This window comes from Corythoichthys intestinalis, chromosome 11 (genome assembly GCF_030265065.1).
Source record: "Corythoichthys intestinalis isolate RoL2023-P3 chromosome 11, ASM3026506v1, whole genome shotgun sequence".
Classification (NCBI taxonomy): Eukaryota; Metazoa; Chordata; class Actinopteri; order Syngnathiformes; family Syngnathidae; genus Corythoichthys; species Corythoichthys intestinalis.
The window spans coordinates 26,557,235-26,701,413 of record NC_080405.1 but is presented as its reverse complement, the minus strand read 5'-3'; the positions used below and the strand labels follow the sequence as shown (position 1 = coordinate 26,701,413).

The following is a 144,179-nucleotide window of genomic DNA, read 5'->3' as shown; positions in this document are numbered from 1 at the left end:
CCAAAACATTTTTTTAAATGAAAAACTGAAAGAAAATTTCAAAGGTCTCAATAATGTATATTTTTCACTCACCTGATTTGACCTACTTTTAAGGTGTCAAAAAATAGCCTCCTGTTCAAAATTATTTTCCCCCAGAAAATAGATATTTTAAGCTTCCCAATAATGTATCACACATATAGGACAATTTTGAAATTTGGCCACATTGGGGGTCTCAGAGCGGAACTTCAAGTCACCTGAATGTTTTCTGCCATATACATTAAGTTAGCATAATACAATTAATAGGGCTGTCAAACGATTAAAATTTTTAATCGAGTTAATTACAGCTTAAAAATTAATTAATCGTAATTAATCTCAATTCAAACCATCTACAAAATATGCCATATTTTTGTGTACAATATTGTTGGAATGAAAAGATAAGACACAAGATGGATATATACTGGACTGTCTCAGAAAATTAGAATACACAATATTCTAATTTCCTGAGACAGTCCAGTACATTCAACATACGGTACATAAGTACTGTATTTGTTTATTATAACAATCAATCAACAAGATGGCATTAACATTATCAACATTCTGACTTGTAGCTCTTAAAAGATAAATGTTAGTACAACTTATAGAAATTTTATATTAAAACCCCTCTTAATGTTTTCATTTAAATAAAATTTGTAAAATTTTCAATCAAAAAATAAACTAGTAGCCCGATATTGTTGATGTCAATAATTACACAATGCTCATCGAGGCTGAAGCCCATAAAATCAGTCGCACCCAAGCGCCAGCAGAGGGCGACAAAACTCCAACAAATACAAGTAACAAGTGGACATTGCACTGTGCTGTCATTTTAATCTGTTTAAGCGGTGCATGTGCGTCAATTGCGTCAAATATTTTAACGTGATTATTTAAAAAAATTAATTATCGCCCGTTAACGCAATAATTTTGACAGCCCTAATAAATAATGGTAAATAATAAAACATTGATCATAGTAGCGTGAATTGTGCCATCAGTATTCTGTGTGGACGATATGTGTTGCTATTTTCAAATGTCCTGCATGCATTTCTCATGCACACCTGACAGGGGAAACAAAATCACCTAACTATTGAGTTGATATAGGGACGTTAAGATCATTTGGTGGTACTACTCTGACATATGGAATCCCAACAATGTAGCAAGTCAGTGCAAATTGAGAGCGATCTGCTGGCTAAAATTTGCATTACTGGAACAGGTCTCTTAATGGTGACAACAACGACTCATTTTGGCGATAGACCTAACTATTGACTTAAAACAGGGGTATCCAACTCCGGTTCTCGAGAGCCCCTATCCAGCTTCTTTTCCATGTCTCCCTCCTCCAACACACCTGACTCAAATATTCAGGATCATTATCAGGCTCCTGCAGAGCTTGCTGATGAGCTGATCATTGGATTCTGGTGTGTTAAAGGAGGGAGGCATGGAATACAAGCTGGATAGGGGTTCTCAAGGACCGGAGGTGAATGCTCCGTGTACCTTTAGGCCGTTCATTTTCATTCTAATTTTGGAAAACAAAAGACGGAAAGTGAGCCCGTTTTTGTTTTTATGTTGTTAACAAACAAACAAACAAAAAAAACGAGAAATGAATTGTCTCTCGTTTCCCGATTAAACACTAGAAATTCAATAACGGAAAAGGACCCTTGATGCGTTTTTCCAATACTAGTTTATTGAACTGAGGTGGAAAAACAAAATACGTCCAGTTATTTGTTTCCCACCAAGTTCGCTTTTGCAATGACCCATGACCTGGAACTCAATGTTTTATTATTATTATTATAAATATTATGCGGCTGCAGCAGGGTCTTGTCTATTTATAAGAAGAATGTCTGCCGGGCCATGGCTCATTTTAAAAGCGAACTTGGTGGAATACAAATATTGGGATTATTTTGTTTTTCGATTTCTGTTCAATAAATATTGGAAAAACAGATTAAGGCTCGCTTTCCGTTATGAATTGCTACCTTTTAATCAGGAAACAGGAGACGATTAAGTTCTCGTTTTTTGTTAACACATACATGAACAACAAATGGATTCGGACTTGTTTTCCATTTTTTAAAACTAGAAGGAAAAGCGAATGGCTGAAATGTACACGGACCGTTGGATACCCCTGACTTAAAATTTGTGTTCCATATTGTTTGTTAGGTCCTAAAAATAGTGTCAAAAATGCAGATAGTAATAGGGTTGTCACAATATTGTGTATGTAATGATAACTTATGTGGTAATGCCAACTTGTTTTAAGTGACATTGTGGGAGAAAAAAATCCTAATTGATGTATGAGGGGGAAAAATGTATCCTGTACTGTATTATGTATAGTGGATTATTTCAAATGAGTTTCATGACAGTAGTTCAAAAAAACTAAAAATGTGGAGATGCGGTGCTCATGTTTGAAGCAGCAGAGACTGAAATCATTCCAAGGGCGGCGGATAGTCATTTTTTTTCACGGTCATGAGCAATGGTCATGGTCAAGTGGTTCATAAAAAGTTACTTGAACATATTCGGACTGCAGTGTTGCCAGGGAAACAAGACACTGCCAACAGCTGCCCGGTAGCATTAGGCCCCCAAAAGTCCAAGTGCAAGGGGCAATCTTCGACAGCAATGAGTACTGTCTTTGAATAAGGAAGTAGATGAGAACCAAAAAGAAAGCTGACAGCAGCAACAGAACCAATTGCTGTTTAGAGCTACAGAAAAAGATAAGTTATAAAAGTTAAGCAATTTACAAATAAGAAAAACACCAATGGCTGGCATTGATTGGAATGATTAATTATTTAACTGTTAAGCCATTGGCCCATATCCCAGTGATGAAACCACTGCACACTCATCTGGTCTGGTTGAGAGAGCGCAGCATTCGGCTGCAATGAAGAACAAGGACGGGTGTGACTAAAGCTAGCCACTTCTCAGTGTAATTGTATTTCTTAAGTAATTCCTTGCAAGTAAGGCCATACACGTTTCCGGCATGTCTTGGATTGTTCTTTACTTTGAAGTACTTCCAACTAACAAGCAAGAAGTACCACTTTGATGCTTGTCCACTATAAAGCTAGTGGCCGCCAAACTGAGGGTGTGACCTGCTGTGCAGCAAAACATCCAAATCTTACAGTGCCAACTCACTGCCAATCTTCAATGGTGACAGTGGAAAGGAAGACACTGTAAGCTTGTAAGTAGAGTTGAGTGGAATAAAGTAACCTAACGTTTTGGAGTTTAACTCATTTGCTCCCAAAAACGTATTAATACATTCTATTTTTAATTGTTTCAGTGTCCCAAAGATGTATTTATACTTCTTTTATGTTTTTTTTCCACAAGAGACATCTCTAGGTTCTAATGCAACTTAGCTCCAAAGCACAACGCGGAAAATCCATTTTAAAGCCATAAAACTGGGCACTGGAGGGCAGTGGCGCGTTTGGTAAGACCCGCAACCCAATTCAACGGAATGAATGGCCGAGCCGCACGTCCGGGGCGCCGGCAAAGACGACCCAATGGACGTCCAGGATGCCAGGCGGCGGACGACCGAGCAGAACAACCAGGAGGACGCCCGGGATGCCAGGTGTTGGACGACCGAGCAGAACGACTGGGACCACCAGTGCAGCAGACGATGCCGTTGAGTCCGTGCTGCTCGCCAAGCAGAGCTCGCGCCGCCGTGCTCGGCCGTTCGTGTCCCCCACGCCATCCAGTGTCCCGCGACTCAGCCCGAAACGTGCACGGCCAAACCAGTTCCCCCCCAGGAACACAAGTTCCCCAGGCGAACTCCGCCACGAGGCGATGGTTACCACAAAAGAAAAACTCAAAAAAATCCATCTTGATGAAACAGACGGCGATGAGGGAAAAGTTTACCCCGGCTATCGCGGCCACAACAGCGTCATCTCTCAGTTCAAATGTGTAAATAAATTGTTACTTTGCTATCAAAAGCTCTATTTGTTTTGTTGTTTGTTATTTTGTAGAAGGAAAATATTATTCAGATGTTTGGGATGTCACAAAAGCTAAAAATAGCAGTGTTAAAGTCAAAGTTATGTTTGAAATGTATGCTTTTACAAAAAGCTAAATTTCTATTTTTTCATCAGAAATTGGACAATTGCTCATACTAAGTTATTTTCTAATGCTGATACAGTATCTAAAGAATGGAAAAAGATATGAACTTACTTTTTTTCCTGCTGAAAGAAGAGAGTCTAATATTTCTTTTGGTGGGTTCCATGTTTATATAGTAGCAATAGAACAGCATTTTCTGTGGGCCTTGCAAAATCAGTCAAAATCCAGTAAAATGGCCGGGAGCGAAGGGGGTTGCTCCGGTGAAAATGGCTAGGAGTGAATGAGTTAAGGGACAATCTAGACAATATTTGAAGTGTTTGAACAATCCACACTCTAAGATCGAAGTCCAAATTTGACACCACATCTACTGTGCCACCTTAAGTTTGGCCTTTTTCAGAAAAACACATCTAACATATTAGATATGCTCCACCGTGAAGTTCTTTTGGCTGGATTTTCATTACTTTTTGCTGTATCAGTACCTTTGCACATTTGCTGAAGGGAAATGAGATGTAACCTTTAAAGATATAATATAATGAGCAGTGGGATGCAGGAATAAAAGATTTATTATACCATTTGAAAGAGGGGACTTTAAGTTTTACCCTTCAAAGTAACTTTCCCCAATAGTTACTACTGTATCATGAGGTGGCAATTAGTTGAATTAGCTCAATTAACTGAAACTGTGAATTGATACATCAGTTGGTAAAGCAAAAATTCAGTCAAATTGAGCAAAATGACAAACAACGATCAAGATGGTCTTCCGTTTATTCGTTCATTTTCCAAGCCACTTATCCTCAGTTAAACAGCAATGTTTTCATTTAATTAACATTGTCATAAACATCAACACAATTTTTTTTTTCCTAAAAAAAATGCTTCAGGACAAGGGTTTGATCAAGTGCATCCCAGTAGAAATAATATTGTTTACAAAAACAAAAAAAGACTTTCGTGATGTGAAGAGAAAAAAACTTCAATTAAATCCAACATTCCCTGGAAGTAAGCAAAATGACTGCTCATAGACATTTGTAAATGCCAGAACTGTTTTAGTTCATCAAAAGTGAGTGTTTCAGATAGTCTGACATCAGTTGTAAATTATACTGACTGGAATAAAAAACAAACAGACTTTCCAAAACATAACTTGAGAAAGACTTATCACTTGAACTATCTGAGTTTTAGCTTAAAGGATCCACTTGTATAAAGACTTGTAGGCCCTAAAAAGTCACAATTTTTCTCTTGTACTAAAATATGTTATTAGAAACATATAAAATATTGCCATCGATTTAAAAATCTATAATATTAAAAACATGTTTTGACCGATTCAGGATGCCATGTTTTACGCGGGCAATGCACACGAGTGGGTGGGTGGGTGATGATGATGCAAAATGGTTGTAACTGGGAGAATAGCTGTGCTCGATACTAGTGAAGCTAGTATGACGACTGGTATGATTTTGTCACATTCTGCTGCTGGTCAGATTGTTTTGTTACAGAGCCAGGTGTGGGATGAGTTCCCAACGTTGAACCTGCATCCAATTCCAGCTCATCAGCAGTGTATTTAAACCGATCCTAGGCAGGTTGCCAAGATATTGACTCACTGGCCGCCATTTAACAATTTGTATTCTTGATCCCTTCGTTGCTAGTTGCATCCTTGCCTTGGTTTTATTTCATTCGTCTGCCGCACTTGTTTTTGGAATATTCTACTTTGTGCAGGTATTTGAGTGCATTATTTGGTTTTGCCCTGCTTTTGCCTATCACTGCGGTTTAACCTCGTTTTTTTAATTAATTAATTAATTTTTTTTTTTTTTACTTGATCCCAATCGCGTGTTTTTTTTCCGTGTGTGTGTATTCTATATACCCTTGTACATAATCCCTCTGTTATTATTGTCTGCTTTGGGGTCCAACTTTGCTTCTGCAGACCGTAACAGATTTATTGGTTTTCATCTGAAGACTTGAGTTACTGATTGCAGCTAATAGATCGATAAACAATACACATACAATTGTAGAAAAAAAATAACATGGTTCTTGCGGTGTAATAGTTACTAAACAGTATGGTCTTGAATGTTACTTGCATGCAGCAAGAATGTGGAGTTACAGTTAAATAAAAAGAATCACATTTACTCAGTGTCTCATGTGCTTTCAGTATAAACAAAGTACACAACAGTCTTTTTATACCTGAATGTGCAAAATATGGCGTCATTATAATTTGTTGGTCAGAAAATGATACATATAGCCAGCAATCAAACTAGGTTTATGACACTTAAGCACTGTGCATTAAGACACTCTTAAGCATTTATTTACACCGTATGCATATTGCACATGGATGTTAATGATATAACTTTTTTTTTTTTTTAGCACATTTGAATAATATTGAGAGTCCAACTGAATGTAAAAAAGCGCTTATTCACCTCCACAAAAGCTTCGGGAGCTACATCTGATAAGGGAACAAAATCTGAGAACACCTGCATGACAACCATCAATCTGGACAGCGCATTTACGTGACATGGATTGTTGGTCATCCGGTTCCGATCGGGCAAGACAGCACTCTCTTTGTCATCGAGGGCAGCCCATAAGATGTCTCGGTTCAGGCAAACTGCATCAAAGTTTTTGTGTGCTGTGATGCAAAGGATTTCTGCAAAAACACTCAAACTGCTATGTTTTACTGTACATCGTAATCATAAGTAAAGCTCACGACATTTCTGGATGCTAACAATCACCATAATTATATTGAATAAGTTTGATCACACAATAGCTTACCATGAAGATCTGCAAACAAAACCTGGAGTTCTTGACAGCAACACTCTCCTGCTCTGTTGTCATTGAGACACTTTCACACCGCATTTCTTGTGTCATCCTGTCTTTCCTGTTCTTCATTTCGATTTGCTACTCATTTTGTGAAATATCGACAGTGGTTTCCTGCTCATTAATGTTCCGGTTGGGTATAAATTGAAAGGGCAAATGACATATTTATGTCGCTAAACAGTCATATCCCTGCGCAACCATTTTCAAGTCACCACCCAGCGTGCTTTACGACCTCAATAACAATGGCGACCTACTAGTTAGACTAATGGTTTACAAATTCTTTAAAAACAAAAACATCAAGAGGGTTATAAATATTAAATTAATATAACTCATACTAGCATTTATCTTTTAAGAACTACAAGTCTTTATACCCATGTTTTCCCTTAAGTAACTTCATCCGCCATTTTATTTTGCCTTGCAGACCAAAACTGATAAACCCGCAGGCAAGTACTGCTTCAGGACCTTCTTGTCCATGTTGGTTATGACCTCTGACGTGTTTCCCTCCAGGTTGTGCTTCATCCTGTTCCAATGTACCTTCACTACCACACAGTGTTGTTCAAATCCTACCTGATGATTGGGAAAAAAGCTGTATATTGTGTATTACTGATTTGGGGGGGAAATGGTGCATTACGATAAAAACTTACAGTAAAAATTGAAAAGAAAAAAAAAGCCACAGACAAATCTGTGCTAGCACAGAATACATTTAAACAAAGATTCAAACACTGGATCTACTGACTGCAAAGCAGTCAAGCTTATCACAACACAAAACTGCCCTACAAATTATAATTCAGAGAAATGTCCCGATAGCTGTGTAGTTGTTCACCCAGTCAGTCAATGCCACCCTAACGAGCTGTTTATTAAACATGTCAGGTGCATTTCCGAATAGTGACAACTAACGCATCGATATTATTAGTGTGAAAAAAAGAAAAAATAGCCCTCTCATATCATCACCATGGAAACCTTACGCTAAAATAGAGTAAAAATGTCAATGTCTCAGTGCATGTTGTCTCCTAATACAGAAAATGTGCAAACTCTAAAAAAGCGGTAGAGAGAGAAATCTTGTTTTCTCTGTGCATATATTAATTTAAGAAGTAGTAAGGATACTAATTTGAACACAAAACATTTAAAATGGCATCTATGGTCAGTACTGTACAACAAGCTTTAGGCCAACAATAAATTTGATGTTTTGGAAAAGTAATCATAATCATAGACTGTGCAGCTAGAAGGCTACAAAGTGTATAATGGATCTCAACCAAGGCTAAACTGGTGTTGAAATTCATCGTCATAAAAACACATCATCATTTGACATCATGCACGTACCTTTCATATTGTTTGTATAAGCTACCACCTGTTCACTGTAAATGTTGCAGGCCAACTAAGGGAATTTTCCCTATTCCTTTTGCTGTAGTTAGCTATCAAAGATGGCCGACTGTTTGCACATAGCGGCAATTCAGGATTATACAGGAAGATGGTATTTCCTGCTGGGCATTACTGCCTGTCGCACCTCCTCCGGTGCCCATCGGTCAGCTGCAGGGTCATCAGCCAGAAACCACCATTCACCAACGTTTCGCTCCTTTAATTCAGGTACGTCTCCTGGTGGCGGAGCAGTGACAGGGACGTCTCCCTGTCAGCCCCTGCAGCTGATGGGTGTTGTCCCCTGCGGCTGTTGGCTGGGGGTTAGGTGTTCTTCCCCCAGATTTTGTCCTTCCTCCTGAGCCAGAGCCAAAAGCTCCCTTTTTCCGCCTCTTCTGCCAGGTCTTTTATTGCCTTCTTTAGTCTTCTGCCTGCGAGTTCCACATCCTTCAGGAGGCGTGTTGTTGACATCCCCATGAAGCCTCGACGTCCAACCTCTACCAGGTAGATGGTAGTCTTCCAGCCAGCCTCGCGGCACTGTCATGTTTAGTGCAATGTTAACAGAAAAAAAAGATATTCCGAGGGTTTTTGCATGCTTCCTCGTTACAACTCAGAAAATGATAGATGATGGTTTGGAACAAGTGGGACAGTAGACAAGTCACTAGCATGTCTGCCTCAAAGTTCTGAGATTAAGGGTTCAATCCTGGTCTCCAGGCTTCCCATGTGAAGTTTGCATGTTCTCTCTGAGTTTTCTCGGGGTACTCAGATTTCCTCCCACATCCAAACATAACATGCATGTTTGGCTGATTGAACACTCTGAATTGTCCCTAGGTATGAGTGTGTACGTGAATGTTTGTTCATCTCGTTGTTCTCTGCAATTGGCCTGCATCCGTTTCAGAGTGTACCCCTACTGCCTATAGACCCTACCCACGTGACGTCACAACTCCTTCCTTCTGACTCGTGCCGCCCAATTGTCCGTCAACACATCATGTTTACCTGTTACGGCTACGTACATTCCTCCTATTTACGACGTGTTTTTCTGCTCGTTAACATTAATAATCAAAATGGTGAAGGCGTGTGTGGCGGTCGGTTGCAATAACAGAGAAGATAGACGGAGAAGACGGAGAGACTTGAAGTTCTACCGGATTCCGAGAGACCCGGAGAGAAGAGAGCGAGATGGGCTGCTGCAATTCGACGAGAAAACTGGGCTCCAAACAATTACCACAGATTATGTAGTAGTCATTTTATATCTGGTAAGATGCATTTAATATATATTTAGAGCGTTTTGGGCTGACAACCACAATTAAGATCACTGCTAGGCTAATCGCCGACAACATACACGTATGTATGTAGTGAGAGTGCTATCGCTAAACCATATAAACATTAAAAGCCCTAACTCCATTGACAAACGACATGAAATACATTAGACTTGACAGTGGATGTTAGCAATAACAAAAGATTTTGAATTGAAAATTTCGTAACTCACCTTTCCAAGCACAAGATAGATTCCTGCCGAATTTTCGTGGACGAAGACCTGTTTCACCCAACCAGCAACGAAGTATTTATAAGCCTCCAAGCTCTTAAAGTTTTTCAAACTTTCGTGAGAATAGGCTGATTTTGTGTGGACAAGATAGTTGTACATATCAGGCTAGCTAGCAGATGTAAGGCAAATACGGCGGAGACAGCGGGTCGAAAAACATCGATTTAGGCATCAAATATGGATCTGGCGAATGGATAAACTGAAGCTTTTCCACATAACGCCTTTTATGCAACGCATCAAGTGAGTTTACGGCATCCGAAAGCACCGGGTCTTCCATGAAATGCATTATAAATTGCTCGATCAATTGAGACCACTGATAATACAGACACAAAATGACGGACAAGGGGTCGGAACCATACAGCGAGCACTTGATTTTGTGACGTCGGTGGGTAGGGTCTATATTTAGCTGGGATCGGCTCCAGCACTGCCTCGACCCTCGTAAGGATAAGCGACTCAGGCATACGTGGAGATTCAGTGGAGGCAGGCGGGGCAGTGCCCCCTCCCCAGTGGCCGATAAATGTAATTGACTTCCCTAGATATGAATTTAAAATAAAGACTTAGCTGGTAAAATGTTGTCCATAAAAGTTGTAAAGCAATAAAACAAATAACAAAAATGAATGAAATGAACAAAAATCCTAAAAAACCCAGGTGGTCTCATGACGATGTTTTTTCCAAAATACTTGGAATGACACAGCCCACTCTTTTCTGAGATGCAGGCTGACCCAAAGACAAGGCCAAGTTTCAAGACAAGTCAACCTGCTCAACTTCAAGCAGCATTTCCCATCCCCATTACCATGACAGCAAAATGTACAAATAAACTGTAATTATTCTGTATAATCTGTATAATATGTACTGTAAATGTTATAGTTTTAAAAAATGTGATTGATTTCTGCATCATCTTTCATAAAGGTGGGAGATTAAAAAACAAAAACAAAACAGTACAGTACGGTACATGATTCATCAATGGAAGCCATCAGCATTTTAAGCTAAATCAAAGACATCTGTTTACCTTTCCTCTTTATGGCAGGGCACACCAGGGCACGTTAACTTCTGGTTACAAGCAGCCTCCATGGCTACCAAGACTGTCAGCCCATTGTCCCTACACAAAATCTGCAAATAGGGCAAGGATTCTTCAGCCTCCTACAATGAGCTTAAATGACTTATGAAGCTCCAAATATATTACTATCACACCCCAAGTTTTTTGAGAATTGTTTATTCATTCACCGTTTTACTTAAATTTGCCCAAATCCTGAAAGAAAACCTGCTACATCTTTTGTTGGATATTCTTCTTTAAAATGACAACCAGATAAACAAACTGACAAGACTGTCATCGGCTCAAAATAAACTGAGGCAGAGATTTTGCTTTTACTTATTTCCTAGTTCAGTTACTTACTTCCTCTGTCACTGCAACAATCTTTCTGCTGCCACAGCCGATACGAGCTCTCTGGAAGAGATGGATTGTTCCCCTCTATTTCCTCAAATGCAATCTCAGTGAGTTTTAGAGTCCATTCAAAGACTTGACTGGAGAACAGCACATCAGCAATAAGAGCACTGGCCAAAATCAACCAACAATAGGTTAGCTATAGTGATGAGATGTGGGGGGGGGGGGGGCATTTTAAGAATCTGTCAGCTGCCAAATACATTGTGATACTTGTATCTCATCAACATGCTAATTACTGTTCCCCACTGTATCTGTGCTTATCATGTGCCACTGCTTGAATGTCACATACAATATCAGTGGGGCACACACATGGGTACAGCTGACACCGTGGCGGAACTTGTATATGTGCCAAAACATAGATGAAAACCATCTACATTTTAATACTAGTTGACTATTCTAAAGCACAATGAATCCAAGAATAGCACAGCTGTGGTCATGAAATCCGACAGTTAACAGGTCTGGAAGATTTGGAGCCATCGTTCGCTGCCAGATTGCTGTAGAGGTTGTATTTCGTAAGTTATATTATTAGATAAACATCAACATACTCTAAGTATGAAGTTCAAATTGTAAGTGAAAAACAATTCGTTTACTGCCATTGACAGTCATAGACATTAATTCCATTTCAACTGGCATTGAGTGATCAAGTTTCACTGCCATTGGTGGCGATCGATTTGATTTGGAGGCTGGCAACGATCAAATGACCTGGGGCAAATGACCAGTATATCTAATAGTTGTGAAAAGGTAAACGCATACGCGGAGATTAAGGACCTTCGACGGGGGCGGACGAGTTTCCTCCCTGCTCCTGCTATCTTCGTCAGTCTAGTCTGTCTGCTTTTTTTGTAATTTTTTTCCTCTGTGGATCAACTGTTGCTGGTCTCTCATACGAAAATGAATTTGATTAGTTGGTCTCTCAGCACAATTGGCAAGATTTTTTTCAACAAGACACGGTGCACCAGGAGAGCCGTCCTGCCCGGATGGGACCTTTGCTGCTGGCTACGTGAGAGATTCATGGGATCACTGGAAACCCGCCTGTCTCACTGTCCTATCCGTGGAAGATATCGAGGATATGTTTGGCGTGAACTATTACTATACTAACAAAACTATTCCACATAGGGCCGCAGTGGGTGCTGGATTTCATTCCTACAAAACAAGATGACATCTTTTCACCAATCCGGTGTCTCACAAGTGTAATCAGTTGATAATAGTCAGGTGCTGCTTGTTTTAGCACAAACTTCATTGGTTAAACTGTCTGTGCTCGATTGGTAGGAACAAAAACCAGGACCCACAGCGGCCTGTGCGGACAGGTTTGGACACCCATGTGTTAGAGCCTCAGCACAGTCATAAAATAAAAATAAAAATTAAGAAAAGGATAAGCCTGATAATGCTCGGTTTTCTCTATGCGCACCAAATAACCAATATTTCAGTATTGCTTACATGGCAGAGTCGGGGCAAACTGACGCACACACATAAGGCAGATGTGTGTGCGTCACGCACGCACAGTGCGTGCATGCGTTCTATCAATCTATATAAACTTTGAATATAACTAAACGGGGATTATTAATGTCTGTTATTTGTGTCCTCTTTTGGAAATCAAAATATGATCACCATGGAATGACGTACAGCCAGCATATGTAGTCATTTGTCTTGATGCTTCTGCGCATGCGGGTCAGTTTGCTCAACGCGTGTCGGACTGCAAATTAAGGCTGAGTTATGCTTCTACGGCAGACCTACGCCGTTAAGGCAGACCCAATTTACGACCCTCCGCCGTAGCCTGACATGCAGCGCCACAAAATTCTGACTATGCGTCGCGTCAACGCGTGGTGACGTAACGCAAATGGACTGTGATTTGTCCGATCAGACTGTTGTTTCCAGTCCAGCGTGAAATCACCGCCATTTACAAACATTTTTGCGCTAACGACCAGCTGCGAGAACATCTTCTGCATTGCCTGTGCTTCAACATTTGTATGATCAACATTTGTTGTTCAATGTTGATGAGCTGAAGATCCACATTCAAGTGTTCCATCCCCGTTGGCAATGGTGTGTAACCGGAAGGAAACTAGAGGAAGTCGACAAGTCCCCCAAAACTGTACAAATACAATGCCACACCCCTCTAGTGGCTCGGCGGTGAATTACAGTGCCTTGCAAAAGTATTCGGCCCCCTTGAATCTTGCAACCTTTCGCCACATTTCAGGCTTCAAACATAAAGATATGAAATTTAATTTTTTTGTCAAGAATCAACAACAAGTGAGACACAATCGTGAAGTGGAACAACATTTATTGGATAATTTAAACTTTTTTAACAAATAAAAAACTGAAAAGTGGGGCGTGCAATATTATTCGGCCCCTTTACTTTCAGTGCAGCAAACTCACTCCAGAAGTTCAGTGAGGATCTCTGAATGATCCAATGTTGTCCTAAATGACCGATGATGATAAATAGAATCCACCTGTGTGTAATCAAGTCTCCGTATAAATGCACCTGCTCTGTGATAGTCTCAGGGTTCTGTTTAAAGTGCAGAGAGCATTATGAAAACCAAGGAACACACCAGGCAGGTCCGAGATACTGTTGTGGAGAAGTTTAAAGCCGGATTTGGATACAAAAAGATTTCCCAAGCTTTAAACATCTCAAGGAGCACTGTGCAAGCCATCATATTAAAATGAAAGGAGCATCAGACCACTGCAAATCTACCAAGACCCGGCTGTCCTTCCAAACTTTCTTCTCAAACAAGGAGAAAACTGATCAGAGATGCAGCCAAGAGGCCCATGATCACTCTGGATGAACTGCAGAGATCTACAGCTGAGGTGGGAGAGTCTGTCCATAGGACAACAATCAGTCGTACACTGCACAAATCTGGCCTTTATGGAAGAGTGGCAAGAAGAAAGCCATTTCTCAAAGATAGCCATAAAAAGTCTCGTTTAAAGTTTGCCACAAGCCACCTGGGAGACACACCAAACATGTGGAAGAAGGTGCTCTGGTCAGATGAAACCAAAATTGAACTTTTTGGCCACAATGCAAAACGATATGTTTGGCGTAAAAGCAACACAGCTCATCACCCTGAACACACCATCCCCACTGTCAAACATGGTGGTGGCAGCATCATGGTTTGGGCCTGCTTTTCTTCAGCAGGGACAGGGAAGATGGATGCAGCCAAATACAGGAACATTCTGGAAGAAAACCTGTTGGTATCTGCACAAGACCTGAGACTGGGACGGAGATTTATCTTCCAACAGGACAATGATCCTAAACATAAAGCCAAATCTGCAATGGAATGGTTCAAAAATAAACGTATCCAGGTGTTAGAATGGCCAAGTCAAAGTCCAGACCTGAATCCAATCGAGAATCTGTGGAAAGAGCTGAAGACTGCTGTTCACAAACACTCTCCATCCAACCTCACTGAGCTCGAGCTGTTTTGCAAGGAAGAATGGGCAAGAATGTCAGTCTCTCGATGTGCAAAACTGATAGAAACATACCCCAAGCGATTTGCAGCTGTAATTGGAGCAAAAGGTGGCGCTACAAAGTATTAACACAAGGGGGCCGAATAATATTGCACGCCCCACTTTTCAGTTTTTTATTTGTTAAAAAAGTTTAAATTATCCAATAAATTTTTTTCCACTTCACGATTGTGTCCCACTTGTTGTTGATTCTTGACAAAATATTAAATTTTTATATCTTTATGTTTGAAGCCTGAAATGTGGCGAAAGGTTGCAAGGTTCAAGGGGGCCGAATACTTTTGCAAGGCACTGTACAAAGCAACAGTGTTAATAACGTCGTTAGAATATAATGGCATTACTAACGACATTAAATTCTTCAGTAGTAAGTAATCTAATTAATTACTTTTCTCATCTTGGCAACGCCGTTACCGTTACTGAGGCGGGAAAGGCGTGCGTTACTATGTTGGTTGACTGACGTGAGAAAAGTCTGAGAAAGACGGACTCACGGAGACGAGAGAGCAGAGCAGGAGTGGGGAGGAGGCAAGGGAGGGTGACGCCGTTGCAAACACGATGCTACTATGCTAGGTGGCTTCAATAATACCTGACTGTAGCCGATGGCCTACAAACTACGCCCACATGACGCTTCGGTAGATATCACAAATATACAGAACTAGATGCAAATGACAGACACAGCTACATTAGCAACATGTATAATAAAGAACTAGATGCGTTAGTAAACAGCCGCCATCTTAAAGCAGTAGATTTCTCAGGAAGGCTAAATTGTAGAGAACCTTCCTAGCGAACCTAAGTAACTTTTTTATCTAAAATGCTCCTAAATCGGCAAAATCTTATCTTTAAATGATGAAATAGTTTTAAAACTTACACATGTCAAAAGTAGACAGAAGAGAACTAATGCAATAACGGGAGCAATTTTAACAACTTTAACGGTTGATTCACAACATTAAATGACTTCCACACAGAGCAAAGGTTACTATCTAGTTATCGCAATATCCGCAATACCCCTGGGTCTAGTTAAGTTTAGGGTAAAGAATTGGGCTAGGGCCAATTGTCCCAAAAAAACCTTTAAACTTCACATTGTGTGACCTACCTTTTTTTTTTTTTTTTTTTTTTTTGAGAAAAAGAACAACATGAAAATTATCACCAGTTACTTTGCCAAGTAACTAATTACTCTTACATTCAGGTAATTGAGTTACTAACGCAATTACTTTTTGGGAGAAGTAATTTGTAACTGTAATTAATTACTTTTTTAAAGTAAAATTAATAACACTGCAGAGCAACGTGTTCCCTTGCCACAGAACTATCGAATGCTCATTGACGCCATAGTCGCTACACCGTCACCGCAACGCAGAACCCTAACTCAGGCTTTAGTGCGCATGGGTAATACTAGAAAAGGCTCAATGGACAAATGTTGTCTGAACGGGCACCCCAAAAAAACAGATATGACCAAAAAAATTGGAATTCTGCATTAAGACCGTATGGACCTAGCCTTTGTGTTGATATCGAGCCACTTCCTGTTATTTTCAGTCATTTCCAGGTCACTTCCTGTTGGAATCGGAGTGAAATACAACTGAATTGAACTTTTTTCCCCCGCATACCACTAGAGGGAGTCCACATGCCGGTGACCGTTTTAACCAAATTGGATTTTTCAGCTCAACCGAACATCAAGACTAATATGAAACAATTGTGCACTTGGTCCACTATGTTAATGCTCCTGAGGCACATTTTCAGGTTTTGAGACATCCCCAGAGAGTTGCTGTCATCCTTGCCAGAGTAGTGATTACCTGAATTTTCTATCAAAATGGAATGCCTCAGAAATATGAAATGACAGCTCTTAGTCACTCAGTTCAGCTCAGCTAGATATGTGTGAATAATGAAGTAGGCCCATTCATTATTAGCAGTTTCTTATCAAGAGTTGACAACATTCAGTGACTGAAACAACAACGTTGATTTGCAGTGATAACAAGTATTTGCCCATGTATGCATACAAATGCACTCGTGTCAAAGTGAATAGCAGCATCACTCCAACGTTTCAAAAAATGAGCTGCAATAGTGACATTAAGGAGTAGCTGTTAATTGTAGGTGCGTGCTGCCACCTATTGGTCACGCAATACGTTTCAATTATGCCCCCCCACCACCAAATATTTATACTGTACTGTGTAAAGACATCATTTATTTTCATTTCATTTTTATTATTTAATTATTTTCAATTTCAAATAAAAAAATGTACTTGCTCTATAGTATTTTGGAACAAATAAAAAGTGTCATGCTCAGTCAAAGCTGTGCAAATTGGAACTAAAGAATTAAATGACGTTATTGCAAAAATGACATTATTACAAAAGGCCAATATAGTCAAGAATGACCACATCCACAATCATACTTAATTTTCGGACTATAAACTGCTACTTTTCCCCCTCATTTTGAATCCAGCGGTTTATAGTCCAGTGCAGCTTATTAGTTGATTTATTTGGGTTAATAGGTAACACTTTCTTTGACAGTGGCATCATAAAACTGCAATTTGACAGTCATAATTATGACATGACACTATAACGGCCATTAATGACATTATGAATTATGTCACTGACTCCATTTATGTCCAGCTCTGAGCTTTACAGCCATTCAAAAGTGAGCTAATTTGCCAGCTGACACAAAATGACATCCGTCATAAGCATTCATTAAAGCTCATGGCAGTGTCATGTCATGATTATGATGGTCTTATGGCAGGCTTATATACCTGTCAACCCGAGGCCCTTGGTAATCTTGCAAATAGTGACGCACTTAGAAATTGGTGATTTATTTTACGTTTTTAATAGCATGCAATATACAACAAAAATAAAACTCAATTTTTAAAATAATATTTAATTTATTGGTAATACTGTCACATATAACCTGGTTCAATCAAAGAACAATACTTTCAGCTACATCATGATTACTAAAATTTAACAGTGACTTTTGTTATAATTGTATGTAGCACTTTAGGCAATGTCTATCATGTCTTTTGGTGGCTGCACTTCATCTCGCAAATCAGTTTGACTTGAAGGTAGTTCGTTAGTGTGTCCATTTATAAATTAAAAAGGTCAATTGATAAAATTAACTTACAGATGCAATCTTTGAGTCAGGGAACCTTTCTTTTGCCAATTCCGAGAGGTGATCAGCAATAGTTGCAGGCAAGTTGTGTTTGGCAACAAATTGGCAGAATAAAATCTCCGTTTTCGTCACAGCATAGCTTTTCATTCTTTTCATTTAATTTTAAAACTGTTTCATCATTTAAAGATAGATTCAAGACAAGATTTTTGCCGATTTAGAAGTATGTTAGAGAAAAGTTACTTAGGTTCGCTAGGAAGGTTCACTACAACAGTCTTTCTGAGAAGTCTACTGCTTTAAGATGGCGGCTGTTTACTAACGCCGCCGAGTCTGTCTTTTCGCATCTAGTTTTATTTGCATGTGATATTTAGTCTACCATCAAGTGGGCGTAGATTGTAGGCTGTCGGCTGCAGTCAGGAAATATTGGAGCCACCTAGCCTAGCATCACGTTTGCAACAGCGTCACAACACTCTTCCTTCCTTCTCCCTCCCGCTCTTCACTCTCCGTGTCGCTGACTTTTCTCGCGTCATTCAACCAACGTTAACGCATAGTAACACACATTGTCTTGTTGCCGAAACGATGACAAAATCCAAACGGAGAAAAAAAACGTAATGCATGAAAAACGTAGATTTTGAACGTACGGCGTACACATTTAAAAATCAGTGCTCACTTGTACAAATTACGCCTAAAACCGTACAACTTGACAGGTATGGGCTTATAAAGGCACTGTCAAATAAAGTTTTACCAAATACCATAACTAGCATTTAATGAAACAACTGGAACAGTAACTGAAGAAATAATTAGCACAGTAAATGTATTTTGATTCTTATTTACATCTATAGCGCTGCAATGCATGCTAGGGGGCATGTTGGACAACAACAGTGTTGACAGCAGGTGGCAGCAGAGTTTTGACTGTCTCCCCCAAGGGAGCAGTGATGGCCAAATGAAACTTCTTGAAGCAACGAAGCTTTGCAGTTAACTGGTTCAAAGCTTCATGGTGGTTCATTTAGAATATGACAGTCTTTTGATGCCGCTGTCAAATATACTGTTACTAGTTAATATCTTTGGTGTAAATATCACATAATACAGTGAGGACAGCTGTGGCTTATCTATGAACAAATGGCATTTTCAAGTCAAATTTGGTGGGTCGCGGCTTATAGTCAGGTGCGTCTTGTAGAAATATACGGTGATTTTTTTTTTTATGTCCGGGTAAACATATTAGGTCACAAGCTCCCCATCTATCAGAAATAGCCTTTAACTTACAAAAGCAAAAATGTCTGCACAGTAAATTCCATGTACATTTATGGACGAAATTATTGGCACCCCTGGAATTTCTCACAAAAATTAATGCACTTAAAAATGTTTTCAGTATGAATGTGTGTATATCTTGGACGTGCATCAGAAAAACACAAAAAAAAGCTTAGGGAAAAAAAGTTAAAATTGACAAAATTTTAGACAAAAACAAAAAAATAGGAAGGACAAAATTGGCACCCTCAACTCAATATTTGGTTGCACATCCTTTGGAAGCAATATCAGAAAGCAATTGGTTCCTATAACCATCAACAATATTCAAGCACCTATCAGATGGAATTTTGGACCACTCTTCTTTTGCGAACTGTTCTAGGTCTCTCAGATTTGAAGGGTGCCTTCTTGCAACAGAAATGTTGAGACCGATCTATAGGTGTTCAATGGGATTTAGAGCCGGATTCATCGATAGACACTTCAGAATTCTCCAGTGCTTTGTCTCCAACCATTTCTTGGTGTTATTTGAGGTGTTTTGGGTCATTGTCCTGTTGCAACACCCATTACCTCTGATGCAGACCCAGTTTTCTGACACTGCAGCCTACATTGCAGCCTAAAACATTTTGATAAGTCTCCAGATATCATGACTCCTTGCACATTGTCAAGGCACCCAGTGCCAGAAAAAAGAATGAGGCCTACAAAGAAAAGAACACAGTGCCTACAGTCAAGCATGGTGGAGGTTCGATGACAGTGTGCAAGGAGTCATGAAATCTGAAGACTATCAACACGTTTTGGGCTGCAATGTAGGGTGTAGTATAGGTATAGGTGTAGGTGTTCCAACATGACAATCACACACCCCAAACACTTAAACTTGATTTGAGTAGCAACTCTAAAATATTTACCTGTCCTATTACAAAGAACCAACAGAATAACATAAAAGTGGAGATGAACTTCAAAGCTGGTATACCTTTGTCTTTTCAAATGATAACAATTATTATGGTGTGTCTGACGACTAACAAAACCCCCAAAAACATGTTAATGGACTTTCTGTGTTATCTGATATCAGATATCTGATCAAATGTAATCAAAATTAAGCACAAATATTTCAGTACCATTTTATTTCGAAGTTATATATTAAACAGTCTCAGTTTTGGAAACGCTACATTATTTAATGTAATACAGTATTTACTCTATTTGTCTTTCCTCTTCAGAACATTAATAAAAACATCTTTGGGCACATCCACATTGCCAATACGCCTCATCTTCTTTTTGCCTTCTGCCTGTTTTTTCAGGAGCTTCATCTTGCGTGTTATGTCACCTCCATACTTGCAAAGAAAAATACATTGATTTAATTTGCGAAACAATTACATGTTAAACATTAAAACATATAAAAACAGACTTACGCATTTTGCGAGGACATTTTTTCTGTACGCCTTTATTCTGAAAGATCCACAGATTACTTGTCTATAGGCACTTTTAGCAGATACAGTGGTATGAAAAAGTATCTGAACCTTTTGGAATTTTTCACATTTCTGCATAAAATCACCATTAAATGTGATCTGATCTTTGTCAAAACCACACAGATGGAAAAAACAGTGTCTGATTTAACTAAACCCACCCAAACATTTATAGGTTTTCATATTTTAATGAGGATAGTATGCAAACAATGACAGAAGGGGGTAAAATATGTAAGCGAACCATCAAATTTACTATTTTGTGCCCTTCCCCTTTTGGCAGCAATAACTGCAACCAGATGCTTTCTGTAGCTGCAAATCAGTCCGGCACATCAATCAGGACTAATCTTGGCCCATTCCTCTCTATAAAACTGCTTCAGTTCAGTCAGACTCCTGGAATGTCGGTCATGAATCGCTGTCTTTAGGTCATGCCTCAACATCTCAATGGGGTTCAAGTCTGGCTTTGACTTGGCCACTCCAGAACGTGTATTTTGTTCTTCTGATAACATTCTAAAGTTGATTTACTTCTGTGTTTTGGCTCATCTGACAGACGGCCTCCGGTTTTCCTGCAAAATATCCTGATAAACTTTTGAATCCATTCCGCCATTAATGACTGCAAGTTGTCCAGGCCCTGAGGAAGCAAAACAGCCCCAAATCATGATGCTCCCTCCACCATGCTTCATGGTGGGGATGAGGTGTTGATGTTGGTGAGCTGTCCATTTTTCCTCCACACATGACATTGTGTGTGACTCCCAAACAATTCAACTTTGGTTTCATCAGTCCACAAAATATTTTTGCCAAAATGTCTATTGAGTGTCCAAGTGCCTTTTTACGAACATTAAACGAGCAGTGTTTTTTTTAGACAGCAGTGGCTTCCTCCGTGGAGTCCTCCCATGAACACCATTATTGGCCATAGTTTTACATACAGTTGATGTGTGCACAGAGATATTGGATTTTGCCAGTGATTTCTGTAAGTCTTTAGTAGACACTATAGGGTTCTTTTTTTTTAACTCTCTGAGTATTCTGCGCTGAACTCTTGGCGTCATCTTTGGTGGACGGCCACTCCTTGGTAGAAAAGCGACAGTGCCAAGCTCCTTTTCTAAAACAACTTCTTGACAGTCAATTGATGATCATCCAGACTTTTAAAGATGTTTTTTTTTTTTTTGGTATCTTTTTCCAGTTTTATAGAAATCAACAATCCTTGATCGCAGGTCTTCAGACAGCTCTTTTGACCGAGCCATGATGCACATCAGACAATGCTTCTCTTGAAGACAATTCTTACCAGTGTGTATTTTACAGTGGGCAGGGCAGCTTTAAACCACTCATCAGCAGTGTTGGGAATAACGCTGTTATAACTAACGCCGTTACATAACGGCGTTATTTTTTTCAGTAACGGGGTAATCTAACTAATTATATTTTCCGCCGTTACAATGCCGTTACGGTTACTGACGGTTAAAAGTGGTGCGTTACTTACTCTGAATAAATTGAAGAAACTACCAGCCGTAGCGAGTCTACTCTGCTCTGTTTATTTGTCATCCAAGACTTGGGGTGCGTTCAGTTTCAAGAATAGCGCACGTGTTTTGTTTTGTGCTTTTTCTTAGCAAAGATATACCACACAGGACGTGCTGGGACTCTGTTTCTTTAATAGCACATATAACTTCAACATTCACACAAACGTACGGCTCTCGTTAGGCCGTGTCTCTAACTCACTACCGCATCATGTGAGTAAAACAATAATGGCGCCGTGTGCACTTTAGGGTGCCTCGGATAATTCTGTATCAGAATATTACAGCAAGTACTTCTTATGACTCCAGGCTGTTTGTCCCTGCTCATTCAATTAGACAATGCTTTCCAAAACTTGCTAACGTTTCTGTTTTTGCTACACCTGAATGCTAGCCTCGTTCCCATCCCCCACTCTCAGCCAGCCAACAAGAATGCTGCTTCCATCTTGAGGACGGCAGACGCTTTGAGGGTAACGGGAGGTGTAGGGGGACGAGGCAACCTGAATCCACCACCTGGATAGAGCTGATGGAAGTGATTGTAATTGGCTGAGGGTTAGAGTAATGTGTCATGGTAAGCAAATCAGAGCTGGTGTTTCCACACACAAACCGGAACAGCGTGTGCGGCAAACACACACACGTAAAACAGATGCAGAGGGATATGATGGCACAGCGTTCAGAGGAAAATTTGTCCTTTACAAGGTGGAGATATAAACACTATTTCACGTCAAACTACTTGAAGTACAGTAGGCTATGTCTACTTGACCAGTTCTCTTAGGTTGTGAGAGTTAGATTTAATTGATTAAACTCACTTTCTATCGTTTACTGCTGATTGTTATTTTATTATATTGTTTACTGTTTATTTTTGTTGCACTTCAAGTGTAGGATAAATCTGTTGCTGGTGAAGTGCAATAAATATTACAAGGTTCTATAACACAACTACCTGTCTGTTCTTCTCTCTTCAACTGACTCGAATACTGCTCAGAAAATTTCTAATTCTTTGACATACAAAAACTTCTTTTTAAAGTAACGGAAATAATTACTTTCCCTGGTAACTAGTTACTTTTACTATAGAGTAATTCAGTTATTAACTCAGTTACTTTTTGGAAGAAGTAGTGAGTAACTATAACTAACTACTTTTTTAAAGTAAATTACCCAGCACTGCTCATCAGTGATTGGGCACACACCTGACTTAAATTGTTTGGTAAAAATTGGTTTCAATTGCTCTTTAAGTCTCCTTAGGCAGAGGTTTCACTGACTTATTTTTCCCGTTCTGTCATTGTTTGCATGCCATCCTCATTAAAGTGTGAAAACCTATAAATGTTTGGGTGGTATTAGTTAAAGCAGACACTGTTTTTACATATGTGTGATTTTGACAAAGATCAGATCATATTTGATGGTGATTTTATGCAGAAAAGTGAGAAATTCCAAAAGGTTCAGATACTTCTCCTACCACTGTATTTTGTATACAAAGAATAATCAAGGTATAGCGTACAGTGAATAGCCATTAACTCACGTTTCTCGAGCAATGATTTTACTTCCGATAGCTGCTTGTACAGCAATTTCAAACATTTGCCGTGGTATGGAATCCTTCAGCCGCTCGCATATGGCTTTTCCTGTGCTGTATGCACGTGCTCTGCAAAGACAGGGAGTCAATCTAGGGGTCACTTACTCTGAACATCTCCAAACTCTAGTAGCAAATTTTGCTGCATACATTTAGCATATCTTCTGTGCGTCATCACTTTTGTTCTATGACTCCATTGTCATTGCTTAATGTGTAATAATATAAGAAGATCTAACCCTGACAAGTCAGCTGTTCCCTACCATGTTACTTTCGTTATTAAACACTGCTATACGCCATCAACTCTTGAGTTATGCTTATACCAATAGACAATTTATCCTTTCTAGTGAGACTAATGACAATGAATAAAACATGAGGGAAATTCTTTACATGGATTTGCTGCCTGTGTGTATGTGTGTAAGTAGATAGTTATATAGGCCAAGCAATAAAATGTTAAAGGGCAAGTTCAGAATTTTTCACATTAGACTTAATCCAGTTAGTGGGGGTTTAATTAGTCGGTGGAGTTAATATCAAAAAAAAATTCTGTGCAGTTTGGTAGGTATTTGTTTGTCAAACTGGGAGGCCAACGAGTCGCAAAGTCAGAAAAAAAAAAGTACTCCGACTCCATGAGTCTTCAATCTGAAGCCACTCAACAAAATAGCGTTGCCTGTCGAAAAGCTGACCATCAATAGTAAAACTAAAGAAGGCTGTTTACAGTGGGTGCCATCGGTTTTCCCTAGTGCTGAAACGATTAATCGATTACCTCGAATAATTCGATTAGAAAAAAAGAGATTTGAATGCTTCGAGTATTCGTTTAATCAAAGTGGCGTTGTAATGGTTTGTTTTGTAAGTGTTTGCATTTAGTTTTATTGATTTGGGTGGATAAACTGCCCTCTAATGGTGACAGTGAATATGACATAATTCATTTCACATGGCTGAATCCAGCTGCTCCATGTTGAGACCACTATAAGTTAAGTTTTTGTTGGAGCTATTGTTTTTAATGCATCCGTACTGTAATTTAGTTTATATGTATATCTAGCCATTTTGAGGGGGAATATGTGTTTGAACCATTTGTTAAGAGCATTGTAAAAAAAAATAAAAAAAAAGGTTAGCATTTTATAGCATTCACTTTTGCAATTTAAGTTAGCCAATTGTTCTTTTCGTTGTACTTAGATCCTCATTCATGTTTTTTTTTTAAATAACGTTTGAGGCTCAGCTCAGGTATTTTAATTTATGTTCCTTATACGATTACTCAATTATTTGAACTAACTAGTTCATCAATTAATTGACGAAGAAAATATTCGATAGCTGCAGCCCTAATTTGATCTCTTACGAGAAAGCAGGTTTGCTGGAGGTCAAAATGTCACAATCAGCCATCTTGCTGTTAACATTCTCTTGGAACACTTTGAGGTCGCAACTGGTACCATCCGAGTGGGAATGGAATGTCCGACTTCCCACGTTCCTCGAATGCAGCATGAGCATGAGTGGCCAAAGCACTCCTCTCTTTTGTGGTCGCATTATGCGTCAAAAAAAAAAAAAAAAAAAAATGTCCCGCAGAATGAAATTAATTACGGCAATTTGGTGTGACATTATTTTAGCCGCACGGGTATTTTGAACAATGATCTGCATTTTGAATTTATTTGACTATGTTAGATCTGTTAATATCGTTTTTTATCGGCATGCTAAGACAGGACCATTGACTCACGCTATCTTAGCCAGTCCAGAGCCCTGAAACTATGCGTCTAAAAAAAAAAAAAAAAGTCCCGCAGAATGAAATTAATTACGGCAATTTGGTGTGACATTATTTTAGCCGCACGGGTATTTTGAACAATGATCTGCATTTTGAATTTATTTGACTATGTTAGATCTGTTAATATTGTTTTTTATCGGCATGCTAAGACAGGACCATTGACTCACGCTATCTTAGCCAGTCCAGAGCCCTGAAACTAATAAATAACAAACAAACTGCACAGAATTTGTTGAAATCAACTCCATCGACTAATTAAACCCCAAGGAAGCCTAATGTAAAAAATTTGAACTTTACTCTAAAACACCGTCAAACTCAGCAGGATGATCACAACTATCTTCAGGACGAAAGTCAATCTAATACTTCACCTTTTCGCTTGTCAATTTCATGTATGCATCAGTTAAAAGAAAAATTAGGAAAGGGCGGGGGATGCTATTTCATTGTACACAATATATCCAGCATTTACTGTAACCTCTGCTATATAATACTTACCTGTGCACAATTAAGGTGAGTTCTTCCACCGGGCGTCCATTCAAAAGAATATCCATCTTTATAAGGTCAGCCGGCTGGTAGCCTGCATTTTCATAATCAAAGCTAGGAAGGAGAAAGTCCAAATAGACGTCATGTGTTGCATACTTAAAGTGCATGTCGAGTACCTACTACAGTACCATGTCTACTAATGTTTTATGATTATCAGAGGGAATCTCATCGACCTAATAGCAATGAGTTGATGTATTCCTTCAAATATTATTTATTCAGGTTCATTATAGTTTAAAGATACACATGATGAAAGGATGGGAGAAAAGCTTATTTGTAAATCATGCAAAACTAAATGAACTCAAGCTCATCATTCTCAGTTGATCTAATTCTATTCTTCTTTAGAGAAACAAATTAGGTGCCTGTTGCAGCCATTTTGTCATAATAATGCTTCAAGTCAATTGAGCAAAACATTCACTATACACATACTGTATATTTTTATGCTCAAGCAGCACAGTAATTTATTCATCATTTAGACTGCTCGCGTTAAATATATTTGCATTGGTTTACCTGGCATATCCTGAAGACAGAGACTTGAGAAGGTCATAGAAATCCACAACAATTTCATTTAATGGGAAGAGATACTTCATCATGACACGATGCTCGTCTACATACACCATATTATCCTGAATGCCCCTCCGATTCTGCATTGGTACAAACAACAAACTATTTTGTTAAATGTAAATAACAAAGAAAGAATAAAAAGAAGTTCAAGTGCAAGTTTTACAACATGTAAAGCAGGATAAAAAAAATCTTACCAAACAGAGAGACATAATCTTGCCAGTATATGTGTCAGGTGCTAGAATGGTCCCAATCACCATTGGTTCCAAATACTCCGACACCACTGATCGGTCTGGAAACTGAGCTGGGTTTACAACTTCGATCTCTTCACTGCCATGTTCCTATGAAATAATTACATTTTGAAATATTTCTACCATAAACCTATACAAATAGTATGAGAAAATAGGTAAAGACATTTAAATACACTGGGACTTGACTGAAAGTAAAGGTGGCAATACGGTTTGGGAGCAACTCTTACTTTGATTAGTTTAGCTGATGAGAGCACAGCTTTATAAGGCACTGTTGGTGCTGTTACGATAACAGAGGCATTGTATTCCTGCTCCAGCCTCTGATTAAACACCTCCATATGAAGGAGTCCCAGGAAACCCAACCTACAGAATCACAGTAGGGTTACATTTAAACTGGCAAACTCGTTATAGGTACGGATTTTGAAACTATTTTGTTGCGGACCTCCAACCAGCTCCAAGGGCCAAACTGCTGTCTTTCTGCATTGTTACACTCGAGTCGTTTAATGTCAGTCTCTCGATGGCGCTACGGAGCCCTGGGTATTCTGACTGGTCAACTGGATACATACCTGAGGAACAAGTAAGCCACAAGTTAAACTATTTTCCGGACTATAAATCGCACTGGAGTATAAGTTGCACTAGCCATAAAATGCACAATGAGGAGAAAATTTTATATATATATATATATATATATATATATATATATATATATATATATATATATATATATATATATATATATATATATATATATATATTATATATACAGTGGGGCAAATAAGTATTTAGTCAACCACTAATTGTGCAAATTCTCCCACTTGAAAATATTAGAGAGGTCTGTAATTGTCAACATGGGTAAACCTCAACCATGAGAGACAGAATGTGGAAAAAAAAAACAGAAAATCACATTGTTTGATTTTTAAAGAATTTATTTGCAAATCATGGTGGAAAAATAAGTATTTGGTCAATACTAATGTTCATCTCAATACTTTGTTATGTACCTTTTGTTGGCAATAACGGAGGCCAAACGTTTTCTGTAACTCTTCACAAGCTTTTCACACACGGTTGCTGGTATTTTGGCCCATTCTTCCATGCAGATCTCCTCTAGAGCAGTGATGTTTTGGGGCTGTCGTTGGGCAACACGGACTTTCAACGCCCTCCTCACTCCGTGGCGTCAAAATGATAACAAAAACGGTGAGCAAAAATCCCAGAACCACACGAGGGGACCTAGTGAATGACCTACAGAGAGCTGGGACCAGAGTAACGAAGGCTACTATTGGTAACACTAGGGCTGCAGCTATCGAATATTTTAGTAATCGAGTAATCGACTGAAAATTCTATCGATTAATCGAGTAATCGGATAAAACAAATATATTTTTAGGTGAAGAGCAATTATAGATATACATGAGAAAACAAAACATTTTATCATTTTCAGTCAATCAATGTCTTTATTTTTGATGTATATTGTGGAAAACAGCCAACAATTGCATCTCAGATGTAACTAGAATTTAAAAAAAAAAAAAGACTAATTCAATGCTTTCACTCAAAAAACCTTTAGATTAGTATATATATATATATATATATATACACACCTAAAAATGCCTTTACGCTTGATAACACACATCACTTAAAAGTTAGGATTTTTCCCCACGTTTTTCAATTGAATTTCTATTTGTGTCAAGCCATTTTTAAGTTCTAGTTAAGTTTTAAGTTAGTCTAAACTAAGTCCTTATAGGATTTTGAGTTTTTGCACTGTTCAAAATAAATGTATGATACAGGCTGTATTGGAGCACATTAGGGACTAGTGCTACTTGGTGTTTTATCCAGCAGTGACTACTGAGCTAAAATTGATAGTTAGCATTATTGAGTTTTTATTTGACACCCTCATCACTCCACAACGCTATGTTATGTTAAAGCATGTATGTAAGACACGTTAGCCACGCATCGAAAGTGGTCTTAATTAATTGAAACCTAGCCCTCCGCAGGGCTAACGTAAGATGAGCTAGTAGTGACAGTAATGTTAATCTTATATATTTGCGCTTAGCGCTCTTTATTAGCGCTTGGCACTCTACTGCTTTAAGATGGCGGCTGTTTGCTAACGCTGCCCAGACGCGGCCTAGTCTGTCATTGTGCATCTAGTTCAACATACATGTGATCTCTATGAGACTCCTCAGACCCTAGCTGCAACTAACGTAGCATGTGCGGGCTAGTATTTAGCAACGTCGGCGTCGTTTGTAGCGGTTGTCGGCTGCAGTAAGTTTATTTTTTTTTGCTTCTTCCTCTACGCACGTGACATCAGCGCATTGTCCCGCATTAAAAGTAGTCCGAGCAAAACGTGATGCTTACAGCTGTCAAAATAAACGATTACTCGAGGTGAATAAAATTACTCGGATCAGTTTTTAAACTCGAGTTACTCGAGTTGCTCGAGTATTCGTTTCAGCTCTAGGTAACACAATGCGCCGCCAGGGACTCAAATCATACTTTGCCAGACGTGTCCCCCTGCTGAAGAATGTACACGTCCAGGCCTGTCTGCGGTTCGCTAGAGAGCATTTGGATGATCCAGAAGACGACTGGGAGAATGTGTTATGGTCAGATGAAACCAAAATAGAACTTTTTGCTAGAAATACAGGTTCTCATGTTTGGAGGAAAAAGAATACTGAATTGCACCATACCCACTGTGAAGCATGGGGGTGGAAACATCATGCTTTGGGGCTGTTTTTTTGCAAAGGGACCAGGACGACAGATCTGTGTAAAGGAAAGAATGAATGGGGCCATGTATCGAGAGATTTCGAGTGAAAATCTCCTTCCATCAGCAAGGGCATTGAAGATAGAGCAACATAGGAGTGGCTTCGTAAGAAGCATTTCAAGGTCCTGGAGTGGCTTAGCCAGTCTCCAGATCTCAACCCCACAGAAAATCTGTGGAGGGAGTTGAAAGTCCGTGTTGCCCAATGACAGGCCCAAAACATCACTGCTCTAAAGGAGATCTGTATGGAGGAATGGGCCAAAATACCAGCTACAGTGTGTGAAAAGCTTGTGAAGAGTTACAGAAAACCTTTGGACTCCGTTATTGCCAACAAAGGGCACATAACAAAGTATTGAGATGAACTTTTGGTAATGACCAAATACTTATTTTCCACCATGATTTGCAAATACATTCTTTAAAAATCAAACAATGGGATTTTTTTTTTTTCACATTATGTCTCTCATGGTTGAGGTTTACCCATGTTGACAATTACAGGCCTCTCTAATATTTTCAAGTGGGAGAACTTGCACAATTAGTGGTTGACTAAATACTTATTTGCCCCACTGTATATATACACACTGCCGGCCAAAAGTATTGGCACCCCTGCAATTCTGTCATATAATGCTCAATTTCTCCCAGAAAATGATTGCAATTACAAATGCATTGGTAGTAATATCTTCATTTATTTTCCTTGCAATGAAAAAACACAAAAGAGAATGGGAAAAAAATTAAATCATTATCATTTTACACAAAACTCCAAAAATTTGCACCCTTTGAAAAATCATGTGATGCTTCTCTAATTTGTGTAATTAACAACACCTGTTACTTAGCCGTGGCACATAACAGGTGGTGGCAATAACTAAATCACACTTGCAGCCAGTTAAAATTGATTAAGTCGACTCAACCTCTGTCCTGTGTCCTTGTGTGTACCGCATTGAGCATAGAGAAAAGAAAGAAGACCAAAGAACTGTCTGAGGACTTGAGAAGCAAAATTATGAGGAAGCATGGGCAATCTCAAGGCTACAAGTCCATCTCTGAAGACCAGAATGTTCCTGTGTCTACCGTGCGCAGTGTCATCAAAAAGTGTAAAGCCCATGGCACTGTGGCTAACCTCCCTAGGTATGGACGGAAAAGAAAAGTTGATGAGAGAGTTCAACGAAAGATTGTGCGGATCGTGGATAAAGAACCTCGACTAACATCCAAACAAGTTCAAGCTGTCCTGCAGTCCGAGGGTACAACAGTGTCAACCCGTACTGTCGGTCTGCGTCTGAATGAAAAGGGACTCTATGGTAGGATACCCAGGAAGACCCCACTTCTGACCCAGAGAGAAAAATGCCAGGCTGGAGTCTGCTAAAAATTACCTGAGAAAGCCAAAAACGTTTTGGAAGAATGTTCTCTGGTCACATGAGACAAAAGTAGACCTTTTTGGGAAAAGGCATCAACATAGAGTTTACAGGAAAAATAACGAGGCCTTCAAAGAAAAGAACACATTCCCACAGTCAAACATGGCGGAGGTTCCCTGATGTTTTGGGGTTGCTTTGCTTCCTCTGGCACTGGACTGCTTTGACCATTTGCATGGCATTATGAAGTCTGAGGACTACCAACAAATTTTGTAGCATGATGTAGGGCCTGGTGTGAAAAAGCTAGGTCTCCATCAGAGGTCATGGGTCTTTCAGCAGGACAATGACCCAAAACACACTTAAAAAAGCAATAGAAAATTGTTTGAGAGAAAGCACTGCAGACTTCTAAAGTGGCCAGCAAGGAGTCCAGACCTGAATCCCATAAAATACATGTGAAGAGATCTGAAAATGGCAGTTTGGAGAAGGCACCCTTCAAATCTCAGAGACCTGGAGCAGTTGGCCAAAAAGAAGGGTCTTAAATTCCAGCAGAGCATTGTAAAAAAAACTAATTGATGGATACCGGAAGCGGTTGTTCGCAGTGTCTAAAGTTGGTGCTACCAAGTATGAGCCAGAGGTTGCCAATAGACCCTACTCACATGACGTCACAACCACGCCTCCGCGCCATATTGTCCGTCTACTCATCGTTTTGACGCATTACCGCTACGTAAATTTCTCCTATTATGGCGTGTTTTTCTGCTCGTTAACATTAATAATCAAAATGGTGAAGGCGTGTGTGGCGGTTGGTTGCAATAACAGAGAAGATAGACGGAGAGACTTGAAGTTCTACCGTATTCCGAGAGAGGAGAGCAAGATGGACTGCTGCAATTCGACGAGAAAACTGGGCTCCAAACGATTACCACGGATTATGTAGTAGTCATTTTATATCTGGTAAGATGCATTTAATATATATTTAGAGGGTTTTGGGCTGACAACCACAATTAAGATCATTGCGAGGCTAATCGCCGACAACATACAGTTTCAAATTCAAGATGCTTATTTCTTCCACCATCATTACATTTTGAATAATATTTTGCTGGTACCAAGTGAAAGAAGCTGGCCTCGTCTACGGATCATCAGTTAAACAGGTGTGTCCAAACCTTTTGCAAAGGGGGCCAGATTTGGTGTGGTAAAAATGCGGGGTGCTACCTTGGCTGATTTACATTTAAACAAATGTTAGCAAGCCCTTCTGTGTGGCACATTTGCTTTATTATTATTTTTTAATTCATAATTTCAACAGTCTCGTCTTTGTGGCGTTCTCTTGCGACACTCGGGCTCTTGCGAAATACTGCTGCTGTGAAATTAAACTAGCTTCAAGTTGCTATAATTTCTCGCTGCGTAGCTTCCCTGTACATGTCAGCGTGTCTTGTTATCATCGCGTCACATCGAACTCTTTGAAAACAGCGACTGTCTCTTTGCAAATGAGGCAGACACAGTTGTTGCGTGTTTTATTGAAGAAATAGTCCACTATCCACCTATCCTTGAAGCGTCGGCCATCGCAGTCAACTTTTTTTTTTTTTGATTGTCGCCATTTTAGAAATCACGCAGGGTAATGTTGCTTAGAGTGCTGCTCTTAAAGTTTCATGAGAATAGGCCGAGTTTCTGTGGAAAAGATAGTTGTAGATATCAGGGTTGCAGATGTCAGGCAGAGAGGGCGAAGACAGCGGGTCGAAAAATATCGATTTAGGCATCAAATATGGATCTGGCGAATGGATAGACTGAAGCTTTTCCACATAACGCCTTTTATGCAACGCATCCAATGTGTTTACAGCATCTGAAAGCACTAGGGCTTCCATGAATTGCTCTATAAACTGAACGACTAATTGAAACCATTGAGAATAGGGCTAAACAGAGACGGACAATATGGCGGCCGGATACAGCGACACGTCATTCTGTGACGTCGGTGAGTAGGGTCTATACTTTTGTCCGGGTCACTTTTTGGAGTTTTGTGTAAAATGATAATGATTTTTTTGTCATTCTCTTCCGTGTTTTTTCATTGCAAGCAAAATAAATGAAGATAATAGTACCAAAGCATTTGTAATTGCAATCATTTTCTGGGAGAAATTGAACATTATCTGATAGAACTGCAATACCAATACAATTGCAGTGCCAATGCTTTTGGCCAGCAGTGTATATTCTGTTTTGTCTCTTGAGACCCAATTTCAAAACTGAAAATACAGTGGTACCTCGACATATGATCGCTTCGACACACAATCTTTTCGACATCCGTAACACTTTACTCGCCATTTGTTTCTACATCCGACAACATGCTCGAAATACGACATGAGAGCACCGCAGACGGATGCACAGCGGATTTTCTTGTGAGAAATCAACACAGGTTCCATGAAGGTTAATACAGGTGGTGAAAAAAGGAAAAAGGTTACCATTGAAATGAAGATGGAAATGATAGAAAAATATGAGTGTGGGGTGCGCATCTGTGAAAATGCTCAACAATATGGCTGAGAATGTCTAATATCTTGACGGTCCTCCTCCTACCCCTGTTCGCCAGTCTTTATAAGTTAAAGTGACAATTATTATTGTGGTAACATCGCCAGCTTCGTCAGGTTTTTATCATTTATTTCAGAACTTGTACAACACAACACGCCTGCTGTCCGCTGTAGCTGAATCCAACAACAAAACATTAAAAGAGAAAGTAAAATCTCAACCGCCCCTATCTTTCTCTGTGACGTCAGCCACGCGGTGCGTTCAGGTACAGCACACAAAACTAGTCCACCAAATTACAACCCGATTCGTTATATTATAACAGGAATTATTTTTCGGTTTTTATAATAATTTATTTGTTTTGCTATGTGTAATTGTTATTTGTAATAGTACCAGCAATATTAAATAAGGATTTAGTGTAGGTTTTTTCGGGCTGTAGAACGAATTAATGGAATTATAATGTATTCTTATGAGAAAATCCTGCTCGACATACAAACAAGGTCCTGGAATGAATTAACTTTGTATGTAGAGGTACCACTGTACCACTTTACATGATTGTATTATTATTTTTATTTTTTTTACCAGCAAACACCATTGCCCTGGCTGGCTTAAAGCCAGGCAGAGCTTCCACCGGCTGGTCTTGGTGGTAGAGGGTGTCCCCAATCTGCGCCTCCTTTACATCCTTCATCCCGGCTATGAGGTAGCCCACCTGCCCAGCAAATCTTAGACGCAACATACTTCAGTCTCAAGAAAAGCGTGCCTAAATATAGTATTACTTTATTGCCGAGCTACACTTCAGAAGTCAGAATATATCTTACAGTTTCTGTGTGGGGTGTTCTTCAGGGCGAAGAAGTCCGAGTTCATTGACTTCGTACGCTTTGCCGAGATGTGCCGACATAATCTTATCTCCTTTCTTGACACGACCCGCAAACACAGCAATGTTAGCCACGACTCCTCTGTAGTGGTCAAAATTGGAGTCAAAGACTAGTGCTTTGAACGGGTCATGAACAATTGCCACAGGCCTGAGGGTGAATGGAAAACAACATCCATTGGACATGTCAAAATTCCGTCGTGCCCCAAATGAAAACGACGTTCATTGGTCACTTCTTACGGTGGAATTCTTTCGACAACTGCTTGGAGAACCTTTTCAACATTTGTACCAAGTTTTGCTGAAATCTAAAAAAAAGAAAATTTCTAAAAACAATAATACAAGACATACAATACAATACAATCAATGGAGTTGAAAAGCAGTGCCAAGTATTTTTCAACTTACCTGAATGCAATCTTCACGAGGAATATCAAACACTTTTTCAATCTGTGACTCCACTCTCTCTGGATCAGCATTTTTCAAATCAATCTGAATGATTAGTAATTGATAGTACTTTTACTAACAGTGTAAATCCAACCATGGACGAAACACAGTAATTTTCTGGTATATACAGTGGGGCAAACAAGTATTTAGTCAACCACCAATTGTGCAAGTTCTCTTACTTGAAAAGATTAGAGAGGCTTATAATTGTCAACATGGGTAAACCTCAACCATGAGAGACAGAATGTGAAAAAACCCAGAAAATCACAGTTTGATTTTTAAAGAATTTATTTCCAAATTAGAGTGAAAAATAAGTATTTGGTCACTTACAAACAAGCAAGATTTCTGGCTGTCAAAGACATCTAACTTCTTCTAACGAGGTCTGACGACTCGTTACCTGTATTAATGGCAACTGTTTTAACTCATTATCGGTATAAAAGACACCTGTCCACCACCTCAGTCAGTCACACTCCAAACTTCACTATAACCAAGACCAAAGAGCAGTCATAGGACACCAGAGAGAAAATTGTAGACCTGCACCAGGCTGGGAAGACTGAATCTGCAATAGGTAAAACGCTTGGTGTAAAGAAATCAACTGTGGGAGCAATTATTAGAAAATGGAAGACATACAAGACCACTGATAATCTCCCTCGATCTGGGGCTCCATGCAAGATCTCACCCCGTGGCGTCAAAATGATGACAAGAATGGTGAGCAACAATCCCAGAACCACACGGGGGGGACGTAGTGAATGACTTAAAGAGAGCTGGGACCACAGTAACAAAGGCTACTATCAGTAACACAATGCGCCGCCAGGGATTCAAATCCTGCACTGCCTGACGTGACCCCCTGCTGAAGCCAGCACACGTCCAGGCCTGTGTGCGGCTCACTAGAGAGCATTTGGATGATCCAGAAGAGGACTGGAAGAATGTGTTTTGGTCAGATGAAACCAAAATAGAACTTTTAGGTAGAAACACAGGTTCTCGTGTTTGGAGGAGAAAGAATACTGAATTTCACCCGAAGAACACCATACCCATTGTGACGCATGGGGGTGGAAACATCATGCTTTGGGGCTGTTTTTTTGCAAAGGGACCAGGACGACTGATCTGTGTAAAGGGAAGAATGAATGGGGCCCTGTATCGAGAGATACCAGCCAGTCTCCAGATCTCAACCCCATAGAAAATCTGTGGAGGGAGTTGAAAGTCCGTGTTTTCCAATGACAGCCCCAAAACATCACTGCTCTAGAGGAGATCTGCATGGAGGAATGGGCCAAAATACCAGCAACAGTGTATGGAAAGCTTGTGAAGAGTTACAGAAAACATTTGGCCTCTGTTATTGCCAACAAAGGGTACATGACAAAGTATTGAGATGAACTTTTGGTATTGACCAAATACTTATTTTCCACCATGATTTGCAAATAAATTCTTTTAAAATCAAACAATGTGATTATCTGGGATTGTTTTCGCCACATTCTGTCTCTCATGGTTGAGGTTTACCCATATTGACAATTACAGGCCTCTCTAATATTTTCAAGTGGGAGAATTTGCACAATTAGTGGTTGACTAAATACTTATTTGCCCCGCTGTATTTGATTCCCTTATTTGTTGTTTTGAAAAAATATCCTAATATAACTGACAATCTCACACCAACAATTTATTACCTTGTTAATGACAGGGATGATGGTCAACTGAGCTTCAAAAGCTAGGTAGAAGTTGGCCACAGTCTGCGCTTGAATCCCCTTTGACACCACAGAAATCAACGTCACAAGACATACATTACATATTTTTCGATGGCTCAGCTCTTGTACCTGATTAGCGTCAACAATCAGCAAGACACCCTGACATGCAGATATGGACCGAGACACTTCATAGCTGAAGTCAACATGACCCTGGGGAAAGATATGCATAAAACCAGCAACTAAATAAAAATATTAAAAGAGGATTATTAAACACAAAAAAAGTGAGCATGAAAAAACAGCAACCTAATATGGACAAGCCGAATAATATTTACAATGTGTTTGACTTTGGAGGTTTCACTTTATCAGATAACAAAAAAATGAATGGTGTACTTACTGGTGTGTCAATGAGGTTCAAGAGGTACGATTGGCCCTGGTGTGTGTAAAACAAAGAGGCTGTCTGGGCCTTCACGGTGATACCGCGCTCTCGCTCCACCTGGAGCTTGTCCAACACCTGTTTGTTCTTTTCCGTCTTTGCTATGGCACCTGTTGATGATGACCATTACCTCATCGGCTGCCATTGACATCAGTCGCTGTTAGTGGCACTGAAAAATGATTATTGACTGCCAGCCTGCTGATTACCGTAATTTTTGGACGACAAGTCGCTACTTTTTTCCCTCATTTTGAATCCTGCGGCTTATAGTCCAGTGCGGCTATTTGTTGATTTATTTGGGTTAATAGGGAACACTTTATCTGACAACAGCATTATAAGACTGCCATAAGACCTTCATAATTATGACATGACATTATCATGGGCATTAATGAATGCTTATGCCAGATGTCATTAAGTGTCATCCAGCAAATTATGTCACTAACCCTATTATGTGCAGCTCGGATTTTTTACACCCATTCAAAAGGGATATAATTCATTCATTCATGCTCATGGCAGTGTCATGTCATGATTATGATGGTCTTGTGACAGTCTTGGCACCCTATCAAATAAAGTGTTACCAAATTCCATTACTAGCAATTAATGAAACGAGCAGAACAGTAACTGAAGAAATAATTAGCACAGGACATGAATTTTGATTGTTATTTACATCTGTAGCGCTGCAATGCATGCTAGGAGGCATGTTGAACGACAACAGTGATGACAGCAGGTGGTAGCAGAGGTTGACTGTCTTCCGAAAGAGAACAGTGATGCCCAAATAAAGCTTCTTGAAGCAACGAAGCTTTTTGGCCAATTGGTTCAAAGCTTAATGGTGGTTCATTTGGTCATATGACAGTCTTATGATACCGCTGTCAAATAAAGTGTTACCGGTGTCCGGCAATTCCTTCTACGTGGCAAAACGTCCTACACAATGTTCAGCGCGCTTGCGCAAGCATCCGCTCGTATGCGCACAACGGTTAAATGCGGCGAGAACTTTTTTTTTTTTTTTAATTGAGTTCTTTATCACCTTTTCATTGTCTCAAAAATACTTTTTCCATGTTTTTCCCTCTCATACTTTTAACCATTGTGTTTTTTGGTGGTAGCTTTAAGGCAGTTGACCACATTAGTCACGTAGCGTATTTAAACCATCCTTATTTGATATAACTACATTTAAGTATTTTCTTAAGGCATTTCTTTAGTACATTCTGCCTGTATGCATCTAAACAAAACAAGTTGAGAGCGCACAGTAGTACGTTGGGTGTCAAATTCGCCTCATGAAGACGTTTCGCCAATGTAGGACATTTTGGCAAAACATCGGTTAAAATCTTTTGGCGTAAATATCCCATAATACAATGAGGACAGGACAGCTGCGGTTTATAATCAGGTGCGCCCTATATTGTGAAAATTACGGTATATATAATTCGATGATAGCTAAAAATTACATCAAACTGAATAAATAACTTTTTTGTTTACAATGCTATGCAGGCTGTTTTGTGCAAACATACCTGTCATTTCCAATAGTCTGTCAGCCAGTGTGCTTTTTCCATGGTCAATGTGTGCAATGATGCAAAAATTCCTGATTCTATCCACAGAAAATTTGGATAGGTCAATGACTTCCTACACAAAAGGATAGGGAAAAAACATGCTAAATATTAAGCTTAATTTTTTTAAAAAATGGAAGTAAACACACTTAGTGGTACCTTGTTACTTTGCGTACAAAGGTTTGAAATCTGATACTTGAAATTAGGCAGATCAGTCAGTCTCTCCATCCAGCAACGTCTTAACATCGAATAACTAACACTGCAGTTTGGTATTTTCCTTCTGTACATTTTGAACAGTAAAACATATCGAGACAGTGGATTTCCATACCACCGACGGACGAGAGAAATAATCATAATTAGTTTCAAAATCCCACTGGATGATAAAGTACAGAAAAAAAATGCACAGAGCTGTTAGCGGGCTATGGAAAAAATGCTGCAAACAACGATTGACTGTCACATTTCCAAAGCGTTGATTGAAAATGGAATTATTTCAGAAATCACTAAATTTTGCAAGCTTACAGTCCTTGCAGGCATACAGTCACGAACCTCTCGGACGCTGACATTTTGGGTGACGTTTCACCTAAAAAGCATTCTGGGAAATAAGTGTACAAATGGCAACGTAGCGGCCATATTGGAAGGGGCGACACTCCTTTCAAAGACAATGTATGGACATTAAATGATTACTTAACGTGTTAATTTCTGAACCAACTTTCACGAGCTTTATTTCTCAGTCAAAGTGAAATCAGGTGCTGTTTATACGTGGAATTTGATTAAAAGACAAATAATTAAAATAGTAAAACATAAAATAATAAGAAAACCTTCTACCAATGTAGCAGATATTTATTGTTTTGGTCCAGAGATCAGCCTTTTTTTAGCACTAGTTACTAAGAGAATGTATTATGTTTAAGCGGTTTGAACAGTTCCTATGCAATTATTGTTCAAATTTACAAGTCCTTCTAAAAAAAAAATTGCATATTGTGATAAAGTTCCATTATTTTCTGTAATGTACTGATAAACATTAGACTTTCATATATTTTAGATTCATTACACACAACTGAAGTAGTTCAAGCCTTTTATTGTTTTAATATTGATGATTCTTGCAAAAAAGTCAAGAAAAAACAAAAATCCCTATCTCAAATAATTAGCATATTTCATCCGACCAATACAAAAAGCTGTTTTTAATACAAAAAAAGTCAGCCTTCAATTAATTACATCCGCTATGCATTCAATACTTGGTCGGGAATCCTTTTGCAGAAATGACAGCTTCAATGCGGCGTGGCATGGAGGCAATCAGCCTGTGGCACTGCTGAGATGTTATGGAGGCCCAGGATGCTTCGATAACGGCCTTAAGCTCATCCACAGTGTTGGGTCTGGTGTCTCTCAGCTTCTTCACAATATCCCACAGATTCTCTATGGGGTTTAGGTCAGGAGAGTTGGCAAGCCAATTGAGCAGAGTAATGCCATGATCAGTAAACCATTTACCACCAGTGGTTTTGGCACTTCTGAGCAGGTGCCAGGTCGTGCTGAAAAGTGAAATCTTCATCTCCATCAAGCTTTTCAGCAGATGGAAGCATGAAGTGCTCCAAAATCTCCTAATAGCTAGCTGCATTGACCCTGCCCTTTATAAAAGACAGTGGACCCAGCCAGGACACCAGCAGCTGACGTGGCACTCCAGACCATCACTGACTGTGGGTATTTGACACTGGACTTCAGGCATTTTGGCATTTCCTTCTCCCCAGTCTTCCTCCAAACGCTGGCACCTTGATTTCCGAATGACATGCAAAATTTAATTTCATCTGAAAAAAGTACTTTGGAACACTGAGCAACAGTTCAGTGCTGCTTCTCTGTAGCCCAGGTCAGGCATTTCTGCCGCAGTTTCACAAACGCCTGTGCACGGGGGCTCTGGATATTTCTACTCCAGACTCAGTCCACTGTTTCTACAGGTCCCCCAAGGTCTGGAATCGGAATCGGTTTGTAGCGTTTCCTGCCCCACTTTTTCCTTCCCACAGATGTGCCTTGATACAGCACTCTTGGAACAGTCTATTCGCTCAGAAATTTATTTCTGTGTCTTAGCCTCTTGCTTGAGGGTGTCAATGACTGCCTTCTGGACAGCAGTCAGGTCGGCAGTCTTGCCCATGATTGCAGTTTTGAGTAAAGAACCAGGCTGGGAGTTTTTAAAAGCCTCAGGAATCTTTCGCCGGTGTTTTGAGTTAATTCGTTGATTCAGATGATTAGGTTAGTACCTTCTTTAGACTACCTTGTCATGATATGCTAATTTTGTTGAGATAGGGATTTTTGATTTTGACTTGTTTGCCAAAACTATCAATATTAAAACAATAAAAGGCTTGAACTACTTCAGTTGTAATTCATCTAAAATATCTGAAAGTCTAATGTTTATCAGTACAATACCGAAAATAATGAACTTTATCACAATATGCTAATTTTTTTTCCGAAGGACTAGTATGTGACGGACTCATTTGAGAGGTCACACATAGGCTATAACATAAAACTTTTATTTTTTTCTTGGTCAAAATCCAGACTTTTAATACAAGAAACCCCTGGTGATATTCTTACATAAATGGCGGTCAACCAACTTTAGCTCCGAACTCGTATTACTTTGGATGGCAGCCACAATTATGTTGTTGCTACCGTCTATCGATGTTTTGCTTAAACAATGAGTAAAATGAAAAACACATGGGAACGTTGACAAAACCAAGACAATTTTAAATCATGCAAAAATAAGAATGGAATACAAAGAGAAAATTTAGTCATTTGACATCAGACAAACTTTATATAGAGGAGGAGGAACAAACAAAACAAAACAAAACTTACACAGTATTATGACCACAGTCTGCCTATAAGATTTTACTGATTAAACTGCAGATTTTCTGGACACAAGTCACAAGGCAGGAAAGTAGATCAATATGTTGAGAGGAAAGGCAGAGAGCAGGGAACGAAGTGCAAACAAAATGATGTGACAACAAATATCATCTGGACAAGACAAGTTGCTGCTGGAAACATTGGTTAACACAAGGAAAGGGCTGGTGAGAACAGGTGGAAGACAAAAAAATAGTAAAACAGGGAAACCAGACACAGAAGTGAGCGAACTACTGTAAATAAAACATACAGTAGATCAAAAAACAAACAATGACAGGCGTTATCTTGAGGAATTAAAAAAAATTCATTTTTCACAAAGTATGTTCAATATGATTCATAGACTTGATTTCTGCAATGATATATACTGTATTACATGTATAGTTGATTAGAACATTATGGATCTTTACAAATATTAACAATAAAGGGTGGGGGGTAAAATGAGCCATCATGTACAACCAGTGTTGGGTGTAACGCCGTTATAAATAACGCCGTTACGTAACGGCGATATTTTTTTTCAGTAACGGGGTAATCTAACTAATTACTTTTTCCGCCGTTACAACACCGTTACCGTTACTGACGGTCAAAAGCGGTGCGTTACTTACTCTGAATAAACTACCAGCCGTGTCGAGTCGACTCTCTGCTCTGTTGATTTATCCTCCAAGACTTGGGGTGCGTTCAGGTTCGAGAATTGCGCACGTACTTCTGACTCCAAGCTGTTTGTCCCTGCTCATTCAGCGGTCTCAAACCGACTCCACAAAGGGCCGCAGTGGGTCCTGGTTTTTGTTCCAACAGATCCAGCACAAACAGTTCAACCAATGAGGTTTCTACTAACATAAGCAGCACCTGATTGCAATCAACTGATTACACTTGTAAGAAACCAGATTGGTGAAAAGGTATTTGTCTCGTTTGGTTGGAATGAAATCCAGTACCCCCTGCGGCCCTTTGAGGACCGGTTTGAGACCACTGAATTAGACAATGCTTTCCAAAGTTTGGTAACGTTTCTGTGTTTGCTACACCTGATGCTAGCCTCGTTCCCATCTCCCACTGTCAGCCAGCAATAATTCTGCTTCCATCTTGAGGACGGCAGACGCTTTGAAGGTGACGTGAATTGTGGCTACCTGAATGCAGCCCCTCGAGAGATGCGAAGGAAGTGATTGTGATTGGCTGAGGGTTAGAGTCATGTGTCGTAGTAAGCCAATCAGAGCCGGTGATTTCACAAGCAAACTGGAACAGCGCGTGCGGCAAACAAACACACGCAAAACAGATGCACAGGGTCGGGATGGCAGAGCATTCAGAAGAAAAATTGTCCTTTAAGAGGTGGAACCTCCATGTAATATGTAATTTATGTCCCGGGGCAAAGCTTTTGTCGACATCTGTGGTGAGCAATTCAAATCTGCTGAAGCACCTAACAAGTTAACTACCTGTCTGTTCTTCTCTATTCCACTGACTCGAATACTGCTCAGAAAATTTCAAATTCTTTGACATACAACAAGTTGTTTTTAAAGTAACAGAAATAGTTACTTTCCCTGGTAACTAGTTACTTTTACTATAGAGTAATTCAGTTACTAACTCAGTTACTTTTTGGAAGAAGTAGTGAGTAATGTAACTAATTACTTTTTTAAAGTAACGTGCCCAACATTGTGTACAACAAATTGGTACTCTTCACATTCATCTCAAAGATATAGCTGGAATTAATTTGGTGAGCTCTTGGCCAACTTCCGTGACTCATTTGGTCCTGCTGGAGCCACACATTGTCCAGTTAGTAATTCAATCTTCTTGGATATCCCTGAGATGTCGAAGTCTTACACAAAAACAATCTCACATAATTCATTTTAATCTCTTCAGAAAGCCAGTGCAAGTTTTCTTACTTGCCGAAAAACTGCTCTAAGGAGTGGCGGGGATGTGGCTTTGCTCCACGGTGTAGAAGATGAGACAGACGGCAGTCGTGAGCAGTAGATGCATGGCCTCATACAGTAATTTAGGAGAGAATACGCTCCATATAAAAAGATGGTAGCGCAGGACGGTCACCAGAACAATGTACGCTGCAGTCGGCACCGACCTGAGAAGAGCCAAACAGTAACAGCCATGGCCAACTGCTACAGGACTCCTGTGGAAGAAAATGCATTATCACATCACAAGGGAGAAGGTTCAAGTGACATGAAAAAAATGGCCAAATTTGACTGTTTTAGAAATATAAAAAAACAAAAAACAAACAGCAAACAGTAATTCTTTCACCTTTAACATTAAATTGTTAAGTAAAACTCTGTGTTCTGTGCATCACTTTTCCTCAGCAGAAAAACTCTTTTTGTCGAGAGTAAACAACATATACTAAATAGTACTATACGCTACTGAGATAAAGAGGGTGCAATATTCATTAGAGAGCCCAACATGAACGTGACAGGCCAAACAAAAAACATCCACAAAACGTGTAATGAGGATGCTTTAACACAGCCACTATGCAAATAAATTGTGCTGTTAGACTAAATGTCATTTAAGCAATGCCTGCCTGCTTGTTATGGACACCTAATGAAATTGATAAATGTGAGAAGACTGTCCTGAAATTTATTTAATCAAGGCTTTTAAGATTCTTGCGTGCTAACCAAAATTAAATAGCACTAACCTGTTTCTCTCCGAGCTGAGGTAACAGACAAGGTGGCAAGCCCAAAGCAGTGGTCCGGCATATGTACTGAGAGCTGTTAAGAAGATGGCAGGAGCTTCTACGTAGTTGTCTAAACCAACAAACCCAACTGAGATGTCAATTGTGGAAATGTTGTTGGAATTACCCTGAAATGCACAAAAATTTTATTTTCACATTATGGAAAAACAAAAATTGTCAGAGAAACCAAAAATAACAGCTGAGGCACATTATGTATAGTCATGGACAAAATTATTGGCATCCCTGGAAAATTTTCCAGAAAATAAAGCATTTCTCACAGAAATTAATGCAATTACCAATGTTTTCAGTATGAATGTGTTTTTTACAGGTTGTGCATTGGAAAAACACAAAACAGCTGAGGAAAAAAGTGAAAATTGACACAATTGTAAACTGAACTCAAAAACATAGGCCAGACAAAATTGTTGGCACCCTAACCTGAATATTTGGTTACACATCAGCTGCCTCTGGAACTGGGTGCATTGACAGTATGCAAGGTGTCATGAAATCTGGTGACTATTCAAATGTTTTTGGCCGCAATGTAGCATGTACTGTCAGAAAACTGGGTCTCTGTCAGAGATAATGGGTGATCCAACCGGACAATGACCCAAAAGATACCTCAAATACCACCAACAATTGGTGGGGACAAAGCGCTGGAGAATTCTGAGGTGGCCATTGATGTGTCCGGATCTAAATCCCATTGGACACCTATGGAGAGATCTCAAAATTGCTGCTGAAAGAAGGCCCTCCTTAAATCTGAGGGACCTGGAACAGTTTGCAAAAGAAGACTGGTCCAAAATTCTATCTAAGAGGTGCATGAAACTTGTTGATGGTTATACGAAGCGATTGCTTTCTGTTATTTCTTCTGGATGCGCAACCAAATATTACGTTGAGGGTGCCAACAATTTTGTCCAGCCCATTTTTTGCATGCTGTGTAAAATTGTGTACATTTTGGCTTTTCTCTTCAGCTTTTTTCTTTTTTTTCCCAATGCACATCCAAAAAACAAACACATTCATACTGAAAACATTTGTAATTGCGTTAATGTCTGGGGGAAACTATATTCTGGAAAAATTCCAGGGGTGCCAATTACTTTCGTCCATGACTGTATCTTTGCTGTACTATCACAATTCACTGTTTTATAATGTATGCACTTCATTTAATGTCAAAATAAATGAACTAATCTTCCTGGCATTCTCAGAATTTAACAAAGTCGTCTTTTGTTTCAATTTGAATGATTTTGCTTTCGACTATGGTTTCAAACAATTACTCAAAAATCTTGCTGTTATTTCAACTGAACTCTTTTCAGTTTCACATTAAGACTATTACAACATTCTTCCATATGTGCAATATCACAAAGATCACGCCTATTTGATCTGCCAGTGAAGCAGAGACCACGTATCATGCATTTGTTACAAAGTTGCACATCTTGCCGCAATTGCTGTAATTTTCTGCTCTCTGGTCTTTTAAAAGGACTGCTTGACTTGCCATTGTTTACCTGAAAGTAAAAGAAGGCCTGACCAAACCAGTAGTGCATGATGGTGGTCTGGGCAGCATCATAGTGGAGCTTCTTCCAGATGAACTTGGTCATAAGAGTTTGGATAAGCAGACTGCAACACAACACTGGCAGGTTGTGGGGACGAAACAACAGTGAAACCAACAAGACCAAGCCACTGAAAATCTCCCATAGCCCCCTGTTCTTCAATTTGGCATCAGCTGTAATGATTTGGGATCTCAACAGGTCCTTTGTGCCCGTGAAGAGAATACCCAAAATGAAAACGTATACAAAGCGTGCTTCATTGGTGCCCCTGAAAGTGACAGGATAAAAAAGGGTCCTTAATGATTGCATGTATTCAGTTTATTCCATTTCTAGCAAGAAAAAATATGCAATGCATAACAGCTTACACTTGTTACATACAAAGTCTTAAACCAGTACATAAGTATTTTGAAGCCAAAAGTTTAATAATACTTCATAAAAACTAAAAATTATATGAAAAAGATGGTATGCTCAAGTGTAAAGCAGCACGGACTGAAATCCTTTCAAGAGCAGCGAAAGGCCCCTTATTATTTTTTCTTCACTGGCATGGCACAAGCATTGGTCACGGTCAAGTGGGTCATAAAAACTTACTTGGAAATATTCCGACCAGAGTGGTGCCAGGGAAACAAGACATTGCCGACAGCTGCCCGGTAGATGTAAACACCCAAAAGTCCAAGGGCGAGAGCAACCTTGGACACTAATGAGCACCGTCTTTGAATCAGGAAATAGATGAGAACCAAACAGAAAGCTGACAGTAGGGACAGGACCACTTTGTGGTCAGAGCTGGAGAAAGATATAAAGAGAAAAAATGTTTTTTTTTCTTCTGAAAATGAAAAAGCAATACACCATTGGTGCCATTGATTGGGATGGTAACTTAACAAGCATGACAGAAGTCTTTCAATAAATGATTACTCATAGGACTTCTGGTCACTCTCACCTGTTAAGCCAATGGCCCAGATCACGAAGATGAACCCACTGCACCCCTGTCTGGTTTAGGGAGCGCAGCAGTCGACAACAGAGCAGAACAAAGGGTGGTGTGGCTAATGCTAGCCACTTCTCAGAGTAAATCTCTTCCTTAGGTGAGTCTTTGTACATTAGAACAACCTCCTCTTCCTCACCGCTTGGGAAGCTTTTCTCTCTGAAATATTTGCGACAAACATCCTGGAAGACTGCGAGGCAGAGAGTGCTAAGCAAGAAGTACCAGGTTTGATGCTCCTCCTCTACAAAGCTTGTAGCCGCCAAACTGAGGGTGTGGCCGGCTGTGCCTGCTAGAAGCAAAACGTCCAACTCTGACAGTGACCAATCACTGCTACTGTTCTTCAAAGGTGACTGAAACAGAAAACAGTTTCAGTGGTACATTATCATCTTTATTATTACCACTATAACGGTATATGTATCACCCTGGAACCGTTTGCTAACGGCTATTAAACAAAAACCTAACACGCAAGAGGAGTAAACGTGGTATTATGTTTACGTTAGGCCTGAACAATACTGGAAAAAGACTATCGTTGCGAATTTTGGGGGATTACGATATATTGCGATATTAAAACTATATGAATTTTGCCAGATAACTTGAATAGGTCTGTTTGGGATAGGCTGAAACTAGGGCTGAACTATATTAGAAAAAAATTGACTTTGCGATCGTTCTATTCTAGACTGTATCTCTAGGATTAGGCCGGATGAATACACAAGACTAGCGTCTTTGCTTAACAACCACACTTTTCCATTTCTTATTTATTTTCTCAACTCTTTCTTCCTCGCAACCCAAGCACAATGGCATACTGGCGGCCACTGGCGGCATGGTGGCATTGCAGCCCATAATGTAATAATCCCAATACTAGCCTGGTACTCCAGACTCACCGCTGTTCCAGCTATTGAGTCTGGCCACCATTAAGCGGATAAAATTTCCAGGGTGGAGCAAACCACAGCAAACAGACAGCGGAGTGGACCAATCAGCGACAGGCGGGACGAGGGACTTGCGCGCGGAAGTAAACATACGAGGAGAGCGGAGTTTATTCAACATGGCTAGTGCAAGACAGACTGTTGTCAATGACTTGTGTCGATGTGTTTTTGGTAATTTAAAACTGATTTTACCGTGGATTGGAACATATTTTCGGCTCTCCTGTTCGCCATCTGTGTTGTTGTGGAGACGACTTCCGACGCAGAAGAGTGACGTTGCTCGTTAAGAACACGTCACGCAAATAAACAAATCTGATTTGTCGATTGATTTTGTACTTGCTCGAGAGGCCGTTAATGGGCTGGGTCCCAGACTATTCTCTCAGTGTTTGAAAAACACAGGGAGAACAGTCTGGCCGTGCCAGGCAATCCCAATACACATATCAGACTTTTTGGGGGTTTGTGATAGATTGCGATATACATTTTGATGTTAAAACTAGAATAATTTTGAATAGATATGTTTTGGAAGACTTAGGTTGACTCAGCATGACCACAATGTATTAATATGGCGGAAAACACTCAAGTGACTAGAAGTTCCGCTCTGAGACCCCCAGTTTGGCCAAATTTCAAAATTATCCGATATGCATGTGTGATACATCATTGGAAAGCTTAAAATCTTAATTTTCTGGGGGAAGAAAAATTTTGAACAGGAGGGCATTTAAAAAAAATATATTATTATTTTTTTTTTAAACAGCAAAACCCTATCGGGAGGTGAGAGCAAGCGAGAGCAGAATTACAGACGCCATGACTTTAAAGAGATATTATCGCGTTCTTACCTATTTTCGATCCAAAAACTCCATGTAGCATGTATCACTGAGTGTCAAAACACAGCTGTGAATGGCCACAGCTGGATTTTTTGGAGATTTTATGCGTGAAACATGGTAATATAACAAGGGTCGCGATGCAGAAATCGCAGACATCAAGGAGTGGTCGAGATTTTAAATTATTATATATATTTACCATTTTACTCGTTCTTTTTCAATTTGTCTTTGTTTGGATCGATTATTTGTCATCTAACATATTGGAGAAAATGAAAAAATAATTTTTTACTTGTACTTGAGTACATTTTTTGGATGACTACTTTAACTTGGGTAAAATTATTTTGAAGTAACGCTACTCTTTCTTGAGTACAATTTTTAGCTACTCTAACCACCTCTGATAAGAGGGATCAAGGACGCCAGGTCTCTGCACACTTGCTGCTTTTATGAAGCAGGAAAAAAATTGCACGTCCTGCGATAGGACTATTGCGCATGCGCACATTTCAATGTTTAACCCATAAGAGCCCACTGTGTTTTTTTTTTTTTTTTTTTATTTAATTTATTAATACCATGACTTAGGCACAGCCTGGCTTTTATACGGCGCTGTCCCATTCCCTCTCCATTGCGAAATCGCCGTACAAGATAAATATATTTTCCCTGGACATAGAAATAAATTATTTTACTTGAAGTGTGCTATTTTATGGCTATGTTTTCCATGTGAGCAATTCAAGCAAGTGACAAATACAAACAGTATTTTATTGAATGTGTGAGTTTTCGGCAGAGCAGTGAATTTAATATACCGTAATTTTCACACTATAAGGCGCACCTGACTACTGTATAAGCCGCCACCCACCAAATTTGGCACAAAAATGGCATTTGTTCACAGATAAACCTCACTGGACTATAAGCTGCAGCTATTCTCGCTGTATTATGGGATATTCATACCAAAAGAAATTAACAGATAACACTTTATTTGACAGTGGGATCATAAGACTTTCATGAGACCAAATGAACTACCATTTTCAGCTAATTGGTTCAAAGCTTCATTGCTTCAAGAAGCTTCATTTGGCCATCACTGCTCCCTCGTGGGAGACAGTTAACCTCTGCCGCCACTTGCTGTCAACACCGTTGTTGTCCAAAATGCCTCCTAGCATGCATTGCAGCGCTACAGATGTAAGTAACAATCAAAATTTATTGCATGTGCTAATTATTTCTTCAGTTACTCTTCTAGTTGTTTCATTCATTGAGAATTATGGTATTTAGTAACACTTTTGTTGATAGTGGTGCCATAAGACTGTCATTAGACAATAATAACTATGACATAACACTGTCATGAGCATTAATGAATGCTTACAACAGATGTGATTTAGTGTTATCCGACAAGTTATCTCACTTTACGTAAAAGATCCAAGTTGGAAATGGAGTTAGTGACATAATTAGCCGGATGACAATGACATAAGCATTAGGTAATGACCATGATGGTGTCATGTCATAATTATGACAGTCTTATGACGCCGCCTTCAAACGAAGTGTTACCTATTAACACAAACAAATCAACAAATAAGCCGCACTGGACTATAAGCCACAGGATTCAAAATGAAGGAAAAAAGTAGCGGCTTATAGTCTGAAAATTACGGTACTTATAGTTTCTTTGACTTTAAAAACATGAGTTAGGTTGAAAAGTAGGTTCTCCTGTTAGAAATGCTAACTCGTAAGTGCACAACTCACCTTCCCATGTAAATGTTGTCCAAAGGAGAGTCGTCTTGTCATCATAGCCAGAAGCAAACAAGACATGGCTGAAGAGAAGGCGATAGCAGCAAACACTAGACCCCAGGAGAGGCTGCAGAAATAGCAGGAACTCTCAGCAGATGTGCACACCAGAACATGCACAGATGCAAGCAGCAGGCACAAGAGGTAGAAAGGCAAAGAGAGCAATGCAGAGACGACTGGGAGGTCCACAGCTGCTGAGCCACTCAGGGCTTCAGGCATAGCCAACAATAAGACCAACAGCAGCTGGTAGAGAATGGAGTAAAACGCTTATATTACTACTACAGCATATCAATGATGGAGGCGTTACAACAATACTGTACATCTGAAATTGAATTAGTGTCTATGGAAAGTAAGTTTCTGTATATGAAAATTCAAACGTTACAATAAGTTATCCTACTTGACCGAAATGGTAAAAAAGAAAATCTTAGGCCGCTACCTGAAAGACAAAGACCATTCCAGCAATCATGGAGTACAGGTCGTACTTTCCCATCTGTTTGCTGAGGGCTGAGCTCATGGCTGACAAGGCCTCCAAGTACTGCTTCAGGACCTTCTTTCCCATGTTGGTCAAGACCTCTGATGTGTTGCCCTCCAGGTAACGCTTCATCCAGTTCCCATGGGCCTTCTCTGCCACACGGTATTGCTCAAATCCTGCCTCTGAACCAGAGAAATGCAGTAAATGTTATAGCGCTGATTTAGAACTGTGTTTTATACATATTGACAAACTGAACCAGTTACCTTTCCCATAATCTGGAACACTGTCTTTGAGAAGGCAGTTCAGCTGGTGTGCATTGAGATGTAGAAAGCGCAGCTGATCTCGCAGTGATGTTTCTTCTAAGACACCCGGAATGACGCGGCCCACGTTGTTTTGAGATATGGGCAGGCCCAGAGTCAGGGCCAAGGTTGGAGTCAGGTCAACCTGCTCAACGTCAGCAGGCTTTTCCATTCCGACTGACATGAAAGTAAAACCAGCAAATATGTTGTAATTAATCAGCTTCAAATGTAAATGTTGTTAGCTGTAGGAACTTGGAAGGTAAAATTGCCTATACAATCCAGCAATGGAAGCCATCAGCAATTTAAACAACCAAGACAGATCTTATTACCTTTCCTTTTGAAGGCAGGGCTTATGAGCACCAAGGGCGTATTGACTTCTGGTTCTGAGGAACCTCCATGGCTACCGGTTTCTGACATCCCATGGTCCCCACACAGAATCAGCAGAAAGGGCAAAGATCCTTCAGCGTCCTACAGAGATGAAAAACTCTTAATGGACTTCTCAATGTTCCAAAATAAAAAGGACAATATTGATTATCTTTTCACTGAGAAAAGTCATGATTTTACATTTATAGCTCTTTAATGACATTCACCTTTGAAATAAGACCACTGTGGATCTTCTTCAGAATGTCATCCATTTCCAAGAGTTTGGGCTGAATCAAGGAACTGTGAGGTCCACTTATATGACCAATGTGGTCAAGGCCAAGGTAGTGTAAGATCAGAATGTCCCAGTCATCCCTCTTAAGCGTGCTATCCAAGTGACGGGTGACATTGTTGTCAACCTGCATTATATAAAATAAAAAAAGACTTAAAAAGGAAAATATATATATTGTTAATGGGAAAGAAATGTGTACATGTGGTACCCAAATAAAATGCATGTGATGGATGTAAATGTAATTTTACCACTTTTAATGAATCACAGCATTCAGGTAATAAAATATAGCTGTGGCGAAACGGTAAGATCCCCAATCTGACAGATTCATCTTAATGTTGGTGACGAGCTTACCTCAGTGTAGTCAGACACAAAAAAGGAAGTTGTGCCATCATACTCCATGAAGTGTTTGGGGAAAAGGCGCACCCATGTGTCATCCCCATAAAAGATCATTTTCTTCCCAGCTGTTTTGGCTTGCCAAAGAAGACTGTCTTCCATTAAGGCTGGGGAATTCAGATTAATCACGACATCAATAAAGCCTGGAATGCTGCCAGTGGTAATTGCCTGGAAAAAGATATGATTTGGTCATTCTTTAAAAAAATGCTGTGTTTAATGGTGCTGTGCAACCATACAGTTGCTTCATGCAAAAACAAGTAACTGGGACTAATCACTTTGCCTAAGGGAAACAAACTCGTTGAAGACGAGATACTTTCTTTATCTTGCATCACAATGAATTTCCATATGTAGTTTTTCTTTTAAATCACAAATTAATACACAAGAAGACTGCTATACCATGTGATTTGCCTGTTAGAGAGACTAACCATTTTTTATTATGTAATTGGCTAACCTTTCCAGGTTGCCAAATACATTGTGAGTACGGTTGAATGAACTAGACTTGTGGCTCATCAATATGCTAATTTTTGTCCGACAGCGTTTCTCTGCTCACTATGTACCATTGCTTGAATGTCAAATAAAAGATCACCGAGGCACACACTGCACAGCAGGCACAGCACCGAACACAGAACTTGTACAAGTGCCAAACATAGATGGAACACATCCACATCATTTGACCACACCAAAGCACAATGAACCCATATCACAGCTGTGGATAAAATAACTTCAGTTTACAGCTCTGGATGGTTTAGATTTAGGGATGGGCATCAGACTAGAAATTAGTCTGACTGAACATGCTTTAAGTTGATCATCTAAAAAAAATCTTATTGTTTCATTCTTAATGTAAGCTTTTATTCCAGTAACCCACAGGTGTCAAACTTTAGGCCCTGGGGCCAAATCAGGTCTATCATATCATTATGCAGTAAATACTATGCATTGATTTCATGTTTCTTGCTAAAATGAAATTTCAATAATTTTTCTGATGTCTTCAATGAAAGATTGAGGACAACGGACCTCAGAAAATGCTTACAGTGTTTTCAACTATTAAAAAAAGTTTCTTTCCCAAACATTTTTTTTTTTTTTTAAATGAGAGGAATACTTAGCCTTTTTCCCCATGTTTTGTTTTTTTTAATCATAAAATAAAATACAATTCAAATTAATTATGGCTTTAATAAATATTTTCAAAGGGAATATATACTTTTCCCCTGCTTTAGATAACAAACAAACATCTACTAATCGGACATAATGGCCCTCCAAAGGAAACTATTGCAACGATGTGGCCTGCAACCAACATGAGTTTAAAGTAGGGGTGCACGATATCCATTTTTTGAAAAGGATACCGATATCGATAACTTCCTGCTCCTCAAGGCCGATACCGATACGATAACCGATAGTATATATAGAAGTTTTAAATCTATATTCACCTGAGTTTTTGAACACCTGTACGTCAAAAATACTAGAGGTGGATTTAGCATAGATTTGACTTTGACCTAATCAGAATTTTCATGATGACATGAACATTACTATAATCAACAAAACAAAGACAAGAAGAGTTTTGACTTCAAATAAAGTGCCCATATTTATTTTTTTCACATAAATATAATTTCAATCAATCACAATCAATCAGTCAATATCATTGATGATGTGTTCCGCTGAAAAATGAGCACTGATCTTATACATAAACCCAAAAGGTATTGTGCTTTGTCAGGAGATAAAACATTTGGTGCAACATGAGAGGAAACTTTTGCGGTAGTGGTCAATGAAACAACTTTCTTAACCTGGCAATTATAGGACAGCAAGCAAGCAAGTCAATAACCAAAAGGCCTCTCAAGAACTTGTAAACATAACACTGTAAAATGCAAACATTTGCTAATTGCCGTAGTAAGGTTTATCACTCAGTGATGGAAAAATACGGCCTCTAGAATACTAACAAAACTTTGCATAACAGGAGTCGAAACAAACGCACACATCCCAATCCCCCGACACCGTGCCAAAAATTATATATATTATCGAGCCAATAAATTATGTTACTGGATTTATTGTGATGACGTCATAATTCTTATTATCGGACCGATAACTATCGGACCGATAGTTATCACAGCATTTTACAGGATAAAAAAATCTTAAATAGCATTAATATGTGAATTTAAATCATATTTTGAGACGATTCAACAATACGATACAACGATACAACAATTTGGCAAAGCGCAGATGACGAGAAATTAGCGTCCCCGGCTGGATGATGACGTCGGCAGGGTCACGATTTCAGCTGATTTAGAAATCAGCCCATTGAGGGGGAAGATTCAGAACTAGGAAAATGTGACACAGAGCAGCAAAATGTCATCATTGCTTCAATTTCTCCACCCCAATATTTTTACATGATATTCTTCTAATCTAATTATTTCTCCCCATTTGCTAAATAAATGGTATGGTCATGACAAATAACAGTCTTGTGCTAAATGGCATATGAAATATTAAAAATGAATTTATTCAGTACGAAAGGGCAAAATTACTTCTTAATGGTCAAAACTGCTGACTTTTTGCACCTCCTGAACGGTATTTTATGTCACCGGAGTTAGTCCGGCTTTTCCCTGCCTGGCTTCGGAGACAGAGAAAAGAGCGTAAACAAAACAGGAGGCGTGACAGCTAGCCGACATGCTAACCCCAGCAGAGCGACGTTTCCAAGTCTTTTTCTCGCCTTTTGAAAACGAAAAATCACACAAAACTTCCCTTTGCTGCTCCACACTGTGACTGCTGAAAACAAGAAACCCAATAAAAACAAAGTTTAAAAAACACAAACAAAAAAAACTACCCCGACTCATGTCACACACGGCGGCGGGGTTGATTGTCTTTACTGATGTTCTGCCAAATGTTGTAACTTTATAATATTTTGCTCCCAAAGCTGTTGTGGCGGTGAATAAGCCCTCTTTTACATTCAGTTACACTCTCAATGTTATCCACAGGTGCTAAATAAACAAGTGACATCGTAAACATACATGTTCAACACGAATATGGTGTAAATTAATGCTTAACGACGCGGCGGTGACGTAAACAGTGAGAGACCGGCGTGCAGTTGTTGTGTGCAGCTAACATGGTAGGATGTAGAATTTTTTTTACATGTCCCTCCATGATCAAACGTAAGTAAATATTCCTATATTTAAAGACAGTTTTTAGTGTTTACTTTGAAACCGCTGTATTCGCGGCCATTTTTAACACAATGTTACAATTTCTGATGGGGTGCAAAACAAGATTTGACAGAACACCGGCAGCAAGCAAATTACAGCTCGTCGTTCTGCTGCCACCCCAGCAGTCACGCAGAGAGGGGAGAGAGGGGAATGAACGCCAAAAATAGCGCATTCTCCGTGGACAAACCGGCCGACGTCAGAGTGGGGGACTGCTCGGAGCAAAGCTGCGGAAAGCGCTATGTGGGCGGGCACACAAAGAGGTCTAAGGTGGGGGGGTGCGACAAGCCGTCGGCCATGTGGCCTTCTCGGTGGACAGGGAGTATTGTCACCCACAAAATGTAAGCCACCTCCTTATTAAAACTTGTGCCATGATCCCAGAATTTGATAAAATACAAAACACGTAGTTTATGGACTTCCTCGTCGGTCCAATGGTCCCACAGTTGTCGGACTTGTTTTGGTCATTCTCCACACAGTCAACAGGAACTTTTTGAAAGCCAAAAAGGCTCACACGCCTCTCTCTGGTGCAGCAACAAAAGCCTGCAGCACATTGGGCTGGCAGGATGCGAAAAATAAACCAATTAATCCGCAAAATCGGCTGAATACGCAGCCGTTCTGCATGCTATGGCTAATGGCTGTATTGTGAGATCGGCTCACGTCACATTCGTATTCTTCCTCAAACCAGGAAGTCATTTTCATGGCGCGGGATTCAAAAAATGGGATAAATTAATCAATCGTTTCCACACACATCCAAGCGTTCCATTTCATTCAAGAGCATAAAATACCACGTGAAATATGAAATAAACATGTTTTTGCTGTCATAGGCACTTTAACACCCCTGCAGTAACCTACTGAACAGAAAAAGGCTGCCTCAACGTTAAGATTTTGTGAAGCAAACGTGCACTTGGTCCACTATGCTAATACTCCTGAGGCACATACTCATCTTTTATACATCCCTAGTGAGTTCTCCCATTCCTTCTAGAGTGGCGATTACCTGAATTTACTGTCAAAATTGAATGCCTCAGAAATAAGAATGAAGAGCCGTGCCACTCAGACAGGGTCTCAGCTGTGCACATGTGAATAATGGAAAATAATGGGAGAAGGCCCTTTTTTTTTATTGCCACCTTCTGTCTAGTTGACACTATTTCAGTTGACTAAATAACAATGAGACTGAAAGGCAGTGTCACACTGCCGTGATGATTGTTTTGATTTTACAGTGACAGACCCAGGATGTGCAAACAGTACATGTGTGCTGCCATCTGCTGGTAATATAATTTGCTTCAATGTTCTTGTTTTAGTGACAAACGTAAATAAAATAAACTAACCCAAAAACGACAACAACAACCAAAAAATACAATTAAAAAAATTATATATATTCTCTTCTATGGTTCCGACTTTGCAGCAACAATTTGGGGGGATTTTTCATGTCTCCAGTGCAGAATGGTGTGATTTTGGAAGAATTAGGACAGAGCAATATTATTGTTGTGACATAATTGAATGCCTCCTTTAAATGAATGGTCTGTAGATGTTCTAGGTGCCACAAAATGACATTCAAGCAGGATTCTCCGATTGTATCGATGTCCTGCTTTGTGCTAGACCCGGAAAATCTGTAATGTAAGGATTATGGCAGAACATCTGTCTCACTCTAAAGAGCACCTCAATCCCTCTCTGATCATCCCCTTTCTATTTTTGTAGTGATCCCATCAACAATTTATTTATCAAACACTTTTTCTTTTATTTGTTCATGGGTTTGATCCTTCAACCAAGAAAGTCGAAAAACTAAATTGCCACAGAAATGCTCTGGTGGATTAACCTAAACCTGTACCAACACGCATGTTTTGTGTCATATTTAGTGTATCTACAGTGAAATGAAAAAGTATCAGAACCTTTTGGAATGTCTCAAATTTCTGCTTAAAATCACCATCAAATGTGATCTTTGTTAAAATCACACAGACAAAAAAACTGTCTGCTTTAAGTAAAACCACCCAAACATTTATAGGTTTTCATATTTTAATGAGGATAGTATGCAAACAATGACAGAACGGGGAAAATAAGTGAGTGAACTGTCAAATTTAATATTTTTTGCACCCCCCTGCCTGTAGCTGCAGATTCGTCCGGCATATTGATCAGGACAAATCTTGGCCCATTATTCTCAACAAAACTGCTGTAGTTCAGTCATATTCCTGGGACGTCTGGTATGAATCGCTGTCGTTAGGTCATGCCACAGCATGTCAATGGGGTTCAAGTCTGGACTTTGACTTGGCCACTCCAGAACGTGTATTTTGTTTTTCTGAAACCATTTTGAAGTTGATTTACTTCTGTGTTTTGGATTATTGTCTTGTTGCAGCATCCATCCTCTTTTTAGCTTCAATTATCTGACAGACGGCCTCAGGTTTTCCCGCAAAAAATCCTGATAAACTTTTGAATTCATTCTTCCATACATGATTTCAAGTTGTAGAGGCCCTGAGGTAGCAAAACAGCCCCAAATCATGATGCTCCCTCCACCTTGCTTCACAGTGGGGATGAGGTGTTGATGTTTTTTTTTTAGACAGCAGTGGCTTCCCCCGTGGAGTGCTCCAATGAACACCATTCTTGACCATAGTGTTACATATAGTTGATGTGTGTACAGAGATATTGGACAAACAAGATTCCTGTAAGTCTTTAGCAGACACTATAGGGTTCTTTTTTACCTCTCTGAGTATCCTGCGCTGAACTCTTGGTGTCATCTCTGATGGACAGCCACTCCATGGGAGAGAAGCAACAGTGCCAATCTCTCTCCATTTGTAGACAACTTCTCTGACAGTCGATTGATGAGCACCCAGACTTTTAGAAATGGTTTTGTATCCTTTCCCAGCTTTATACAAATCAACAATCCTTGATCGCAGGCCTTCAGACAGCTCTTTTGACCGAGCCATAATGAAAATCAGACAATGTTTCTCATCAAGACAATTCTTACCAGGTGTGTATTTTAGAGTGGGAAGGGAAGCTTTAAACCACTCATCAGTGATTGGGTACACACCTGACTTAAAATGCTTGGTAAAAATTGGTTTCAATTGATCTTTAAGTCTCCTTAGGCAGAGGTTTCACTTACTTATTTTCCCCCTTCTGTCATTGTTTGCATGCTATCCTCATTAAAATCTAAAAACCTATAAATGTTTGCGTGGTTTTAGTTAAAGCAGACACTGTATTTTCATCTGGGTGATCTTTAAAAAGATCAGATCACATTTGATGGTCATTTTATGCAGAAATGTGAGAAATTCCAAAAGGTTCAGATACTTTTTCATACCACTGTATGGGCTTCATTCTGTCTTCACGGGCAGCATGGCTCAATGGGAGAGTAGTCGTTCCCCTACCCAGAGGTTGTGGGTTAGATTCCTCCGGCCTGGAGATTAAGTCGACATGTCCTTCAGCAAGTTATTAAACCCCACTTTGCTTTTTATGCTGCTTTATCAGTAGGTGAAGGAGGCTTTTATTTACATTTTACTCCACTCTTACACAAAGATATAAAATTCTGTGTTTTCTATATTTACTAAACAAGACTATTTCTACCGAGATATACGCTTTAAAAGTGTTGTCTTTCCTTTTAAGTGATCCAGGAAAGCATGAACTGTGTCGGTTGTAAAGAACCGTGCACTATAAGAAGTTCGCAGAACTTGAAATTTTAGGTCAAACGCAAGTTACCGCTGAAAACAAACTTTTTTTTTTTTTTAAATAAGCAGAACTTATGGTATGCCAGAACCAAAAACTAAGTTTACTTAAGAATACTCAAAATAATAAGTTACTGACACAAACTTGAGTTCTGGAGGTTTTTTTTTTTTTTTTTTTTTTAAATGTGATTAATTCGGCCAGTGATAATTAAAATTTGTATAGTACCATGGGGCCAGGATAACAACTTACTTTGATCCTGGGCATGGTGACAGTTGGAATTCTAGCTTTTGCCACAAAGCTGAGTGTTGAGCCTCTCTCCACCAGGTGTCTCGTGTAGGGCATGTTCATGCGACCGTCCGTCCCGAACACAAAATCCTCCCGCAGGCCATCGATTAACATGATAACCACCCTTTTGAACAAGGGTTGCGGCATGTGAGACGAATTTGGCGAGCCCCCTGTAATTTCAGTGACATATTTCAGAAGTGGCACCAGGGTGTCCATTACTGTTCTCGCTTCTCAGATACTAAAATTTCTAATATTTTCAACTCGATATCTATACACAAAATAAGCACTCTGTACAGTACAATTTTCAATACTAAATATCATCACGTGATTCTTAAAAATGGAATTAAAACTCTAAAAATAAGTTTACCACTAGTATTCAATCTATTTGAACTGGGAGGGTGGCAGAGAATGAACATTTCAACAATCCCACTTTAAATTGGATTGGACATGTAACTCATTCAATGGCTGCTAATGTTACCACTTGCGAAAACACCATTTTGCGCTGCACACCTGCAGCCGCGGATATGTCACCATTTTGTGATTCCACCCCCACCTGCTGTCTTGTGGAACTATCCTCACAGAAAATTGATTATATTCATATTTTTATTTTACTTTAATTCGTTTGTTATGCTATTATCAACACAGTGCAGGTCAAAGGCAACAACATTTTGTTCTGTATTCACTTGTGCATACCAGAATGACAAAGTCTGTCTATCCGTCTGTCAAATGTCAAGTACAGTGGTACCTCTACATATGAAGTTAATTCGTTCCAGGACATTTTTTGTAAGTCGAAATGGTTGTATGTCAAGCAGGATTTTCCAAAAGAATACATTATAAAGCCATTAATCTGAAAACCTACACTTAATCCTTAATAAATTCTGCTGGTACTATTACAAATGGAAATTACACATAGAAAAACAAATAACTGATAAATAAAAATTAGAATAATAATAATACTAGGGCTGTCAAAATTATCGCGTTAACGGGCGTTCATTTTTTTAATTAATCACGTTAAAATATTTGACGCAATTAACGCACATGCCCCGCTCAAACAGATTGAAATGACAGAACAGTGTAATGTGCACTTGTTACTTGTGTTTTGGGGCGTTTTGTCGTCCTCTGCTGGCGCTTGGGTGCGACTGTGGGTTTCAGCACTATGAACGAGCATTGTGTAATTATTGACATCAACAATGGCGAGCTACTAGTTTATTTTTGATTGAAAATTTCACAAATTTTATTAAAACGAAAACATTAAGAGGGATTTTAATATAAAAATTCTATAACTTGTACTAACATTTATCTTTTAAGAACTACAAGTCTTTCTATCCATGGATCGCTTTAACTGAATGTTAATAATGTTAATGCCATCTTGTTGATTTATTGTTATAATAAACAAATACAGTACTTATGTACCGTATGTTGAATGTATATATCCGTCTTGTGTCTTATCTTTCCGTTCCAACAATAATTTACAGGAAAATATGACATATTTTATAGAGGGTTTGAATTGCGATTAATTACGATTAATTAATTTTTAAGCTGTAATTAACTCGATTAAAAATTTTAATCGTTTGACAGCACTAAATAATACACTATGATGATGATAACAATAATGATAATATTAATAATAATTCCTGTAATAATGTAACGAATCTGGTTCAAATGTGGCGGATGTGTTTTGCGTGCTGTACCTGAATGCACCGCGTGGCTGACGTGACAGTGAGATAGGTGCAGTAGAGATTTTACTTTCTCTTTTAATGTTCAGTTGTTCTTGGTCTAAACTGCGGTGGACAGTAGACATATTGTGTTGTACAAATTTGGAAATAAACTATTAAAAACCTGACAAAACAGGCGAATTCTTTGGCGATGCTACCACACTAATAATTGTCATCTCAACTTATAAAGACTGGCGAATGGAGGTCGGAGGAGCACCGTTGAGATCGTAGACAGTCTACGGCCGAATTGTCGAGTCAGTTCACGAATGCGCACACCACGCTCATATTTCTCTATCATTTCCATCTTCTTTTCAATGGTAAGCGTCACCTTTTCCCTTTTTTTCACCACCTGTACTAACCTTCTTGGAACCTGTGTTGATTTCTCTCACTAGAAAATCTGCCAATGCGTCTGACTTGCGGCAAAACAAAGAAACTGCGGTGCTGTCATAAATCGTCGTATTTTAAGCATGTTGTCGGATGTAGAAATAAATGGCGAGTCAAATTTTGCGTCGGATGTCAAATAAAAAGTGTTTCGAAGCGATCGTATGTTGAGGGACCACTGTACATGAAGGGCATGTCATAAAGATTATGTACTTAGCATTTAATTAAAAAAAAAATCAAGGGCTAAGGGCTTTATCATTATGTCAATGACCCAAAAATAAAAAATATTTTTAAATATTTCACATTTTCATCTACTTCATTTTAGGGCTTTCCCAAACAACTGATTTTCTCCCGATTAGTCAGCTGACTATTTTTACGATTAGTCGACTTATCTAAAAATTATTATTATTATTATTTTTTCTAACTTAGCAATGAATTTTTTTTACGCTTATTAATTCACAAAATAAATAAATAAATAAAAAACACCTAAACTAACCTGAAAATAGATAAAGCAGAGGGCATATTAAAATATTACCACAATTATTTCGAATGACAGGCACAAATAGTCATCGTAACAAAAATTAAATATATAGTATTGATGTTATACTATAATTCTAAATGTATATACATAATAATATTTTATTAAAGTAAGTAAGTAACATTAGTGCAGTCATGGACTATAGTAAGCAGGCCAGTGTTTCTATATATACACACATACATATACAGTGGGGAGAGCAAGTATTTGATACACTGCCAATGGGTTTTCCCATTGACTGTGTATCAAATACTTGTTCTCCCCACTGTATATACATATAGGGTGAATCAAAAAGAATGTGCCAAAATCATCACGCATTTATTCATTTTAAAATCATTGAAATAGACTGAAAGAATTAAAAGTCTTTTAAAAATTAAGTAATTTTGACAAAAAGTAATATCGGCTTGATGTTGTCCGTGCCGCTGGTGGTGGTCACATTGAGCACTTGTAAAGCATGAAATAAAAACTTGAAGTTATATACAATATTTGTATCCTGCTAGTTTTTTTTTTATTTTTTATTTTTTTAAAGCTACCGCAATGGTTTTGGCACATTCTTTGTGAATCACCCTGTATATATTTTTGTTTGTTTGTTTGCTCGTTTTTCCCCCAAGCGGGAGCTTCCATGATCCTAATAAATACAATCTGCATGCTTCGCACAGAGATGTCGAGATATACAGCTTTCGGAAGCAGCAGCAGAGTAGATAAATACGTGAAGTACGTGAAAAAAAGAAAAATAATGATGCACGTTGATACGACGCACATAAAGGCAACTTCAATTAAAAAAAAGTCATTAGTTATATGGATTCACGATCTGCCCGCTTGTTGTTTCTTATCGTCTTCCAAAATTACACCAGGGTGACGGCGCTTCAAGTGTTCGTTCATGGCCGACGAGCTACCGTGGTATGCGAGATCAGCTATGCAAAGACTACACACAGTGGCACCCTCTTTATTTTCATTGAAATAATTCCAGGCTTTGGCCACTCTGGCCTGCTTTTTTGGCTTTATTCCGCTTTCTCCGTTTGCATCCCCAGCTTCTGCGATTCTCAACTTTATCCGCATCTATTTTATTTACAAAAAATTTTAACCTGTCATTACCAGTCTACGGTATGTTGTGCCCGTCGACACATTTACGTCATCTATGACGTCGACTAGTCGGGACTGCTCTACTTCATTTCGATTTGGACTTTCTAGAATGACATGAAAAGGGACATTAATAGTTCTGTGATCCTTGTAGAATACAATAAAACAAAATAAAATGAATACATAGTAAAAAGATTCTTATTTTTTGTTCAAGTGCCTAAACGAGTTAACAAGGAAAATGCAAAAATATCCTCCATTATCACCAAGAGTAGCTCAAAATCAAATTCACCACATATTTCCAGTGCAAATAACTGAGTAGCGATACTTTGCAATTAAAATGTTGTATATCCGAGTACAACATTTCAGTCAGTACCGATATATCGATACTTTTGACAACCCTACTTCCTACTGTGATTGGGAGCAAAGCAGGTGAACTCGCCTGACAGGGGCTCCGCTGGCAAGTCTTCCAGCCTGTTCTTGGATGACAGTGACGACTTGACAGGCAAAGGGAAAAAACCCCGCAGGAAGAGGGCAACCCCCAAAACTTCGAATATTAAAATAAATGAGGCAAAAGCCGACGAACGGACTTTCATTTTCTCTCCTTTTTGCTTGACGATGGGATGCTTCAATAGTAATTTAGGCAGATGCCTCTTAGCTAGCAATTGATTTAACGCCTAAATAACGCATATTTTTACATTACATTCCGCTATTGTTACATTCAATGGCAACTGTCAAACACTATAGTGTATTCCGTAATGACACCAAGAGACTTAACCGTACGTTAGAATGAACACAAAAATTAAAAATACATTGCAGTGAAACCATTCATAACAACTTCCGCGTTTATTGCTGGACTACGGGATACGAGCAGGGTCAAAAATACGGATACGCCAAGTTGTGAAACAAATGAATGCATGAATTCTTTGAATGCAAAAATTAATTTGAGACTAAAACAAGCATTTTAAAACTAGTTTCTCTTGACTGAATTATGTTAATGTTTATGTAATACACACCATTAAAAAAGTTGATTCAATAAAAAAAAAAAAAAAAAAAAAAAGCTTCACTACAATCAATAAAAATACGATAGAAAATAGTTTTCAAATGCTTTTTTTTTTTTGTCTCAAAATTTTTTGGGATTGCAGGGACGTTTTTTGCTGGAAAATATATTTTGATTGAAGCAAAAAAAAATTTAAACTTTATATATATAGTGGACGTTGGTCATATAAGAATTATTTTTTTTATTAGCATTTTATCAATTTATGTATTTTTAACTAACTACAAAAATCATATAAAAATAATATGAAAACCACATAAAAATCATTCATACAATATATATTTATTAGGGCTGTCAAAATTATGGCGTTAACGAGCGGTAATTAATTTTTTTAATTAATCCCGTTAAAATATTTGACGCAATTAACGCACAAATGCCCCGCTCAAACATATTAAAAGGACAGCAAAGTGAAAGGTGTACTTGTTGTGTTTTTCGGCGTTTTGCCGCCCTCTGCTGGCGCTTGGGTGCGACTGATTTTATAGGCTTCAACACCAATGAGCATTGTGTAAGTAATTATTGACATCAACAATGGCGGGCTACTAGTTTATTTTTTGATTGAAAATTTAAAAAATTTTATTAAAACGAAAACATGAAGAGGGGTTTTAATATAAAATTTCTATAACTTGTAATAGTTATTATTTTTTATTTATTTTCTATAAATGTTTATAAATCTTTATATATTTTATATATTTTATTTATTATTTTTATTTATCTTTTAAGAACTACAAGTCTTTCTATCCATGGATCGCTTTAACAGAATGTTAATAATGGTAATGCCATCTTGTTGATTTATTGTTATAATAAAGAAATACAGTACTAATGTACCGTATGTTGAATGTATATATCCATCTCGGTCTTATCTTTCCATTCCAACAATAATTTACAGAAAAATATGGCATATTTTATAGATGGTTTGAATTGCGATTAATTGCGATTAATTACGATTAATTAATTTTTGAGATGTAATTAACTTGATTTGACACCCCTAATATGTATATATATATATATATATATATTGAAAGGTGGAAAAGCGCTATATAAGTATAACACCATACCACCATATATATATATATATATATATATATATATATATATATATATATATATATATATATATATATATATATATATATATATATTTTTTTTTTTTTTTTTTTAAACTGAGACCTGGCGTTCACATATGTCGACATCACAATATACCCAAATGTGATTTCCACGTATGTGGACATCAGTTTGTTTTTGTTTTTAATTATCAAAAAAAAGTTAGTCGCCCTAAAAAGAAATAATAATATGAGATCTGGCATTTCCTTTGTCTCAAGAAATAGGTAACATGCTGGTTAATTGAGGGTTAAAGGGAGGGAGAAATCATTCAAAAAATGTAAGTGAATCTGTTTTAATTTATATGTGCATTAACATTGTTTCTTTCGTTCATTGTTTCGTTTCAAAGATTCTTTGAAGTGCCTAAATTTGTTTTGTGAGTGAAAAGGCTGTTAATTAAAAAAAAAAAAATCACTTTACAGTGCAGTATTTATACTCTCCATAAAAAGTGGATATAAATTTACACTTTTGTCTAAACTTGTGATGAACGGCAAGCCGTTTAGGTGGATCTCAATCACAGACTCAGAGAACAGAAATGGCAAATAAGTGTGTATTTAATAAAAAGTAAAATAAAGGAAGCATGCCAAACAGTATGTGACTTTAACAAAGTCCAATAGAAAACAGAGCACAAAAACCCAACCTAATCAAAGTAGGATACAACCGGAGAAGCATGAAGATGAGGGAAGTCGTTTCATAAACTGAAAGTTCTATAAGTAGAGACACGTTTTCCATGTAAATGCCCTAATCGGTTCCAAGCCGCCCAAAATTCGAAGATATAAATCTTTTATAAAGCATAAAAATGCATCAAAGCATGTACCATATAAAAGTTACCATTAGATTATTGCACAATAACAATAAAATGAGAGTTTTGCATAATGTAAAAAACAAAGAATAAAAGTTAATACATTCACGTAAAGCTGTCTGAACACGAGGGGCAAATGAAGAGGACGCAGGGATACACATATACACATACAGTAGAGGTCTCTTTTAGCCAACTGGATGCCAGGAAGATGCTAGGCAATAGCCAATAGCAGAGCACCTATAAGTATGTTGTGTTCAGTAAACTCTTGCTATGAAACGGTGAGCCGTTAAATAAGGATCCAAACACAGAGGTGGAAGTTTGTAGTACATATTTAGAACCCAGGGAGCACGCCAGAACACGCGAGGAAAAATACAAAACAAAAATGGAACGAACCGAGTCGGCAAGGGAATTAAGGGGAAGGCAACAGTGGCCAGAAAAAGGCTAAAACAAGTAATAGCAAAGTCCAACAAAAATACTAGCACAACAACGTGATAACAAAGAATACAACCGTAAATGGCAAGTAGAATTTAAGATGACGCACGCAGCGGTAAGCAAACAAATTGGCAAGTAATAGTCCGAAACGTTCAGATGGTAACTGGCATGCTCAAATATTGAGCTTTCCTAATGTGTCGCATTACCCCACCCATCTGGCTCTATCAGGTGCTGAATGGAGAAAAAAGAACTGACAACGCACACAAACATGACAATTCAGGGAGCTGCGAATATCAGCCCATACTGTATTTTTGCCTTTCGTAGCCTGAAATTTCTTCTGTAATAAGAGGCGATATTTTCACGTTGAGACGTGTCTTAACCTGAAAATTCCTTTTGTGGAGACGTTCTTAACTGTTTAAATAAAAATAATAATAATAATAATAATAATTTCAGTAATGGCCCTTCCTGGAAACATACTACCATTTTTATTTAATACAGATTTTTACTTCTGAAGCATACTTACTGAAGCATCCACTAATGGATCCAATGCACTTAAGACATTAAAAAAAAAATACCATTGTTGCAATTTCAATGCATCATGGGTCAAAATCCACAAAAACAACTCAGTTATTTTCTACAAATGTTTTATTAGAAACAGCGCCTAATCAGGCATCAACCTTGTTGTAAACAATCATTCTTATCCAGAATGAATAAGAACTTGAATAATATGCCTAATAATAAGTGAAAAAGTAAGAGAAAGGAAGTGTTGTACTATACCATGCAGAATTTTCAAATAAAATCAAATAATTAAATAAAAATAGAATCAGTGAATAAAATTCGTAAACGGTAATGCACAATGTGTAGCTACTTATTTTTCTTCAGTTTTTCTATCCTCTCTGAGTGTCAGAAGAACTGTTACACACAGCATTGCAACACTGCAATATCTTCTCACATTAGGCTTACACTAGAAAAGGACCAGATTTACAATTAGGAAATTAAATGGGCACGTTTTATGGGTCAAGTATAATAATTAGAATATATACCAAAATACGAAGTTAATTCATACATCACAAATCTTGAAAAGTATACTGTACTAACAAGAATACAACTAATGCGCTTTTTTTTTCAGACCTTGCTATACAACTATTTTCACAAAAAAACTAAAAGCCTGAGTAAAAGACAAATGTTGCTATCTTTGTGCTACCCCGAAATGTCAAAACCGCCACCAAGTGTACCCTTTTACTATATTTGAATGTTATTATATCATCTCAAAGGACTGTGTTGCATTTTCTTGTATACTTACCTCCCTTAGTGGCCACATGTGGAAATGCATTTTAACGCATGCCAAGTGAACCTAAAATCCCAGTTTTAATTTTTGTTAGCGATTAAATAATAATGCAAGTGCATTTCAGCCTTGATTCAACTTCATACGTTTGAGTTTTTTTTTTTCATGTTGATTGAAGCCCCATACCAAGAATCACAGATAATAAAACATTTATTCTGCAACAATTTAATACAACTGTGTTTTTGCATTGTCTTGCAAGAAAATGCCAGGCCACCTTTAAATGGCAAAACAGAAAAAGTCAAACGTAACCTCAAAGTAAAAAAACAAAAACAAAAATCATATACAGAAACATCAAGCAAATGGTGATTACATCAAAATCGAAAATATTTAGAAGTACTTTTAAATAATTGTATATGTTTATGTTAACATTGATAGCATATGTACAATGGTCACATACTTAAACTGGAAACGTACTTTCAAGGAAATATACACATTCTAATTGAAGTTATCACACAATGAAAATTCAATATAAATAGACAGAGACATTTACAAAAGACACGTTTCTCAAAAGTGCTGCAGACAGTGTAGAAAATAGGCGGAGCTAGAGGATTACACTGCAATCCAAGACATCACTCTGCAAAAGTATGTACACACAGTTGTTGGAGGTATTTGGTTTTAAGCCCCCTTGACCAAAACTGGTCTCTAAGTAGAGGGCACCATGTCCTTGATGACGGGTTCTCTGTTTAAGTAGGTGGCCCAGTAAACTAGGTTGAATGAACCAAAGAGAACAGGAAACATAATCCGTGACATCCTGTCAATTTTGCTAACACTATTGAATGTCTTCTTGCTCTCGACTTTTCCGTCTCCTTTGACCTTGTTGAATTCCAAAGTGCCTCCTTTGGCAATGGTTGGAAGTGTGCTGGAGTCCTTAGTAATATTGGGCGCATAATTGGCCACTGCTACAGCGTAGGCGTTGTTCTTCTTTATCACAGATGCCCTCTCTTTTTTCTGTTGGGAGACCAAAAGAAATACATTGAAATGTGTAAACAATTTGGTCTAAAGATTACATAAATGTTTTATTATGATATTTACTACTACATTAACTAATGGGATAGGCTGATGGTCATCCTGAAAGAATATGATGACAACTAAAGTTAACCTTGTGGTATCTCAGGGGCCAATTCTGAAGTTGCCCGCGAAAGTAAAAATCATGTGTATCGACCAGAGATCAACCGATATAGGTTTTTCACGACCGATACCGATTATTAGTATTTAGAAGGGCCGATAACGGATTTTTGGAGCCCATATTCATTTACAGTAAAAGTGTAAAAATGTGTGTAAAAATTTGAATAATGCAAACACTGAACTTCATTGAAATGCCTAAAACATGTTTATTGAATCACACAAATTGGAAAATAATAGCTATAAATAGGGGGTGGTGTGGTTCAGTGGTAGAGTAGTCGTTCCCCAAACCAGAGGTTGTGGGTACTAAACCCCACGTTGTTCCTGGTGCTGTGTCAACCGTAGGTAGATGAGGATATAGTGTGGGGTGGCGCTTTCAGGGCCTTAAAAAGGTGGAAAAGTGCAATACTCCATTTAACTCCATTTATTATTACCATATACTGTATCCTCATTTTGTTTTTTGGGGGCGTTCAAGATATTGATTGATTGATTGATTGACTGACTGATTACACAAAGATGCATTGGTCAAATTACTGATGCTGGTGTTAGAGACAAAAAAAAAAGTTTTGGTAGTTTTTTGGTAGCTTTTTTGTTTTTTTTTTGTTACAAATAAATCGATAAATAAAACGTATAGCGTATTTAACCCTCGTCTTGTGTTAGAAATCAGCCCATATCTCTGCTAGTGAATTAAATTTGATCTGTAAACTAACTTGGCCTGAAAATACTAAACCTTTGCATTATATTGTTTTCGGGTCAAGTCTGACCTGTTTTCAAGTTTGGGTCGATTCTGACCCCAACACAATACGAGGGTTTTAACTTTGGGGATTAAATATATATGATGAAAATTTTTTTTTGTGTGTGAATAACTAGGTCACCACCTGACACCTTGCTTTTTACCGGGTCATTTTGAATAAGGCACTATTGGAACGGAAAGTTAACTGTTGCCAGAGGAGGTGTTTACACGGCCCAAAAACAAATGAGCGATTTTTTTCTTTACAAAAACAGCGAAATTTTCTAATATGAATTTGAAAATAATTATGATAGTGTTTAATAGTGCCCAGCGAGGAGAGGTTTGCTGCGGATTTAGACCGTGGAGGACAACAAATAGTTTGCATTGTAGCTATATTATTGTTAGTTGTTGCTGTTGAGCTACCACTATGCAGAGCGCTGTTGGCTATTCGTGTGCAATTCATTTTGAGTGTTGTGAAAAGTGCGTGTGTAACCAGGGCTTACTGAACCTTTTAGTTTTCAAATGTGTTTGTGTGTCATTGCGCAGTCTAGCTGTGGGGATTTGCATTATAATACACAGGCGCTTTTATTTCCAATAGAACTACAATAGAGCACTGTCTTTGTAGTAGCCTAGTAGTAGTACGTAAACTATCCAGCATGCGTGTGTACTGCCATTGCACGCCTTCTATGGAGAAAAACGCGTGAGCATGACAAATTTGGACCGGCTGTTTTTGGATGGGAAAAACAAAATAAGATTCTAAGCACCCCCTGCTGTGATTGACTTCTAGCACCCCTGTACGTTTATGTTCCACCGCTCATGAAATGTGTCTACATTCATGCATTTTGTCTACTTCCAAAATACTAGGATTTATGCAATACATTGAAATTAGCATATTATGTCAAAGTTCTTGTGTACCTGATTATATTCTGAAATGGTAGACAATCTTTTTTAGGTTGATGTGTTTACACAAAAATAACCATTTCCATTTAAATGAATACCCATTTTCGCCTGAATTGCTTGGATTTTAACATTTCAGCCAGATACTGTATCCAAAAAACTATAGCCAATTGACACTTTTGACCTAATTTTTCTTTTTTAGTGACCCAAATTTATTAAAGTCTCGCTACTTTTATCCAAGAAACATTTTACACGAAGAGCAACGTTAGATTTCATTAGTTAATTTCGTCCGCCCTATTTTCACTGCCATTGGTGCCGCTAGACACTCAATCCATTTTAACTGGGAGCTGGCAGCGATTGAATGATCACATGGTCACAACAAAAATGAGTTTGACACCCCTTTTTAGCTCCTAATCCTTGATGTGCAGATAGTTAATATCACTCCTTTCAAGATGGAAGCTGTCAAAACTCTTTCTTCTCATCACCTTGTCAGTCACAACACTCTTTCCATCCCAGGCCCAGCCACGCTTGGTGAAGTAATTGACTGTGGCAAACTCAATCAAAGCGGAGAAGACAAAAGCATAGCAGACAGCGATGAACCAGTCCATGGCAGTGGCATATGCGACCTTCGGAAGGGAGTTGCGAGCACTTATACTCAGCGTTGTCATCGTGAGAACAGTGGTTACCCCTGAAAGCATAAATACAACCATCATGAAAACGATAAGATTCATTATTACCGTGAACTGAGAGATTAAAAAAACAAAAAAAACAAATAGGCTTGTAGTTTGGCAAACAACTTAAGTATTTGATGAAACCGAAATTGCATACAGGAGAGGATATGAAAGTAAAAAAGTAAAATAATTTTGATCATTACATCATGTCCAATTAATATCAATACTTGGGTTTCCCCAGTCATTCAAAACACTGGTGGGCCGTCAGGCTTTTCTTACAAAATAAAGTGTTAAAAAGTACCGTATTTTTCGGACTATAAGTCGCACCTGAGTATAAGTCGCACCAGCCCAAAATGCGCAATGAAGAGGAAAAAAAATATGAGTCGCACTGAAGTATGAATCGTATTTTTGAGGGAAATTTACTTGATAAAATCCAACACATAGAACAGATATATCATCTTGAAAGGCAATTTAAAGAAAAAAATCAATAGAGAACAATATGCTGAATAAGTGTACAGAATGATAATGTTACATGATGCATGAACAACGAAATTCGAACGCAGCCGGTATGTTGATGTAACATAACTATTAATTTATTCAGATAACTATAGCATAAAGAACATGCTAACAAGTTTACCAAACCATCAGTGTCACTCCAAAACACCAAAATATCATGTGAAATGATATAATAATGTTAATCATTTCACACATAAGTCGCTCCAGAGTGTAAGTCGCACCCCCAGCCAAACTATGAAAAAAAAAACTTCGACTTATAGTCCGAAAAATACGGTGTACAGATTTTAACCACATTCACATCTTGTGTTAGGGTTGAAAGCAATGGTGACATCTTATGGTCGATATTTGTGGTGATTTAGAAATTCAACTTAACATCGTTATTTTTATTTATTATTCACAAGAATATTGTGAGCCATCAGTGGGCTTCTTTACCACCAGGCTTTGCAAGATTTCCGGGGAAACTGAAAACAACCATTCTTGTTATGATCTTATATGAAAGCAAGCCCTGATAATCATTATTGTTCAATACTAGTTGAAGTGAGAAGGCGGTTGGTTATCTGAAAGCACAGCAATCCTGATTTCTTTGTGTGGTCTTGCCTTGTGCTCACCAGTCTTAGGTCACTCTTATTACTTCCACTTGGATTACAAACAAGTTCAATTGCGGTATATAGAAAAAGCAGTGAAGCATTTTAGGCATGTCTACTCCTTTGTGCTCCCCATTCTCAGTGCTGGCTATTTTTCCCACTCGATTTCCCAATATAATTTTTATTTTTTCAGCTATGCACTGACAAGATTCATAACAAGTGATCCACAAAGTGTTAATTCTTTGGACTCTGTCGGTTCTATACAGTCATTCTGCTAGGCGAGCTGGCTATGGAAGAACGAGCATTTGAGGTGTGTTGTCAAAAATGATGCACACACACACACACTTACCAAATACAGTTCTTGCTGGCACTGATTCTCTATTCAGCCAGAAAGACACTTGGGAGAGGATGACAGTCATGATGCATGGGAGGTATGTCTGGATGACAAAATAGCCAATCTTCCTCTTCAGATGGAAATGAGCTGTCATCACGGTGTATTCACCTGAGCGGAAGCAGAGGTCAGTTCAAAGCATCAGTGCGGCTGCAGATTTGGATCAGCAGAGCAAATAAAAAAAAAAAAATGAAGGATGGTGTGCGCATGCAATATTTGATAGTACAGAAATAAAATTAGCCGACGTTTAATGAAATTTAAAGCACATTTAGTTTTGCAATCCAATCTACCTAATACGTATTTAGCAAAGATGCCAAAGTCATCTTTGTAGTGGGCCATATCGTAGTTATGGTTTACCTCGAAGGGTCATTATGTTGACCAACCTGTATAAATATTTAACTCATTTGGCTGTCATTGACGTTGCTAGACGCCCAATCCATTTTGATTGTGACGGCTGGCTGGGATCTGGTGTCTAGCACTGTCAATAAGGTCTAAGGCTGATACGATTAATTCATTAATTAATCACCAAATGAATCAACAACTATTTTGATAGTCAATGAATCATTTAAGACATTATTGGCCTATAATTGTCCAAATCCTCTTAATAGCAATTTTACTCATTTCTTTTTTATTTTTATTTATTTAACTTTTTTCCCAAAGAAAAATAGCAAATTTTCCTGTTTTAAATGTATTTTTCATTTTCTGATTTTTTCATGAAAAACAGTAAAAATGGAAATATTCTTTAATTTTTTTTTTTAAATAAATGTATTTTTATTTACGGAAAAAAGGGAGGGAACTGAGTATTGTATTATCTTTGTAAAACAGCAACTCTGATATAAATTTAATTTTGATAAAAAACAATAACTTTTGCGGGCCACACAAAATGATGTGCCGGCCAGATCTGGCTCTCGGGCCACCAGTCTGACACCTGTACTGTTGCTTTAAAAACCCAATATTCCAACGGTCTTAAAATATGAAGCAAAATGCTCTAAAAACGTTTGCTAAACATGGCTTATCATCTTAAACCACTATGTTACGATGGATTTCGACACCTTATCAACGTTATAATTCTCAACTTCAGCGCTGCCTTTGATATTGTCAATTTCTTACCACTAGATCACCTCAAAATGTGTATCAAAGGCTTAGTACTTTTTTGGTTTCGATCATATCTCAGACAGGACGTATCATATTCCTTCAACTTTGACCTCATAGTTTGTTTTACATCTGGAGTCCCTCAGGGGTCAATACCTAACCCTCTATTGCTCTGTATTCATAATCTGCATCATATCCAAATATAACGTTGACTTCCACTATTATACAAGCGATAGTCAACTTTACATACTTTTTGAGGACGCAATTGTACTGTCACTCAAAGTGACTTCGCAAAGAGGAAGAGCCACTTAACCAAGCGTGCCTAACTGGTGACATGAGCTAACATTTTATAGCACCACACAAGGTGGTAAATGTTGCAGCCCTTGCACCCTGCTCATTCTAGAAAGGAGACTCCTGGTTTCTTATGTTTCTCCCCAACATTGGGGTTTCTACTTGCCTTGGTGGAGAGGATGTTACTGATCTTAAGCAGAGTAATGCAACATATTCATTTTTAGCTGATGTAGATTTTTTTTTGGGGGGGGGGGCACAGCCCAGTTATGCCCTGCATTTTCTCAAATCCACATTGTAGAATTATCCATTATAATTATATATTACAATCAGTTACTTGATTATTATGACCTAATTCAACTCTTACAACGTCTCAGGAGTACGAATACAGATGCCCGCAGATCCTCAGCTGGAGAGTTGTACTGGGGACAGCTGGACATAAGCACATGGGCTTTCACGTGACCCATATGCGCCAGAATGAACCTGTATACTAAATTTTAAATGTCCTGAAAAGGCATTCTTAGCTGAGTGTGATTTAAAAAGGCAGTAAATTCTTTAACTCGTTGGCTGCCATTGACAGCGCTAGACGTCCATTTCATTTTGACTGGGAGTGGGCAAATGAACATTCGGTTAATTCGACCCTACCAGCCAAAATGGATTGGGCGTCTAGTGCCGTCAATGTCACTGGAAGAGGAGCATTCACAGCCAGCCCTCCTAGTTTAACTGAATTGAATATCTATCATTATACATGGCAAGCAGTAAGTTAATTTACCAGAGAAAGGGTTAATTTTAGAACTACCTTTCACAGAGAGTGATTTGGTAAGATGTCTAAGCCATTTGAGAACAAGGAAAGGTATTGTGACTTGTTCACAGTGCAAGTGCTGCAATGATAGGCAGGCCTTCTAAATCAAGGCTCCATCTCAAAGAGAAGCCACGATTAGACATGAGAAGAAGATGTGTTACCCATGGCAACAGAACTGCGTAACATAGCTCATTTGCTGCCATCTGAAATGAAGGCCTAGTTACATGCTGCTGCTTGGCAAGAGGAAAGTCCTTTTTAGAGGTGGGAAGCAGGGAGCTGATGTCAATTCTGATTTTCTTCTTGATGTTTTTTTCCCCTTTACTATAAATATTATATCGGCATTCTGTTTGCCTGCAAGGTAATTTTCTTAGTCACCGTGCACACACTTGCGGTGGGGAATTTAGAGGAATTGAGTGCACTCGCAGTATCCAATGGAGCTATATATCTTCTGTAATTTAATTTGCATGCCAGCGTCGATGCCTCTGTGGCGGATGGGGGGAGGAGGCAAGTGTGTGCTTGTGGAAAGAATCAAAAGGATGTACTGAATATTCTCAGTAGAAGCCTGTGATCGCTTGTTGAGAGGGAAGACAATAATTAGAGTATCCTACAGATGTTGGAGACAAGATCTTGTGTTCACGTTGCTAAAATAGCTCTCAATACACGATACAGAGAGATAAAGGTGCCTGCTCATGCTACTTCAAGGGGAACACCCGCCTCCACGCAACTGCTGAATTGTACAACCAACGACAAATTTTTTCATGCATGAATTATGATCCCCGTCCCCCAACCCCTTTTTTTTTTTTTTAAACCCTCACAAGGCACTCATTTAACTCATATACCGACATTGAAAGATGTGCCTTTTATTCGCCCCTCCCAGTCATATTGATTTGGACATCTATCACCGTCAATGGCATTGAAATCTGAGCAGTTTACAGTCAGTCTTCCCAGTTTAATTTTGACGTTTATCACTGTCAATGGTAATGCATTGACTTAATTATTATGAAAAAAAACAACAGAAAGAAAACACAGTAACTGGCATATATACTGTATATACCGTAAAATTTGGACTATAAACCGCAACTTTTTTCCCTCATTTTGAATCCTGTGTCTTATAATCCAGTGTGGCTTATTTGTTGATTTATTTGGGTTGATAGGTAACACTTTATTTGACAGCAGCATCATAAGACTAACATAAAACCATCATAAATTATGACACTATCATGGGCATTAATGAATGCTAATGACAGATGTCATTAAGTGTCATCCAGCAAATTATGCCACTAACTTCATTTATGTCCAGCTCGGATCTTTTACATCCAATCAAAAGTGAGATAATTTGCCAGACGACACAAAATGACATATATAATAAGCATTCATTAATGCTCACGGCAGTGTAATTTCATATTTATGATGGCCTTATGACAGTCTTATGGCGTTACTGTCAAATAAAGTGTTACCAAATAACATAACTAGCAATTAATGAAACAACTGAAAAGATAACTGAAGAAATAATTGGCATAGAACATGAATTTTGGTTGTTATTTACATCTGCAGCGCTACAATGCATGCTATGAGGCATGTTGGACGACAACAGTGGTGGCAGCAGAGGTTGACTGTCTCCCCCAAGGGAGCACTGATGGCCAAATGAAGCTTCTTGAATCAATGAAGCTTTGCAGCCAATTGGTTAAAAGTTTCATGCTGGTTCGTTTGGTCTTATGACAGTCTTATGATGCCACAGTCAAAAAAAGTGTTACAGGTTCTTTGGTGTAGATATCCCATAATACAATGAGGACAGCTGTGGCTTATAGGCCAGTACGGCTTATCTATGAACAAAAAGCCAAAAAGCTCAATCTTGGTCTCACACAAAAATACACACGGTCCCAGGCTTCAACTGGGACTGTGTGCTTTGGTCAGATGAGACCAAGATTGAGCTTTTTGGCAACAAACACTCTAAGTGGGTCTGGCGTGCCACGAAAGATGCGCATGCTGAAAAGCACCTCATACCCACTGTGAAGTATGGGGGTGGTTCAGTGATGCTGTGGGGCTGTTTCGCTTCCAAAGGCCCTGGAACCTTGTTAGGGTGCATGGCATCATGAATGCTTTGAAATACCGGGACATTTTAAATCAAAATCTGTTGCCCTCTGCCCGAAAGCTGAAGATGGGTCGTCACTGAGTCTTTCAGCAAGACAATGACCCTAAAAATATGGCCAAATCTACACAGAAATGGTTCACCAGACACAAAATCAAGCTCGTCCCATGGCCATCTCAGTCCCCAGACCTTGTTTTGTTGGCAAAAGGGGGTTGTACAAAGTATTAACACCAGAGGTGCTAATAATTGTGGCACACATTATTTGATGTCAAATAATGTTTTCTTTATGTGGGATTTTTTTCCCTACTGAATGAATGCACTTGGATTGAAGGTTGGATTTTTCTCTTTTTTTCCATTAAGGTCACATATTATTTGAATTAAAAAAAATATATATTAGAAGCTAAAAAACACATCTTTTTCAGGGGTGCCAGTAATAATGGAGGGCACTGTAAATTACAACAATGATTAATAATAATAAAAAAATACAATATTAATTGCTAACATTTAAGATATGTTTTTTAAAATGATGAAAAATAGTCACTTTTCCCTATAAAGGGTTAAAGGTTTTAAGTGTTTTCATCACCTAAATATAGGAAAAAGCAACTTTTGAATAGCTGTCCACTATAGTGACCAGTTTTCATAAAAGTGTTGATTTATCATTATTTTTTTTTTTTAAATTTAAATAATAAAAAAATTTAACAGAAAAACAAAGTGTCAGCAACTCTTGCAAAGCAAAACAAATCTTATTGTGTTATCCGAATTGAAAAAATGTGAACCACTAACACAGAGCGGACTACATTATTACAGCTTTCCTGCTTGGCAGCAAAGTTTCAGAGCTCAGAGACGTCAGATGGCTTAGATGTCAGCTGTAAGCCTGAGGCATGGAAATGCCTATTCAAATAACTTGTAATCCATCCAATACCATGCCCCTAGTTCCAATTTTCTTCAACATAGTGACTAATACATCATAATTGATGTATACAATGGTTATCTTTTTTAGGTTGATGAATATATCAGTTGCTTTAAAAAAAATTTTTTTTAAACATTTTAATTATCTCTTGCATCTGTCATTTCTGTTGGTTCAATTATTTCATGTGCTGTTGAGCCGTCACATTTGAACTAGTTTGTAGTTGATAGACCAGGCCAGGAGGAAGCAAACACCTGCCAATTACAAGTTTTATTCTTGTGGTATGTGTTCAGCTGAACAGGTTCACTTTGTGGGGAAATTGATATGAGATCCTCAGTTTCAGGATTGATACTTTTTTCACTTTGGTTTGGTGGTGAGCAGTGAGCTCTAATGGGGGAAAAACATGCCTTGGCTCACTAATTGTTGGGAAATACTGGCCTACATCGCCTACACCAACCACTCCCACCAGGAGAAAACACATCCTTCCTTGTTTGTATCAGTAACAGTCTACCGATCATACGCTGTGTGTCACTGTATTCTCTTCTGGCATAAAATAAATTTGACTGGTGTTCTGCCAAAATGTGTCACACCAGTGAAATGTCCTAGAAGAGGCAAATTTGACACCCAAAGTACTACTGTGCGCTTTCAGCATGTTTTGTTTATATGCTTACAGACAAAACATACTAAAGATGCCTTAAGAAAACACTTAAACATACTCATATCAAATAAAGGTGGTTTAAATATGCTAAGTGACTAATATGGTCAACAGATCAACAATCTTTTTTAAAGCTACCCCAAGAAAACACAATGCTTAAAAGTATGAGAGGAAAAAAACATTCAAAAAGCAGTTTGAGGCAATGAAAAGATAATAAAAGACTATAAAAACACAAATAGTAAGTACTCGCCTCTTTTAACCAATGTGTTGGACGTCTCACCACGTAGGAATTGCAGGACACTGGTAGTATTCATTTAGTGACAGTGACAAACTACGTCATCACCCTGAGCGTCCATTGCGTGCGTAAAAGATGGCGCCCTCCGTAGGACAAAACAGGTACTAAATATTATAGCTTTTTAAATCAATGACAATATTTTATGTGTTTCTAATAACATATTTTAGTGAAAGAGAACAATTGTGGCTTATCAGAGCCTACAAGTCTTTAAGTCCAAGGGTCCCTTTAAGATACGTTACAACAGTGTTATCTAGTATTTTCATCAGTCACAATATTTTCAAGTGTTCCACTAAATCTTTAATATGCAACGTTGAATTCATCACAATGTGGATAGCGAAGGACTGCGATGATCTAAATGCTGTTATTTTTCCCCTTAAAATTATTTACATTCCTTGGTTGCTTTCCTTCCAAGTATCAGTGAATTAAAACAGTGCCGCAAGGAGGCATGATACACAACACCAAGACCCAGAAACTTACGCAACTCTCATCCTTCTTTCTATTATTTACGCCCTGAAATGTCAAGGTTTCTGTTAGCTTCTTGAAACAACGCGTCTTAAATGACACGATTCCGTTCGGTTCACTTCAGACGTGTTTTCTGTATGTCAAGCATGGCTGCTACACGCAAGTGCTTTAAATTAACAACTAGAACACGGATGTATGGCGAAATCGTACGAATTTTTCAAGAGCGTGATGCTATGTTCACATCTTTGTGCAAGATGTCCGTCCCAATGAAGCCCGAGAGCACATTCTCTCGTGCCAAATGACCTAGTTTGAAAGTACGCTACATTAAACACTGACACACACTAATGAATGATTCATTTAAAGTCAGCCAATCAGATAATGTGGAGCGACTAGTTAAACCAAAGAAACAGTCATGTCAGGCATTTTTCATCCTATGAAGGCATCGTAAACCACTTATCCTCGATAGGAGCATTTAGTTCATAAAAGGATATTCGTATTGAATGAAATTGATGCAGGGATTCCCTTGGTAGTGAAAGGCAGCAACTGGGGGAATTCAGAATATTATGTTGAAAAATTACACATCAGTGACGTTAGTAAGAGTACACGGTTCAATCTAAAATGGTTAAATAACTTTCATATACTACTGTATTCTATTTAAATAGCCAACCTGAGTCTTTGTATTTACTGTATGTTGAAAAAATGGGAAATAGGATCTTGAAAATGGCTTGGCATTAGGCTATAGTTATTTGAATTACTGTTAATATGATACATTAACAGATGCCTATTCAGCCTGTTGTTGTCAAGTTTATTGTTATTACTAAAATGTATAATGTTTGTTCTTGCTCTTTGATAGAACCCCTCAAAAATTTGACGTATACTCCAGTTATACATATGTTTTCTTCCCTCTTCATTTTGGATTTTCTAGGCTGGTGCGACTTATACTTTGGTGTGAGAGTAGTAGAAAAGTATGACAATTCTCATGTTGAATACACAGTAGTGATTTAATTGACATCTTGACTACTTTTGTACAGAAAAAAAATGTTTCAAGGAAAAGCATTGTTCGTGCATCCTAAGGTAAGTCAGTACAGAGATCCCTCGCCAATTCACGCTTTAAAATTTGCAGTTTCAATTATTCGTGGATTTTCGGGGTACTGTACAAGGCTCTCTTGACACATGTGCATTGTGTAGTCTTCATCATCTTCATCGAAGTGCCCAGGTCTTTCTTTATCATCATCATCATTGTCAATCAAGATAGGAGCCGCTGGAGTCTGTTATTTTATTTAAAAATGTTAAGATATACAGTATGAGTGTATAAAGTAAAAGTCGTTTTCTTTTGAATATATTTATATCTCATTTATATCATAATTATTACATTTGTCATGCTTCAAAAACATTGAGAAATATATTGACTGTAAATAAACAGATTAAGGGTGTGTGTTTTTTTGTTTGTTTGCTTTTGTTTTGGGTTTCTTTTCCTCTTTTTTTTTTTTTAAATTATACGTTGGAAAAAACATGTCTCATGTGTATCTCTTTCCAATGCTAATAAAGCTGAATAAATACATTGAACACACACAAAAAAACATGTTTTAAATGTAAATAGGCTCCACCTCTACTTTGCGAATTTTTCCAGTTGGTGGGGGGGGCATTAACCGTGAAAAGCGAGGAATCACTGTATATTATTTTGTTTTAAGATTAATTTCATTCGCAAATCCCAGTACAGTAGTTTAAGTTATCTGATAAGTAACCTGTTGCTAAATAGCATGTAGTCATTTTGGGGAGAAGGGATGCATTTGTACAAATCCTTTGGTAAGGAAGAACTTGGCATTACAACTGCGAATGAATGCGTGACTCTCACATTAGCATTTGTCCTGTCTGTCCTTTTGTTGATGTTCCCATCAATAATGCAGTGCAGTTGAAGGTAAAAACTTTCTGGTCGTCACTTATCGTTGATGCAACTGTCTAAATACAGCAGCTAGAGCAGTCATTTACAATTTGTATTTGCTGCATGGCTAATACATATACAATATATACAATTATACAGTTTTTTGTTTAAACCTAATTTTCATGATTTTGTAAAAAAAAAAATAAAAAAATAAAAATTAAGCATGATTTTGTTTCACCAAGCACTTTCAGCCTCGTGTGCAACTTGGCAATGAATTGGAGTGTGTGTGTGTGTGTGTGTGTGTGTGGGGGGGGGGGGGGGCCGACATATGGTGGGTATGAAGACAATTCAGCTTCCTATTTTCCTTGTTAAATTGACATCTGCTATGATGACAGACTTTACAAAATGTCATACTGTACATCCCAAATCCTAGACTGCCACCATACCACAAAAAAATCATCAGCGTGTTCTGGAGTGTACTGAACCCCAGAGTGTACGGATCTCAGCCACACCGCTTGGTAGGAACAGGACCACCTGTTATATTTTGCCTTAAGGGAGGAGGTGTTTATTTGCGGAGAAGCGTTAATCTGGGTATTTGTAGACGACGCACACGGGGGCTAATTGAGGAACCGCTTTCAATCAGAGGGGAGGCCAGAATTTTTGGTACTGCTTCTTCTACATTGTTTGTTTGATGATAAATCAACAGTTTTGCTTTGCGGGTTCTTAACTCCTTAAACGATAAGTATTGTAGTTTTACTGGTAGGTAATCCACACCTTGTCAACGCTTCCTTGAAGCCCTTAAAATTAATGAACTTCTATGAATGAAAACTAAAAAGCTTAATCCACAGAGAATGACGTAAGATAAAACCTATGAGGAGAAATTCCAAATAATTGAATGAATGAGACACTCAAGTGAGCCTTAATACGCATTTCCACCATGACAACTGGTTGAAAACATAAAAGCAGCAGAGATCTCCCAGCACTGAAGACGCTCCCTTGGTGTCGTGCTGTTTCTGCAACTAAATAATACAGCTAAAATTAGATCAATGCTGTCTTGAGAATCAGACACAGTTTCAGATCGCTCATCTAATGCAGAGCCGTCTTGATGAAAACAAACAACAGATTGGGAAAATGTTCAAATGTGGGAATGGTGCAAAAGCAATATTTACTTGGTTTTTCAATGTTGTTATTCTCAAACCTTTCACAAACTGAAACATTTCTCCTTTTCATCTCTCTCTCTCTCTATTATATGTATATATATATATACATATATATATATATACAGTATATACTGTATATATACAGTATGCACTGTATCTGTATATGTATGTGTATATACAAATAAATGCAATTTCTGTTGAGGAATAAATTACGACATCCCCCACATTCAAACCCACTTAAAATGGCTAAAATCACACACAGGGGTATCACATCAGGTGCACATGATTAGAACATCATTACCCAGTGTTTTGAAGGAGGCTTGCCTTATTTAAACCTCCCATTAATTTGGTGTGCCCGACTGTTGAAGTGAGAGAAAACACCATGGTGAGATCAAAGGAGCTGTTTGAGGCCTTCAGAAAGAAGATTGTAGACGCTTATGAGTCTGGTAAGGGATTTCAAAAGATCTCAAAAGAATATAAAATTGCCATTCCACTGTCCAGAAGATAGTCTACAAGTGGAGGACATTCAAAACAACTGCTAACATGCCCAGGTCGGGCCGTCCACACAAGTTCACCCCAAGAGCAGACTGCAAGATGCTAAAAGAAGTCTCCAAAAAGCCTAAAATATTATCATGGGACCTTCAATAGGCTCTTGCTACTGTTGATGTGAAAGTGCATGCCTCTACAATCAGAAAGAGACTTCAGAAGTTTAACCTTCATGGGAGGTGCGCAAGGAGGACCCTCTCCCATTGCTCCTCTGGATCATCCAGATGGTCAGTGGCAAACTTCAGACGTCTCTGGACATGCACTGGCTTCAGCAGCGTGCGCTGTAGGATTTTAATCCATGACTGTGTAATGTGTTTCCGATGGTTTTCTTCGAGACTGTGATTCCAGCTCTCCTTAGGTCATTGACCAGGTCCTGCCGTTTAGTTCTGGGCTGATCCCTCACCTTCCTCATGATCAGTGATGCCCCACAAGGTGAGATCTTGCATGGAGCCCCAGAACGAGGCAGATTGACCGTCAACTTGAACTTCTTCCATTTTCTAATAATCGCTCCAACAGTTGTTATCTTCTCACCAAGCTGCTTGCTTATTTTCCTGTAGCCCATCCCAGCCTTGTGCAGGTGTATTATTTTATCCCTGATGTCCTTACACAGCTCTTTGGTCTTGGCCATTGTGGAGAGGTTGGAGTTTGTTTGTCTGAGCATGTGAACAGGTGTCTTTTATACAGGTAACAAGTTCAAACAGGTGCAGTTACTTCCGGTAATGAGTGGAGAACAGGAGGGGTTCTTAAAAAAGAACTAAGAGCCGAAATATTTACTAGTTGGTAATGTATCAAATACTTATTTCATGCAGTTAAATACAAATTTATTATTTAAAAATTATACTATGTGATTTTCTGGATTTTTGTATTAGATTCCGTCTCTCACAGTTGAAGAGAACTTATGATACAAATTACAGACCTCTACATGGCTTTCAAGTGGGAAAACCAGCAAAATCGGCAGTGTATCAAATACTTGTTCTTCCCACTGTACCTCTTTTCAATCCAAAAACTCCATGTAGCATGTATCACAGAGTGTCAAGACACAGCTGTGAATGGCCACAGCCTGATTTTAGGGGGATTTTATGGGTGAAACATGGTAATATAACAAGGGTCGTGATGCAGAAATCGCAGACCTACAGGAGTGGTAGAGATTTTAATTTTCATATATTTACCCTTTTAAATGTTTTTTTTTTCAATGTTTCTTTGTTTGGATCGATTATTTATCATATAACATATTGGAGAAAATGCAACAGTAACAAAAAAATATATAAAATTAAAGCGGTAGATATGAGGTAGATATCTATGACTTTTTTACAGACACCATTTTTTTCATTGTGACGTAATTTGTTTAAAAGTTTAAAATACGCGAGTGAATAATTTTTTTTAAGTGATTTTTTTTTTTTTTTTTTTTTAAGTATATATTAGACACCAATTAATGATTTTAAAGCAGTAATGTGAAGTAATTTCATAACATGCCAAATAGGGTCACAATTAAAGTAATTAAACATTGTCCAACAAATAAAGCATGAAAAAATAATTTATGTTGTATATTTGACAAAATAATCGCGTTTCCGAAGTTCGAGCCTGAAAGGGGACGAACCCGGAAGTGATATGTCACACCGAGAACAGCGATGGCAGCGCTCCATACGGCCGCCATACAAAGCCCTTCAAACAATGATTCAAACAGCGATATAAGCAATAGATCGAGCGCAAGGGAGGAGATCCAAGTTTTTGAAGAGTTGGAGGAAGGAGCTTGGAATTTTATGTTGGACCTAACATGTATTAGCCAGACGCTAATCAGGATGCAAACAATGTGCCTAGACTACCTGACATGAAATGGAGACAAGACCCATCGAGATTACAAGATTGGTAAGATATAGGCTGTTATTATTTTCCTTATTTGAAGATGCAGGCATTTGCACATAATTTTATGTTTTTGTCTATCTGTTGAAATTGTTTAAAAAATAATAATAATCAGACTGCATGTTCATTTTGGCAGATCCTGCAGCTCTCGTGCATATAAAATAATAATATAAAAACATTGGGGGGAAAGAAGGAGATGAGTCGTTGATGGCTTTCTCCACTTTATTGTGGCAACAATAAGAAAACAAAATAATAGCGGACTGCCGCCACATTCGACCGCGAAGTTTTGCTTCTCGCTCATCTCCGCCTCGCCTCGTACTACCAGCTACTACTACTTCCTAGCTGGGGCTATCGGCAGGAAGTGGCGTCTAATGGCGTGAGGAAATGTAGTTTTTTCACACAAGCGAACAGATTAAAAAGCACCACTTCAGTGTTGTCCCGCGACTACATTTCCCATGATTCACTGCGGGACTTGAGCTGTCAACGGTCACATTTGACAGCATTCTGCCGCGGTCCTCCTCGCCAGCTGTATGCTCGCCATTCACGCTTGTTTGCATTTGATCGCTAGTCTGATACACTCCCGCTTTTTCGGTGAGGTCTGTTGTGTTTATTCGTTATTGGATCATTTTTGTTCGTTTTTTCACCACTGTAAATAAGAGCACTGAAGCAAGAATGGGTAAGTCGCCATTTCTGTTCAACCCGTTTTCTCCTGTTTTTTTTAGCGTAAGAAGCTAGGTGGCTGTCTTTTCTTCGTTCTTTTTCATGATCAGGGTTTAGTTAGCGGGTGGGGTTCAAGTGTAGATTCCTTTTGTTTGTTGTTTTGGCCTGGGCTTACCCTGAAGACGCGCTTCATCTACATTTTGTACATATTCATTGCAAGTTTGATTGTTGTGTAAATTTTGTGCCATTTGTGAAATTGTGTGGCTCGTTTTATGTTACGCCCTTCGCGAGCCGTCCTTGGGGCGTAACACTAGCGAACACAACAACAACTATGCCACGACTATTGCCATGAGGTGGCTTTCGGCTAACGTCGCTAGCTTCTACTGTACATTCCACAACAGTTGGCAGCTCTGCTTTGACAAAGTCATCAGTCATCTATCCAAAAATCACACTTACTTTTTGGCAAATCCTTGATCATAAGCAGACCGGTTAAGGAAGCAGGCATCTTCAAGGTGTTTGCAGCAGAGAACACTACTTGATGATGGCGTGAAATTCATTCGCTTCGTGCGAACGAAAGATGTCCATTTACGTGCCCTGCTGTCCTTTGGCCACTCATACAACTTTTCGTTTGAGTGAGAACAAAACATCGCCACACACCGCTGTGGCATCTTACCGAGAAGCAATGCAACAAACAATACTGTTATATGGCCGAAAATTTCCGAAGATTGCCGAAGAAAAGCATTTTCGTTGTCAAGGGCGTTGCTATGGGTTAAACAAAGAATCTGGAAGGGTTGCGTTAAAAAAAATAACGAAAATATGCTTATAAATTTTTAGACATTGATATTATTCAAAAACATGGTTGGCCAACCTCACTTCACATTACAGCTTTAAGCTAAAAATGACAGACATTTTGAATAATAAATACGATTACTTACCTTCTTTTTATGGCTAGGTTGAAACAAAAGCGGTTGCGCAACGTCTGTAAACGTATACATACAGTACATATATATCATATGTGTGTATGTATTATTATTCATTTTGAAAAGGCTAAACCCAACAGAATCCTGACCAAAAGAAAAACTTACATACAGTCGGATAAAAAAAATTAAGATTTCCAATCAAATAAATGTGAGTTAAAACAACAACAACAAAATCATTTGTCGTGTTTTTTCCAAGGAAAATCAAAGACCAAAGTTTAGTTTAGTTTGAGTTGTCATCGTTTGAAACAAAATAAACATTTGCAAGATCCAAAAGCGTTTGTAGACAAGATGGAAAAATCAAAGGTGATATTGGGTTGCTTGTCTCTGCCACACTTGCAGTTCAGGCAAGTAAAGATCAATACATGAGCATCCATGCTGATGTATCACAGTAATGGCAAAGAACGTTATATTGAATGTGGAGGCTGGGTCAGTGTAAGGTGAAGAAATAAAGATTGATTTTGGTAATGTTGTTTCCTCAAAACTTTTCCTCATCTGAGCATGAGCTTACCTGTACTTGATTTAATAGTTTCTTGGCCTGCTGTTTGTCCAAGTAAGTCATACTGATTCAGACGTGAGCTTTCTCCTTCCACAACTACGGACTCTGAGGCATTCAGAGTCCAGGCATAAGTCACTTCTGAGATTGTGTAGGCGTCTGAAGAAAAAAGGAAAACACACCACAGAAAATTAATAGGAGCCAGCTACAACATCTGATTTCTAGAAATAAGTCTATTCATCATAATGACAATTCGATCTGTGTCTATGTGCAAGTGCATGACACCATATGCTACGAGCTAAAGAACTTGCAAGCGGACAGACTGGATTTTTCTGCCACAGATCTAAAGAGCTGCATCTTTATTGTGACACGTTTCTAACACTTACCCTCATTTCAAACATATTTGAATAATTTTGTAATAATCATTTCCGCCTGAAGTTGGTTAAGTTAGTGAAATAAAGCGCACAGCACCCAACAATGCCATTTCACTGCTTGATGAAAACATTTTTTTGCCATAAATCTGAAATAGGGTACAGAAAAGTATTTTTTCCCCGTGTTACAAGCCATGGCATTATTAGTACCTGATCTAGTATATTTCCAACACATAATGTATATGCATGCACGCAAATAGAGAGATGCATTTACAGTATTAATTGGTTAAAAAAAAAAAAAAAAAAAAAAACTATTCAGTGATCCCTCGTTTTTCGCGGTAAATGGGGCCCCCGTGATATTCGAAATTTGTGAAGTAGAGGCAGAGCTTATTTACATTTAAACAAAAAAAAAAGTTTGTGTGCGTGTGTGTGTGTGTGTGTGTGTGTTCAATGTCTTTATTCAAATTTAGCATTGGAAATATACGTGTAAAACATGTTTTTTCACCTTTTTTTTCCCTAAAGTATAATTAAATAAATAATAATGGATAATAATAATGTTACTGTCCCACCGAATTATTTTTAAACAAGAATAACATTGCAAAATGCTTGTCTTTATTAAATGCTTCATTGAGTAAGTCTACTCAAATCCGCTCACGTTGCTCACTTACCCACACACACACAAGGAGTCGCCACAGCACACTGTCGCTAGTTTTTAGCGGTACCAAACATCCGGCACCTTTCAAGGTAGGCGCTCCTAAACTTCTCTGGCAAGATCAAAGTTTCAGAGCTGTCACTCATCGTTAAATTTAACAAGCAGCTGCTTGGTGAGCAAGAAAAGCAGGAGGAGGAGGTGAGAGGGTGTACGTGATCGGATCGGAACATCTCTATAAAATGCTGTATTCATCCATTTTGTTTTTAAATTGAAAAAAAAAATCTGCGATGGACTGAGACCTCAAAGTTTGAAGCGCAAAGTAGCGAGGGATCACTGTACAATTGCGTTGTAATTTTAAAGATTGTTCTTAGTCTCGAGACCAGTTTTTGTGGGCTCTGGTCTTATCTTGTTCTCCGACTAACTTGGTGGGCGGACTTTTCTGTCAAGAACAGCACTTCATCTTCAATCATGTAATTTTAAGGAAAAACAGTTGGTTAAAAAAAAAAAATCAATTATTGTGTTATTAACATTCCAATACACTTGAAAATGACTCCAACCTTAATAGTTATTACAATTTAAAATGGATTTAGTCTTGCTCTCATCTCGGTCTGTTCTTGTCTTGATCTCATTTTAGTCATTGTGAGTGTTGGTCCTGGGCATGTCTTGGTGTCACATAGTGTGAGACCACATCTTGAGCACAACAGTACTACAGAACATTAGGGCTGCAGCTATTGATTGTTTTAGTAATCGATTAATCGATGATCTAGTTAGTTTGAATAATCGAGTAATCGGATAACGAACATAAAAAAATTAAAATACCTGAGCTGAGCCTCAGACGGTATAAATAAATGATCTATGTACAACAAAATAGCAATTGGCTAAATTACAGAAGCAAAAGTCCGCTAGCTTAAGTGCTATAAAATGCTAACATTTTTTAAACAATACTCTTGACTAATGGTTAAGACACATATTCCCACAAAAACAGCTTAATATACTTAAAAACTAAATTATAAATGCATTTAAAAACATTAGCTCAAAAAAAAAATAAAAAAAATAAAAATAAAAAAACAGTTTATGTTGGTCTTAACAGGGAGCAGCTGGATTCAGCCATGTGAAATGAGGCAGACTAGAGGGCTGTATCCACCCAAATCAATACGAGTAAACGCAAACACTTTCAAAACAAACCATTACAACACCACTTTAATTAAATAATTACTCGAAGCAGCAACATTTAATTGGATTTTTTTTCCTCTAATCGAATATTCGAGTTAATTGATTAATCGTTGCAGCACTACAGAACATAACACAATTTAACTTCCTGAGTTTTAGTAATCGCCATGATTTGAGTTACTCACAGCTTCCAAATTTAAGCGGACAGGAATGAAAGTCCATGGGGAAATCCTCCAGATGCATTGGGCATTCTGCATGCACGGTTAACCTGCATCATATTCACAGACAATTAGACTTGGGAAATGCATAAAACATGGACCCTGCTTAAAAACAAACCTCATGAACAATTCAAGATACTTTTTGTCTGCAATAATTCATCTGTGCTGTAATCAGCACAGCAAAATGGCAATTAGACGTCAAATCCATTTGAATTGGGAAGCTGACCGTGAATACTCATTCAACAGGAAGTGACCCAAAGTCAACAGGAAGTGACCTGGAAATGACCCAAATTTAACAGGACCTGTATAAGCTCCAATAGCAACATGAAATTAAAATCAACAGGAGGTGGCCTGGTATTGCCTCAGAATCAATAAAAAGTGGCCTTAAATTGCCTCAGAATCAATAGGAAGTGACTTTATTCACATTCCATTGAATTATGCAAATAGTGTATGTTTTCATTCATGTGTTCTATATTTCCCAACATTGATAATTTGATGCCATAAAACCAGATCCCTCGCTGAAACTTATTCTGTGTCCTTGTGATAATCAGTTGAATTATTTTCTGTATTCAAACACATTACACAGATAGAGAAATGATGGCTTATAGAGTTATTCATTACAACATGCATTTGTAACGATCAGGATAATGGTTAATCAAAGGGCACTGATTAAAGCTATATTAGATTGAGATGAGATGGTTAGACATAAATTACCTCATCGTGTACAGTAACGTCCCATCATCTTTGATCCTCAGCAATTTATTAGGCATGGTCATGTTATGAGCCACAGACTTTTTCCCATTATGGAAAAAAGTATCCGGGGTCCAGATTTTACTTGCCATCAGGTTGTTGAGAGGCAAAATATTCATTGGTCCATGAAATTTTAATCTCTCATCCTTCCAGGTTTGCCTGAAGAAAACATCGATGGTGTATTCCTGAGGGAAGAGGAGCTGTCATCAGTCCAACTGTTGCTGTTGAAGCGTATAGAGAATGAATGACAGTCCGATTCTTGGCGGAAAAATGTAAGCTATTAACACAGTGCACTCTGCATTGGGATTTTTTTTTTTATCCTTCTTCACCTGACCCATTAAACCTGAACACTGGGGCACTTTTCGAATTGGTGAAGCCTGGCTTTCCTAGTTCCTCACAGCTCCCTTCACTGGTGTTTTTCCAAGACTCGCTATGAAGCAGAGAAACCCTTGACCCATAATCCTCTGTTGTCAAAAGAAAGCACAGAAAGCCTTGCACTTTGAAATGTGTGTTTAAGTGTGCTGTTGCCTGAATCACACATAGCCAGTGAAAGGAAAAGATAAACCCCTGGCTCGTTTTTCTCGATATTTTTCTTCTGAAAGCGTAAAATGATGAGATTAAAATTCTTAAATAAAACACACTTATCGTGTATTATCTGATACGATGGATCCAGGTCAATGTGCTGATACTGTATAGTAATGCCAAACCAATGTGCCATATTAACTCAGTGGCAGCCACTGACGGCAGTAGACGTCCGATCCATTTGAAGTGGGATGGCTGATGGCAAATGAACAAACATTCACTCGCCGCCAGCCCTCTCACTTCAAATGGATTGGACATCTACTAGGGACAAACATATTTGAATTAAAAGCGATAGGATGAAAAAGCCACATGATTGGACTTCGACATTGTCAATGACACTGGAAGAGTTAACGGTCATCAGAAGTGCTCTGGTAAATATCCCATTTCCAGGAAGTATTAAAGATGCACAGTTTAAGACTTGCACTTCAATTATTCATGAAATAACAATAATATTTAAATGGACATTAAATAGGTGAAAAACTGCGTAGTAAGGTGTTCAATGTATTTATTCAGATTTAGCATTGGAAAGAGATACATATCAGACATGTTTTTTTTTCACTTTTTTCCCAATAGTATGATTAAAATTTATATGTATATATATATATATATATATATATATATATATATATTTTAATAAATGGTTTTTAATCACTTCAAATGTAATAATTATGATTTTTAAACATGTTACTGTCCTACTGAATTATTTTTTTAAACAATAAAAAAAGTAGGAAGATGCTTGTCTTTATTAAATGATTCATTGAGTGAGTCCACTCAAATCCTCTCAAGCTGCTCACTTACAATGAGCTGTCACAGAAACTGTTTAACATGTTAAACGATGATTGACGCATACGGTGCTTTGAAGCTTGCCTTCCAATCATCTGTGGCAAGATCAAACATTAAATGTCTGTCAATCATCGTTAACTATAATAAGCAACCCCAGTGCACTGCCTGACTAACAAAGAGCAGCAGGAGGAAGATAGAGACTATGTCAGGGGTGGGCAAACTATTCCACAAAGGGCCACAGTGTGTGCGGGTTTCTATTCCAACTCATCAAGAGGAAAACTTTTCACCAATCTGGTGTTTTGTAAGCGCAATCAGTTGATCACAGTCAGGTGCTTCTTGTTTAGGCAGAAACCTCATTGGTTAAACTGTCTGTGGTGGATCAGTTGGAACAAAGACCAGGACCCACTACGGCCCTTGAGGACCGATTTGCCCACCCCTGGACTATGTGATCGGCTCAGGACGGATCATCTGTATTTTTTTATTTTTTTTAATTGAAAAAAAAAATCCATGATGGACTGAGGGCGCGAAGTTTGAAGCGCGAAGTAGCAAGGAATCACTGTACTTTTAAAACGGATCCCAATGGTTAAGCGGAGATTTTCCCATTTTAAAAGACGATTTACGCGACACAAATTTGTTCTTGTTTTGTTTCCGTGTTCATCATCAACTAGTCATAAGACCAGTTTCCAGTCTTCGTCAGGGTTGCCACAGTTCTGTTTGCCTCATAAACTAAGGCTGTGCCAACTTTGACAGTCTGAATTATGTCTACCACTCAAGCAAAAACAAACAAACAAAAAAAACGTTACGAATCTCAAAGGATTCAAAACAACAAGAGAAGCAAAACAAGGATATGCATTAATTTGGCGTGGTTGTGCTACAGTATTTAGCATGTAGATCTATTGACAGGTGTTCTGTCAGATTTTTCACCCCATCAGAAATTGCAACTTTGCAGTTGTGCCCATGAGCGTAATGTTACAAATGGTCACGGATATATCAAAACCACAAACTTTCTATAAAGAAAGAAACATCTATTTAGGTTTGGTCATGGATGCATACAAAGGAAAGTTCCCCACACACACATCCTACCATGTGGCTGCGCATAACTCCACTGCACGCCAATCTCTCCATGTTAACGTCTTTCTCGTGCCATTAAGCATTTACAGTATTTACACCGTGTTCATGTTGCACATGTATGTTTATAATGTAACTTGTTTATTTAGCACTTCCAGATAATATTGAGAGTCCAACTGAATGTAAAAGAGTGCTTATTCACTGCAACAAAAGTATCAGGAGCAAAATTTGATAAAGGTGCAAATCTGATGGAACACCAGTGGTACGTAATTTAGCATGTGGATCCATTGACCGGGGCAAGGATAAAGTCTTTACGCCTGTATATATTTAGCTGATAATGCAAATTAAAATGGATGATGCTATTAAATTTTCTTTGTGGATACTGTCAATCTTACCAAATCTTACCAAATTATATATTTCTTTGTCAGTGTGCTTATACATTGAGAAAAGTAGCCCTCCTTCACTTCGGTCATGGTGACATAAACTAACTTGGACCTCGTATCACAGCTCTTTTAATCCTCTTTACGAAATGTTGGCATTATGAAAACATCTTGCAGGAAAATTAAAAAATAAGATATACCTTCTGCAGAGGACTCATTTCTTGCCACTTAAAATTCTTTTACTGCAGGTTCTCCAATGTGAAGCGGTATTCTGGCAACCGGAAGGGGAAGGGCATTTTGTCAATATTTTGATCTAGTTGCAGTACCATTTTTGGCCATCAATCCTACGTTGTGCACCTTTACGTAATATTTTTCCCATTGCGGGACTAATAAAGGTTTTTACTTTTTTTTTTTTTTTTTTAATAGGGTGGTAACTAAAGATTATTCAATCAAATCTTTGGGGCTGAAACAATGCTCTGGATCTGGATAAATACATCAATCGGTGTTCTGCCAAAATCTCCTACATCGGCGAAATGTCTACATTAGTCGAATTTGACACCCAAAGTAGTACCGTGCGCTCTAAACTTGTTTTGTTTAGATGCATACAGGCAGAACGTACTAAAAAAATGCCTTAAGAAAATACTTAAATGTAGTTATATCAAATAAGGACGGTTTAAATACGCTACGTGACTAATGTGGTCAACTGCTTCAACGCTAACACAAAAAACAATGGTTAAAAGTATGAGAGGGTAATGCATGCAAAAAGTATTTTTGAGGCAATGAAAAGGTTCTAAAAATCTAAATACAGTGCCTTGCAAAAGTATTCGGCCCCCTTGAATCTTGCAACCTTTCGCCACATTTCAGGCTTCAAACATAAAGATATGGAATTTAATTTTTTTGTCAAGAATCAACAACAAGTGGGTCACAATCGTGAAGTGGAACAACATTTATTGGATAATTTAAACTTTTTTAACAAATAAAAAACTGAAAAGTGGGGCGTGCAATATTATTCGGCCCCTTTACTTTCAGTGCAGCAAACTCACTCCAGAAGTTCAGTGAGGATCTCTGAATGATCCAATGTTGTCCTAAATGACCGATGATGATAAATAGAATCCACCTGTGTGTAATCAAGTCTCTGTATAAATGCACCTGCTCTGTGATAGTCTCAGGGTTCTGTTTAAAGTGCAGAGAGCATTATGAAAACCAAGGAACACACCAGGCAGGTCCGAGATACTGTTGTGGAGAAGTTTAAAGTCGGATTTGGATACAAAAAGATTTCCCAAGCTTTAAATATCTCAAGGAGCACTGTGCAAGCCATCATATTGAAATGGAAGGAGCATCAGACCACTGCAAATCTACCAAGACCCGGCCGTCCATCCAAACTTTCTTCTCAAACAAGGAGAAAACTGATCAGAGATGCAGCCAAGAGGCCCATGATCACTCTGGATGAACTGCAGAGATCTACAGCTGAGGTGGGAGAGTCTGTCCATAGGACAACAATCAGTCGAACACTGCACAAATCTGGCCTTTATGGAAGAGGGGCAAGAAGAAAGCCATTTCTCAAAGATATCCATAAAAAGTCTCGTTTAAAGTTTGCCACAAGCCACCTGGGAGACACACCAAACATGTGGAAGTAGGTGCTCTGGTCAGATGAAAACAAAATTGAACTTTTTGGCCACAATGCAAAACGATATTTTTGGCGTAAAAGCAACACTGCTCATCACCCTGAACACACCATCCCCACTGTCAAACATGGTGGTGGCAGCATCATGGTTTGGGCCTGCTTTTCTTCAGCAGGGACAGGGAAGATGGTTAAAATTGACGGGAAGATGGATGCAGCCAAATACAGGAACATTCTGGAAGAAAACCTGTTGGTATCTGCACAAGACCTGAGACTGGGACGGAGATTTATCTTCCAACAGGACAATGATCCAAAACATAAAGCCAAATCTACAATGGAATGGTTCAAAAATAAACGTATCCAGGTGTTAGAATGGCCAAGTCAAAGTCCAGACCTGAATCCAATCGAGAATCTGTGGAAAGAGCTGAAGACTGCTGTTCACAAACACTCTCCATCCAACCTCACTGAGCTCGAGCTGTTTTGCAAGGAAGAATGGGCAAGAATGTCAGTCTCTCGATGTGCAAAACTGATAGAAACATACCCCAAGCGACTTGCAGCTGTAATTGGAGTAAAAGGTGGCGCTACAAAGTATTAACGCAAGGGGGCCGAATAATATTGCACGCCCCACTTTTCAGTTTTTTATTTGTTAAAAAAGTTTAAATTATCCAATAAATTTTGTTCCACTTCACAATTGTGTCCCACTTGTTGTTGATTCTTGACAAAAAATTAAAATTTTATATCTTTATGTTTGAAGCCTGAAATGTGGCGAAAGGTTGCAAGGTTCAAGGGGGCCGAATACTTTTGCAAGACATTGTAAAAACAAAAATAGTGAGTACTCGCCACTTCTAACCGATGTGCGCGTGCGTGTGGATGCTTGCGCAAGCACGCTGCGCATTCTGTAGATGTTTTGCCGCGTATTTAGGAATGGACGAACACTGGTCAAGAAATGAAAATTGTAATGCAGACCATCGATCAAATATCATGATTTAGATGTGCTGATTGTGGAAAAAATTCAATTGAATTTATTTGAAATTCATTCAAAATGTTTAAAAATCTTTCAACAAAATGTGAAAATCACTTTGCATTGTTTAATTGCTCTGGGTGTCTGACTGATTGTGTAAAATATGTACATAATATTGGATTAAATCGATCTAAGGCCCTTGAATTGAAACAAATCACGGAATATCAGCATATATTGTATCATTTTTCAAAGAATCAATATCGCATCCTCATGATATTGGCGATTTACAACCTATTTGGAATTTATTAAACTGCAGAAGTACTCTAAGAGAGCAGACTTCCATCTAAGCAGCCAAATTCAAAGCATCGCCATATTTGGGAGAATACCTTTGCCCTCATCCCCTAAAATTTCACCACTTTTTTACGTTAGGAGTTACGGTGAAATTCCTTTTCTGACCTCTTTTGTGACCTTTGAAATCATTACCTCCTAATTTATTCACCTCTTACGTATCATATTACAGAGATATCCTGCCAGTTTGGTAATAATCCTTTCATTTGTTCATGAGTTATCTTTAACAGAAACACACAGAAAAACTGACAGAAAAATAGGCAGACAAGTGAAGACATAAACAACGCCTTCATACAGTGTATAAAGGCCTTTTATACAGTGTATAAAATGCACAAACAAAAAAATTATAAGGATTGGGTTACTGTTTTTTAACATCAGAAAATGGGCAAAAATTTTCATCTGTGTTTTCTCAAAATAAAAACAAATGGTGTCAAAATATTGATGAGACAAAAATAATCACTTTGCTTTTAACGGAAGATGACAGCAATCGATCGGAGAATATTTCCTTTTGAGACATTGAAATTCCGAGGATTTTAACAATTGGATGTTGAAAAAATAAAACGATTCATAAATTATTTAAATAGTTCTAGATATTCTATTACTATAGTTCTTGTTTAAATGATTGATTATACTAATCTATGATTTCCTAATGGCACAATACACTATTGCCATTAGCTTTAAACATTTTTAAAGCCATTATTGTGTGGGAAAATGAACTGCAAAGTGAACATTTTTTTGTCCCCATCTACGTTTCAGTCAATCTGTTTTAAAAACAAACATGAGGAATTTAACGGATATAGTCCGTTTAAAGCAGCCAGATGTTGTTGTTTTGTTTTGTTTTTTTGTTGCTGTAGTAATTTTATTTATTTTCATCCAGAGGAATTTTGTTATTTGTCCATAGAAATGATTGATTCCGTGTGCGGGACCTGCTAGTCACGACTCAGGCTGTTTGCAGTGAGTTCTAATTTACATATCATTCAGAGAGGAGAGAATTGAACAGCCGCAATGTATGAGTTCAATCAACAGATCAATCACGTGGAAAATGGGTCTTCAACAAAGGTAGGGACATTTATGATATAAGGTGAAGAGGGGCGCATGTCTCCAAATGATAAGCTGGGAAAGCCCAGGATAAACAAAGGGCTGACAGGAATAACAAGAGGACTTTCAATAATTCATAAGATGATTATTGTCACATGAATAGACGTCGTGCTTAAGAGGGGAACACGAGTTTTGCTCTGGTTCTGTGACGTGTGCACTGCCATTGTAATGATGTACTAGGGAAAGAAAAGTTATTTTACCAGTGGTAAGACATAGACTTCACTATCAGTATATTGAAGTCTATGGGCAAGATTATATGAACATTACATTATATTTAAAAATATTATCTGTTCTCACCATGTCTGTGTCCGAAACAGGTCCGAAACTGGTGACAAAGATGTTTGTCTTCACCTCAGTTACCCTGTCTGGAAGGCAGAGAATAGTTCAATGTTTAATTGAGCAACAAGTAATCACAATTCCTGATATGCAAAAAAAATAACCATTCTGCTTTTTGAAGGGAATACCGTAATTTCCCGAATATAACGCGCACTTTTTTTTCCCCAAAATCAACTTGTAAAATCATGGTGCGCATTATAAACGGGTCATGGATGGAGACAGAAATACACACATATATATATATATATATATATATATATATATATATTATATATATATATATATTAGGGCTGTCAAACGATTACAAATTTTAAACGAGTTAATTACAGCTTAAAAATTAATTAATCGTAATTAATCACAATCGCAATTCAAACCATCTATAAAATATGCCATATTTTTCTGTGAATTATATATATATTCTGTAAAATAAATTGTTGGAATGGAAAGATAAGACACAAGATGGATATATACATTCAACATACAGTACATAAGGACTGTAGTGGGCATTTCACTCTACTGTCATTTAAATCTGTCTATGCTGTCCTCACTCCGAAGCCTCTACTTTTTCCAAAGCTAGACAGCTAGTGAACGACGCCTTAATAATCAGACTTCTTCCTTTTTCATCTGATTTATTAATAAAATGGCCTCCAACCATTGTCCTCTTTAGAATGTCGTAAAACTACAAAAAAAGTACACAAGCATTGCATTAGCAACAACGTTAGCTTAGCACGCTATACAGGTTCACTAAACATGAACAAAAAGCGTCTCATACAAAAAATATAACATTTCGCTTACTAACATAATATGTACATTCTTTACAAGAACCATACTTACGGACAAATGTTGTCCAAGGATCATAAAAGCACAACATTACAACGTAGGAGTCAGCCCGAGACGTCGTGCAGCCATATTGAACTGGCAAGAAAACAATAAACCATGTCGCAAAGCGACCACAAGAGTTCGCTGTTAGACAGCACAAAAAGCCTTGCTGTAAAACTTACCAAAAGGCAAAATACTGTCTGAGCGGGACATGTGCGTTAATTGCGTCAAATATTTTAACGTGATTAATTAAAAAAATTAATTACCGCGCGTTAACGCGATAATTTTGACAGCCCTAATATATATACACCATTTTTTTTTTTTTTTTATTGACACGGCCACGTTGTGTTGAAGAAACGTATGCGGCGACCCGTTGCCAACCATTACGGTACGTGACGTCAGCATTTTGTTTCGGTAATACTTCACTCTAATCGGCCGAATGATTTTGTCTGTGTTAAATTCTGCTTTTTTCACTCTTCTTAAAGCACAGAATTTAGTTTCTTGAACTCATTTGAGTCAACGTTTATTGCAGCTCTGCAACTTGGACCATAACAAACGCAAGCACACAGACTTCCTGTGTCTGTCAACTACATCTGTCCCTCGGGAAACTCAAACCCATATAACAATAGTTCCTATTGTTACTGTCGTGTGGACAGCGATGAGCTCTCACGGATTTCCGACTTACGTTCTCACTTTCATTTTACCGTATCAATCCATGGAAGAAACATTTATTCATCATAATGAAACGAGCAAGTTATACAGCAGCCTTTAAAAGAAAAGTCACATCTGTTTTGTTTTCTCCTAGATTCTGCTAAGTTGGAGAAGTAGTCAAATCATATTATTACCGTAAATATTGTCAGTTTACGGTAATGTTTTGAACTACCAATGTGCTTTGCTTGTGCTGTGTATCACCAGTCAGTAAAATGACATTTCTGTATCTGTACACGAGCTCTGTTTTCTTGTATTCTTCTATTTATTGGTGCTAAAATTAGGGTGCGCGTTATAAACGGGTACAATAGTTTTCACTAGATTTTACAAGTAAATTTGGGGTGTGCATTATACACGGGTGCGCCTTATATTCGGGAAATTACATATTAAATATACTTTCCCATATTTACTGTTTGACACTTTGTATTACTCTAACATACCAAATACTCTAAATACTCAAAATAAATACCATTTAAATTATAGTTTAATAAACAAGTAGAATATATCTCAAGTATAAGTGGAGTTGAAGTGAATGGAATTTGCACCAAGACAACAGGCAGATAAGGGCGATAACAACTTCAAGTTGCCTGCTGACTACGGAAGCCCAATGCACGCGTCATGCAGCTGACTGAGCGAGACAAGCAAAGGATGGCCAAGACATCTACAAGCCCACGTCTGGACCACCAAAGCCCACCATCAGCTCTCCTGGTAACCAACTATGGACAATCCAGAACAATGACAGGACACACAAGGAACATCTAATAACGGAGGAACCCGCAACTGAAAAGTTGACACTCAGCACTCACGTGGTGCTGAGGCTGGCAAAATCCTCAACTCTTGTTGCCCTGACAACAGTAGCGCCCAAACTCTCCTGCCCAATCCACAACAGACAATAACCCTAAACAACGCTCAAACACACCCTTCTTCCAGACCACAGCCCGCCTCACCAGAGCCTTTCAAAGACTGAATGTTTAACTAATCGTGGTCATTTTTTCTCTGAAAGCTTTTGCTGACCCTGGATTCAGCCTTCCTCTTCGTCTGGGTCTGTTTGTTGTTTTTTCCTTGCTGTCGACTTGGAATAAATTGTCAACTTGTGATTTGAAGCCTTTTTCCAGCATTTAAAATGGAGCCAGTACAAGGGGTTTAAAATAAGGTGAAAGTGCCGAGTTTGGCCTTTTGGCTGGGTTGTTGGGACAACCCCGGCCCGGGTCTTTAGGATTGCGCTAGCACGGTTCCGGCGGCCTGGCTGGCGTGGTTCCGGCAGTCTGGCTAAAAGGTCAAATTCCAAAATTCTTTATCCGAAACTTAAAAAAAACAAACAAACAAACAAAAAAATGGCAAGTCAATTACAGCTTAGTGATTCATTCGCCAGACTTCTACTCAGTGACATGAAGTAGTTGTCATTAAGTGCCCTATGATTTATTAGTGAACAGGTCAGGGTGTAGTCTGCTAGCATTGTGTGATATGTTAGCCAATCAGACACTTGGGTCAAAAAATAAAAAATAAGATTTTAGCTGTTTTTTTTCTCTTTGATCCATTTTCATGCTTGAAAGTTCAGGTTGTTCAAGATAATAAAACATCAGAAAATGACCAAAGAAGCCATGGTATATGAGTGCCTTTCAAAAGTCCTTAGCAGCCATGCTGTATTCAAATTACCCTCATTCATGGAAAAATCGCAGTATCATCCTGCTGCCCGGGTATTGTACTTGGGTACCCATATTGTACTTTTTAGTGAAAACCACTTGATGTCAGGGCCTCCACACCTCCTGCCTCACCCGAGGCAGGTGAAGAGAGTTGACCTGATTACAGGTCGGACGTCAAACGTGTACAGTGGCCACAGGTGAGGGCGATTGTCATCAACCAGCTTTAAACGCCCAATCAACTTGTCTGGTTTCTCCGTCAGTCGTTTCTTACTTCCCTATTATATATCTTGATTTTTGACCACCGGCTCATGTTATCTTTTTCTTGCTTTCAGGACCTGATCAGGGCGCCCCTTGTCGGATACCTCCACCTACGTGGTGAACTGTCAACATGACTTTCGTCAGCTACCTACGTTGGCATCCACAGTGCTCACCACGACCACTCCGCCTTCCGCCCGGGAAAACTTTGAGACCCAAATAAAACGTGACATTTCCCTCACTCGTATGTTTTCACATTGTCTGCTTTGGGATCCTCCCACCCGTTCCCTAACACCTGAAAACTTTTAAACTGCAGGTTTTCTCAATACACACACGATGGGACTTTGTACAAAATCGCACTCATACAAAAACCTAAGATGCAAAATCTGAAATGAAAGTTTCTGAGATGGGAATTTGTCATTTAGAAAAATAACTTTAAAAAAAAATATTTTATTAACTCTTTCAGTGCTACTGGCAATCACAGATGTACAATCATGTGGCTCTTTTCATCCGTCTGCTGTGAATTTAAATTAGTTTGTCAGTATTAGACATCCAATCCATTTGAACTGAGTGGGTTGGCAATGAATAAACAAGCATTCAGTCACTGCCATCCCACCCATTTCAAATGGATTGGACATCTATCGCCCTCAATGGCAGCCAATGTGTTAAGAAAGTACAGTTGTTATGTAATGCTGTCTCCAATTTATTATGTATTCTATACTATACTGTATAGTCTATGTTGTTGAGTTGTTCTTCATACTACTTGTTCTCTATTTGTAGTTTTCGCTTGCAGCTAAAGCAAAAAAAAAAAAAAAAAATGGTATCATTAATTTATACATTTCGAGACTCAAAATGATGTGTACAAAATCTGTCCTAAAAGTTCCCTCTGATGTTATAGACACGGCGACCTAATCCTTATTTGCTTCCAAGTCGAGCGGTAATGTGCAAGTACGCCAGCACAGCAACATCAGGTCCATTTGCTTCTTCCTCACGCTGTCTCTTTCAATAATTACTGAAGCCCAATCCCTCACGCTTGGTCAATTTAAAAAGCTTTCCCTTTTATTCGAACACTCGTACAATCTAAAGAAATCATTTCAAACTAGAGTGCTCTAATGCATTGCAAGGCGCTCCATCACTCCATAAGGACATATTACTGTTTTGCTCTCTTATCTAAAAGGTATCTAAATGGAAATAAATGGACAATTGCAGTAAACACGTGTACCCATTTTAGTTGACACGATGCATGATACATTATTTATGTAGACCTCTGAGGTGTGAATCAACTTCTGGGAGTGGAGCGGGGGGGGGGGGGGGGGGGGGGGTAATGTTTTGAGGACCTAGCACTCCTATTAGTTTTATTCGTGGAATATTTAAGGCATAATAGCACGTTTTCTACTGTGTTAACATCAAAAGAATATGAAGAAATCTATGAAAAGTTTTAATTAAAACTAAAGTCATGAACATCCCGCCTCAAGCAAGACTGAAGAATTCAAGCAAGTCAAATTGAGTCAACCAAGTCGTACGATCTTGTTCAGTCACAAATTATATTGGATTGACAATTAAATATTTTTTTTGTACTGATTTTAACACAAAAAGTAAGACTGAACAACTTTATAGTGTAAAATAAATGTATATATATATATATATATATATATACTGTGTTATTTCAATTATGATTATTTGGAAGATGCCAGCTTTTGTTCCCTCCCAAACATTTGCATGAGTGTATACAGCTTCCAATGTATCTCACATAAATATTAAACTACAGTATACGCTGTATGGGAGTAAATATGAGCAATCATCAGATTTAAAAATCATAATTTTTATAGCACCAATCAGTTTTCCAAATATATTAGTTTGTGTAAATCGGTCATCATTAAGAACTTTGTGCACTTTATGATATTCTTTTTATCCACTTTAGTTTCCAGTATGGTGGATGCACAGCTACGACATACAGTCGTGTGAAAAAATTAGGACACCCCATGAAATATTTAGTTCTTTATTAAGAAATGTTCACATATCAATGTATGATCTTGTTTTCTTTATCTCTGGAAAAGAAAATGATTTAATTGCAGGTAAACAACAAAAATTACCACTGTTTTACTCATTAAACCAAATATACTGTATAAACAAAAATGAGTATTCTAACTGAGGAAAAAGTTAGGACACCCTACCACAAAATAGCTAGTGTTACTCCCTTTGGCTGAAATTACTTCAGTGAGATGCTTTTTGTAGCCATCTACCAGTCTTTGACATCGGTCTGAAGAAAGTTTGCCCCACTCATCAACGCAGAATACTTTCATCTGTGAGATGTCTGAGGGATTTCTTGCATGTGCAGCCCGTTTCAAGTCACCCCACAGTATCTCAATAGGATTAAGATCTGGGCTTTGACTCGGCCATTGCAGGACTCACCATTTCTTCCTTTTCAAGATGTCCTGGTGGATTTACTGGTATGTTTTGGGTCATTGTCATGTTGCAGGATCCATTTTCGCTTCAGCTTTAATTTTTTCACAGATGATCTCACATGTTCCTTAAGCACCCCCTGATACACGCTAGAATTCATGGTGGATCCTATGATGGTGAGCTGGACAGCTCCTGCTGTACCAAAGCATTCCCTATTCATGACACTTCCACCTCCGTGCTCCACCGTTGGTATGAGGTTTTTTTCCTGGAATGCTGTATTGGGTTTACACCAAACATGTCCTCTGTTCTGGTGTCCAGAAAATTCAATTTTCATCTGTCTAAAGAACATTATTCCAGAAGTCCTCATCTTTGACAAACTTCAGTCTGACTTTTAAGTTCTCCTTGGAGAGCAAAGGTTTCCTACTTGCACACCTTCCATGAAGGTTAAACTTGCGAAATCTCTTTCTGATTGTAGAGGCAAGCATTTTCACATCAACAGTAGCAAGAGCCTATTGTAGGTCCCGTGATGACATTTATGGTTGGCATTATGCCATTATGATTATGAGCTGGCCAGGTCCTGCTGCAGCAAAGCATCCCCAAACCATGACACCTTCACCTCCATGCTTCACAGTTGGTGTGAGGTTCTTTTCCTGAAATGCTGTATTGGATTTACGCTAAAAATGCCCTCTGTTATGGTGTCCAAATATTTCAATTTTAGATTCATCTGTCCAAAGAACATTATTCCAGAACACCTGGTCTTTGTCTACATTCAGTCTGGCAAACTTCAGTCTGGCCTACATGTTCTTCTGGGAGAGCAAAGGTTTCCTCCTTGTGCTCCTCCCATGAAAGTTAAACTTCTGAAGTCTCTTTCTGATTGTAGAGGCATGCACTTTCACATCAACAGTAGCAAGAGCCTATTGTAGGTCCCGTGATGATATTTTAGGATTTTTGGAGACTTCTTTTAGCATCTTGCGGTCTGCTCTCGGGGTGAACTTGCTTGGACGGCCAGACCTGAGCATGTTGGCAGTTGTTTTGAATGTCCTCCACTTGTAGACTATTTTGCGGACAGTGGAATGGCTGATTTGATATTCTTTTGAGATATTTCGAAATCCCATACCAGACTCATAACCGACTACAATCTTCTTTCTGAAGGCCACGTTCAGTGCCCTTGATCTCACCATGGTGTTTTCTCTCACTTCAACAGTCAGGGGCACACCGAACTAAATATGAGGTTTAAATGAGGCAAGCCTCCTTCAAAAGCCTCCTTCAAAACACTGAGTAATGATGTTCTAATCATGCGCACCTGATGTGATACATCTGTGTGTGATTTTTGCCATTTTAAGTGGGATTGAATGTGGGGGTGTCCTAATTTATTCCTCAACAGGAATAGCATTTATTAAAAATTATGTTTACAGAAAGTTATAAAATATCTCTTTTTTTTCAATTTTATTTGTTTATTTCTGTTACTTGAATCTCTCAAGATTGTTAAATTTGATGTTAAATATCCATAAGACCAAATATGTTAGAAAACACAGAGGCTTCCATAGGTGGTCCTAATTCTTCACATGACTGTATATGTGGAATATTCCACTTTGAAAATAACTAAAATGGTTGTGCTTTGGGGAACTACTGTTGTATTTCGAGGTAGTATAAAGGCAAAACAGAAAAGATCATTAATATGACGGTGTGTGAAAAGGGCAGTGCCCAAGGTCACCTTGACTGTGTACAAGAAGTGAACTTACATCTCTATTAGCAGTCAAAATTTCAAGTTTTCCTTTGATTCCTATTCGTGAAAATCCATCATCTTTTTGTACTTCGTTATGCTTACGCACTTCCGTGTACAACAACACAAAGAGAGACAACAAAACCAACAGTGGATAATTGTAAAGGCAAACTTGAAACAACACAGGTCCCCCAGAGTAAAATGTTTTACCCAGAGTGCTTTTAATGCCCGAGGACAACAGTGCAGTTATATATAGGAACATGAGGACAATACCTAAAGTTCATTTTCCAGGCAAGAACAGCAAAACATGTTTTCCATGAAATCCTGGTTCCTTGTTACAAGAGGTGTGCGCTGAACCGTGTTTAAATGGTTGGATAAAAACTGCTTCAGTCCTGGTGCTGTGTGGCCTTCTGTGAACCTTCCCAAATGTCAATGTGATGCTAGTTCATTGTGGGAACCAGAACGTATTGTTGTGTAATGGATTAGTACACAAGTGTCAAACTTGCGGCGTAAGGCCCAGATCCAGCCCGCCACATATTTTTCTGTGGCCCACGAAAGTTAATCATCTGCATCAACTTAATGTTTCTTGCTAAAATCAATTTTTTAATAATATCTCTGTAGTCCTCAATGATGGACGACTGCAGGAATCAGATAGTTACTGCTGTTTTTTTAAATGAATAGACATTTTTTTGTCCCAGAATATTTGTCCCACCCCTATGTTAATTAACAATTCACCCCTTCAAACCCTCATTTTTTTCTGTTGGGCAAATAAATTAAAAAAACACTGATTTTTACTCAAATACCAGAACAAAGTGCAATTTCTTTGTCGGGGATATTTCAGGCTTTTATAGGTTTTTTTTAATGGTAATGTTGCATTGTTTTGGATGAGAAATGAGCACTTATTTTTGCCTTTATGAAGTTGCGTTTTGTCTCAGCCATTTTCAATTAGCCAAAAATATAAAAGAGGGCGTGCTAAACCTCATGTTTTTATTTTGATGGGTAAAAATCATCTCCCAAAATTGGCAATAGCAACTAAATTCAGAGTATTTATAAATTTAGAGATGCGAATACGTCATGTCCTTCAGCAGCATGCTCAGGTCTGAAGATGTTAAAATAATCATAATCAGAGGTGGGTAGAGTAGCCAAAAATTTTACTCAAGTTAGAGTAGTGTTACTTCAAAATAATATTACTCAAGGAAAAGTATAAGTAGTCATTCAAAAAATATACTCAAGTACAAATAAAAAAGTACTTGGTGAAAATAATACTCAAGTAATTAGTAACATTGTGAGTAACTGCTTACATTTTTTTTTCAAACAATGGAAGATTTTTTCCTAAGTACAAAGTTATTTATATGAACTGTTGTTATAATACTGTACAAAAACCCATTACACAACAAAATTAAGCCAAAAAAAAAAATAATTTTTTTTTTTTTTTTTTTTAAATCTTTGAATTCCAGCGAGACAAAAAAGAAAAAGAAAAAAAAAAGACAGACAGAAATTAAGCATTATTCGTCAAAATAGAATGAGTGCTCTCTAGTGGAGAAAATAGTTTCTAGTTTGAATAGTAAATAGTTCCTTCATAGTTCCTATTATGAAATTAAAAGGATCATATCTCCAGTTTTCCGTGGTCAATCGGTACCAAATAAAAACTGGGAGACATGTTAAAATAAGCGCTTTCGAGTCATGTTGAGGGCGGTGCTCTATATCAAATACTTTATTTTTTACGGTGCTTTAAAGACGTCACGTGAATGAACAAGCTGGCGTGATCATAGAACGGCAAGCTTGTGTCTGATTGGTATAATGGAGTCATGTGATTATTGTTACGAGGCCTCAGTGGTGAAATTGGTAGAGCTACTCTTGCAATCACTGGCAAAAAATAAATCTAATATATAGAATAAAGACGTCAAATGTAACGAATCTTGTGCAGCTGAAAGTAGTGGCGTAAGAGTCGCGCCTTTTCTTCATAAATCTACAAGTAAAAAGTATAGCTTAGTAAAACTAGTCTTAGAAGTCGATTTTTCTAAAAATGTTACTCAAGTAAATGTAACAGGGTATATGTAACGCGTTACTACCCACCTCTGATCAAAATAATAATAAATCAATAAATTTAAAAAATTGTTTTTCCCTTTTTGTGCTTTTCCTTTTAAAACATAAACAAATATGAAAAATTTAAATGAAGAGTACGCACAAATGAAGTTAAAAAAAATAATGAATCAAAAACCATAAAATTAAAGCTATTTTTAAAAATAACTGTTTTCCCCTTAAAAATCCAAACAAAAAATAAATAAAAAAAATAATTGAATATTTGCTGATCCAATTTCGAACAATGTCTCCAAAAGGTTAATCAACTCTCAAGATAATTGTTCATTTGATAATCGATTTCTTGTCTCAGAAGTAAACTATAACTATTATGTGGCCCGTGACAAAGATGAGTTGGACTCCCCTGGATTAAAGGATCATTCTAATTGGTTGAATAAAAATACTCCTTACAAATGCTACTTTGAAATAAACAGGCCGAATCTGAATTAAATTTCATTGACATTGTGACAGAGTGATTTATTCCTTTCACCAATGAGGCCAAACGTCTTGTATACGATGACAATTTAGTCAGAATAGCCAGGCTGCATTCCATATGCACATGCACATTCTTGACATAAATGTGTAGCGACGCTGTCGGTTACGCACTGAAAATATGGCGGAGCTCGTCGATGATGAGAGCACTTGTTGTGAAACGGCTGTTTTGTTTAAATGTAGTGACACTTGTACAATTTACATCAGATTGGAATTGATCACAACATGACCACAGTTCTTCAATTGGGACAACAAAAAAACCTTAAACATGGCTTTCGGTCAGATGCACGACAGTATTGTGAACTGCGATAACTGTTACTCTGCCATGTACACTCCAAACATCTAGAGCCATGCATAATTGCATCTAATTTTCATTTTCTTTGTTTAGGCAGATTACAATCCCTTGAGGGGTAATTCAATTTTCACTTCGCTTTATGTTTTTGTTCCTTCACACATCATATCAGATAAAGTGCAAACAATTGCTGAAGCTCTTGAACCATCCGATAGTGTGAATGAAAGTACAACTAAATGTTCAGCGATTTCAAACAGAAGCATAGTTCTTGATCGCACAAAGAATTTGCTTTGTTTCCCCCTTAACTAACAACTATCACCTTATCTGCTTGCACCTAGGCACGTTTTTGAAACCTATTTTTCAGGACGACTAATTACAAGAAGACAGAAGCAATTATTAACTGCTCAATGACATGAAGTCAGTTTTCATTCCTGGAAACATCATTTACTGTATTGTGGCGGTCGGAGGGGGGAGCCACTTAAAAAAACCTATTAAGCATGTCAATGCTGTCTTTTAAGTGTTTTTGGGCCTACCTCAGTGCACAACCGATATGTTACAATCTCATCACAAGTGATAACGTGCAGTGTTATAGCATGCTTGTTATCAATAACATCGGCAGAAAGCAGATGCTATTACACCTTAAGAAATTATTAAGAAGTTATTGACTCAGACCTGAACTTCGAAATCCATCTAAAGTTGATGAATTGTTACCACCTAAAAATTCATAGCCATAACTATCGTAATTTTTGGACTATGAGCCGAAACTTTTTTCCCCCATTTTGAATCCTGCGGCTTATATTCCGGCGCAGTTTATTTGTTGATTTATTTGGGTTAACAGGTAACAAGTCATAAGACTGTCATAAGACCGTCATAATTATGACACTATCATGGGCATTACTGAATGCTTATGACAGATGACATTCAGTGTCATCCAGCAAATTATGTCACTAACTCCATTTATGTCTCTCATGTCTAACGTACTGTACATCTCAGATCTTTTACATCACTTCAAAGTGAGATTTAAAAAATGACATTAGAAGACATCTGTTATAAGCATTCTTTAATACTCATGCCCGTGTCATGTCATCATTATGATTGTCTTATGAGTCTTGTGGCACCCCTGTCAAATAAGTATTACCAAATACCATAACTAGCAATTAATGAAACAACTGGAACAGTAACTGAAGAAATAATTCGCACAGAACATGAATTTTGATTGTTATATACATCTGTAGACAAGTTACCGAGGTATTTCCGCTTTACCCCCCATTTTTCTGCTCGCGGTTTCCGTTTTTCACGTTCTCGAACCAAAACAACAGTCTCAAAACAACACATCACTCATCAAAATCCCAGAAATTAGACAATTTGGAAATACCGCATCCATCTGCCATCATCACAACATGGGAGGACAACATGTTCATGAAGGCAGATGTGGAACCAAGCCAGTGCCACCATAAAGACCAGGTGTTTAAGTAGCCTTGTTGCCGCTGTGTTATGGAAGGTATGTTCTTCCTATCCCTGCATTTTCATGTGTCCAGTGCTCCAAAAATACTAAAGATAAAATCTTGCGCATGAAACGACTTGTTGTATTTGATATTGTTATTTCGATGATGATTGTAATTATGCCGTTTAATAATATTTACTACAACTACTGTACTGCTGTGGCTGCAACACATGCTATCTGCTGCTAGCCTGTTGCTAATCAGTGCGTGTAGGATGACACAATTATGTTCAATTTGACTACAATTCTGTGTTTTGCGTCACAGCTGAGACGTCATTTGCTTTGCTAAATCTAGTTATACAACGATATAGAAATGGAAAAAAAACACTCATCTACTACAAGTCATACATGGGCTTCGTACCCTAAATGCATAAATGTAAGTTTTTGTTCGTTTGTTTACGGGTGGAAAACGCTGTTAGGCAAGGGAAGACAACTTGATGTGCCTCTCAATAACACTTACTCTATGTCCTGGGTCCTCAATAAGCAGACCACAGCCCACGACAGGACCACGGCACACCTCTCTAGTCAAATATATTCCATGTTCCCACTTCTGTTGGCATCGCTATGACAACGATGCGCTGATTGGCTGAGAGAGCGTGCATGGATGCAAGGATGCGCTGATTGGCTGAGAGAGCCTGCATGCTACTAGCAATAGTGGACGGACCGCAGCAGTGTGAAACACGAGTCGCGCCTGACAGTTTGTGATCCCAGTAGAAGACCGAATCTTACAAAATGGCATGCTCAAAGTTGACCAAGAGAAGAAAAGTGGACAACGAAAACCGCCGTTTCAATAAGGAATGGACTGACAAATATGCGTCCATTTTACCAACTGCAAGTCCCAAACCTGTGCTTGATATGCTTCAAGAGAGTTGCTCTGATACAAAAGTGAAAATGTAAAAGGCCATTATGTTCAAGAGCACAGATCTTTTGAGGATAAATTTCCTCCTAAATCAAAATTGAAAAGGCAAGAAATTAACAGGTTGAAGCAGTCATACAGTGCCTTGCAAAAGTATTCGGCCCCCTTGAACCTTGCAACCTTTCGCCACATTTCAGGCTTCAAACATAAAGATATAAAATTTTCATTTTTTGTCAAGAATCAACAACAAGTGGGACACAATCGTGAAGTGGAACAAAATTTATTGGATAATTTAAACTTTTTTAACAAATAAAAAATTGAAAAGTGGTGCGTGCAATATTATTCGGCCCCCTTGCGTTAATACTTTGTAGCGCCACCTTTTGCTCCAACTACAGCTGCAAGTCGCTTGGGGTATGTTTCTATCAGTTTTGCACATCGAGAGACTGACATTCTTGCCCATTCTTCCTTGCAAAACAGCTCGAGCTCAGTGAGGTTGGATGGAGAGTGTTTGTGAACAGCAGTCTTCAGCTCTTTCCACAGATTCTCGATTGGATTCAGGTCTGGACTTTGACTTGGCCATTCTAACACCTGGATACGTTTATTTTTTAACCATTCCGTTGTACATTTGGCTTTATGTTTTGGGTCATTGTCCTGTTGGAAGATAAATCTCCGTCCCAGTCTCAGGTCTTGTGCAGATACCAACAGGTTTTCTTCCAGAATGTTCCTGTATTTGGATGCATCCATCTTCCCGTCAATTTTAACCATCTTCCCTGTCCCTGCTGAAGAAAAGCAGGCCCAAACCATGACGCTGCCACCACCATGTTTGACAGTGGGGATGGTGTGTTCAGGGTGATGAGCTGTGTTGCTTTTACGCCAAACATATCGTTTTGCATTGTGGCCAAAAAGTTCAATTTTGGTTTCATCTGACCAGAGCACCTTCTTCCACATGTTTGGTGTGTCTCCCAGGTGGCTTGTGGCAAACTTTAAACGAGACTTTTTATGGATATTTTTGAGAAATGGCTTTCTTCTTGCCACTCTTCCATAAAGGCCAGATTTGTGCAGTGTACGACTGATTGTTGTCCTATGGACAGACTCTCCCACCTCAGCTGTAGATCTCTGCAGTTCATCCAGAGTGATCATGGGCCTCTTGGCTGCATCTCTGATCAGTTTTCTCCTTGTTTGAGAAGAAAGTTTGGAAGGACGGCCGGGTCTTGGTAGATTTGCAGTGGTCTGATGCTCCTTCCATTTCAATATGATGGCTTGCACAGTGCTCCTTGAGATGTTTAAAGCTTGGGAAATCTTTTTGTATCCAAATCCGGCTTTAAACTTCTCCACAACAGTATCTCGGACCTGCCTGGTGTGTTCCTTGGTTTTCATAATGCTCTCTGCACTTTAAACAGAACCCTGAGACTATCACAGAGCAGGTGCATTTATACGGCGACTTGATTACACACAGGTGGATTCTATTTATCATCATCGGTCATTTAGGACAACATTGGATCATTCAGAGATCCTCACTGAACTTCTGGAGTGAGTTTGCTGCACTGAAAGTAAAGGGGCCGAATAATATTGCACGCCTCACTTTTCAGTTTTTTATTTGTTAAAAAAGTTTAAATTATCCAATAAATGTTGTTCCACTTCACGATTGTGTCCCACTTGTTGATTCTTGACAAAAAAAAAAAAAAAATTCATATCTTTATGTTTGAAGCCTGAAATGTGGCGAAAGGTTGCAAGATTCAAGGGGGCCGAATACTTTTGCAAGGCACTGTATCAAGAGTCAAGCAAGGTTATTGTTAAATCTATGACAAAACAAAAATTTGCAACGGAGTGCTCACTCAGAGTGTCGTGGGTGTTGGCCAAACATAAGAAGCTGTTCTCTGATGGAGAAATAATAAAAGAGTGTATGACTGAAGTGATGGCAGCAATGTTTAAGGGAAAAGAAAAGGAAGAAATGAAACAAAAATCTAAAAAAACTCACTCTCAGATTCATCAACCACAAAACGCACTGAAGTACGTACTGGTTGATGATGTGAGTAAACAGCTTTGTGACCCCCAAATGCCATTTCTCTCATTGAGCAGTGTTTTACAGTTAAAGTTACTGTCAATAATTATTATGTTTGCAACTTAATGACAGAGCTTGTCATTTATGTTCTTTACATGTGAACATGTACTGTACTACTATTTGCACGGGTTTTTTTGTCCAGTAGTGTTTTACAGTTACAAACTGTACTTTCAATAGTTTTTGTTTGCACCTCAATGACAGATCTAGTAAATTATTTAGTGTACATGTGTAAACATTGTACCTGCATGTTTTTTTTGTTTTTTGTATTTTTATTTTAAGTCAAGAAAATGTTTTGTTAATTTATTTTGATTTAATAAGAATGTGCATTGTATTTTTTTTGGTCAAAATAAAACCACCTTTACCACCTTCGACCTGCCTTGTACATGACCGACCTTAATAAGTGGACCCATGCTTGTATGAAAAAAAATTATTGTGGACCTTCAAGATTTTTATTTGAGGACCCCTGCTCTATGTTGATGGACTTTTATCGAGACTACGTGCATTCTACTTTGATGATGGAAGGCTCGACCTATGCTCCACCTTCGTTAATATTTTTCTAATAATTTTATAAATTGTGATTTATTCACCTGTTTTGCACATGCACCAATAGTTTTGAATAAAACAAGAAATTGAAACATGTCCAACAGTTTTATTGCGATCAATATCTGCAATAAAAAAGAATGACATGCTATTTGTGTTTATTTGTACATGTGTGATGAGCTCACATCATAACTATAACCAGATGAAAAATACCTTAAAAAATGTCCTTGTAACAATGTCCTTCTGCATTCGGCAACTGTTACATTATTTGTAATTTTGCCTCATTTTGGTCACTCAAGTGGCCGGCGTATCAATCTACACCTCATGTTAAAGGTGTTGTGTAGACTCGAACCCAAAGACAAATGATGAAAGAGTGCATTTGGATGATGGTTAAGTCCAAAGTGGTATGCTATTTACAGACAGTAAATACCTGTTTTTGCTTCTAAAGTCAGTCCCTCCGCCTGATGTGTTTATATTGTATTGGCTAGAGTGAAATGAAGAGCGGTGTGTGCCGTGAGAGACCCACACTTGACTGCCGAAACAAGAACATTTTATTCCCTCCCTTGAAACCTCCCATCTGCCTCAAGGGGGGAACGTGGGTTCTTCTTGAAAACCTCTGCCCTAGATTTCACACTTCTGCCTTTTTTATTCAACCACAGAGGGGTATTTTATTGTAGTTCAATAACTGAACAAGAACCCCCTCTTTCAATTTTGTATTACATAGAAATGAATATGTAAATTGTTTTCAAACAGAAGCACATGAAAACAAGACAAACAGCAGTCCGATTTGAAAATGAGTATAAGCGTAATGAATTTATTGATGATGCAAAGAAGCAATGATTGGTTTGATCCAAGTACAAAATGGCAGTAAACAGATGTGGCGATGCTCTGACATTATATTACATATGTTATGAACCAAACTCCAGTGAAGCGTTAACGTGCTTGTTCCCCACAGATGAGACGCATCTTATGGGACTAGAATGTGGAAATTCCATCTGATCACTGCGACATGGGTAAAAAGGGTTTTGGGCTTTTATTGTTTGGCTTTTGTTTATAATGTGGTCCAGATATTTTTCTTGTTCTAGTAATTTTACTTTCTATTAACTGTAGACAAGGCACTCATCCTTGATGCTTTGAAATAAAAGTGAGCTAATTTACTAGGTTTTGAGAAACCCGATTCAAGTTTACAGTCAAATTAAACATAATATAAAGAGAAGCTTTTTTCAAACATTCATTTGTAACCTGGCATAGCAAAATGAGTAGGAAGTTACGAAAAGAATCAGCGAAAGGTTTTAAAATTGCCTTTTGTTCTGTTACAAATAAATTAACATCCTGATGTTTTCAAAAAAATCACATATAGTAAAAGGTACAGTTTTCATCATTCATGAGTGTTTTGATATTGAGATACCGGTCTATGATTCAACTATTTTGGGGCACATCCAAATATATCAGCTTCTGATTGGTCCATTTCTCAGATGCACAACATTAGCCCCTTTCACATATACCTGAACACCGTTGAAATCCCGGGATTTAAACGGGTAGCCCCTTGTGTGTGAGAGCAATTTCCCGGGTCGACTGACACGGAGATTACGCAGACATTTAACGGGTCACGTCTTAGTATTATGTCCGGGACTTTCCCGGGACGAGTCGTGTTTAAACGTATGCATTTGATTCCTGGGTCAGAGCACAATGGCTGATGACGTAAATGTCATGGCGGGTCGATCGTCATTTCCTCTTTCTTTGCAATAAGACGAAAAGCGGTATACAAACATCACAATTATCAATATGGCAAACTGGAAATGGCAAAATTAAACTGATGACATCACGAAATTAAATTGCTACTGGATCTTGAGCCGAGGAAAAGAGTCCATCATCTATCTTTGGAAATGTGTGGTTATTTTGTTGCCGATGTTAGGGTCCGCAATTGCAGTAACAAGGTTGTACCTCAAAGCAAAAAACAATGGAGGGATCCGTTAAAGGGTTTATTGAATACAAACAAAAATACACGTGATCGCGAAAAAAGAGGAATAACACAATGGGTCCATGACTTTAGGTTAATGGGGATCAATGATACCTAAGCAGAGAGCCAATAAGACAACGAAACAAATCCACTCAAATGGATGGCTTGGTTCAGTGGTAGAGTAGTTGTACCCCAACCCAGAGGTAGTGGATTCGATTCTCTCCCCTGATGAACCCGTCTAAGTGAGTTGAGCAACGCATTGCTCAGCGCTTGTTCCCTATGCTAAAGGCAACACTTACAACATGACTCCGGCACCTCAGCCGGCATCACCCGCAGATATCACTTTCTCAGAGCAGGAAAACCCCGGAGATGACGCCAGTGAAAACATACGGCGGGCTTCGTTAATTTATTTGCAACGCTTGACCCGCGTTACATTGTTCCCTCGCGGACATATTTCTCCAACAACGTATTCCCTGACATTTATGAAATGGCACGCAAAGCCATCGAAGATGACTTCGCTAAAGCACATAGTTTCGCCGTGACCACTGATAGTTGGACGCCCCGTGCTACAGAGAGCTACTACCTAACTGTGACGGTCCACTATAATTCATACCTGTCAAGTTGTACGGTCTCGGCGTAATTTGTACAAGTGAGCACTGATTTTTAAATGTGTACACCATACGTTACGTTCAAATTCTGTACGTTTTTCGTGCATTACGTTTTTTTTTCCTCCGTTCATTAATAAGTTGGTTGAATGACGCGAGAAAAGTCAGAGGCACGGAGAGGGAAGAGTGTTTGTTGTGACGCTGTAGCAAATGAGATGCTAGGCTAGGTGGCTCCAATATTTCCTGTTATAAAATCGCGCCAGCAGCCCTCCCCACACAGAGAGCGCCAAGTGGGCAACACGGGACAAGTCTGTGAAAGTGTCCTACCCGCGTCATTCACGAGATATCTCTCCATGCGTGAAAGCAATTGTTCTGACAATTTTCAATACACTGGTTTAGGAATGTTTCAACGCGCACTCACCATGTGTCGATGTCAACCAGCAGGATCAGACAAAACGACGTGGCTGATGGTAATCCAAGGTGTCAAATTGTCAATGAGTATGGTCAAGCTAATCGTGGTCATTCAGTCCAAAGTCATGTCGTGTGGTCAAATAACTAAACAAAAATGCAAACTTCGCGTCTTCAAACTTTCAAACGAACAAAACAATATACTCGCAAGTCTGCAGTCATCTAGAACATAGACGTGCGTTTGCATGCGGTCACATGTGTTGCGTATGCGGTTGGTTGCGGTTGAAAACTATATCCGCCAGTGTTCCACACCTGTGCTGAGTAAGTAATTGATTTATACGCGCATAGTGGTGACGTCATCGCCCATTTTGGCGGCCCTGCCACATTACGTCACTCAACACAAAAACTGCTCCAACAGAAATGACGCAAGAACCTTAATTCTCAGACTATAAGAAACACCTAAATCCGCGACCCGCCAAATTTGACATGAATATGGCATTTGTTCAGAGATAAGCCGTACCGAACTGTAAACCGCATCTGTCCTCCCTGTATTATGGGATTTTTACACCAAAAGATATTAACAGTTAACACTTTATTTGACAGCAGCATTATAAGACTGTCTTAAGACCAAATTAACCACCATGAAGCTTTGAACCAATTGGCTGCAAAGTTTCATTGCTTCAAGAAGCTTAATTTGGCCATCACTGCTCCCTTAGGGGAGACAGTCAACCTCTGGTGGAACCTGCTGTCAACACTGTTGTCGTCCAACATGCCTCCTAGGATGCATTGCAGCGCTACAGATGTAAATAACAATCAAAATTCATGTTCTTATTTCTTCAGTTACTTTTCCAGTTGTTTCATAAATTGCTAGTTATGGTATTTGGTTACACTTTATTCGACAGTGGTGCCATAAGACCATAATGATTATTACATGACACTGCTATGAGCATTAGTGAATGCTTATGACAGATGTCATTTTTGTGTCATCCGGCAAATTATTATTATTATTATTATTATTACAAATTGATGTAAAGATCCGAGCTGGACATAAATGAAGTGACATTATTCATAATGTCATTAATACCCATCTGCTGTCAAAGAAAATGTTACCTATTAACCCAAGTAAATCAACAAATAAACCGCGCTGGACTATAAGCTGTAGGATTCAAAATGAGGGGAAAAAGTAGCGGTTTACAGTCTGAAAATTACAGTAAATCCCACGTCACCTTACACGGGAATTTACCGGGATATGTGTGTGAAAAGGGCTATTGTGTGATACTGAGTCTAGGATTGGACAAAACAATGTGTGACAGTTTTTCCGAAGACAGACTTTTCTACAGATTCTCAACTAAAAAAAAAAAAACAACAACAAATTAATTAAAAACATTTAATGGCTCTTTGGAAGAATAGTTTGATTGACAGCAGCGCCCTGAACTGGTATCCACATAATTCTGTGCTGGTTACTAAGCATGATTAAGGGGTTTGTAGAAATTTTGCAATTCAGTTTTCTTCTAATTTTGAAAACCCAAGATTCACCGACAGTCCAACTTCCAATTCAAGGCGTAATTTATCTTACTATAAACCTTGTAGGAAACTGAGGTTATTTTCTGTTTGAATATACCAAAACCTCAATTTTTAAATATGGGTCTCTGTGACTCCTTTTGCTGTACTGGTTCACATTTAGCTTTGCTACATAAAACTAAATATAAATTTCTATACATGTATTCCCTCCACTTTCAAACAATAAATAAGCGAACCGTACTGAAGAGCAGCAGCGTATGTCCAATACTGCTAGGCCAAAGAAAGGCTGTTCTCCATATGGCTGCTTTTGAGCTGATGGCCCCAGGAATTTAAATTTCAAATGGCACCAAGTCCTGAGGGAGGAACTCAGCTTCAGGGTGAGGGGTAGGCTGGATATAAGATGCCAACCATAGAAGAGGAATGGGAGAGGCAGTTTCTCTTCAATTATCCAAATTTGCAACCTTTTGCTTCCCCTGCAACATGGTTAATGAAAAATAGCAACGATGGGGTGCAGCACTTTATGTCTCCACCACAAGGGAAATATTTTCATGTGATAAACATTTCACTCTTTTTGTTGAAAACATGACTGAAGCAATCGTTCAATTTGAAATGCACTATCTTACCTCTAAAAAAAACAAGGAAACAGATTTTATTAAACACATCTTTCATTTGTATGTTCATGTCAGAGTCTTACTTTATCCAAAATAATGTATGAAATAATCAAAATGTTTGTGTACACGAGCTGGGTAAAATAATAATGCCAAAGGTTATCTATGCCAGTGCACTCAATTATATTCTGTTACGCCCCCCTTAGGAATAAGTAAACATTTTGCGCCCGCCCAAATCTGCCGCCACTGTAAATAGAATCGTTTGTCTTAAAAAAAATATTATGAGTACACTTCGCATAACATTGTGTCCTTGTTAACATTAAAGGAAAAAAGTAATATAGATCAACTTACAGTGAAGTATAACTTTATTAACATTGTTTTTGTTTGTAACAAAAAGGACAAAGCACATCAATTTGCCCGAATTTTAAAAAGTCACAAAAAAAAAAATAATTCCAAAATTGTGAACATACACTCGATTTTTTGACCATTTGATACTCAAAGAACGAAAAAATAAAATCAATAAATATTAATGAATTCAATTTGATTATCAACATTAACTCAGAGTGCAATATGCCAAACTATTTGACTGAAAAATCAAAAATTAAATAAAACAAAAACGACAATACCATTGGAAAAGGGGACAGTTTATTTTTGCAGCACTTGTATCTTCCAGCATGACCGAGACAGTGCTCCCTGGTTTACTGATGTAACATCGCAAAGTGGGACTATAGACCCTACTCACCAACGTCACAGAATGACGTGTCGCTGTATCCGGCCGCCATATTGTCCGTCTCTGTTTAGCCCTATTCTCAATGGTTTCAATTAGTCGTTCAGTTTATAGAGCAATTCATGGAAGCCCTGGTGCTTTCAGACGCTGTAAACTCATTGGATGCGTTGCATAAAAGGCGTTATGTGGAAAAGCTTCAGTCTATCCATTCGCCAGATCCATATTTGATGCCTAAATCAATATTTTTCGACCCGCTGTCTTCGCCCTCTCTGCCTGACATCTGCTACCCTGATATCTACAACTATCTTGTCCACACAAAATCAGCCTATTCTCACGAAAGTTTGAAAAACTTTAAGAGCAGCACTCTAAGCAACATTACCCTGTGTGATTCTAAAATGGCGACAATCAAAAAAAAAAAAAAAAAAAAAAGTTGACTGCGATGGCCGACGCTTCAAGGATAGGTGGATATTGGACTATTTCTTCAATAAAACACACAACAACTGTGTCTGCCTCATTTGCAAAGAGACAGTCGCTGTTTTTAAAGAGTTCGATGTGAAGCAATATTACTAAACAAGACACGCTGACATGTACGACAACATTACAGGGAAGATACGCAGCGAGAAATCATAGCAACTTGAAGCTAGCTTAATTTCACAGCAGCAGTATTTCGCGAGAGCCCAAGTGTCGAAAGAGAAAGCCACAAAGACGAGACTGTTGAAATTATGAATTAAAAAAAATAATAAAGCAAATGTGACACACAGAAGGGCTTGCTAAAATTTGTTTAAATATATTGTTCTATGTAAATCAGCCAAGGTAGCCCCCCGCATTTTTACCACACCAAATCTGGCCCCCTTAGCAAAAGGTTTGGACACACCTATTTAACTGATGATCCGTAGACGAGGCCAGCTTCTTTCACTTGGTACCAGCTAAATATTATTCAAAATGTAATGATGGTGGAAGAAATAAGCATCTTGAATTTGAAACTGTATGTTGTCGGCGATTAGCCTTGCAATGATCTTAATTGTGGTTGTTGCTTACTAGATATAAAATGACTACTACATATTCCGTGGTAATTGTTTGGAGCCCAGTTTTCTCGTCGAATTGCAGCAGTCCATCTCGCCCTCCTCTCCGGGTCTCTCGGAATACGGTATAACTTCAAGTCTCTCGGTCAATCTTCTCTGTTATTGCCACCAACCGCCACACACGCCTTCACCATTTTGATTATTAATGTTAACGAGCAGATAAACACGCCATAATAGGAGGAATTTACGTAGCGGTAATGTATCAACACGACGATATTATGGCGCGGAGGCGTGGTTGTCACGTCATGTGAGTAGGGTCTATTGTTAGCAAGATTCGGCATTATTTCGCTGAAAAAACACACCGATCTTTACTTGTCTCATACTGAATTAAACGTGAAGCCAAACGCTTCATGCGCTTCATCAAATTTCCTCGTCTTAGTGCTCGGGAGACATCTCCGACATTCCTGTCAAATATTTTTTTCATGGTGTCATGACATACTGTATTTTTCGGACTATACGTCGCACCTGAGTATAAGTCGCACCAGCCAAAAAATGCGCAATGAAAAGGAAAAAAAAAAACATATAAGTCGCACCCGGCAGTATAAATCGCATTTTGGGGGGAAATGTATTTGATAGAATCCAGCACCAAGAACAGACATGTCATCTTGAAAGGCAATTTAAAATAAAATAGAGAACAACAGTCTAAAAAGGTGTACGGTATGCTAACATTACATGACGCTAGAAGTTAGATCGGGCCTAAAAAATCCAGCCTAACCCGACCGGCCGGGTATTAAAGCCTGACGCAGCCTGAGCCCGATCAATTAACTTGATTTGCTTGCCCGAGCCCGAAAAAAAACCCCGAAATTTTCTGTTTTATTTATGAGGACTCAGGAGAAGGAAGAAATGCGGGGATGCGATGCGTGGTTGCGTTTTGTGTGATCACATTTGTGACGATGCTGGTGTATAAGTATATGCATAATGATAACAAATTAAAGCCTGTCTTTTGTAACGAATTCTCCCAGTTAAACAAGACTGTAGATGGATATTCAATAAACATCTTTTATATTTGCGTGTCTGTTCTTACAGGCGGATAGTGGATTTGACATTTATTTTAATGTCCTCGAGTTGAGAGAAAAAAAAAAAACTTCTCAATGTTTGAATAGTCTACATATTTTTGTGATCAATTATCAATGCATTTACACAACGAAACAACGCTGGAAAAGTTTGTTCAATATATTTCTAGTATGAGACCCAAGCGCCACATTCGTTTACATTCAGCGAAGTTGACACAGGTTTCCGTATAGCATTTTCAACAATCAATTTGAATCCTTTCCATACCCCACTCCTACCGCAGTTTTTTGCTTTTCAATTCCCCTGTCTTTAGTTTGATTTTCATTCCTATAGCTGCTCCATATCGAAAAGAAAATACCAGGATGCTCGCGGAGGGGAAGATTGAAAAGAGAGTGGGGCCACTGCGTTCAGGTGCGCAGGCATGCACAGCGCCTTCTCTGTTTTATCCAAATTATTTATTTTATTTAACATCCATACATCGTTTTAGTATAAATATATGAATATGTATTTATTTACAAAAAAGTCAGCGAGAGAGAAGTCGGCCCGGCCCGACCCGACTGTAAATAATCACACATAAGTCGCTCCAGAGTACAAGACTCCCCCTCTGCCAAACTATGAAAAAAACAGACTTGTAGGCTGAAAAATACGGTAACTCTCCTGGTCTTGTTTGGTGCAAAAATACTGCGCACACTATGAAAATGAGAGCGGCACTGCCACCCACTGAGTGGATGTGCAATTACATTTTATTCCAGTATGGCAATAAAGTATGTTCCCCAAGGTCACATGCGCCCCCCACGGCATCGCTTTTACCCACCTTTTAAGAAAGACTGATCTACAGTGAGAAAAAATAAGTATTTGAACACCCTGTGATTTTGCAAGTTCTCCCACTTAGAAATGAAGGGCGGGTTTGAGATTTCCATGGTAGGTGCTTGTGTTGAGACTTAAAAAAAAAAAAAATCCAGAAATCACAGTGTATGATTTTTTTAACAATTTATTTGTATTATATGGCTTCAAAAAAGTATTTGAACACCTGAGAAAGCCAATGTTAATATTTATACGGTAGCCTTTGATTACAATTACAGAGGTCAAACTTTTCCTGTTACTGTTCACCAGGTTTGCACAGACTGCAGCAGGGATTTTGCACCACTGCCCCACACAGATCTTCTCTAGATCAATTAGGGTTTCTGAGCAGTCACTGAGAAACACTGATTTTTAGCTTCCTCCAAGGATTTTCAATTGGGTTTAAGTCTGGAGATGTGCTAGCCCCCTCCAGAACTTTTATATGCCTTTTACGAAGCCACTCCTTGGTTATTCAGGCTGTTTGCATTGGGCCATTGTAATGCTGGAAGACCCAATCACGACCCATTTTCAATGCTCTAACTGAGGAAGGAGGTTATTCCTCAAAATGTCACAATACATGGCCCTGGTCATCCTCTCCTTCATACAGTGCAGTCGTCTAGTCCCATGTGCAAAAAACACCCCCAAAGCATGATGCTACTACCCCCATGCTTCACAGTAGGGTTGGTGTTCTTGAAATGGTGCTCATCATTCCTCTTCCTATAAACACTATGAGTGGAATTAAGACCAAAAAGTTCAGTTTTGAGCTCATATGACCACAAGACTATCTCCCATAACTCCTCTGGATTATCCAGATGGTCATTGGCAAACTAATAAGAGGCGTGGACATATGCTGGTTTAAGCAGGGGAACTCGCGTGCCATGCATGATTTTAAATCATGACGTCTTAGTGTATTATCAACAGTAACCTTGGAAGTGCTGGTCCCAGCTCCTTTCAGGTCATTGACCAGCTCCTCCTCTGCAGTTATTGGCTGATTCCTCACCATTCATATGGTCATTGAAACCCTACGAGGTAAATCTTGCATGCAGCCACAGTCAGAGGGAGATTAAAAGTCATGTTTAGCTTCTTCCATTTTCTAATAATGTTCTTCTTATATCACCAAGCTGTTTGGCAATTGCCCCATAACATTTTCCAATCTTGTAGAGGTCTACAATTCTGTCTCTGGTGTCTTTGGACAGCTCTTTGGTCTTGACTAAGTTAGTAATTGGAGTCCCTCTGATTGTATGGGGTGGACGGGTGTTTATATGCAGCTAACTGCCTCAAACAGGTCAAAAAGTCAGACTCAAAAATTCCACCTCCACTCCAATTATTTGTTGGACTTTTTAAAGGTGATTAACAGGTCTTTGAGGCTCACAATTCTACCTAATAGACAGGTGTTTTGCAGCAGTACAATAAAAATAAACTGTTAAAAAATAATACACTGTGATTCCTGGATTTTTTAAAGATTATCTCTCACAGTGGACAAGCACCTGCCATGAAAATTTCAAACCCGTCCATCATTTCAAAATGGGAGAACTTGCAAAATCGCAGGGTGTTCAAATCCTTATTTTCTTCACTGTATGTTCAAATTAACCATTAACCATTTTAAACACATTCTTTCACAACAAACTGGCATTCCGAAAATTAACATCGAATATGTTAACTTACCTCCGAGACCAGGACGGAGACGGTTATCATAGCCATCTAGCAGATTGTCTAGGATGCGTGTGAACAGAGTGATGTTGGTTTTGAAGGCATCAGATGCGGCGTCTCCACTGACAAATCTGCTCAAAACACACATCACAACATGATGACAAGCTAGAAGACCCTTCAAAAATTTTCAAAATAATAACGGCTCTCTTAGAATGAATATAACATTCCTGAGAATAATGTCGACATTGTGTCCATGATGAACAGTTCATTTCCAACAAGTCAATACCCCAACCCATCTGGTTTATTAGCACCATGCCTCCGGGTTATGGCCAGATTGAGGGCGCAGAAGGCATAAACTGGCTCCTTCGTGCGCGATACGTGCGTCCGCGAATTATTGCGAGGGATGTCCACGCACACAGCTAGCATCTCCTCTAGGTGTCTCTAGCACTGGATAATATAGCAATATAAATCTCTAAAAGAATGGTAAATTACAAATCATCATAAATTCATTTTATTGTCAACATTTAATTTCTAAAATCAATGATGCATAATAGGCACTAGAGGTCACTATAGCAGCAGAACAGGGGTCATAAATCATCACACAACACAAACACATGGTGCATAAATATATCTAACATTTTATAATTAACAGTAATATGCTGAACATACATAGCCACTGTTACATTGGGAAAGAAGTAGCCACGAGCAAAGACAATAAAAATGTTAAACATTAATAACATTTCAGAAAAGCCCATAGCAAGGCATTCTGGAAATTCCAGTGTCAACTCCCTCTTATGCTACAAACTTATCTAGTCATTTTGCAATATTCATGCACTTCATTTTTCTAAGTGGCAAAACAGAATAAAAAAACTATTCTCGTATAATAACGAATAGGGGTGTAATGGTACACAAAAATCTCGGTTCGGTACGTACCTCGGTTTTGAGGTCACTGATCGGTTCATTTTCGTACATCGTACAGTAAGAAAACAAAATGCAAAATACTAATGTGCTAGTTGTTTATTACACACCTTTGTGCTTTCAACAACAGGAACATTAGCCTATACAAAGCTAGAATTCTGCTCAAAAAGTAGCGGGTATTTAAAGATAATAATCCAACAACAATTTGCCTTTCAGACCCCGCGTATTAGTTACCTTTGTTTCTGAAAGATAGAAGAAAAAAGAAGTCCTGTGCTAAAGAGAAAAGCAATCCCAATGACAAAGATTTTAATGTATTTTACAAATGAAATGCCTCAATGAATTTTTTTCTTATGAACGGTTTTCAAAAGCTTTATTGGTGGATTTTCTCAAGTTAAAGCGCCACACAGAAATTAATCAATTTAATTGTGTAAGCAGGATCTGTGTATTATTCTTATTATTTAATAACAGGTGTTTTAGCTCATTTCAATTTATTTTATTTAAATGGGATATTATTTTATTATATGTTTATATTTTACAAATATGATGTATTATTCATTTATATTGTATATTTTATGTTGTATAACTTTAGTTCTTATGTGAATATTAGTTCCTACTTGTTTTGTTGTGGTAGGAGTGTTTTGTATTGAACACGGGGCTGTGTTGGTTATTATTATAGCCGAGAAGACAGCAGTAAATCAACAAAGACAAGTCAACTGTGCCCCGATCTACCACTCAAGAGATCTGATGGACTCAAAAAGTGGGTTACGATTGCATATTAGTTTGGAAATCGACCTGATCCACCGTATTTTTACACGAGTGACTTCTGGTCTGCCCGATCCTAGCTACCGGTAGTAGTATTGACGCTGAAGGCTCGCGTCTCGCTTCAAATAATAAACTCTGCCGTTCTTTTCGCGTGCGTCGTGTTGAGCCGCTTCTGGGACGTGTCTAACACGCGGCCGCAGTGCGACTGGTGTGCATTGGCTGATTGACTTTAACGCCCGCGTTTCACTGCGTTGTCGCGGCGGCCAAGTTGTCGCTCCATTGATGTTTCTGGGTTATACTGTCCTATCGTGTTGGTCCTCATTATAGTAGAGAACACGGAGTAAATTTAATCTACACAAAGAAACTAACCCGATTGACTCACAGCCTCGAAAAGTAAGGGTTACATTATGTCAGAAACTCGTTCGGGACGCCTTCGTTCCGAACCGAGCACCACGTACCGAAACGGTTCAATACAAATACATGTACCGTTACACCCTTAATAACAAATGTTACCACAATAGTTACATGTTCTCATTAAATTTGGTGACATTGTCTTTTTGGTAGTTAGAAATACATGTCAACATGCCGCCTCCTCCTCCCCCTTCGAAGAGGAAGGATATTAAGTTTTTATCAGACAGAAGCAGCAACAGCAGCAGCAACCAGTGTAGGTAATGTTAAAATACATCAGTGTTGTGGAGGTGGGGGAAACGCCGCTAATTTTGCTACTGGAAGTCTGACCTTCATCAGACTTAGCATAATATTAAACTGTGTGAACTTGCTAACCAGCCAAACTCAAGTAGGAAGCTGCTTAGAGAGAAGTGTCCCCCTGTATGTGTTTTCTACTGTTAACATTAATTAAACTGTGAGAAATGTAGTGAACTCTGCTGGAAACTATACAACCCGCAAAAAGTGAGCAAGAAGCTAATTTGACAGAGAGAGGTCCCATTCTGTGTTTCACGGGTAAGTGTTGACAGTCAAAAAAAAAAAAAACCACATGGTGCTGATTTTTTTCTTGTAAACTGAGAGCATGCTGTGACGTTACACTTTTGAAACCAAATACTTATTACAACATTTATTCATTAATTAAAATATATAGTTTTTTATTTTCAACATTATTTATTTAAAAATATTTTTATTTGCAGCTATATGCAGACATTTTTTCAGATAATCATAATCAAGGTAAAAAGTTTTTTAAAAAGGTTTTTTCCATAATTGTTCAATCCACTGATGCACTTCATAGATGAAAATAAGGAAGAAGAAGATGAAAGACAACCAATTGAAGCAATGTATTACTCTTGTGGTGAAGGACAATTTGGCTAACATGTAGTTCCATGTATAGGTTAAGTAGTACCCCACCCCAAAATTTTTTATTTTTTTTTCTTAAAAAACACACCAATACAAAACCACTGTAAATTTCCTTTATATGAAGCAAGGAGGTTTTCCTCAATTTTGAAAAATGACTTTCTCCCATTAAAACAACAATTTTAACTTTTTTCATTTTACATAGGAAACACAACAGCATATTCGTGAGAAATGTAGCCCTGACCCCCGTTCACCTAATCTGTTTAGTCTTATTAATGTCTCGTCCCAGCAAAAAGTGGACATGCAGGTTATGCTGTGAAAGCGTCCCTACCAAAGTTGAGACCAAACCCACGCCCTTGGTTAGGTCACCAAAAAACAAACAAAAAAAAAAACAAAAAAAACAATCCATCAATTATATTCCAATAGAAAAATGCACACAGGCTACAATTATTTTAACCCCTTCAGACCTGAGCATGCTGCTGAAGGACATGACGCGTCCGTATCTCTAAATCAATCAATACACTGAATTCAGTCATTATTGCCACTTCTGGGAGATGAGTGGACGAAACTTAACCATCGAAATCAAATCATGAGGTTTAGCATGCCCTCTTTGCTATTTCTGGTTCGCAACTTCAAATATGTAAACGTAAGTGCTCATTTCTCATCAAAAACAATGTAACATTAAAATAAAAAATAAACAATAAAAGCATGAAATATCCCCGACAAAAAAATGGCACTTTGTTGTGGTATTTGAAGAGAGTAAAAATCTGACTTTTTGTTTGCCCTGTGGAAAAAATGCTGGTCTGAAGGGATTAATTCGTGCATTTATTTATTTATTTATTTATTTATTTTTGAATTTATTACAATTTTTGTTTTGATGTATATTCTATACTTTGTTTTATATAGTTTTTTTTGGGTTTGTGATTTTTAAAAATTCTCTGCTGATAACTATTTCAATTTTTGTTGTTTTCCCCTCAAAATCGGTCTTTAAATTAATTAATTCATTTTATTGAAGGGCATTTTTTTCTATAACTACCCATTGAAAAATACGTCCGAGCAGCGCTCATACTACAACTGGATTGAAAACTAGGGCTGCAAAATATTGGCCCGTGGTTCCGCAAGTTTGAGCTCCGTTTCCAATGTGAATGTAATTTTTTTTTTTTTTTTTTTTAAATAAATGAAAAAAACAATTATCGTGGTAGAACCCCTGAACTCCATATCGTCCAGCACTAGGAGTATCTCTTTCACAAAGTCATCAATAGCTCACCTGGTTCTCCACAAAGCCACAAGCGCCAGGCAGGAGAGCAGCCGAGACGCGCTCTTGCTCTTGCCGCTCCACATTGCTGCTTCAACACCGACAAGCAGGACGCCCACTGCAACGCCAAGCAGACCTGCCGTGAATTCCAACATTACATACGTACATGTCAATGCATCGAAGGAAAAAAATGAAATGCAAAATAAGGAACGGAGGGGAGGAGGAGATGCAATTGGGGGTTAATTAGTATTCAGTGACACGTTCCACGCACCCACTCACTGCTATTATATATATAATTAAAAATACATATATATACTGTATTGTCAGACCACCATTTTCCGCCTAATTAAGCCACACATTTCAACATATTTTCAAAACATGCTAAGATAAAGTGTAAAGGAGATGTAGTACAGGCGATGAATGAAGCTTCACCGCTTCTCCCACGCGTTTGCCGTGACAATGGACGTGCTTCTTTTGTGTCAAAGCGCACTCACCTCAAGTGCACAAAGTCCCCACGGCAGCCGCACTCTTCGACGGTGAAAAAGGAAAAAAGTTAAAGCCAATTCACAGCTCTCTCCCAATGTGATGAATGGATGGAAGTGTGTCATGAGAACAAACGAGTCTCGCTCCCAGTCAGCTGGAATGCACTGGCTTCCATAGTGGCTCAGACGAGGCAATATGACAGCTGAGACGCAAGTGAAATGAGGAAATTAAATTCAAATCAAAAAAATTAAAATAAGCAATGAGAGGCTGCTGCTTTCAAAAGGTCTTGTGCATCTTCATCTTGTGCCCTCGATCTGAATCGTGATAAGCAAGAAGCACATTGAGACTCCCCCCACCTCCCCCCAGTACAAAAAAACTACAAAGGATGAGGACGACACACACTGGGTCCTAGAGGTAGTTTCTACTTCTCCAGCTCCTTGAGCCTTTCTGGGAATGCCTCATTAGCTACCATTGACAGCGGTGGACGTCCAATCCATTTAAACTGGGAGGGGCTGATAGTCTAGGATGTCAAAAGTATCCCTATTGAAATGTTGTATCCGGATACGATATTTGATTGCAAAAGTATTGCTACTCAGCTATTTATTTATTTATGCATTATCATAGTTTACCAGAAATTTGTTGTCATGGGGTCAGGGCCGGCCCAGCCTATACGCAGACTATGCAGCTGCTTAGGGCCCCTGACCACTAGGGGTCCCAGATAGGGGGAGAGCTGGCAATTGTTTAATTCATATTCTTTTCTTTTTTTCTTTACTACAGTTTGCTTTATTTGACTTTTGTGAGTTTTGATACTTGATTACAAGCTTAAAAAAATAAAAGTCCTTCCTTAACTTCTTTCCTCTTTTAGAAAAAGATTTGGCGTTATTTACTGTAAGTACTTCTTTCTTTCCTCTTTTAGAAAAAGGTTTGGTGCTACCTACTGTAAGTACTTACAATCATTTGGGGTGAGAAGTTTGAAGAATGCAGTGCAACAAAATCTGATTAATATACAAAATATGGACGTATAAGTTGGATTGCATGTATGGGTTTCACAGTACACTGTGACGAAATGGTAGGCTAAAAATATGGGCCCGTTGGCATTATTTTGCTTAGGGCCCCCAAATGGCCTGGCCCTGCATGGGGTACAATTTGACTTTGCACTACTCTTGATAGTGGAGAATGTTAGCGATAGTTGTGAGGCAGATATCTGTTACTTTTTTACAGACGCCATTTTTTTTTTTATTGTGACATAATTTGTTTAAAAGTTTAAAACATGCGAATGAATAATTTTTTAGTTTTTTTTTTTTTTTTTTTAAACGAAATATTAGACATCAATTAATGATTCTAAGCTAAAAATGACAGACATTTTGAATAATAAATATAAATGGGTACAAACAAAAACAGTTGCACGACGTCTGTAAACGGGGGTATTAAGGGTAAAATGGGGCAAATTAAAAATAGTTCGGGACTTAATGCACCATGAATCTGCTATGGCAGCATATAGACATATTGTTCTATCAAACACAACAGTTGTTTTGGCTTAAAATACAGCAGTTTCTTTTAAAGAGGAGTGCAAGAGCAGAAACTGCTTTTTCAGTCTTGTCTGTTTTCCGCCTTTTGCATTTTCCTTTTTAACTCATTGGCTGCCATTGACGGCATTAGACCAAGGGCGTATGCTTGCATTGGGACGGTAGGGACCATAGGCGGAGTTTGACTTTTGGGGCAGGGGCGCACAACATGTTGATGAGCCCAAAACGCAGTGTCAGCAATAAAATTAACTTGCAGGAATATTTATAATAATAAGTTAAAAATGAGCGTGTTTTGTTTCCCATAATTTTTGACGGGAATTCTAAATCAGGCTGCTTAGGACAGCTATACTTTTCGCCAGGATCATCATCCATAGAATATGGTACGCCAGCGGTGTCATGCGAATGCAGTTACCCCCGTCAAAAATTGTATCCCCTGGGCGGAGCCACTGCGCTGCACTGATTTGCTTGATTTTCGTGTTTTGGTGATGTAGTTATCTACGAGGTTTTAGAGGCAAGGCAAGGCAAATTTATTTATATAGCACAATTCAACACAAGGCAATTCAAAGTGCTTAACATGACATGAAGATCATAAAAATCACATTAAAATCAATAGAACATAAAAAAACAAAGGCAATCGAAATAGGAAATAAAATTATACATAAAAATCGCATTTAATCACGAATATAATTAAAAAAATAAAAAATAAAAAATACTACTACTACTACTGCTAATAATTGAAATCAGCAATGGTGATAAGAATAGAAAGCAAATAGAATGAAATATGTGGACAGTTATGGATATACAGTGCTAAACAAAATGATTTTTAGCCCTGATTTAAAGGAGCTAACAGTTTGAGCATACTTCAGACCTTCAGGTAACTTGTTCCAGAGGTGAGGAGCATAATAACTAAATGCTGCCTCACCCTGCTTGGTTCTTGTTCTTGGAACATACAGGAGACCGGTTCCAGTCGACCTTAGGGGTCTAGATGTTTCATACGATTCTAACAACTCAAGCATGTATTTTGGTCCAAGGCCATTAAGTGTTTTGTAGACGAGCAGTAGTATTTTATAGTCGATCCTTTGACTCACATGGAAGCCAGCGTAACGATTTCAAAACCGGTGTAATGTGGTCCAATTTCGTTGTATTTGTGAGGACTCTGGCTGCAGCATTCTGTACTAGCTGCAGCTTCCTGACTGATTTTTTATCAAGACCTGTAAATATACCGTTGCAATAGTCCAATCTGCTGAAAATGAATGCATGCATAAGTTTTTCCATGTCTTGTTGAGTCAGAAGCCCCTTAATTCTGGTTATATTTTTTAGGTGGTAATAAGCAGATATAGTGACGGACTTTAGATGGCTATCAAATTTTAGGTCTGAGTCAGTAATTATGCCAAGGTTTCTGACTTGATTTGTAGCTGTAAGTGACATTGTGCTAAGGTACCTGCTTATCTTTGACCTTTCCCTTTTTGGCCCAAAAATGATAACTTCTGTCTTCTCCACATTTAACTGGAGACAATTCTGGCACATCCATTCATTGATTTGTGAATGCATTTACTCAGGGAGACTAAGGGACTATAATCATGTGGGGACACAGAAATGTAGAGTTGTGTGTCATCTGCATAGGTGTGATAGATGTCATACTGTTTCATAATCTGAGCTAGGGGAAGCATATACATGTTAAATAAGAGTGGTCCAAGAATTGACCCTTGAGGGACTCCACACGTGAATTTCGTTCGTTCTGACTGATGGTTTCCGATTGACGCAAAGAAATTCCTATCATGTAAATTGTCAGGACTGGACTCGAGGCAGGACTCAAATGCAGAGTTTTCTTGTTTAACAAAAATGTATTTATTTTACCGTATGGCACAACAAAAGGGCACTCCACTGTGGGAGGCAAAAATCTTATCATAAACACAAAGTAACAAATTAACTCAGAAATACTTACAAAATTAGTGATGGGTCCAGTGATACTAATGCGTCGGTGTGCGTATCACTACAGAAAATCACGTGACTGATGCATGAACTCATTGAACTGTGTCGACACACTCATGACGCGGCAAACTGGTTCAAAAGGAAGAGCGTCTGTCAATGCGATGGAGCTGCTGAAACAATCCACATCTCACGGTTACTTCCACGTTGTCTACATGCTGTGGAAATTGACGTAACACAGGGAAAACGCACTTGTCATCTTCCATTCAAAATACAATTAATTTTAAGGAAACTCTTAGTTTATTAGTGTGACGGTTACACGCGGGTCCGTCATTTGCGGTGCGTGGAAATATCCCTTTTGATGCCTTCATGAGTATCCGGTGCAGTGGCGCCTCCAGAAATTTTTCATAGGGGTGGCCAGATGGGGCCACTTAAAATCCTGGGGTGGCCAAAACTAAAAGCCATAATTTCAGGTTTTCATTATTATTGCAATAAAAAAGGTCAGGGGAAAACTATCAGAAGGACTTAAGGACACGGCTACTGATATACTTTGGTGTTTTGTGTAATATTTGATGTTACTAATGATTTAGTGTGCATAGTCCATAACTGTCCAGTCAACATTTTGAGTTCCATAGTAATTCTGTTTTATTGTGTTATGTATATATTAGGCATAAGGTGTACATTTAACTAGGGCTGTCAAACGATTAAAATTTTTAATCGAGTTCATCACAGCTTAAAAATTAATTAATCGTAATTAATCGCAATACAAACCATCTGTAAAATATGCCATATTTTTCTGTAAATTATTGTTGGAATGGAAAGATAAGACAAGACGGATACATACATTCAACATAATGTACATAAGTACAGTATTTGTTTATTATAACAATAAATCCACAAGATGGAATTAACATTAACATTCTTTCTGTAAAAGGGATCCACGGATAGAAAGACTTTTAATTCTTAAAGGACAAATGTGAGTTTGTATATTGTGACTAAATATTGCCATCTAGTGTATTTGTTGAACTTTCAGTAAATGATACTGTAGCGACTTAACTGTTCTGCCCAAATGCATGATGGGAAGTGGTGCAACCATGACTGTGTGTGGTGGCTGCAAATGCTATATGTTCTCTGCGTTGGGTACACTACAGGGTGTTAAGAAAAAAATCAACTCCTGTCACTCTTCCACACGGCACATCCCACAATATTTATAGTTGCTGTGGGAGAGATGACAAAGTTTTTCCCAATTAAAAGCACGGACCCAATGAGAGCTTGTATCTACTCCATTCACTTGACACTGCCTCTGATCTGTGTATATAAGTAAAACAGTGCCATTGTTGGCTGTTTGCGTCAATACGTGAGTGAGTCGCACCGCGAATGCGTGAATTGCGATAAATATTTCACGTGATCAATTAAAAAAAAAAAATTACCGCCCTTTAACGCCATAAATTTGACAGCCCTACATTTAACAAAACAAAATAAATGCATTCATTTGGGATGAAATGCATAACTGATGCTACAACAATCTAACGATATACTGGCAAGCGGGGTGGCCAGTGGGGTGGCCAACCAAATTATAGGGGTGGCCGTGGCCACCCCTGGCCACCCCCTGGTGGCGCCACTGATCCGGTGGCATGTAACCTGCTAGCAAAATGGTCATAGCCTTTCCTCCTCGACGCGTCCTATGCGCAGGTACGAGTCCAGGTCTGAACATGTTGAACGGATCGCGTCCCACGGCGCGGCTCTAAGTACACTGAGTATTTTATTAACGTTATTTTTTTGCAGGTGAAATGTCGCATTTGTACTTTCAACCTGTCATATACAAACAGTAGCCACCTCCTCAATGCTGAAGCATTAGTGGGCCAAGCATTGAGAATGAAGTTTCTGATAATCCCAAGATAAACACAGGTATAGAGCCATTCCTTTACTTTCCCACAGTAGATTTTTGGGTAACTTATTAGAAATCGGTAATTAAGCGAATTTATTGCCCACTTCAATTTTTTTCTGATGGGCTATGGTAGCACTTGGATGACGAAGTGGGGAGTCAAGGAGGCAATGCAACTGTAAATTAAATTGCAAAAGTGCAACGATGAATGGTTGAGCCGAAAATGGCACGTAATGCAGATTTTCTTCAATACTGGAGGAGCCAATGGACATCCTATCCAAACCTCTTTCAACTGGCTAAAAAATTCTTGTGCATGCTGGCATCGTTGGTTCCATGCGAGTGGGTGTTGTCCAGAGCAGGTGAAATTGCTTGTTAAAAAAAAAAAAAAAAAAAAAAAAAAAAGTAAAAAGGAACCAACATAAAAAAACTGTTTTTGAATAAAATTTAAATTTTATCAGAACAAAAAGTCCACAAGCATCCTCATTCAGCCATTCATTATTACTTACATTTTCATATTATAATATACTGTATGTTCACATAATTTAAAGATATGGAATAATGCAATATGAATGCAGACTTAAATGATTTCATTTTACTATGTCGTCAATTCAGTGTCAGTCTATCAAGTTGGTTACCTGTAGGGATTTTTTATGTCCAGCAGATGTCAGTATTCAATGACACAGTATCCACACTGTGTCAACACAGTGCGTCACTGTGTCGACACGCTTCATGAGGTCTCACGGACCCATCACTATACAAAATATTCGCAATCAAAAGGCAGGTTCTTCAACAAAAATTCACTTCACAAGGAAGGCAAAAAATACCATCAAAAACAAAGCAGCAAACAAACTCAAAAGCCTTACTAAATTCTTCAGGACTAGGTTCACGTGGTGGCTTTGGCTGTGGCTGTGGCTGTGGCTGTGGCTGTGGCTGTGGCTGTGGCTGTGGCTGTGGCTGTGGCTGTGGCTGTGGCTGTGGCTGTGGACGATAGCAGGCTGGAGTGACACGTCAGCGGACGAAGACACTCTGGCACAAAACAAAGGGGAGACTGACTATATATACACACAGAAGGTAATGGGGAACAGGTGGAACCAATTGGTAATTCGGGAGCACATGAGGAAGGGCAAGTGCTCTGAAACAAGGAGGGAAAGACTTTCAAAATAAAGCAGGAAATAACCATGACACAACAAACCTCACCACGGCGTGACATAAATAAGATTTGAACCACTGAAGAACAGTGTCAGTAAGCCCGACCCACTGTTCCAATCTGCTGAGTAGTATGTTGTGATCAACCGTGTCGAATGCGGCGCTGAGATCCAATAGTAGCAGAACAGATGATTTGCCTGCACCGGTATGCCGACGAATGTCATTTAAGACTTTGATAAGCACAGTCTCAGTGCTGTGTTGTGGCCGAAATCCAGACTGAAATGAGTTAAAAAGATTGGTTTGCATCATTAAAAACCTGGATCTGTTCAAACACAACTCTCTCGATAATTTTCCCCAGGAATGGCAGATTTGATATAGGCCTATAATGGTTGAGGCATCCAGATTATGTTTTTTTAGAAGAGGTTTTATTACTGCAGTTTTTAAAGTCTGTTGAAACTCTCCTGTTAGGAGAGAAGTATTTATAAACTGAAGTACGTCTGGTGCTATGCAATGAAAAACAGTTTTGAAAAAGTTTGAAGGAAGGATGTCAAGGCAGCATGTTGTGGGCTTTAATTTTGACACAATTTCTGTTAAATTGGCATAGTCCAAGAGGCTAAACTGTCTAAGATTGACGTGGGGGACATTTTGGGAGGCATTTAGTGTGACAATTGCTAATCTGGAGTTGCACACAGTCTGTCTTATCTTTATTACTTTGTGTGTAAAGAATGCTGCGAAATCATTACAGGACACCTAAGATACCAATTCCTGAGGTACTGATGTTTGTGGGTTTGTCAGTTTGTCAACAACAGAAAATAGTGTGCGGGTATTTAAAACAACACCCCCTTGAAGAGGAGGGATATTAGAAATATTTTTCGGCCAGCACAAGCCACTGTAGGTAATGTAAAAAGACGTCAATGTTTGTGATACTAAAAGTCTGACCTGCATCATATTTAGCATAGCATTAATTGCTATATTATATATATATATATATATATATATATATATATATATATATATATATATATATATATATATATATATATATATATATATATATATATATATATTGCAATAACTTGCTAACTTGCAAAACTACTTCGGTCAAGGTAGCCTCCACAAGGAACAACAAAGTCCGACCTACATCAGAGTTAGCATACCATTAATCTGTGTGAATTTGCTAACTTGCTGAACTACTGCAGTCAAGCCAGCTTCCACAAGGAACAACAAAGTCTAGCTAGCCGTCCCTCATTTAGATCATTGTTTGCACTATGTGCAATACCGTGCGTGATGCAAAGCGGTGGCTTCAGAGTGCAAGTCTCAAGAATGGGTCCACTTCAGAGGGACACTCACATTAACATGAACTGACATTTTTTCTAAAATGTGTGAAATGAAATCACACATCAGAATATCACGAGAGTTCTTTGGTTCGAGTCTTGGGGTAGTCTAGGATGCCTCAGATGTAGATCATTCCTTGGATATCTCGATTTGTTTTCATTATTTTTTTTTCCAAAATCACTTTTATATTACAGTACTTTAGTTTGTGTCTAGGGGTGCTCCAGTGTTCCCCAGAAGTTGACCCATTCTTGGATAGCTCCCCATTTTTTTAATAAAGGAACTTGAACTTCAAAAGGTAGAATCGAACGTTGTATCACGCGAACCAATTCACATAAAAGATTTATTTTGCTTTGATCATTTCACCTATCAATTAATTACGTTCATATTCATGAGTAATGTGGCCCTGGCCCCCTTGCAATAATATGTTTGATCTTATTACTGTCCTGTCCCCTGCAAAAAGTGTACGTGCAGGTTATGCTGTTATATTGTCCATACCAATGTTGAGACCAAACCTACGCCCTTGAATTAGACGTCCAAACTCATTTGAACAGGGAGGGTAGGCAGTGAATAAACAAATTTTGGAAAATTGATGAATAAGTAAAATTGTTAAGGTGACAGAATTTTTTCAAAATGTGACTATTATGTGTATAATATGACATTTATTGCCATTACATAAATTTGATTTGATTTTCATTTACAATATGTAATGTATATATATATATATATATATATATTAGGGCTGTCAAACGATTAAAATTTTTAATCGAGTTAATTACAGCTTAAACATTAATTAATCGTAATTAATCGCAATTAATTACAATTCAAACCATCTATAAAATATGCCATATTTTTCTGTAAATTATATATATATTCTGTAAAATAATTTGTTGGAATGGAAAGATAAGACACAAGATGGATATATACATTCAACATTCGGTACATAAGGACTGTAGTGGGCATTTCACTCTACTGTCATTTAAATCTGTCTATGCTGTCCTCACTCCGATGCGTCTACTTTTTCCAAAGCTAGACAGCTAGTGAACGACGCCTTAATAATCAGACTTCTTCCTTTTTCATCTGATTTATTAACAAAATGGCCTCAAACCACTGTCCTCTTTAGACCGTAGTGAAACTACAAAAAAAAGTACACAAGCATTGCATTAGCAACAACGTTAGCTTAGCACGCTATACAGGTTCACTAAACATAAACAAAAAGCATCTCATACAAAAAATATAACATTTCGCTTACTAACATAATATGTACATTCTTTACAACAACCATACTTACGGACAAATCTTGTCCAAGGATCATATAAGCACAACATTACAACGTAGGCGTCAGCCCGAGACGTCGTGCAGCCATATTGAACTGGCAAGAAAGCAATAAACCATGTCGCAAAGCAAGAGTTCGCTGTTAGATAGCACAAAAAACCTTGCTGTAAAACTTAACAAAAGGCAGAATACTGTCTGAGCGGGACATGTGCGTTAATTGCGTCAAATATTTTAACGTGATTTATTTAAAAAATTAATTACCGCGCGTTAACGCGATAATTTTGACAGACCTAATATATATATATATATATATATATATATATATATATATATATATATATATATATTTTTTTTTTTTTTTTTAGCACCCTGGCGAGGTGGATGGCGCAAGATAATCCTGGCTCATAAAGCACTTGGGAAACTGCCTATATATGTGTATAAACAACCTTTCAGAATTCATTTACTGCCTTGAATTAACTATAAAGGCATGTTTCAGGAATTTAGGGGGCAACCTGAGTCCTAAAAAAAGACTGGCAAGCATAGGAGAACACGCCAACCTCCCACAGAAAGCAAAACAAAACATAGGAGCATGTTACAAAGTGACAGTGTAGAGAAGAACTGAGCTGAAAAGCAACAGTCATGTATTTTAGCTCTACTTAAATGCCCCAAGCTACTGTCTGTGCGCAAGCCGACCATAAAAACAGCAGGAGGGCAAGATATGTGGAGGATGATCACTCAGCACATTCCCTGGCTTAAGAGGAAGCAAAGCAGCCCGCAAAAAGCATGGAAAAAGACCGATGGATCTCGGGGGGTCAGACCATTATCAGACGCAATTGCCGCCTGCCCGCACTTCACTTCAGACCACTGTTCTATTGATCTGCGCGCCAATCTATTCCTCTGACGGGTGGTCAATGAGGCAGGTTCAGCGCAATAAAGGTGACCCCTGGGCTTGTTATCAAGTCCAACAATGAAGGTGGGGACATAGGAAAGAAGCAAAACAAAAGCTCTTTAAACGCCTTGAACCAATGTAACAATGTTTCCCCTTTCATATACAGTATGTACATATTTCCCAAAGAACATGGTCTTAACTTTGCTGCTTCAGTTGCTTTCTCTTACAACACATCACTTATTGCAAGCCATTGCATCACGCCCACTCATGTCACAAGTGTGTCCCAGTTGGCACAATGACTGACAATGAATATGGATAAAGGAGGTGCAGAGGAGAGGAAGTGCAGTATTACAATCTACTATTTCAGAGTATTCCTGGTGAAACAATTGTTGTACAGGCAGCAGTGGAAATTCAGGGCCAGCAAGACCTTCTCTGCTATCTTAAACTTTTTAACAAGCCCTGACAATGCACTTTCAACCTAAAATCTGGATTGATAATGTTGTTGGGTTTTTTTTTTGGGTCATGCTATTAGAAAAATGTATCATCAGGATTTCTGCACTCCTTGTAACAGCCCGGTCAATTATAAGCATCATCTTGATGGTCTGTGACTTTAGGTCTATCGATCCAACCAAAAGCATCATGTTTCTGCAGAGAGGAGCAACAAATTCAGATTGTTCTCTGTATAAAGTGGTGCACTTAGACACCATTGGAAAGTACATCCACAAACAAATGTGATCTTAACAGTGAAGTGGTTTGCACGCCTGGCCATTTACAGCAACAACAAAAAGGGGGGAAAACAGTAAATAGTCTTTTAAAAAATTAATTGCCAAAAAATTATAAATATTCATTTTTCTTCTTCTTACATGAAGTCGGGGCGCATGATTTACTTTCGAAGGCCACTCAGAATTAGATCTGGCCACTGAACCTCGAGTTTGAAGCGGGAAATCGACAGTCGGATCGGTGCAGCGTCTGCAGTGATGCGGACTCTGTACCGGTACGTTGTGGTGAAGAAGGAGCTGAGCCGAAAGGCGAAGCTCTCGATTTACCAGCCTCTCTACGTTGCTACCCTCACCAATGGCCACGAGCTGTGGGTCGTGACCGAAAGAACAAGATCCCAGATACAAGCGGCCGAAATGAGTTTCCTCCGCAGGGTGTCTGGGCTCTCCATTACTGATAGGGTGAGAAGCTAGGTAATCCGGGAGGTTCCGGTATTGAGCCTCTACTCCTCCGCCTTGAGAGGAGCCAATTGAGGTGGCTCGGGCATCTGGTTTAGATGCTCCTGGACGTCTCCCTGGAGAGGTGTTTAGGTCATGTCCCACCAGCGGGAGGGGATAGACTATGTCTCTCGGCTGGCCTAGGAACGTAAGCGGTAGATAGGGTTTGGTGTTAGATGCCATGGCGTAGGTTTGCAACGGTAGGGACATAACACTACCAACTTTTAAGGATGCTTAAATTGTCCCCACCAAATTTTAAGCAACTTTATTTGAATTATATATGATGATAATTATTAATTATAATAATTCATAATGTCTTTCCATATGTTGTAAGAATAGAATTGACGTTTCCGTTATTTAGTGAATGACTGTATTTTCATTATGTTCAGACTTACATTTACCCCTTTTCATTTGCTGAATGTGCCGATCCATTTTTTCCCCTCAAACGCATGTTTGATTGGCTGATGACCAGAACAAACAAACATGCATAGAAATACATGTCAACATGCCGCCTACTCCACCCCCTTCAAAGACGAGGGGTATTAGATTTTTTTTCCAGCCAGCCGCAGCAGCAGCTGCTGTCAGTAAACGTCATTGTTGTGGAGGTGCGGAGCACGCCACTAATTTTGCCACTGTAAGTCCAATCTGCATCACAGTTAGCATAACATTAAACTGTGTGAACTTGCTAACATGCAAAACTCGAGTAGGAAGCAGCTTAGAGACAAATGTCCTCCTGTACAGTATGTGTTTTCTATCATTAACGTTAATTCAACTGTGCATTTTATTCATTAATTAAAACATAATATTTATTTATTTTCTCCATCATTCATTTAAAAATAAACTTATTTGCAACCTATGCATGCATTTCTTTACCCCCTCCACCCGTCCAAAATTAAAAAAAAAAAAACACACACACACACACACACAAACACAACCACTAAATTTTTTTCATATGAAGAATGGGGGATTTCCCCCATTTTCTCCCTTGAAAATAACTATGTAAACTATTTTCATTTTTACATAGGCAACACATCAGCATATTTGTGAGAAATGTAGCCCTGACCCCCGTTCACCCAATCCGTTTGGTCTTTAATGTCCCGTCCCAAGCAAAAAGTGTGAATGCAGGTTGTTGTTATAGCGTCCCTACCAATGTTGAGACCAAACCTACGCCCTTGGATGGATGGATGGATGGATGGATGGATGGATGGATGGATGGATGGATGGATGGATGGATGGATGGATGGATGGATGGATGGATGGATGGATGGATGGATGGATGGATGGATGGATGGATGGATGAATGGGTTACTGTTACGTCATCTCTATTACGCTGAGTAGAGTAGAATATATTTTATGATCTGATGATTTAAGCAAGCAGTTGAAAAAGAAAAATGTTAATTTACTTTTTTTACAGGTCCTTTTATTCTCTTAATGAACAGGAGATGATGACACACTATTCAGGTAAAGTCAGGAAACTTAATATTCACCTATGAATATTCACCTATACATTTATTAAGGAAAGAATAATTAAAAGCTTGCACACAGGTGTCCTCGGGAAGATCTGCCCCGAACTCTCAACGCATACACTTTTTGTTATTTCCAATACAAATAGGTAGGCCCCCATGTTAACCCATGAAGTGACTCACAAGAAAGTGGAATTTTATTAGGCAGCTGCGTTATCTCCTTATGAACTCAGAGCCGCGATCATTATCTGGTACAAAACGATATAAAAAAATGAATGTATCAAGTACAATGAACAAACATGTGGGAAGAAATATCTCTACACAGTACTGCACTGTGCTGTTAATGGAAGAAACAATCACTCCTTGAAAACTGAACACACTGTCCAGTGCTGTTCAAACACAGTTTTTCTTCCCACAGATGTAAAACAGCAGGAGCATCAGTTTCCTCACCACGGTTGATTTTCTGCTCCAGCAACTCCAAGCAGCCTAGTCACACATCTCACTGTGCTTTGAAAGACATCCTAGATCATACCAAGCATGATGATGAACATCACATCTGCAATTTTATCTTTGATTTGATGCACATTGGCCAGGTACATGCGAACCTGGGTGACATTTAGGTGACATGACAAAGTGAGTGTACGCTATGTTGCTGTTTGATGCATGTCAGCGTGAATTGATTCCCCAGAAATTGCCGTGCCATTCTGTGGCCTGTTTCCTCGGCAACAAGCCATGAATGGGAGAAGATAGATGCCGTGAGAGGCTTGATAGATGATGAGCCCATCAAGGGGCTATGCTACTCAAAGTGATAAGTCAGCCTCTAAAGTCCCGCGTCGAGTCATTACACAGTCAGAACCAGGGCGTGATTACGAACCTGCACATGTCCGATTGTCTTCCTCTTAAAGAAGACTATTTTTTATGGTGAATCCTCAGTGGAATCCTTTGTTTGTCAGAGCTTTTGAGAGTATGCGTTACACTATACCACATGATTAAAAAATCTCAGTAAAGTATATAGTGTTTGTTTCCATGTGTTTGTCTTTATAGGTTCTCATTTCTACCTCTCCTCATTAACCCTTCCCTTGTGTCAACCAATCAGCAGACATCTGCCACTGATGTCATGCCCTGTCCATTTCGAAGTGTTCCTTGTTGTGACATGTGTCTGCTCATATATTAGTTCCCTGTTTTGTTTCTGTTCTTAATGGTTCATTGTTGATGTCACTTCCTGCTCCATTGGTCCGTTTACCATTTGGCCATTTGTTGCTGTTGTTTCGGAAAAAGAAATACAGAAAATGAGGCTTTTTCCATTTTGGGCTATGCGTGTCAACAAAAAAACGGGAAATTAATCATCTTTAGTTTCACGCTTCATAATTGGTCATATAAACACGGAAAACAAGCCTTTACCTGTTGTTTCAGTATGAGTGTGTTTAACACATGTCAGGAAATAAAATATGACCATAATATTTTCCCTCCAAATTTGTATTGCCTTTACCAAGAAGACGTTCTTTTTCTGCTTCTTAGTAAATCTGACTCTAAATCGAGGAATTTGAAGATGATTTATTCCACGTTTTTTGTTGACGTACACAATAAAAAAGGGAAAAGGGCTGGTTGTTCATTTTTGTTTTGAAATCAGAATTTATGAAATTAGCTGGGGGAAAAAAACTAATAGGCAGAAAGGTACACAAACCTCCATTTTGAGCCATGACTCCTTGTGCTCCGTATGAGAGTTTTTCTTGATTTCCCCGAATTTAGTTTGTTATTTGTTTATGTAGCCTTTTTGATAATAAACTTTTAGTTTTCCAGAATTCATAGTGTCATCACAGATGTGGAAGCTGCCCATGGCATGGACACAACCCCCCCCCCCCCCCCCCCCCCTCCATGCCCTCAGAGATGTCGGCTTTTGAACTTTGTACTGATAACTATCCAGATGGTCCTTTTCATCTTTGGCCCGGAGGAAACGGCTTCGATGATTCGAAACAATTGAAAGTGTGGACACTAGTGTGTGTTAAAACACACCTCACTTTTCTGCTTTGCGTCTATCCACCTCAGTTTAGCTCTAGGCCTAAATTTACAGTGGTATGAAAAAGTATCTGAACCTTTTGAATTTCTCAGATTTCTGCATAAAATTACCATCAAATGTGGTTTGATCTTTGTCAAAATCAAACAGATGGAAAAACAGTGTCTGCTTCAACTAAAACCACCCAAACATATATAGGTTTTAATATTTTATTGTGGATAGCATGCAAACAATGACAGAAGGGGGAAAAATAAGTAAATGAACCCTCTGCCTAAGGAGACTTAAACGGCAATTGAAACCAGTTTTTACCAAAAAATTTAAGTCAGGTGTGTGGCCAATCACTGATGAGTGGTTTAAAGCTGCCCTGCCCACAATAAAACACAAACCTGATAAATGTCTAGATGAGAAGTATTGTCTGATGTGCATCATGGCTCGGTCAAAACAGCTGTCTGAAGACCAGCGATCAAGGATTGATGATTTGTATAAAGCTAGAAAAGGATACAAAACCATCTCTAAAACTCTGGATGTTCATCAATCTACAGTCAGGGTAGTTGTCTACAAATGAAAAGAGTTGTCACTGTTGCTTCTCTCCCAAGGAGTGGCCGTCCACCAAAGATGACACTGAGAGTTCAGCGCAGAATACCCATAGAAGTAAAAAAGAACCCTGGAGTGTCTGCTAAAGATTTACAGAAATCAATGGCACAGTCCAATATCTATATGCACACATCAACTACATGTAAAACTATGGCCAAGAATGGTGTTCATGGGAGGACTCCACGGAGGAAGCCACTGCTGTCTAAAAAAACATTGTTGCTCGTTTAATGTTTGCAAAAAGGCATTTGGACACGCCACATATGTTTTGGCAAAATATTTTGTGTACTGATGAAACCAAAGCTGAATTGTTTGGGAGTAACACACAACGCCATGTGTAGAAGAAAAATGGAACAGCTCACCTACATTAACACCTCATCACCATCGTGAACCATGGTGGAGGGAGCATCATGATTTGGGGCTGTTTGTTGCCTCAGGGCCTGGACAACTTGCAATCATTAATGGAAGAATGAATTCAAAAGCCAGTTTTTACCAAACAATTTAAGTCAGGTGTGTGCCCAATCACTGATGAGTGGTTTAAAGTTTCCCTTCCCACACTAAAACACACACCTGGTAAGAATTGTCTTGATGAGAAGCATTGTCTAATGTGCATCATGGTTCGGTCAAAAGAGCTGTCTGAAGGCCTGCAATCAATGATTGTTGATTTGTATAAAGCTGGGAAAGGATACAAAACCATTTCTAAAAGTCTAAATGTTTATCAATCGACAGTCAGAGAAGTTGTCTACAAATGGAGAGAGATTGGCACTGTTGCTTCTCTCCCATGGAGTGGCCGTCCATCAAAGATGACGCCAAGAGTTCAGTGCAGAATACCCAGAGAGGTAAAAAAAAAAAACCTTATAGTGTCTGCTAAAGACTTACAGGAATCACTGGTTTGTTCAATATCTCTGTACACACATCAACTATACATAAAACTATAGTCAAGAATGGTGTTCATTGGAGGACTCCACGGAGGAAGCCACTGCTGTCTAAAAATAGATTGTTGCTCGTTTAATTTTTGCAAAAAGGCACTTGGACACTCCAAAGACGTTTTGGTAAAGTATTTTGTGGACTGATGAAACCAAAGTTCAATTGTATGGGAGTAACACACAACGTCATCTGTGGAGGAAAATTGGAACTGCTGACCATCATCAACACCTCATCCCCACTGTGAAGCAAGGTGGAGGGAGCATCATGATTTGGGGCTGTTTTGCTACCTCAGAGCCTCTGCAACTTGAAATCATTTATAGAAGAATGAATTCAAAAGTTTATCAGGATGTTTTGCAGGAAAACCTGAGGCCACCTGTCAGACAGTTGAAGCTAAAAAAGGATGGATCCTGGAACTTCAGAATGGTTTCAGAAGAACAAAATGCACGTTCTGGAGTGGCCAAGTCAAAGTCCAGAGTTGAACCCCATTGAGATAATATGGCATGACCTAAAGACAGGGATTTAGGCAAGACATCCCAGAAATCTGACTGAACTGCAGCAGTTTTGTCAAAAAGAATGGGCCAAGATTAATCCTGATTGATGTCCCAGACTAATCTGCAGCTACAGGAAGCGTCTGGTTGAAGTTATTGCAGCCAAAGGGGATGGGGTCACAAAATATTAAATGTGATGATTCACTTAGTTATTTTCCCCCTTCTGTCATTGTTTGCATATTATCCTCATCAAAATATGGAAAAAAAATACAAATGTTTGGGTGGTTTTAGTCAAAACAGACACTGTTTTTTCATCTGTGTGATTTTGACAAAGATCGGATCACATTTCATGGTGATTTTATGCAGAAATGTGAGAAGTTCCAAAAGGTTCAGATTCTTTTTCATACCGCTGTATTTGCAATTTTACATTGAGAAAAGCTATTTTAAAACAATTTGTTCACGCAGTTGTTCACAAAATGATGACCGATGCTTCATACCTGCTTATGAACACCTGAACCTGTCGGGGATTCTACTTTTAAACCCAGTCATGACACTCACCTGTTTCTAAATGTTTTTTTGCTATAG

General features: G+C 38.5%; 3 protein-coding genes across 5 annotated transcripts; all 3 read right to left on the bottom strand.

The window, feature by feature from the left end:
- Positions 1-20,049: 20,049 nt before the first annotated feature.
- On the bottom strand, positions 20,050-38,722 carry guf1 (GTP binding elongation factor GUF1). Of its 2 annotated transcripts, XM_057849410.1 has the most exons (18): positions 38,591-38,662; positions 38,231-38,351; positions 38,036-38,147; positions 36,498-36,646; positions 36,233-36,313; positions 36,086-36,163; positions 34,392-34,475; positions 34,230-34,294; positions 33,937-34,140; positions 33,701-33,840; positions 26,982-27,105; positions 26,770-26,902; positions 26,489-26,632; positions 26,241-26,374; positions 25,686-25,787; positions 23,402-23,521; positions 20,336-20,372; positions 20,050-20,257 (listed from the first exon to the last, which is right to left on the bottom strand). In XM_057849410.1, the coding sequence occupies exons 1-18, from the start codon at positions 38,632-38,634 to the stop codon at positions 20,123-20,125; spliced, it is 2,007 nt and encodes a 668-aa protein (XP_057705393.1). In that variant the 5' UTR covers positions 38,635-38,662; the 3' UTR covers positions 20,050-20,122. The 2 variants fall into 2 exon arrangements, with proteins under 2 accessions (XP_057705393.1, XP_057705392.1); XM_057849409.1 differs by having other exon boundaries at positions 38,231-38,722.
- A 1,342-nt stretch (positions 38,723-40,064) lies between these two features.
- pigg (phosphatidylinositol glycan anchor biosynthesis class G (EMM blood group)) lies at positions 40,065-63,108 on the bottom strand. Its single transcript, XM_057851012.1, has 13 exons — positions 62,699-63,108; positions 58,513-58,718; positions 51,395-51,604; positions 50,982-51,170; positions 50,721-50,859; positions 50,356-50,568; positions 50,057-50,274; positions 49,579-49,863; positions 46,074-46,465; positions 45,728-45,919; positions 45,098-45,407; positions 43,569-43,732; positions 40,065-43,055 (listed from the first exon to the last, which is right to left on the bottom strand). Exons 1-13 carry the CDS (start codon positions 62,850-62,852, stop codon positions 42,833-42,835), a joined length of 2,895 nt encoding a protein of 964 aa, XP_057706995.1. The 5' UTR covers positions 62,853-63,108; the 3' UTR covers positions 40,065-42,832.
- A 3,680-nt stretch (positions 63,109-66,788) lies between these two features.
- On the bottom strand, positions 66,789-127,261 carry LOC130923994 (gamma-aminobutyric acid receptor subunit alpha-2). Of its 2 annotated transcripts, none has more exons than XM_057850254.1 (10): positions 126,927-127,261; positions 126,445-126,568; positions 122,211-122,326; positions 96,372-96,439; positions 89,198-89,418; positions 88,451-88,533; positions 86,088-86,231; positions 71,860-72,012; positions 70,225-70,427; positions 66,789-67,938 (listed from the first exon to the last, which is right to left on the bottom strand). In XM_057850254.1, the coding sequence occupies exons 2-10, from the start codon at positions 126,516-126,518 to the stop codon at positions 67,633-67,635; spliced, it is 1,368 nt and encodes a 455-aa protein (XP_057706237.1). In that variant the 5' UTR covers positions 126,519-126,568; positions 126,927-127,261; the 3' UTR covers positions 66,789-67,632. The 2 variants fall into 2 exon arrangements, with proteins under 2 accessions (XP_057706237.1, XP_057706236.1); XM_057850253.1 differs by having other exon boundaries at positions 126,445-126,550.
- Positions 127,262-144,179: the final 16,918 nt, after the last annotated feature.

Bases quoted from the DNA above. Each gene is read 5' to 3' on its own strand.
- LOC130923994 (XM_057850254.1), bottom strand. From the start codon at position 126,518: ATGTGGAGCGGCAAGAGCAAGAGCGCGTCTCGGCTGCTCTCCTGCCTG. The intron at 89,419-96,371 runs GTGAGAACAGAT...CTCTTCCCTCAG, and splicing joins CTGTTTCGGACACAGACATG to GAATACACCATCGATGTTTT. The intron at 70,428-71,859 runs GTAAGTGTGTGT...TTATGCTTTCAG, and splicing joins GCCAGCAAGAACTGTATTTG to GGGTAACCACTGTTCTCACG.
- pigg (XM_057851012.1), bottom strand. From the start codon at position 62,852: ATGAAAGTCCGTTCGTCGGCTTTTGCCTCATTTATTTTAATATTCGAA. The intron at 51,605-58,512 runs GTAAGTTGTTAT...ATCTTTTTCCAG, and splicing joins TCACCATGCCCAGGATCAAA to GCAATTACCACTGGCAGCAT. The intron at 50,860-50,981 runs GTGAATGTCATT...TCATCTCTGTAG, and splicing joins ACAGTGGTCTTATTTCAAAG to GACGCTGAAGGATCTTTGCC.
- guf1 (XM_057849409.1), bottom strand. From the start codon at position 38,425: ATGATTATTTCTCTCGTCCGTCGGTGGTATGGAAATCCACTGTCTCGA. The intron at 34,141-34,229 runs GTAAGAAGTGAC...ATTCACCCTCAG, and splicing joins GTTGTCGAAAGAATTCCACC to GCCTGTGGCAATTGTTCATG. The intron at 25,788-26,240 runs GTAAACCAATGC...TCTCCTTCCTAG, and splicing joins CTGTCTTCAGGATATGCCAG to CTTTGATTATGAAAATGCAG.